The sequence below is a fragment of the Brassica napus genome, chromosome A7, assembly GCF_020379485.1.
Source record: "Brassica napus cultivar Da-Ae chromosome A7, Da-Ae, whole genome shotgun sequence".
In the NCBI taxonomy this organism is placed as follows: Eukaryota; Viridiplantae; Streptophyta; class Magnoliopsida; order Brassicales; family Brassicaceae; genus Brassica; species Brassica napus.
The window spans coordinates 26718819-26840714 of NC_063440.1; the positions used below are offsets into that span (position 1 = coordinate 26718819).

Below are 121896 nucleotides of genomic sequence, written 5' to 3' on the forward strand. Positions count from 1 at the left end.
TAATATATCTCCTACTCTCCTTGTTCAATGGCTTGTTGCATTGTTATTAGGTTAAGTTAATAGAGTAAAAGGGTGTATGTATATGTTGATAAGCCTAATGCACGAATATGCATTTGCATGTAAGCTAATGAAATTGTCATGTTTGGTAAATGCAAGCAGAGTTGGAGAAAGCTCATGAAACTATTTTTCAAGCCCATGAATCATTGTGAATAATGAAAACTTGCACCATACCTGGACTTGGCTAGTTCAATGAACCATTTACACATTACATGAACTTATGATAAGAACTCGTCTGCTAATTTTATTGTTCTTTTTTAATTGTGTACATGTACTATAATTACTTTCATGTTGAGCACCTAACATCAAAGTCAATATGTCCGAGTGGTTAAGGAGACAGACTTGAAATCTGTTGGGCTTCGCCCGCGCAGGTTCGAACCCTGCTGTTGACGATATAATTTTTCCCCTTTGTAACTCTTTTTTTTTTTGGCCACAAAAGTCAAATCATGTTCCCACCATAAATAGAACGAACAAGAATGTTTTCAACTCATGTAAAATCCAAATCAGGTCCAGAAAAATCGAACAATTGCATATAACAATCATCACATTGTGAATGAAAGCAAATCTTAGTTTTGAACCACATCAAAATGTAAACAAGAAAAAGATATTATTCCACTTCTGGATCATGTTCTTCTTACTTCAACAACAAAAATAAAGCAGTACTCTTATACCTCCTAGTTACAAAAGAATTGCAAAACCACTAACTACAAATATAGTTCTTTACTCAGAAAAATAAACCAGAAAAACTTTGGCATCAATAGAGATGAATCTATGGATAAATGATTCATACTTTCTCTTCTACTTTCACACCCTCCTTTACTTCAACAACACTGTCACTACTCTCCTTGTTCTCCTGCATCTCCAGCAGCTTCTCTTCTTCCTCTTCTTGCGGTTTCTCTTCTTGTGTCGGTTTCTTAACAGTAGACTGCTGATACATAACCCCACCAAACATACAAATCAACAACCCCAAAGTCCCAACAAACGTCGAATGCTTATCCCACACCACCAAATTAATCACAACCGTCAGCAACTTATTCACAATCCCAAGAACCGTAAACCCCGTCGCGGAGATAGCACGTCGACACGAGAATCCAAAGAAGGAGATCGCCAAACCAAACAAACACGACAGCCCCACAGGCAACACCACTTGCATCTCATACCAATCAGACTCATCCCTAATCTCGTGGCTAATCTTCTTCAACTCCCCCATTATAAGCAACTCGATCGGAAACAAAAGAAGCGCCTCGAGGTTGTTATAAAGCACGAGCCCCCACGTGTTCAGCCCTATCGTCATCACCACGTGCTTGATGTAAACAAAGTCTATCGTCATAGAGACGAGATAGGCCACCGCCCAAGCGTACGCAGCCACCGTGAACTGATAATCAGTTAGAACGTAAAGAAAGCTTCCTCCGAAGATGGTCGCTAAGGCTCCCCAGGTCTTGACGTTAGGCCAGGGCTGGTGGAGGAAGAGGGTCTCCCCGACGGCGACGAAGATGGGGACGGCGGAGCGGAAGACGATGAAGGTGTCGACGTTGGCGTGGAGGAGGAGCTCGCTGTTGGTGAAGAGGGAGAGGTAGAAGATCATCGCGGCGGGGAGGAACCGCCACATGGTGGAGAGGGTTAAGGGGTCGTGCTCGACGAGGCCGAGCTGGGAGGAGAGGACGACGCCGGCGAAGCTCGTGAGGTACTGGAGAGCGGTGAGGGCGCCGGGGTAGGGGAACTTGGTGATGGCCCATTTGTTGATGATGGAGAGGAGGGAGGCGGAGATGCAGTAGCCGGCGGCGACGCCGTAGACGGAGGCTTGGCGGAGGAGGAGGCTGCGCCAAGTCTCGTGCTTTGGATCTGTTGTGATTGGATTCGCGGTTTCTTCGTCGTTCGTCGGCATCTTGGTTAGATCTCGGCGAATCTGGGTAAAGGTGGGAACTTTAGGGTTGTATAAGAGGGGGGATCGAAGAAAGGTTACCTCTTTGAGGGGTTGCGGAGAGTGAGTGAGTGAGGAGGAGTAAACCGTCGGCGAAGCTCTTCAGGAGTAAAGAAGGGAAGAAAAGCCACCGTGGTGAAAGAAAAATAACATTTTTTTTTTGTTGTAGTTGAAGATGTGTGTATATTAATCAAGAATTAAATATTTTTATATTGTATAATTAGTCAAAGATTAGGCGGTCCAATTAATGGAACCCCTCTGCAAATCTACAATCAAAACTCTTGGTTAAAATGATTTTTTTTCTTAGGTTTTGTTTATTTTTCTCCACAAATTTTGCTATTTGTGTATCTTTGTAATATCTACGGAAAACTGAAAATATAGTATATTATTTTATATTTTTATCAAAGATTAATTTTTCCATATATAAGTGTTACATTTTTAAACTGATGTAAAAAGGTACTACCTCTAATTTTATTAGATGTTGTTTTAGAATTCTGCACATAAATTAAAAAACATATAATCTATTATATTTCCTAAACAAAAACAATTTTAATTATTTACTTAAACACAATTTACCCAATAATAAGATAGACTGAATAATACAAATGGTTATTTAATATAAGAAATCAATAAATTTTACAATAAAAATTAAAAATGTCATCTAATTTAGAACAAAATTTGTTTTCTAAAACTTCATATAATAAAAAATAGCGGGAGTATTACATTTATAAGCTTATAAAACACTACGAAAACTTGAACTCATTGCAAATCTGGACTTTTAAAATGTGTGTTTTCGTGAGTTCATGGGCATCTACTACTCGAATTTTATAACATATCATATGCACATGGATGAGGGAGGTTACTGATTTGACTAGCTGGACTGAAACCTTGGCAACGCTTAAAGCAACGTGACTCACGTGCATCACACACGAGATCCGGAGCATCTTTTTCATCGCTTTCTTACTGGTGTTTTAGCTCAGTGACTTCTACCATTAAGTTTTTTTTTTTGCTTCCCTGATATTGATCTCTGATTGATTAGATTTGCGAGATTTGGTTATTTCTTTCTCTTATCACTTGTTGATCAATCTGTTGACCAGAATCCAGCTAGCTGTCTTATCGTGAGGCCAAGCATCTGAAAATATATAGGCTTCTGGTATCTTTTATATCTTGTCTTTGTAAGCCTTCCACAGTTAGTAATGTTTAACGATTAACAATAATGTAGTGGGTTGTTGTAATATACAGTTGGCTTATAAATCCACAGTGATGAGCACTGAGTGTAATTTACAGAATCTTGGATCTGTGTTTGGGAAAATTCAAATTTTTGATGGCTGCTTGGCTTTGAGTGTTTTGTCTAATTAGTTAAGTTTTTGCCAAGCATCTTGTAATCCAGCTGAAACTCTGAGTTTTAACTAAGTGGAGATTGGTCCAGAGAAAGTTCCATGGCCCAACAAAATTGCTCTGGTGGACGGCAATCTGATGTAGCGGAAGCTACGATAACACAATGAATTCTATTTAGTCTGAAAATACCTAGGATCAAAGTCTTCTTGATTCGTTGAGAACTCTCGAGTTCTAGCCGTAACAAGGAAATAAAGGGTTTCAAACCTCTCTTTTATAAAATATCAATATCAATAATCTCAATACAATTCTAGGCATAGACGCCTATTTATATGAAAACCAAATAATCTTAAAACTATTAAAAATCCTTAAGATAATTATAACTAATTAAGATAAACACCAGAATAAATAATAATCTAGATAATTAAGATATTTAGATATATCCAAATATCTCTTTCCATCATTCTCTCTGGGTTGGAAAGATTCGTCCTCAAATCTTAACCGTGGTCTTCAAATAATATTTTTCTTCTCTTCCATTGATGAAACTTGACATCCTTGATCTTCACGTAGACAAACAAAAAACAATTATAGAACAAATTATTTTTGTCCATGTATCCAATCAACGCTGTTGAACCTTTTGTCTTCACAAACAAACCACCAACAAGACTCTTTGATTTGATGCCATCCACCACCACGTGATGTGCTTGTATTAGAGCACAAATTTCCATTCTTATTAAAAGCACACCATCTTTTCTGGGATTGGTTGAGATTGAGTTCTGGACGCCATGTTGCACGTCGATGTCTTGAGATACTTGATTTTTGATGCAGATTTCGTAATCCTCACCATAAGTATCGTAAACTGGATCTCCAATAACCTCTATGTAATTAGTTTCTTCACTTTCCACGAACAAATTCTTCATGATTCCAGATCGAGTTTTGATTAAGAAACCAAAACACCAGCTCTGATACCACCTGATGTAGCGGAAGCTACGATAACACAATGAATCCTATTTAGTCTGAGAATACCTAGGATCAAAGTCTTCTTGATTCGTTGAGAACTCTCGAATTCTAGCCGTAACAAGGAAATAAAGGGTTTCAAACCTCTCTTTTATAAAATATCAATATCAATAATCTCAATACAATTCTAGGCATAGACGCCTATTTATATGAAAACCAAATAATCTTAAAACTATTAAAAATCCTTAAGATAATTATAACTAATTAAGATAAACACCAGAATAAATAATAATCTAGATAATTAAGATATTTAGATATATCCAAATATCTCTTTCCATCACAATCCAACAAAGCCCAAAGCTCAAAACAGCACCCAAAGGAAATGTGTATGTGTTTCAACTCATAGCTCCTTAGTAAAGTTAAGAAAAAAATAGGATGATAATTTAGTTTCAATATATAAAACAAGTTGATTTCAAACTTTGTCATGGTTGTGTCAGTTTCAGTTATGCTGTCAGCTAATTTATTAGGTGAGTGACAAGATAGCAAAAGTGGAAACTCATTACCTAAACTATGACGTGAAAAAATTATCACAACTTGTCAAAGTTTATTCGACCATTCTCTTGAGGCTATTGCTAATTTGCCGTATATATAATATCATATCATATCATAAAGGAGATTCCCTTAGCAGGAAGAATCACTTTACTTTTATATACTTGGAATCTTCTTCCATACATGTTAGGTCAAAGTTTGTTGTTCCTTTCATTATCAATCATATAGCTCACCTTTTCTTCGAATATCAGCTGAGTATGCTATATTTTTTTTGCACACACAAAAGGTTTTTTCTGAATTCAGTTCACCTAGAAGATGGCAGCCGACAAAAAGTATATACATAAGCCGAGTGGTAAGGTAAGTCTGAGATTTTGTCTAGGGAGAGAACCAAAACTGAGATGCATTTTGATCAAGTTGCAACATTAAAAATCATTTTACCAAAAACAAAAGTAATCAAATAGTCTCTCCATCTCATAAAACCACATTTTCCCCATAGATTTGACCAGATCCATCAAATTACAACTTTAAAATGTGATTTGAATCTTATAAATGTTAATTACTGGACTTTTCTAACTGTATATTTATTGTAACCAGAGATCAAAATAAGTTTTTTGATCGTGAAAGCACTCTTTTCTCAGTTTGCATTCTTTTATAGAAATGTTAACTAGTAGTTAAGTGGTTGAGAGAAAAACTATAATATCATAGTCAAACATAATAGCTGCGAAAGAAAAGTAATCTCTGAATCTAACCAATGTAATTGGAGAATCATTTTAAAGTATATTACGTTGAAGTCAAAGTATGTAATTAAAGTGGGAGTGACATAAGCCTCTTTGCCCTTAAGTGGGAGTTTTAGGACAAATCCCAAGTGGAGGGAAGCCACTCATCCACCACTTATTTTTTCTTCTGCACTTTGCGTAATTTTTCAATAATCGTTTTGAATATTAATCTCCAAAGGTAAACCAATCATTATCACGTAAACTAGACTTCTGGATTCTTCAAAGGTTGTGTGTTTTTGAGTCCTCTGACTTGATTTCAATTGAAAAACAGTCAAATATTTTGTTAATTTGTTTGATACGGTTGTATGGTTTCGCCTAAAACTCACCGGTTTATCTTTTCACCACAATCAAATACCTCAGGTCTTGATAGACCAACCAATCCACTAAAAGTTCACACACATTTTAGCTAACTGCAAAACGTTTTGACAGGTGAAAGATTTGAACAAGGAACACAAGTGTTTCTAGAAGAGTATCACATTTGCACGAGGCTAAGTGGGTCACACATTGCCCTCCATTTCAATTACAAAGTATCCTCTAATAAATCCAATAGGACAAACGCTGACCAAAAGAAAAATAAACAATACGACAAATGGAATATTAATTTCTATTGATTTTAAGTTTTTCATTTTTTTTACCCATCAGGGAAAAGCGAAAAACCTGCTCCCCACTAGTTTTCTTACATTCCAACTTGCTCCCAGCTTCCTGTACTTATTTTCTGTTAAAAACTTTTTAATAACTACTTGATATCTTTTCTCCAACTTTGCTTTTAGAAAAAAAATTAGTAACTGGTAGCATCAAATAGTTATGGTTTCGAGGGTGTACACATGGGAGAACCTTTGTTTTTATTTCTCTTCTTACTTATTCCTCCAAGCTCATTTACATTTAATTTATTCAACTTCCACTATAGCAAAGACGAAACAATCACTACACGAACTGTTCAAGAAAGGTGAGCTGATGTAGTAAACTCAAAGACGAAACCGTTTTATATAGACACCAATCTCTTCTCCAGCTTTGTAGGATTTATAATACTATAACCTATCGATTAAAAGGAGTAAAATAACAAAGTCAGAGGCGAAAATTCAACTATTATTCATAGTTTGGTTTGCTAAATCTCATAAATGTTGGTCAGCTCTATTTGTTCCCTTATTATTATTGCTTCCAAAACTTTGCATAAAATTACCTCTTCTTCAACATTGGTCGAGAAAAGTTGACTTTGTTTTATATAGAAATACTAGGAGTAGTATATTTTTATATCAAGAATACATGGAGAGCTATTCAATGCCCAAGACATGAAACTTCACAAAAACTTTTAATATCATTGTCACGCTTACCTTCTATCTAGAATATGGAAATCTCTCAAGAGTCGAGACCCACGCAGCTGGAAGTGAGAGAAAGATACAAAGAGACCAAAGAGACCAAAGTATAATCATCTTTCATTTTTTTATTAGATAACATTTTAGAGTTTTTGTAAATAGATTATTTTATATATATTTTTGAACAAAAACATTATTTATTACTCATTTAAACAAAAATTAACGAATCATAAAACAATTTTCAGTATATAAATGATCATATATTAATATAATAATTTAATAAATTTTGTATAGAAAATTGAAAATGTTATCTAGTTTAGAATTTTTTTTAGAACATTAAATATTAAAAACAGAAGGAATACTATTTTACAAGAAATGTAAAATTAAAAAAATCTTTTTTTTTTGGAATTTTTTTAAATTTTATTCACTTCAAAAACCTTTGTACAACCTAATGCTATTTTGTACAAAAAGAAAATTTCAGTTGAATGGTATTTTTTTTTCCAATACGTATATGAGATAAAGATGCCTCCTAAAATATGATATATTTTTTTTTGTTATTTTAAAATTTCTTGTGGAAGAGGTGGTGGAGGTACTTAACTCCACAACCAGGTACATACCCATCAAAGACATCTTTACAGCCTTTCTTTTCCCTCAGAGTTTGGGGGTGTGTTGTTTCAACTGTTTCTCCTGTCTCTTAAGACAACAAGTGGTCTTTAGGGACAGTTCGAGATTCTCTTCTTCAACTAAAAAAAGAAAAAAAACATTTATAAACCTACTCCAGGAATCTTCCGTGAATCTGACGTCTTTTGTGAGTTTCGTTCTTTCTTTCTATTTTTGTTTTTCATATCTAATCACCTCAAAGGTCTCACCTTTCTTTCTTCTCCATCAAGAAGGAATCAGATTAGTGCTTAACCAACTTAACCCACAAGGGATTAGAGATTTAGGGTATAGTTTAACCAACTTGTAGGAATCAAAAACAGAGAAAAAAAAGTTGGAAGCTTTATCACTCTTTGATTCTCTGTTCTTCCCTATTTACAAGATCTTTGCTTGATTTGATTCTTCTCCTCAAATGGGTTTTTGTTATTATTGTTCTTTCTTTTTTTCAGATGTTGTTGTTGCTTCATTGATTTGAGCAATGAATAACAATTATCATCTCCCCATGGATCCAGCTATGGACTCTTCATTCATGGACGGTTTGCTTCTAGATGGTTGCTGGCTAGAGACAACAACAACAGATGCATCTGAGTTCCCAAACTTTAGTCCTTCAACGTCCCTAGCCCCATTTGATCCTTCCTCCTTCATGTGGTCTCCACAGCAAGACAACACAGCAGCAATCTCTTCCTCTACCTTATCTCACATGTATGGTCAGGGCTTTGCAGAAAGGTCTAGTCTTGAGGATCTCTCAACCCTGAACAGACGGTTCTGGATTGGACCAAGCGGGGGTGGTCACGGCTCTTCTGTGATGGAGAGATTAGTTCAAGCGGTGAAACACATTAAAGACTTCACTAGCGAGAGAGGCGACTCTCTTATACAGCTGTGGGTGCCTGTGGATAGAGGAGGCAAGAGAGTTTTAACCACAAAGGAACAGCCTTTCAGCCATGATCCGATGTCTCAAAGGCTTGCTCATTACAGAGAGATCTCTGAGAATTATCAGTTCTCTGCTGAGCAAGAAGATTCGAGCTCCAAGGACTTGGTTGGTTTGCCTGGGAGAGTGTTCTTGGGGCAGGTTCCTGAGTGGACTCCTGATGTGAGGTTTTTCAAGAACGAGGAGTATCCTAGAGTCCAGCATGCTCAGGACTGCGATGTCCGTGGGACGTTAGCTATTCCTGTGTTTGAACAAGGGAGTAAGACTTGCTTAGGTGTTATTGAGGTTGTGATGACTACTCAAATGGTTAAGTTGAGCCCTGAGCTTGACAGTATCTGCAGAGCACTTCAGGTTTTGTTTCATTTGTGCTTTGTCTCCTTTCGATCTTTTATGCTTTTCTTGGAAAAGCTTAAGTGATGTTTTTGCTCACAGGCTGTTGATCTTAGGAGCACTGAAGTTCCGGTTTCGCCTTCTCTAAAGGTAAAAGCTCATAACCAATGTTCAAGAAATCACTAGATGTTAATTAGACGCTTTATAGAAAGACTATTGAATAGGTGGATTATTCGGGGTCTAGGCGGCGTAAAGATTAACAAATTATTGATTTATTTTATACATATTTTACATTTATATAAGATATTTTAGTATTTGGTTTTAGCTATAAACTATTGTGATGAATTATCAAAATTAGGTATATAAAACAATAGCAAGTAGACAAAGTTGTAGATTTATATTTATATTATTGCTTAATTTAGATTAATTTAGATCGGTTTAAACGAATTTTAACTGATTTAAAACAGTTTGAATCGTATGTGCCGTCTAGACCGATTTTTTCACTTTTGTTGATTTTGTTTATCTTTTGTAATCAGGGACCTGACTTCTCCTACCAAGCTGCATTACCTGAGATCAGAAACCTCCTGAGATGTGCCTGCGAGACGCACAAACTCCCACTAGCTCAAACATGGATGTCTTGTCTCAAGCAAAGCAAAACCGGCTGCCGTCACAACGACCACAACTACATCCACTGTGTATCCACAATAGACGATGCTTGCTACGTCGGTGACCCCACGGTCCGTGAGTTCCACGAAGCTTGCTCTGAGCACCATCTCCTAAAAGGTCAAGGAGTTGTTGGAGAAGCTTTTTTAACCAACGGTCCTTGCTTCTCCTCTGATGTCTCTAGCTACAAGAAGTCTGAGTACCCTCTCTCTCACCACGCAACTATGTTTGGACTACACGGCACGGTAGCTATACGCTTGCGCTGCATCCACACAGGCTCAGCTGACTTTGTCTTGGAGTTCTTTTTGCCTAAAGACTGCAGAGACATAGAGGAACAGAGGAGAATGTTGAATGCTCTTTCAACTATAATGGCTCATGTGCCTAGAAGTTTAAGGACAGTCACTGAGAAGGAGCTAGAAGAAGAGGGAGATCAAATGGTCAGTGAGGTTGAGACACTTCCAAAGATAGAGGAGACATGTGAAGTACATGAAAGTAATAGTAATCCTCAACATGTAGGCTTATCTGTTGATGGAGAGATAGGCTTTGACTATGGTAAAGGAGTGAGTGTGGTGAATGAGAACAGCACTTTCTCTAGTGCTGGTGGTGGTTCAAGTAGAGTGACTGAGAAGAAGAAAACAAAAGCTGAGAAGAACATTACTTTGGATGTTCTGCGCCAATACTTTGCAGGGAGTCTCAAAGATGCTGCCAAGAGTATTGGTGGTAAGTTAAAAAAACATTTTTTTTAATACCAGTTGGCTTAACATTAATTTTTTTTCTCTGTTTTAAAAGAAAATTTTGTTTTAAAAATTTTAACAGTGATATATTGTGATGTAAGCAAAATTATATACATTTAAAATATTTTTGGACCCTTTTCAATTTAATTATTAAAAATTTGATACAATTTATGTAAAATTTTGCTTTTATAAAAAATATTGGACCTTTAATTATTAATATACGGGGACACGGGTTTAGACCCGGGGCTACCACGCCCGGCCCTGGGTTCGGGGACCTGTAATCTCCCAGGCTGGAAACATTTAATATTAGTTTCGTCCCAGTGGTCACTCAATTGGACCTCTGACGCAATGGTTAAAAACATTTTTATTCTTGAGTTCATTAGAGATTTTGTGTTGTTTATTGATCATGGAGAACTTGTTTCAGTTTGTCCAACGACGTTGAAGAGAATCTGCAGACAGCACGGGATACAGAGATGGCCATCAAGAAAGATCAAGAAAGTTGGTCACTCGCTTCAGAAGATCCAACGTGTCATTGACTCTGTTCAAGGAGTGTCAGGTCATCATCTCCCTATAGGCTCCTTCTATGCTAACTTCCCAAACCTAGCTTCTTCGCAAGAGCAACAGTCCAAGCAGACAACGTTCTTGCCTTCTTCTTCACATTCACAGCCTGCAAAATCCTCCTCCCCTGGTTCCTCTTGTAGCCACACGTCGAGCTGTTCAAGCGAAACACAAGCAAACAAGGAGGATCCTGTGAATAAAGCTAGAGAAGATACAAGAGCTATTAAGCAAACGCAGACCACACAGTTATCACCATCAACGTCATCACAGGAGGATGATTTTCTGAGGGTGAAGGTGAGCTATGAGGAGGAGAAGATCAGGTTCAGGATGAGGAACTCGCGCAGGCTTAAAGATCTGTTGTGGGAGATAGCGAAACGGTTTAGTATAGAAGATGTGAGCAGATATGATCTGAAGTACTTAGATGAAGACAATGAATGGGTTTTGTTGAGGTGTGATGATGATGTTGAGGAATGTGTTGATGTTTGCAGATCTTTCCCTGGAGAGACGATAAAGCTTTTGCTTCAGCTCTCTTCTCAGCATTTGCAAGAACGTTCTTCTGTCAGTGGATCACTTTCCTGACAGAATGAAGTAAGAGAGAAAGATGTCACTTATAGTTTGTGTTGTGTAAGCATTGTTCATAGGTTTTCTTTACTTTTATCAAGATTATTAGGTGGTGCTTGATATGGCAGAGAGAGAGAGAGAGAACATGTAAAGTGCCTTTCTTTTTATAGAAACAAATAATTTAATTTTTCATTGTTTACTAGTATGTTTGTATTGTAATGTGCTGCTGGTTTGCATATGTAGATACACAATTTCAATAATTACATTTTTTGTTACGTAAACTAAGAATTTAAACGTCTATTTTCTGTAGAAACTGGAAGTGCATCACAAGGAAAAGAAAATTAAGAGTTCTATAATTACCAAAAATGAAATTTGTTTTTGCAGGAGTAAACAATAGTGTACAACAAATAATATCTTACTAAGTCTCTTTTTGTGAAATTAATTTTTAAATATTTATTTATTAGTCTTTTATATGAAAGCTATTACATGAAAATTTTACACTATATAAATCTATGTCTTATGAAAATTTATGTTTTAACAATTTTATTTGCATACTGAATTTGTTTTATGACGTATCTTGCAAAATATCTTGTTTTATTGATCTGAATAATTGATAATAAAATGTATTTTCAGGAATTTTAATCTCAAATGTCCTGACGTAAAAACTTTAATAAAAAATGTAAAAGAAGGAAGATATTTTATTTATTAAAAAAAAAATGAAGGTTTTACGTATGTTTGTTGTGTATGTTTGTGTGGTGTACATATATATATGACTGATCCAAACTTCCAAAGGGGACTATTTGACTATCTGGTTCGACCGGTTTTACGGACGTGCGGTGAACCATGTCCATTGTTCCGGTTACGCTTCTCTTCTTTTGGTTGCTCTCTGATAGTCCTTACAATTTCTAATTCTCTAAGTACATCGTCCATGGGAGGTCGGTTCTTCGGGTCAGCCTCGAGACACCGTAGAATTAATGCAGCGGTTTTGCTCACCGCCAAAAGTGGATACTTGTTCTCGAGCCGTGGGTCCATCAACTTCTGAATCTTCTTTTTCTGGGTCAGAACCGGTTTAGCCCATTCCACGAGATTCTGTTGCGCAGATGGTCGGTTTGGGTCTAGTGCTCTTAGACCGGTTAATAGCTCTAAGAGGACCACTCCAAATCCGTAAACATCACTCAGCACGTATAGATGACCTATAACATCAAAGAAAACATGTTTATGTAATCATTTAATTTCAAAAAATTAATTAAAACACGTTTTTTGCCAAACCAAATAAAACAACAAAAAAAGAAGTTGAAACACGTTTTTACAGACAACATTGGACGTTTTTAGTTACCTGTAGCCACATACTCGGGAGCTGCATAACCTTGTGTGCCCATGACACGAGTGGTCACGTGGGAGTATCCATTAATTGGACCATGTTTGGCTAGACCAAAATCAGAAAGCTTGGCGTTGAAGTTCTGTAAAAGACGGAAAAGAATTGTTAACTCAAAATAAGGTGCCGCATGCTGTAAACGTGCGAGCTAGAGACGACAAAGAAACGAGACCGTACGGAATCAAGAAGAATGTTGGAAGCCTTGAAGTCTCTGTAAATAACACTCTTCTCGGAGTTATGCAAAAATGTAAGTCCTTGAGCTGCTTCAATGGCTATTTTCAAACGTGTATCCCATGTCAACCCATCTCCTTCTGCATTAACATTACATGCACATCTTATATAAATAGATGAATAAATTTGTCAAAAAGAAAAGAAGACAAAGATGTATATAAGAATGTGATTAATGTATGAGTGAAATAGTACTTGAGAAGAGGTGGTTTTCAAGGCTTCCTTTAGGCAAAAACTCATAGACCAAGAGGAACTGATTCTCTTCCCAGCAATATCCCAAGAGCTTGACTAGATTTGGATGATGAAACTTCCCTAAGAATCTCACTTCACACTGCAATTTTTACCATATATCCACACATATGTTAACAATTATATCCAATATGATTACATGTTAAATTAAACCCATTGATATAAGAAGAACGTGATAAAATTTGATGCTATGTTCAATATTTTCTACATAGATAGAAAATAACTATAATATTAGTGTGTAATTATCGACTGAGAGACACAAACTCTAATGTTAGGAAATTTGTGTTCCTCGTCGAGAACCAAGTCAATAGTATTACTTTTATCTTTTGTTCCTAAATCCTAAACAAAATTACTTATTTTCATATTTTCACAAGTTGCATATTATATTCCACGTATAATATATATGATCGTGAATGTTTCTTACTTAATTTTTTTTATTTGATACACTTCACGGAATTTCTAGCTGGATACACTTCACATAAAAGAAGAAAATAATTTACGTGAGAATGAATGCCTTGACTTCTTCTTCATCTTTTTGGCTTCTTCTTTCAAAAGTGATACTATAAATGAGATGGGTGCAATAAATTCAATTATAAATGATTGAAATGAAATTTATATTCAAATACAGCTATTTAGGTTTAAAAATATTATGTGTGCGTTTCAGAATACATCAACATTATGATAAATGATTTCTAAAACGCCACTAAAATATTTTATACCGTGTACGTTTTGTGCTTTTTAGTTATTGACAATCATACCCTAAATTGACGTTTTGTAAAATAAAACCACAAAATAATTGCCAAACTAATAACATTGATCATTTGTTTGACTAATCAGTATTACTAAAATATGCAGTACGTTTTAAAAAGTCGTTATATTGATCAACAAAACGACAAGTAGCATGTTAAACTTGTTCCAAAGAATGTTTGAAGAATATAAACTCGTGCTTACACCAGTCTAGCATTTAGTAGTAATTTTTGTTAATAATGTCACGAATACATCGCAATTTGAATGTATTTCCCTTATCTGCTCCTATAATTATGCACCAATGATATTTGCTTCCAATATGTACTTGCCTAAATTAGAAGTTTTTCTAATGATTCCGATGCAAATTTGAATTAAAATAAAAGAAAAAGGAGGAAAATTAGGAGTTACTTGCCTGCCACTCATGTAACCCTTGAGCACTATCAGGGTTAGATTTCTTAACGGCGATTGGTATTCCCACGCCGGCCCTCGACGGAGATAAGGTCTCCTCATCAACCCATCCTTTGAACACCTGTCCGAACCCGCCTTCTCCGATCATCGACTCCGGCCGGAAATTCTTTGTCGCCGTCATAAGATCCGTTAATGTGAACATCTTTAGATTTGGCGTCACTATCTTCCCGCTCGGCGGCACTGCTTTTTTTCCCACTCCTTGTTTCTCCACCGGATTTGACGGCGGAGTCTCGACGGATCTTGGCTTCTTCTCATGCTGTTTTTCACGAGATGGGTCATCGACGGATCTTGGCTTCTCCTGCTGTTTTTTACGAGTCGTGTTATCGATGGTTCTTGTTTCTGCCACCGGAAACTTTGGATTCGAGCCCCTAGCCGGCGGCATTACCACCACCGGCGGCGGAGCCTTTTGATTTACTGGATTTTTACCATGTTTCACCGCTGTAAGATCAACAGATGATCTTGTTAGATTGAAAACCTCGGTACATGAGTTCGATTTAAAAGAGAAAAACAAAAACATTTTTAAAAAACATGTATGAACCTGGGAGGGGCTTGGTGGAGACAGAGATCTCTTCGTGTCCAACACTGGAAGATCCGTTAGGACAGAAGTTACCCATCAAGACACAAACACAAGCTTTGACTTTGTTCTGTTTTTTTTTTTGTTATCTTCGCTTCGAACTTTACGATCACTTAAGATTTGAGAGAATTTTTCTCTGGGGATTTTAACTGAGAGATGGAGGAAAGAGCCGAGAAACAGAGATGAAACACCAAGCAAACACTCTCTTTGTGGGAATATATTTATATATAATTTTTATTTGATAAAAGGTCGTGTGTATTTGATTTCGTCGTGGTTGTATAGCCACCCTTTCGATTTAATTGGCTGATTGTTGTAATTTTTGAATACCAAAATTATCGACGTCTATGAGTCATGATTCATTCTTGTTGGTTGCACAAGAATAAAAATAGGGAAAATATATATATATACATGTACTGTTTTCACATTTCATACTATGTCCATTGTCCAAAGGATATACAGGTCAATACTCGGAAACTTTCAGTTATTAGCCAAAAAAACAATAGTAGAAATAATAATATGTGTGTTTCAAAAAAAAAATAATAATAATAATAATATGTCTCTTTCAAGTTCAATATTAGTTTTTATGGACCTTCATTTTCAGTCTCTTTTTGTTTGAATGATCGGGTCCTATGTGAATATGAATTATAAAATTTATCTATCCTATAATTAATTGGATTATCGGGCCAAAGAAACACAAACAATTTTAAAAACAAACATACGGCAGGTTGTTTAGGAATATAAACACGTAGCTACACTTTTTATTACAAATATAAAATCATAGTTATTTACTTAATATTAGCTGGAACTATACAGTTATTAACCGAATCATTCTATTGTTATTATTAGCAATTTAGCATACCAAATTACCATTCACACGGACTATGCCGATCATATCTCGTTGACGTAACAACTAGAGTAAACACCCACACGGATTCAGATAATTGAGTGGTCACAGAAGCAAACGAATTTGAGGAATTGCCAAACAATGTTTTTTAGTATATCGCAAATGTAAAGATATTTATTGACAATTTGTCATATAGTAGGAATAGGTCAAACAAAAAGAACAGTATCTAGCAATGGCGGGTCCGAATATACTGTATATACCAGTATATAGAAATGTTCTAACAGTCAAATCAAGAATATATGAAAACGAGGTTAGAAACCGGGTTTCGATTTGCTTTTATTTCATTTTTCGTTCTAACGAGTTCACGTAAAAAACGTGGGCAGATGTACTATATATCTATATAGATTGGGGAATAACGTGTAGATCGAATTAGTCAGTGTGGTCAAAGTTGACATAAAATATTAGCGGATTAATTATCACCTACTTGCATTTATCAAATTTATTTTTTTCTTTGCGAGAAAGAAGCTCAAATAATTAAAAGGATTGACTATATTATTTGAATGATTGTATCATGTATGTCACATTCTCGATTTAATTTGATATCGATATGTCAAATGGAGACATATATTGCAGATCTCGGAGATAAGAGCAATATATAAATAAACAAATATACAGTATGATCAAACTTCATAAACCACATCTTTACGCATAAATTTACATACATTTTGTAGGTTTATCCAACTGAATTGTACCTTTCTCAAGGATGACACATATAAATCGAAAAATAGTCTAAATTTTTTTTTGTTTTAAAACATAATAGTATAAATTAAACATTACAGAAATATAATATAATACTATCTAATTTGATATTACGTATTTAAATTTTGACACTGAAAAGGAGATGATGATAAACTACCCACCAAAAATATCATAAGGAAGTTGTAGAACATTTACCTATACGTAACTTTTTTTGTTGAACGTAAAAGTTCTTTCTTAAACAAAAAGTTACGTTTTTCATCATACCAGGTCCCATTATTAAAACTGAACTAAATAAAAACCCCAGGAAAAAAAAACAAGAAATCAAAAACAAATATTTTTCGAGGTCTTATTAAGTGTCTATCAGAGCCTTTCAGATTTGTTGACACAAACTTAGAAACTCTGTTTTCTTTCTCCTCTTGACCGGTCAGAGTCCGTAGACTTGCGAGCCATTCTTTTCTCTTCGTAAGATTTGCTCTGGGCAGCTATATACTCAAAAGCCAACACGACATCACCTATTTGCGGACGTCGGTTCGCTTCCTCGTTCAGACACATCTCGGTGATAGATATCGCGCAACTAAGACACCTCTTAGGGTACTTTCCACGCAGCAACGGGTCCACAAGTTGTCCCAATTTCGTAGAGTCCTTGAGATACGGCCGAGCCTGCACATACACCAAGAGCAAATTAAGTTAAAACTGAGTTTCGGTTTAATCCGGTTTACTTTCTAATAATTGTTCTTTTACTTACCCATGCAACAAGGTACTGCTCTCCATGTGGTTTATTCAAATCAATAACTTTCCTACCAGTAATAAGCTCGAGTAACACAACACCAAAGCAGTATATATCTGATTTGATGGTTAGCTTGCCGCTCATGGCGTATTCTGGAGCACAGTATCCGTACGTACCCATGATCCTAGTCGACACATGTGTTCTGTTACCGACAGGACCGTCTTTAGCAAGTCCAAAGTCAGATAGCTTGGGACTAAAGTCTCTGTCTAACAAAATGTTTGCGGACTTCAAATCACGGTATATCACTGATGGGCTTATTTTACAATGAAGATACTCCATCCCACGAGCTGCACCAAGAGCTATTTTCATTCGAGTGTTCCAGCTTAAAGGACTCTGATCAGGCTCAAGATCTAAGATTCAACAACAACAATAACAAGTCAGGTAGATTAGTAAAAGAATATTATGAACAATATTCCCCCCAAGTTTCACAAATATCATTTAAAATTTTATTTGCAGAGAGTTTGTTTTAAGATTTTAATGCGAAATTTAAATAAAAATTCACTTTTATAGCTGTTTTAATGTATTACTAGATTTCCACCCGCACAACCGTGCGGGTATATATTTTCACATTTATATATATAAATATTTGTTTTACATAATTATTATATATTTTTAATATTACTCACATATTTAAATGTTTGTATAATTATGCCAAATATAATAATTTTATAGTTTTTATACTGTAAATTAAAATCATCATAAATATATATATGTTGCTTATTATATATTTGTCTTATTGAATTTGCGTTTGATTACTAAACTAAAATTTTTAATGCATGAAACAACATATATGAAAACAATTTTGTATTTAATTTATTATAATCATGATCCGTAATTCATCGCTAGATTTTTTTAGTAATTTTTTAATGTTTATTAATTTTATATAATAAATTACTGTATATTAAAAAGTTTAAGATAAGTTAAATTTTTATACATGTATTATATAGTTTACTAATATTAACCCGTTCTACTAATATATTATATTTTTAGCATAAATATTATATATTTATGAAAGTAAAATATGCTAACTTATCAATTTAAATAATTTTATCATATTTTCTTCAATATAACATTTTTATTTTAAAATGATAGATATTGTTATAAAATTGATAAAATAGGATATAATTTTATTCTTTTAGTAACATTTCATTACTAATTACAAAATTAGTTGAAAATATTTATATTCAATTTATGACAATTAAGATCGTATTATAATCTTTTTCAAGAGATTTGTTAGAATTTTAATTATTTTTTAAAAAAATTAAAAGATATAAATGATATTATGATTAAAGTAGTTAAAAATATTATGTATATTAGCATTAGTGATATACATTTAATATAAAATTTAAATGATGGTCCAAATAAAAATATCACTCATCAAAAAATCATGATTTTTATTTTATTAGAAAACAAATTTGAAAAAATTAAAATAAAAATAAATATTTATTTCTAACAAAATCTATAAAAATATTAGTAAATTTATTTGTGAAATTAATTAATTTCATTTTATTTAAATTTTCGTTTATAAACGAAAACTATATTCAATTTTAATTTCTAATTATATTTTATGATAATTTAAATTAAAACTAACTAATTTTTGAAAGTAAATTTAAAAAGATTCTAAGAAGATTTTGAAAAGATTTTGTTAGAACATTTTAAATATATTCATTTGTATTTCAAATAAAATAATAAAGATACTAAAATATATAATAATGAACTTATGTAAAATATGATATTTTTTAGGAATGGTCCAAACTAAAAAAATCATACATGAAAAGAAATCATGACTTCTATTTTAATATATAAGATTTAGAAAAAAAATATTAACTGTGTGAATAGAAAATGAGATTGAATTTTTAAATGTTTTTAATATGTATAAACACTTTCAAATGACACTTTATATGAAACATAAGTAGATTTTTGTGAGATTTGTAAAACACTTTAGGCAAAAAAAAAAGAAGAAAAGGAGATCTGTAAAACACAATGACTTACCATAAAGATGATCTTCTAAGCTACCCATTGGCATGTATTCATAAACAAGAAGTCTCTGGGCACCAGAAGTACAGTAACCGATTAAAGTTACTAGGTTTGGATGATGGAAGACGCTAAGCATGCGAACCTCGACTTTGAATTCTTGATTTCCTTGATTCCCATCTGGGTTTAACTGCTTGATCGCCACAACCTATACGTACGTTTTGATTCAATATCAAGATTCTTACAAGGCCGCTTCAGATGTTTTAAAATACAGGAAGAGAGGTTGATAACTTACTTGTCCTGAATATAAGCGTCCCTTGTAGACACTACCGAACCCTCCTCTTCCGATCATGTTCACCTCCCGGAAATTCTTAGTTGCGGCGGCTAACTCCTTGAACGTGAAACTCCTTGCGCCACCCCCTGGTTTAGGGCTATTCACTTTCCCATTAACTGACCAAAACATTTGTGTGTTTTTATTATTTCATCATTATAATATTCAAAAATATTGTCTGAAGAAATTAAAAATCATTTAAAAAATAGATTTCTAACCTAAAATGCCAGATTTCGACCCTGCTCCTCCTCCTGTTGCATCGCTTCTTGTATCAACTACAAAACATATATGAGAATCGCATGTTGGAGATTTTATTTTCTAATATGTAAATCAAATAGAGAAAGAGAGATGGAGATTTATAAAAACAAACCTGAGGAACCACTGGTTAGGTAAGATGTGGTATCAATGTTGATTCTCATATCCTTGGTTCGTGTGTCGAGACAAGAGAAACACCTCATTTTTCTTTTAGTGATGAACTTTTCGAAAAACAATAAGCGGAAAGAAATGGATTCAGAAGAGCTGGTTTGAGATGATGTTCAAACAATATCACCAAACCTAGCTCCTTGGAACCCTTACACAGGAAAAGAATAATAAAACTAGGATTCTTGCAATAGAATAAATGGATTTTTTTTCTCCAAGATTATTAATAGGAACGATAGAGAGAAACTTTTTTTTTTCTCTCTTTAATTCCAGGAAAATGGGAAAATTATGAACCCATCAAACACAGAGGAGACAATTTGATTGAATTGATTTGTCCTTAAGAAGGAAAAGAGAATCTCAAATGGAAGATAATAGAAGTAAATTTATACAAGTATCATAAAAATGATATATTTGTATACTTACTAGAGGAAGGGAGAGATTCGATACACTCTTCTAAATGGCAAAAAAAATCTTTAGAGAAAGAGGTAACGAGAGAGCAACCAAGGAAGTTTGATGGCCACGGAAGAGGAAATAAAGGAACGGTGAGACCTAATTTGGGAACTGCCCGTCCTTTTTATTTCTTCCTTCTGTTGAATTCTTTTTATTTTTTCAACGTTATAATTTGTTTTATTTCCGTTGGAGCTAAATTAAACGGTTTAATTGCAACGTATAAAGATGCAGGCTGACAACTTAAAGAGACCGTTTTCTAGAATCTTACTAATGTTTTCTTGTTAAATTTATACGCTGATAACTTAAGAGATGATTTTCTAGAATTTCAAGTGTTTTCTTGTTAAATTACGCGGTTTGTTCTAGAATTTTTTTTTCTCTTTTAAGTTTTAATCCAATAAAAATATACTTTCTAACTTAAACTGATTTATGGAATCTGAACTTTATTTACACATCTGTGTATATCATTAATTGATTTCTAATTAAATTATTGGATTTGAAAATCAATTAAGGCACATTTGAAAGTCAATCAAGTAGATGGTAAAATCAACCAGAATTGATTTATATAATCTTCTTTTTAATGATAGAATCATAGAGACATAAATGGAAATATGATTTAAGTAAAAAAATTCAAAGAATATATTTTTTTTCATCTGCTGCTCATTAAAAAAAGAAAGAAGCTTAACCCATAAAAAGTTTTAAGGCAAGTTAATGACAACAGTTTTCAGCAGACATTCTTCACTATCTTATGATGTAAAAGAAAATACAAAGAAGAGCAGTCGAAAAAGCAAATGAAAGTTAGCTAAACAACCCAAGTCAATGAAAGTCAAACAAACGTTGCAGTATAAGCATATATGTTGGCAAAAAAATCACATGGCTTATCTCTCATTACACTAACAGTTGCAAAAATAAGAACAAGAGACAAGCGAAGCATAGGCACATTATACAGACTTTCATATTACAATCGTCTCTCATAAGCTGAAATCAAAACTCAAATGCACATTCATTATTCTGAATTGATCAACTTAAGAAAAATATTTGTATAAATAACATGCATACACCTTGTTGAGTACTCCCTTAAATTGGTTTTCCTCTTACCCTACACAAATCTGGAAGTTGCAACAATCTGTACAGAGACTTCTTCCCTATATATTTTTCATCCACAATCACAACACTCCTCCCTCTTCCTACAGGAAAAGCTTTCAAGACTAGTAAGTTAGAGCTGTAGCGCCAAATCCGGATGCTGCTGGGATGAACCTGCCTGAAGGTTAGAGACCGGTGAGTTTGGTGAGACGAGCTTAGCGTTGAGATCAGGGTGAAACCGGTTTAGTTCCGGTTTTGTGTTAGGCGACAAGCCTTGTCGCGAGAAAGCAGCAGTTTCCAGCATCTGGTTTACTCCTCTGCAGCCACGGAGTAGACCGTTGCTCTCAGGATTGATCAGCGGTTCTGACTTAACAGTTTTTTGATTCAACAAGCGAGCAGCTGATGCACTCTCTTTGCTTTCTTTGGAAGAATGTATGCTTTCAGATGCCAAGTCATTCGAACACTTTGGCTGCTGAGGAGCTTCTGGCTTCTCTCCAACCCAACCGGGACCAAACTCGGTTCCACTTGGTAACACTGTCTCAATCCTCTTGCTGGCAAGTCTCCAAGCAACAGGACCAAGATTTGCAGCATATCTTGCTAGACTCCTAGCGTAGCCATATTCAGTATTCAACCCAACCTGGTTATAAAACAAGGAAAGGGTCAGATTCTGTTTGTTAAAAACAAAAGGAGATATTATATAAGTTGCTAACACGTACTGGAGTTAACTGTTTCAAACCATCCTCAAGACTTGTACAAACCGAAGCTTCTTGCGAAGAAGGAGAGATGTCCAGGAAGTAAGAATCTCGCCTGTTCTCGTCCACATTCTTCATCCCGTATTTGTTGACGGCCTTCACAACCGAAGCTACACAGAAAATGAAAAAAAGAAAACTGGTTTTAATGTCAATAAAACTAGAAAGTTAAATTAAGAAAAAAGTAGATATTTACGTGGGAACTCCTTCTCCCAATCAATCAACAAGCCACTTTGGTTCTCGCTGTAATGGTTGGTTCTAACGGAAGGAGGTGTTCTTCTTAGATTGTAAGCGCCGGATAATCTAGAGCCGTCTCCACCAGGAGTGTGCGCTGCTGCTGCATCAGCTGAACTCTCAGAAATAGTCCGGTCAGTCAAAAATGGCTCAGAATGTTTCTTAAGGCCTGAGCCTGGAGGACGGCCTCTTTTGACAACTTTAGGCTGTTGTTGTGACTGTGAAACTGGTTCTACTTCTCCATCACTTTCTTGTCTTAAATCTGCAAAGTCCTTTTTGGCTAGCTCAAGCATTGCTCGTGCCTGTTATAGTCAGAGAAACACCATCAGAAAAGTGGAGATAACCAAAAGGGAAAAAGCGTAGCGAACTTGTTATATAAAAAGCAAAGAACAAAACCTGTCGATGATATATAGTATCTGACGAATTGTATTCCATAGCGTTTGTGCATATTAAAAACACGTCTTCCTGCATGAGATGAGAGGGTCAGAAACGATATACGCATCTTCTCATAGTAGCAATCTTTTCATATTACAAGTAAAATTAAGTACAGATCATAAGTTTTATTATCCCATTTACGAATATAACAACTTCCACAAATGCTTCTCGGAAAAATAATATGTTGTAGCTAACAGAGAAACTAGTGCATTGAGACTTAGGTATATGAGAGAAGAATCAAACACTCTATTCCAGCAAAACTAAATAGCAGAGTGAATGTGACAGTTCAGTGAGAAGTATCGAGGGTGGTGATATAGGTTCAAAGGACAAGACTTGCCTCAAATTGTTCTAAGGTAGAGTAAGCGCCGGCTTCTAATTTCTCCCGCAATGTGGTAAAATCCATAGGATTCTTGATAATCTCATGATAATCAGGAAGCTGTAAAACAAACTCTCACAGATAAAGATAACGCAATACCAGTGAATTAACATGCACAAGCTTAACATAAAAATTAGAAAACTCCACCTCCTCTGGATCAACAGGGTCAGAGTACACTCCATAAGTATCCTTCCTTCAAGTATTGCAAAACAACATTTTATTCAGAGACCATGGAGAAGGGAGGCTAATGTCAGAGCAAAAGAAAGTGACATACTTTTGAACTCTATCGAGGATGAACAAGAGCAACTTTTTGTCTGGCAATGGTGTAACGGGCCCAGACTCCACAAGAGACACCCCTGTCCACAAGTAAAATGTGCCGCACATTAATTTAAATTACTCACCAGAAATTTTTCACTTTTATTCATACACAAGTTTTATATACTTTGAAGAATGTCTGTCGCTTTCGAACCCTTTTGTCCCTGCAAGACAAAAAACCAACAGACACTTCATTAACCTCAAGTTGAAAATCCTGAAAATAATAACAGTTATACAGGTGTCATGTACCTGTAATAACTAACATTCATGTCCATGGAAGAATCAAAAGAAGAAAAGACAGTCAAAGTCTTTGAAGTACAAAACTTTAAAACTAAAAACAAAAAGTAAAAAGACAAATTGAAGAACTTGTCTGAAGACATGATTGACTCTTAGTGCAGAACCTTCTTTTAATTCAGATAACTATGGAATTAATAACCAAGAATCAAAGAATATAATATTCAAAAGAAAGATTAAAAACCTAAAAACAAGGCAAGACAAAAAGGAAAAAATAAAATAAAAATAAAGAGAGAAAATTATGAATTTTCCATTTTTCCACCAACAAAAAAAAGAGAGAAGAGAAAAAAAAACCGAAATAGTCAAAACTCCATCACTCAACTCAGAAGAGGAAACTTCAGTTAACGCGCCAAATCTCAACGATTTTAAATACCTAAATTAAGAGTTTTTATTTTTTATTTCAATTTCAAAATCAAAAACTCCAATTTTCTTTATATATAAATATTCACAAAGAGCTCTGTAACTACCGTAACATCAGATCCGGCGCCGCCGATTTTCCGGCGGTTGATGGAAGAAGCATCGCCGTCCAATTCAGATTCACGACGGTCGTCGTGCGAGTTCAACCCGTGCAAAAGCCGTTGCTTCTTATCTCTCCGCTCGTCATCGTCTTCTTCTTCTTCCTCTTCGCTGGGATTAACAATCCGGCGACTGGATCGGGTTGCGGCGGAATTAGGGTTTCCGAAACCGGATCTAACCTCTTCCTTGGACTCATCTAGCTTGCTCTGAAGCAGTTGTTGCTGCTTCAGAGCTCGCTTCTGGACTTCAATTAGAGATGGTCTCCCTTTCTTCTTCCTCTTCTTCGTCAATGTATCAGCTACCTCCCCCATCTTCTCTCTCTCTCTCTCTCTACTCTCTCTCTCTTTCCCCTTTCTTCCTCTGAACAGTCGTTTCGGCTTATTTTGTTTTAAACGCATAAATGGAAATACTCCGCACGTGTGAGCTTGTACGTGTGTAAGTAACTCGTGCTAGGCCCTCTGAGGTGACTACACACGTGGTTTGCTATGAATGGGCAGTCTTCGGATAACGTTTCGAAATCTGGAATTTTATTGGGCCGTAGTTGGTAAAGCTGTAACGTATCAAATTAATTGGTTTACGATCGTATATAGTTTTATTATTGGGCCTGTATGGGCCTTAGTTGATAAAGCTGTTTTACGTTTTCTTCTCCAGATTTTTTTAGCCGTCGATTTGAGTGTACACGTGGCTGTGTGGCTGTCGTGACATTTCTAATTTTAGTCAACCCTTTTCGCAACGTTTTTTCTTAGTCGGTGGTTTTTTTTTTCTTCATCCTTCTAGTTGTTGCTTCATTGAGTGAGACTCTTCTCTTCTTCGTCTACAGTTTCCATTTTCTTTCGTCGCGTTTACATCTCCGTCGAATTCAACCTTCAAAAGAGAGTACAAAGCACGTCTTGTTCGCTGTTTGTTGTACATAGTAGAGACGAAGAAATGAATCAATCTCACAAGTTTTAGATTCAAGGATCGTAATCGAATTCTCAAGCTAGAAGGTTTTTTATTCTTCTTCGTTTGGATCGGTTTCTTCTGGGGATATCGCGTTTAGGTAACTGGTACGCGCGCTTTCTTCCTTTTTTTTCGTGTGTCACTTACTAATAAAGGAACTATCCTGAGTAAATTAGTTTGTCCTTTTATCCTTGATGCTAAATTAGGTAAAATTTGCCATATTAGGGTTGTAGAAAATGATGATTATGGTATTTATTACAATTGGTAGTTGTTTCCAACTTTAGATGTTAGACTTTAACAAGTCTTCTCATACTCCTCTTTTGAGATGATAGTTTGTAACAATTAATCTTGAAATATTGAGTTTGTATCCACGAAAACCAATTTTGGATCTTTTGTAGTTCCAACTTAAAATCATTTTGCAGTAATTTGATTCAGTTATATATATTTCTAAGATCATTTCAAACTTCCCATGTGTTATTTTGAAAGCCTTAGGCGATTTAGTATAGATTTCAAAAAAAAAAAAAATTCTTTTACAAATTTGGAAGTCTTTGTTTTTTTTATAAATTTGGGAGACTATGTCTATATAATGTTCTTCAAAAACATTTGGGAATCATAGACGAATATTTCATCTGGCTTTCTCCAGAACCGGTCCTAGTAGTACCGTAGATTTGGATAATGAATTTTTGTTCCTTGAACTGAAGAAAAATGCAGAGCATAGCTCTCAGTTTGGTAATAAAACAATGCACTTCATTCAAAAAAATAAATAAAATAAAACAGTGCACTTCTTTTTTTTAGTATCCGATTACTTTGATTCTACTGATTATTATATGAACTCGTGCTTGCAGTGAGTGATCTTACCATATGGCTGCAAGTTGTGATGGAAGTCAGTCAGACCAAAGCTCTACGTTCGAGCCAGGGATCGACAACATATACGAAGCATTCATCTGTCCGTTAACAAAGAAAGTCATGCAAGATCCAGTCACTCTGGAGAACGGTCAGACCTTTGAGCGTGAAGCCATCGAGAATTGGTTCAGAGAATGTACTCAAAACGGTAAACCTGTGTTATGTCCCATAACTTCTAAGCAGCTTAGCATCACCGATCTAAGCCCGAGCATAGCTTTACGCGACACTATCGAAGAGTGGAGAGCTAGGAATGATTGTATGAAGCTTGACATTGCTCGTCAGTCGCTATATCTAGGTAACGCCGAGGCGAATATTTTGCTGGCGTTGAAGAATGTCAGAGACATCTGCAGGAACATACGTTTGATTAAACGCCGCGTCCGGAACCCTCAGCTTGTAAGGTTGGTTACGGACATGCTGAAAAGTACTAGTCATGAAGTGAGGTATAAGGCTTTGCAGACGCTGCGAGTTGTCGTCGAGGGAGATGAAGAGAGTAAGGCGATTGTGGCTGAGGGAGACACTGTGCGTACTATAGTTAAGTTTTTGGCGAAAGAGCCGGCAAGGGGAAGGGAAGCAGCTGTTTCTTTGTTGTTTGAGTTGTCTAAATCAGAGCTCTTGTGTGAGAAGATTGGTTCGGTTCATGGAGCTATCCTCTTGTTGGTTGGTTTGACGAGCAGCAAGTCGGAGAATGTTTCGACTGTTGAGAAAGCTGATTTGACTTTGACGAACTTGGAGAGATCAGAGGAAAATGTTAGACAGATGGCTAGCAATGGTAGACTCCAGCCTCTTCTAGCTAAACTTCGTGGAGGTGATTTCTCCATACCACTACCTTCTTTACTGTTAAACATATACTATTTAATAGGCTTGGGCGTTCAGGTGCCGTAGGTTCGGTTAGATTCAGATTTTCAAATTTTCGTTTGAGTTTTACTAATTATCGGGTTGGGTTCGGTTCTTTCTTGGATTATAACCAATATTTTAAAGCACCCAAAAATATTTGTTTAAAACTAATAAATTAACAAAAAAAAATATTTAAGATATATGTTATTCACAAATTTAATTAAAAAAATAGTTAAATTATTTAAACTATTCATATTGGATTTTGGATTTCTCGGTTTGGATTAAGGTAGGGACTTTGGTTTCGGGTAAAAACGCCTAGGCCTACTGTATAAGAGCAGGTTGTATATCTGAATCATATATGAAACATGATATGCAGGTTCACCTGAAACAAAAGCCTCCATGGCTTCTTATCTTGGAGAGCTTGCTTTAAACAACGATGTGAAAGTTAATGTGGCGCAGACCGTTGGTTCTTGTCTTATCGACCTTATGAGAAGCCGTGACATGCGTGGAGCTGCTTTGGGAGCTCTCAACAAGATCTCATCTTTTGAAGGGAGTGCTAAAGTCTTGATCGGCACAGGACTTCTCCCGCCGCTTATCAAAGACCTGTTCTACGTTGGGCCGAACCAGCTTCCCATCCGACTTAAAGAAGTCTCAGCTACTATTCTTGCCAATATAGTGAACATTGGCTATGAGTTTGACAAAGTCTGTGTTGGAGCTCATCACCAAACTCTTGTTTCGGAGGACGTAGTTGAGAACCTACTCTTGTTAATTAGCAACACTGGTCCGGAGATCCAGGGGAAGCTCTTGGAGGTTCTTGTTGGACTAACTAGCTGCCCTAACTCGGTTATAAACGTTGTCTCCGCCATCAGAAACTCAGGTGCCATCATTAGCTTGGTTCAGTTCGTTGAGGTTCATGATAATGATGATTTGCGTTTGGCTGCTATCAAGCTGCTTCATAACATTTCACCGCACATGAGCGAAGAGCTAGCCAGTGTGTTGCGAGGCACTGTTGGACAGCTTGGGAACCTTGTTGGGATCATATCCGAAAGCACAACAACAATCACTGAGGACCAAGCTGTTGCTGCTGCGCTCTTAGCTGAGCTTCCTGAGAGAGATTGGGGTCTGACGCAGAGATTGCTAGGAGACGGTGCTTTCGAGAAAATCATCTCCAAGATTGTTCTTATTCGCCAAGGTGAGATCAGAGGGAAGCGGTTTGAGAGAACTTTTCTCGAAGGACTTGTTAAAATACTTGCTCGGATCACCTTTGCACTCACCAAGGAGACACAGGCCGTTTCGTTCTGCCGTGAAAACAATCTCGCTTCTCTGTTCCTCGATCTCCTCCAGTCATACAGTCAAGATAACATCCAGATGGCTTCTGCGATAGCTTTGGAGAATCTTTCACTTGAAACCAAGAATCTGATAGTGTTACCGGAACTGCCTCCTCCAAGCTACTGTGTCTCCATCTTTTCATGTCTGAGCAAACCGCCTGTTGTTCTAGGGATGTGTAAGATCCATCAAGGGATATGTTCGCTGAGAGACAGCTTTTGTCTTGTTGAAGGACAAGCGGTGGATAAACTGGTTGATCTTTTGGACCATGAGAACGACAAGGTGGTTGGGCCAGCACTTGCAGCTCTCTCGACGTTGCTAGAAGACGGTTTGGAAGTAGAAAACGCGGTGAAGTTGATCGTTGAAGCAGACGGGTTGACGCCTATATTGAACGTTTTGTTGGAGAACAGGACAGAGAATTTGAGGATTCGAGCTGTGTGGATGGTTGAGAGGATCTTACGTATTGAAGATATAGCTAGAGAGCTTGGAGAAGAACAGAACGTTACTGCAGCACTTGTTGATGCATTTCAAAACGCTGATTTTAAAACGAAACAGGTCGCTGAGAACGCGTTGAGACACATCGATAAGATCCCAAACTTCTCTGGTATATTTGCACCAACATTGGCTAATAAGTGAGTCTTATATGTATATCCTTGTAAATGATTTTTTTGTAAGAGAAATTGATTGAGATTGAAAGTTCCATGTTTTTGAAAGTAAGTCTGGTTTTAAACTTAAAAGGGATCTGCTACATTTTAAGTTTTCTAGATCTCATCAATGAACTCTAGAAGATCATCTACTTCTTGCCTCAAGGCTATGATCTTTTGTTGCTGAGAAGCGATTCGGTTTTCGATATCACGCCCTGAGGATTTCTTCTCGTACCCTTCAACAACAGTGGTGTGTTTGGCCATCAACTTCTCTTGAAGTTCTCTCTCTTTCGCAACTAGCTCTTCAACCTGTTACAGAAGAGACAGTTAAACAGAGGCGAGGAGACAAAGGGATGAGTAACAGGTGGAGAGAAGATTTGAAACCTTTGGAGATATTTGTGAGGCTGATGGGAAAGATTGTAAGGAAGCCAGAAGAGGTCTCAGTTCTTTCGACAGATCTTTCAACAAACTGTCAGTGGATTTGCGAGCTGCTTTGCAGGTTTGAATGTCACCGGTTCTTGATAGATCACGCAGCGATGCTTCAAGCTTATCATGTGCAGCTAAGCATTTTTGGATGATGTTTTGAACTTCCTGTAGTGTTGCTAGGACCTGATAAACAAAAGAGACTGCCATTTTTAATATCTACCACATAAGGTATTAGACTATTAGTAGATTACATGTATTTGTGCTTGAAACAAGATTCCAATGTACCTCATCCCATTGGAGTTTAGCCAAATATGCAGCAGAGGACTTGGAGATGGAGAAGTCAGCCCGCGTGTATATGATGCAAGTGATGAACAGAACAAAAAATCCAGTGATTAACATCAATGGCTCACTCAGTAGATTGATGTTGCTGAACTTATAGTAGACCTGTACAAAAAAACACATCTCTTGACCCATTAAACTACGAATATTGTGGATATAGAATGATAGTAGTCAGATGTATTATATATACCTGGATTTTCTGGTTGTGATCTGGGACAACGTTGTTCTTTTCTAGCACAACAACTGGTCTACCAGCTATATCTAAGTGTGAATATTTGATCTGAAAAATGAACAGAACAAGTTTGCAGACATGAAGAGGTCAAATGTCAGAATCAAAGCACACAGAGACAGAGGATAGATATTGATAGAGCCAAGACTGTGTTACCTCGTGAGACTGCTTGACAGCGAATGGAGTGGTAACTGATATATCTTTTGAACCCTCAGGTAAGACCACCTACAATGGAGGAATAAGGACACAAAAAAAACACTCAGTGACATCTTTATTTTAGCAAATGAGATCATACATGTAAGAGATTGATTGCTTTGATTAGTTTGCTACATCATCTCTAATACTGCAAGTTCAAAGTGTATAATACCAACCTGTACGATGAGTTTTTCAGTGACAAGGTCAATCATAGGGGAGCCAAAGGAGATGTCAAGGAAACGTTTCCCTTCCGATGCAAACAAAAAGTCACTAAGTGGCAAACCATAACCTATCGTGAAAAAGGTTTTCCACCCACCGAACAATGGAAACCGAGGCTCAATAAGTAACTCTGTCTGCAACCAACCAGCAAAAAAAGAGAGTTAAACACACACATACATCAGTTACATTAAAACTCAAATTAACATCAATCCAAGATATCAACCTTTTTCGAATCACTTTGCATCTGAGACGTGGAGATATTGCCAATATCATCTCTGTAATATATGGAATGGGCTCTAGGTGGTAATCTAGCAAGTAAATGCCTAAAGGCAGATACTCCTTGGGGATTAGGTCTGTCTTGATATTCTAACCTTGAAAACTCTCCCTTGAGTTGAGCCCCACGGTGAACTAAATTGTAGTGCTCCGTGACCTGCACGTTCCCCCAATGAGACACTTCTATTTCCCTCACGAGCTTCTCAGCCACAGCAAACGCAGCCTTGCTTTCAAAGTGAACAACAATCGGAGCATACGAATACTGCGCAAGATTCTTATACGGACCATACTTAATCTCCGACCCCTGAACCTTCGTGTTCTCCAGCTTGGAGTAAGATTCAATCCTCGCATTAGGCAGCTTAATAGACAACGACTGAGACTCAACAACATAAGGAGAGAGATACTGCGCGCTTTCTTGGAGCATAACGAGATGGATATCTCTCTGAGTTATCTTCTCCGGAAACGGCTGAAGCACATTGGTGAACGCGGCAACAACCTCCAACGTCAAAGTATCTCCCTTGCTGAGGGGTTTAGGTAATGAAACTGAGTAGAAACTGATCGAATCTGGCATTCCTTTAGGGTGAGCTTCTTTAACAGAGAGATTGGCTAGAGAGCGTTTAGCTTTCCCTTTTCCCTCGCTGTGTGAAACCGATAGGTAAGCCAAGTTGTTACCGAGAAACTTAGGGAAGGTTAAAGTAAACTCGGAGACTGATTCAGAGCCAGAGTTCACAACCTATACACACCAAAATGGACACAAGCCTCAGTCAGAGACACCAACACAACTTAAATTTGAATCTAATCCACACAGTCTCGTGACAAGTTTTGAAATTTACCTTAAGGGTCTTAGTAACACGAGCAATCTGTGACGTCACATCGATCTGCACACAAAAAGCAATAACATTTAATCAATAAGAGAAGCTTATCGAATTACATATCCGATCCCACTGATATCGTATGGAATCGAGAGAAAGGTTATATCTTTTTGATCTGATTCGAAGTGTTGAGCACAGATCAACAAATGTAAGCTCTGCGAATCGAACAGGGAACCTCGTGAATCCAACAAATCCAGATCGAATTGAAGACTTACACGACGTTCGACTTTGGATAGAACCAGATCGGAGAAGGCGGGCGTTGCGAGAACGGTGATGGCTAGCAGAAGAAGCAACAGATCGACGACGACGCTCGAGTTCTTCTTCATCGTTGATAGATGATTCAGATCAGTCTCGTGACTCGCTTTACTTCACTCAGAGAAGACCAGAGTGACAAATTATTCAGAAACTCACATTCCCGGGTCGGGTTGACCCGCAAAAACAGGGTAATTTCATCAGATAAAAGCCCATATACACTGGGCTTAGATCTGTAACACGTGGCAGGTATGGGCTAACGGACTAATTATATTAGAAGACGTCCATTATATTGGGCTTTAATATGGGCTTAAAAGACTACTCTGTAACACGTGGCAGTGATTAATTGGTTGGACCTTGGTGAGATAATACAGTAGTCAAAACTAGGTGAGGTTTTGGTGTTTTCGCTCTCTGCTTGTGTGTTTCGGTGGGTAGAGTGATTTATTTTCTTGGGCGATTTTCTCGAGGGAGGATGGAGACTTCTCTGAGGTATACGTGCAATTCAAAGTCGTTGAAAATCCATGCGAAGGAGAAGCTCCCGGTGAACTCGAAAACCCATTTGCAGGTGAAACTCTTCGTAGCTTCCAAAACTTGTTTCGTATTGGTGTGGGTGCTATAAAGAATGTGTTCTCTTAGCTCTATTCAATTCTGAAACAAGTTCGCTTTGGTTATGTAATGCTCTCTAGTCTGGCTTGGTTTGGTATTGTTTTTTTTTTGCTTTGAAGCTTTAATTGCGTAAAGTTTTGAAATTTTGTGAAGGGGTTTAGAGTTTTGTGTGTAAAGTTTCAAACTTTATGCTCTCTGGCTTGGTTTGGTTGGTACTGTTTTTGCTTGATTCGAAGTTTAATTGCGTAAAAGTCTTGACATTTATTTGAAGGTTTTGGAGTCTTGTGTGTAAAGTTTCAAACTTTATGTTCAAACTGATGTTTTTGGTTAAGATGAAAAGCCTAAACTGAAGTGAAGTTGCTGACTTGCTGATAACTTTGGCCTGAGCGTTTTTTTTTAGGATTTAAATTTGAATTGTTGCAGGAGCCCAAGTTGTGTAATGGTTTTGTATTTCACTCTTCATCTGTTAGAGTTAGTGTTTTGAGGATGTATTTTAGTTTAGGAGTAAGATAATGTTGAGTGGTTTACTTCATTCTCATGAGGCTTCCTTGAATCTCAGTGTCATTAGTTACTTGTGAGTATGTGTATCTGACTTGCTTGTTCTCCCACACTTGTTTCGCTTTGGTTACAGTCTGAGACACTATTAGGCTTTGCCAATTTGTGTTACCTTTCTTATTTTCTTTGGTGATAGCTTCATGGAGAGCTAGATACTGGAACTGGAGCTCCTAGTTACTTCTGTGCGATGATTAGACACTTATTCCCCGAGGTTTGATCTCAGTTTCTGCTGTTTCAATTCACACTATCTCTCTTTGTCCTGAACCTGACTAATACTCATAGAGTTGTCACAAACTTTTTTTTTGTTAGGCTGCAACAGGCCTGGGAGTAGGAATCCATTATGATAAGCGCCAAAAGCTTCGGTGTCACGTACGCGGGAAAAAACAGTTTCCTGTCAGAGATGATAAGAGTGTCACCTTCAATGTCAAAGGCCGGTGTGATTTTGATCAAGACTTCAACCAGGTTCTCTTCTTTTCTTTGTTCTCAAGAACTTTCTTTCAGTTTATGTTTCTTGCTTTAGTATATTATATGATCGTTTTGTGCTTTACAGAGGAACCCTATAGGAGCTGCAGAGTTTGCCTGGAACATAATGAACTTTAAGGAAGATCAGGATGTAAGGATCAAAGTTGGCTACGAAATGTTTGATAAGGTATCTCTCTCTCTCTCTCTTTCTCGTACCTGAAGCATGTTCACTGCTCCAAACTTCGTAAGTAAACAATGTGTTGTGCCTTTCTTTCAGGTTCCTTATATGCAGATTAGAGAAAACAACTGGACCCTTAACGCCAACATGAAGGGGAAATGGAACTTGAGGTTCGACCTGTAACTGCATTCAATATTCATCATCATCGTCTGAGAAGAAGTGTATTAGTACTATTACGGATAAGCACACTTTGATTCTATCCATTAGTCAAATTCAAATATCTTCCAAATCATCTACATTACTATTGCAAGCGTTACACAGATGTTACCAGAATTATATAGGCAAATATGACTGGTCTAATGTTTCCAATAACCAATAAACACATGCCGGAGCCGAACCAAAATAAACTAGACCGAATAAAATTAGTCATGATTTCATTAACCAATTCCCAAACCGGGACACTTGAGAACCAGCCGTATCTTGTACCGGTTTGGTCTGGTTTGTGTTGGTTTTTATTTAGATGGCGGTGCTGCTGAGAACATCAACATCAGTACCAAAACATTAGTTTTAAAGTCATTACAAAAGTGTTGGTTCTTGAGAATCCAAAGATGGGGTACACTCAAGATTTGCTTACTGATCATCATCACTCAAAAAAGAGAAAAAAAAAAGGATCAAAGATCGTTTTCAAACAGTAAAAGAAAAAGAGACATGGACAAGTCACTGATTTTATCGTTAGCTTTGTTATAGTGGCTTTAAATAATAGTAATCCACGTGATCTCTATTGCATATTTAACTATATCTCAACAGTGTTTTTATCAAGAGGCAGCCGTATTTAAGTAGCTTTAAGTGATTAGGTTGGTAAAGAAAATTGCAGTAGATGTAACAAGTTTTATCCCAAATCTTTGTTACATACTTTTAGTTCCCCAACCTGTAAAGTTATTTTGGAAAGTAATTGCAATTATCTTCTTTTTCATGTATTTGATTCATCTTTTTAGTCTTTACACATCATATTTGATATTTGTATGTTAACTCAATGTCAGTTGATATATCCATCGTGATAGTAATGTTTTACTATGATACAAAGATCTATGTGACTAGTCAGCAATGTGTAATCGCTTGTTTACCCAATGTTAAGTATATCAAATAATTTAGTACCTCTAGTATGTAAAACTATATGTCTACAACAATGGTACTCAACCTATACTCCAACAATAAACTAAGTGGTTTAGATTATCATTTTGTTTCAGCAATATATTATTTTTTAACTTGTAGTGCAGAATTGTATTCTTCTAAATTAGATTTGAAGATAAATGATAGTTATTGAAAAGAAAAATGCATTATTGAAATTTTTTTATTTAATGTAATATATAAGAAATTCGATGGAATTATTTATAGTTCATTCGAATTATGTTTGGTGGAAGGATAATCGCAAGGCAAAAGCTATTTCTTCGATTGAAAGACTGCCATATCTGCTTTTAGATGACAATGTGGAAAAGTTGCTTAGGCAGTATATAAGGCACTAATGAAGAAAATCTCGCGGCTGAAATTAAAGTTAATTTGGTCACATTCAATGCATTTTCTTAAATCAATTGTTTTATTTCCAAGTTTCCTTTTATATAATAACAAACACTTTCGCATAATCAAATGTTTAAATATACTAATACAAGGTCCGAGAAAAGGTTTGTATAAAACAAAAGAAAAGGCAGAATGGGCTTTAGATGTTCACATGTGATTGCATGTGTATAAAATCCCGCCGGTGCATATCCAAACGCTCTACAATAATAAATATGAAATATTAATCCAACCTTACGATTACGAACTCGAACACAGAGTTATAACTGAATAGATTGATATTGTGAACTTGTACATACAGTTTATATAATTACACGATTAGTTAATATTTTCTAAAATCTACCATGAATTCGTAGATTATTTAGAAATATAATACCTATTCAACCCTGCTTTAAACAAAAAATCTCACTTGCTTATACTTGTTATAAAAAACAGGGTTTCAAAAAATTAGAGCTAGTTTGAGAATCCTATACATTTTACAAATTAAATGTATTTCTAATTTTACAACAATCGGATGAAAAGTATATTCTCAATGGCTCTTTATTTGTGAATTTAACTAAGAGTTTAGATATTTTTAGCTGCATGTTTGTAGTGATGAACTTTTACATTTAAAGAACGTGTTTTTAAACAACATGATAATTAACGAGTTTACGTAATTCCAGGATTTATCGGGAAATTTATAACCTATTAATATTCCGATAAAAATAGATAAAATGCGGAGCATGTGACAGGAAGCAAAAAATGGGCGGTGGAGAATCGGAAAGTGGGGAGTGCACTAGAAGAGAAAGAGTCAAGCAAACTAATAAATGGTCTTTTTAATATATTTCATTTTTGTCATCTAACTCTATTTGGAAAGTTAGAATTCCACACGCTTGCTCCTTCTCTTCTTACCATACACTATTTCGTATTCAGGTATGGCGTACATATTCCATCTTTCATATAAAAGAACAATTAAAGAAAAATCAAAAACGAGTTAATGATAGTTCAGACTTCAGAATAAATAAAAACCAACCTGGACCGTAGTGTAGTGTATGTATATATCGAGTGAGAAGTAAAGGGAAAAAGGTTTGTGAATAAGAAATAGACAAGCGTCCTTATTCACCAAATCTTTTCGAGTCTTTTGACGCATGTTTTTCAGTTAGTTGTTATTATCATCTTTCGCGCAAATTATAATTATATGGTGGCGACCATGAAGAAAAAACTTTCACGAGAACTTTCATTGCTTTCTCTACAAGATTAGGCCGGTTAGGTGATTGTTCTCCACGTATATTTTATAACTGGTTTTAGTATTTACTTTAGGCAGGACGAATTTATAAGTATAGGTTAGAAACATGTTTATCAGACCATATATGTATAATATCCTAGTTGCTATTATCTGTATTACAAAAATCTAAATGTCAGGCGCTTCTATATACGACCACCTTTACAGATTCACTTATTTTCTGTCGATTAGTGAAACATGCACGAGGCAATGTATGAGGGCGCGCAGACCTGCCAACTTATCATCTTTTCTGCTAAAGAAAAATGCTTGAGCTAAACTAACACGTTTACACAAATCGATAAACATTCATATACATGAGTACTCTTTGGTAACAATGTACACAAAGCTGCATAACAATAGATGAAATCATTTTAAGTAAATTGTAATTTCATTAAGTACTATTATCAGCATCCCATAGAGTTTTGATCAAGATCCTGAATTCGAGTATTGAATCTTTGATACGTAATTTTTTGGTGATACATTACCTAGTTTGTTTGGTCAACCGAGCAACGTATGACATAGAGTTTGGATAGTATGTGAAGGTTATGAGATAGATTTATTTTCTTTTCCTCGTATTTATTGTTTTTTTATGTGGTTGTCATTTGCAATTCCACGGTCAATTTTAAATAATTGTGTCTTTTGTTTTCAACACTTTAATTATTTGTCTATGCATAGATTATACACCTAAATATTACTTTTTATCCCATAAATAGAAAAAAAGGTTCATAATTATTATGGAGGGATAAGATTTAAGATTGATCTTATCTAACCATTAAAATGTTTTCATCAGTGAATTATCTTTATCCCCATTCCAAATGCCATGTTAGCTTGATTGGCTGCTAGTCCTGAACCAACATAGAAAAACAAAATGAAAAGGCACTGCATTATTCGTAACTAATTGAAAACTTGTTAAGTGGGATATTTGAACATTAATTATTAAGCTTTAAAAAAAATCTGTTCAAAAAATATGATTTAACTGTTTAAAAACAAGAAACTTTGAATATTTTGTAGACACAATATCAGAATTTATAGTATACTTTGTCAGTATAACGACTTCATAAAATGTAAATGTTATATACCTACAAGTCTATACACAACATAATATCTTTTAAAAAGTTGTTACTACCGTTTATAATTTATAAGACGATCTACTTTTTGTGGTTTCCAACTTGTCTAGCAGCAGCCACTAATTAAAAACAAAATGTTCTTTTCGTGATTTCAAAGGTCATTATTGTACATAGAAAATGATATTTATCCACTAGGTGAAACGTCATTAAGTTATTCGTAACATATGTATCATCAAAATATTGCGCCAATTACGTAAGATGCTCAACTAAATAATTAACCAAACAATAAGAATATAAATTAATTAAAATAGTATTACTACACTAATTAAGACAACTAAAACCTTTGAGTGCAGATTGTAGGATCTACCCGTGGAATTGTTGTGCGAACGCTGTCTTCCTTACTAATGCATCTTTCTTGGGTAATACTCTGATTTTTCTTAAATTTGTCTAATTTCCCACACGTCTCTAGCAGCAGCAACAATACAACAAAAATAGTAATAGAACTTAGTCTCTAGCAATTATATTCATTGTGCATTTTAATAAAAAATACATTTGATCTAAAAGAGTTATGTAATCATAATACACCAACCCAGTTACAGTCCACTACAATAATATGTCTTAAAATGTTTTTTTCTCCAATCTCAAGTCCATAGTCCATATATATAGCAATCTAAAAAACTAGTTGCAGTCATTAATTACAACTGCTATGTTTAGAAGAAAGAATATTGTGATTATTGTGTTAGAGGTTTTCAGTTCGAATGACCACTGTGACGAAACTAATATTATATACCGTAGTTTCGGATCCGGGAAGATTAGGATTTCAGCCCGAACTTCCTGGTAGTTAAAAATATATATATTGTGATAAGTGATACACACCTTATCAATATATCTCGTGATTTTCGTGCTCATTGGTCCAAGGCATCGCATTTTCGCACACACACGCTTCTGCCATTTCCATCATGTGTGTGCACTACCCCCACACGCACCACTATCTCATATATTATTTTGGAAATCAAACTATAAAATGTTTTTGAATCCACTAAAAGTATTATTCATTCCATACAGTTACTTTTTAATCTCTTGGACTCTTTTTGGTGTAATTCATCTTTTGGACTTGTCTGTTTAATTTATGTAGAATTTAATAGACTCTAACGTTAATTTAATTTTAGACAAAATATCCAATAAGTAGTCCCCAAATAATATGTAAATATTACTATTACAATACATGTTTCTGTTTACGTAAAAACTTGAGACCGTTTGATATGCCAAAACACTGAAAGAGAAAACAAGACACATGAAGAAAAAAGAAGCAATAGAGTTTGATAAGTCTTTTGACTAAAAGCAACAATTAAAACATTTAAGAAAATAATCTAATAACCGAAAGTGATGTTATTATAAAGCAAGACGCGATCTCTCACGTTCACTATAAATACCCTTTACTCTTTGCCTCCCAAAACAAACAAGCTCACACTCCTCAAAACCTAATCCCTCTCAACTTTTCAAATCAAACCTCTCTTCTTCTCCAGCAATGGCGCGTCTTCTCTTTCGTCTCCTTCAAGAAGCCACTCCTCCGTCGCCGGCCAAAGCTTCTCCGACGTTAAACTCTGACCTCATAGTCATCATAGCAGCTCTCCTCTGCGCACTGATTTGCGTTCTCGGCTTAGTCGCCGTCTCTCGATGCTCCTGGCTCCGTCGCATCGCCGCCAGTAGGAGCTCCGCTGCGAACTCCGATCAGAATCCTCAACCGCCGGTGGCTGCGGCCAACAAAGGATTGAAAAAGAAAGTTCTACGTTCTCTGCCGAAGCTCACTTACTCGCCGGATTCTCCTCCGGCGGAGAAACTGGCCGAGTGTGCGATCTGCCTGACGGAGTTCGCCGCCGGCGATGAGCTCAGAGTGTTGCCGCAGTGCGGTCACGGTTTTCACGTGGCGTGTATCGACACGTGGCTTGGGTCTCACTCTTCGTGTCCTTCTTGCCGTCAGGTCTTGGTGGTTGCCAGGTGTCAAAAATGTGGCGGCGTACCCGGTAGCTCAAGCTCAGGATCCGAATCCGATACCCGGGTCAAGCAACGTGAAGATGAAGATGAACCTAATAGCTTCTTGCCTTGATTCTTTTTTCAAAAGACTTTTTCCTATCTTACACATTACAATAATATATAATTAAAAAGTATTCCTTATCATTTTAGAGGATAATGGTAATCTGTCATGTGTAAATATTTATTTATTGTAAATATATTTATTATTATGTGTAATGGAAAGTTATTGTCATTGAACACTTTCCTTTTTTATATTGCAAAGTAATTAATTTTTATCAATATATCGTTTTATGGATATCGACGTGATTTGTGAACTAACTAAAGACCATGAAACAGTTGCAAGAACTTGGAACTTAGACGTTGGACCACACAGTTCGTACGTAACTACAACCCAAATCAACTACTAGAACTTTAAAATTTGGTACCAAACCAAACAACCAGATATGCTTGAATGTAGTTATTAACAGGAATATGCGATGGTAACGTGAATGTACTAATTATGTTACCGACTTTCTACGTTTTAGATGGTTTTGCGTGGTGACAAAGTGTCTAACGAATCATAAATGAATTAAGTGCACTTAAAAAAAAAACTAATAAAAATAGTAATCTAAAAAGCAACGTTCCCTCGTAGCACAATTTGGTTCATTGGATAGAAAACGCCAGTTCTGTATATATTTTCATGTAAGAAATCAATGACATAGCATTCGCCTTGTAATACTATATATGCATGGTTTAATTTACGTCTAAGTTCATGTATAGAAGCATCAACGGACTCAGTTAATCATAATTGAATGTTGGTTGTTCGTTGCTACTTATTTGATTAACTTATGGAATATTCGTTAAAACATATGGAAAAGTAGACAGATGGACCATTGTCCGTGGAACAGATGGTGTGATGTGTTTTGTGTGAGTTTTCTCTTTTTCCATTTTCCATTGATAAAGCATCAAACAAATTGTTGGGGTGGGTTTATATTATTTAATTTATTCAATGAGTAATTTATGAATGTTGGGATCACGAGCCTGTATCCCACTAAACTATCAAACGCGAGTTTAAATAATTAGCATTAGGACTTCGGAAATGACCATGAAGATGGTCTTATTTTGTCGTCGAACATTGACCTAACAAAAGATCGCCAAGATCCTAGAGTACAACTTAAGTGCGAATTAAGACAGTGAGAAAGTAATTTGATAATAGTTAGTCAAGATGTAGATAATCACACACATGAAAAATAAACTATTATATGGATTGTTTATCTTTCTACGTGTAGCCATCAAATAAAACACGTACGAATAATGATGGTCCACCCTCGCGAGCTATCATCATTCATCACGAGTTTTTCCACTATGGAAAGTGCTGCTGTGCGTCCATGTGCTAAGTGATAACCTTATTTAATCGTATAACTTATAGTGTGTATAGAAATTTTGTAATAAAAGTAAACTAAATTGCAAAATATCCATCAATATCCATCAGTTTAGACCCCAAAAAAATCCGTCAATTATATCTTTTAACTACTATGGCTTTGAGGATATAGCTTGAACGGGTATTTAATGCTCTAAGTCTTCAAAATTTTCGAGCTGAAAGCGAGCTATCACCACTAACTCAAAGTGGTTGTTTTAAGTGTATTTGGGTTAGTGGTAATAGCTCGATTCAGTTTTCATAATAGACTAATTGACATTACCTCTATTTTTTTGGGTAAGACATTACCTTTTCTCACTGACATCTTCCAATTCATACATATTCTACTCGAAACTGACAAATGTCGAATCACCAAGACAGATAAATAATATTATTAAAATCGTGGTGTGGTATTTTTTTTATTAATAACTGATTATAATAAAAATTAAAGGTCTAATTAACTAAATCGAATACAACCGGAAAGAAACTCGACGGTAAATTAAAATAACTAAAACATGACCGATGATAGATATGGCTGAGTAGAGAAGAAACCCATAGAAAAACTTCATTTGTAATCTTAGAGCATGCATTCGAAGGAACATGCTGAAGTTGATATACATTGAAGAACTCAATCAATGGGTTTTGAAAGCAGCTGAGAACTGCTTCTAAAAATGCATGGATCTCATGTCGTTGCAGTAAAGTGCAGAGAGACTGACAGAATAGGACTACACACAAAGTCGTTCACGGTACAACTTCTGAAAAATAGCAGTTGACAGAGTCGGGATATGCTGAGTTAGATTACGATGAGTTTAGATTACGATGCAGTAAAATGCAGGGAAGAGGCGTTAAAGATACGAGCCTGACTCAAAATAGAGGCGACAGCGGAATCATGCATTCTGGCCGACCACTTGTAGTTAGACGGTGAGCTCATGGATCTGACGAACAAGGATCTCAACGCTAGTAAAGACTCGAAGAGTAGGGGTACGGCCTGAGCAAGAAATTCGAGATCTTCGGATAACGATGATAATAGCTCCGATACGAAAGGTCACATGGTTGACTATGTGAAGAATTGTCAATATTTGAAACGGCGTAATGTGATGGAGACGCAAAAGTGATAGAGTTAGGAGATCTGGCGAGTTCACACTCGTGGTGTGGTATTTAATATCGAAATTGAAGTATTCGCTTATATAATAAATTGTATTATTGTACGTGCATGAATGTGCCTGATCTGTTACCTTGTCCCTTGGCTTTATTTCCATGGATAGATGATAGCATTATTTTGCCTAGCTCTCAGATAATATTTACTAAAATGATAGCTATACTACTTATGAATATTTATTTCTTTTCTATATCGCAAAGAAATAGTAGGAAGTCGAAAGTGAAGAGCTGCTCTTTTGGTTGTTAAAAGTAAAAAGTATAATTTCTCAGTGAAAAATGATGAAACTGATGTTCCAAATCTGGCCGGAGATTCGCTGGTTGATTCTTAGCTAGTGGTGGTATAGTTGAACAAAATCATTATCGGTTGAGTATATAATATATATGTGTGTGCGTGAAGGTTTGAGAAAGTGTACAATTTTTTTGACGCATTAAGGTAATGTTCAAATTCAGGTCTGGTAGACAAATTAAAGCAACTTCTCTTTTGTGCATTAGAAATTTTACACCTGAATATGACAACATTTATAACTGCACCACTAATTATGTTTTGTTATGGGACAATATTTGTAAACATGCACATGCGTTATTAATTTTGAGGATTATATGTTTAGATCCTTTGGATTTTCTACAGTGACATTTATCTATGTAATGATAATATAACACTTGTTAAGTTTATGACATCTTTTCAACTCAACTAATTTTGCATATTTTTCATAGATTGTTAAAATGTAATGTATATTTTATCACATGTTTGTTGATATATCCAGGTTTCAATATCGTAGCATTTTAGCTACTATCAATTTATGGGCCTCGTTGATGTTTATTGGGTTTTATCGTTCCAAACTGGGGCGATCTTAATAAAAGCAGATTTTCTTTTCTTTTTTTTTTGCTAAAGGAAAAAAAACTGAGCGGCTATGAGTGAAGAAACAAAATAATTTCAAATAAAAACAAATTTGTGAAAATGTTGATTTTTCGTAATACCACCCATTTGGAATGGTTGGTTGATTGTTTGTATTATCCTACACTATTTAATCTAATAAAGTATGTTGTTAAAAAAATATATTTGTGAAATTTGAAAAGATAGTTTTTCAGGTATTCTTAAAGTCAATATTGAATAGTCTAATACCAGTGTTTCAAAAAAAGAATAGTCTAATATACCAACTTATTGTTGCGTGTTCACGAAGACAACTTTTATAACTGAACCAGTGGCTCACCTACCACACAGATAAACCAGACTCCCCCCCCCCCCCCCCCCCCCCCCCCCCCCAAACCTAGCTCAACCCTTCTAAGACCATAATTATCGAAGATGGTTAGGCTTGTGTGTGGCCAACCAAAATAACGATTGCATTGGTTTATTAAATCCTGTACAGTTTTTTCAGTTGACTATAACCAGTATAACGCCTAACCGGCCAAATGTAGCAACTCATCCGAAATGCAATTTTCGCAGTTGCATAGTATTATAAATAGATAGTTATAAATAAATAACGAAATAAATAGTTCATAGACCGAAAAAGACATAAAACAATGACGTCAGAATAGTTATAAATATCATTCGTATTTATGACATCACATCGAACAGTGAAACGCCCACAAATACAGTTCATCAAAAGTAACACACTAATAGCTTTTCCTGCAAGGCTGCAGCAGCCACATAACTTTTTAAAATAAACAAGTCCTTAATCTACCAAATATTTGGGTTCTTAGAAACAATAATATTTATATTAATTATGTTTTTCACAAAGGCTGAAAATAATAAGAAACCATAAAAGACCAAATATATAAACCAAAGGCCTGGATTCTACAGCTGGAAACCTAAAGGACATATGGAGAATCTAATAGCATAAGAGGTCCAGGAGAAGATGAAAGACCCAACAGACCGTAACCCGCTTCCTGGCAAAAAGGGTTGTCTAAGTAGTCTCGCACATCAAGATCGTTATTGCCACCGTTCGAATATTGCTCTGTCTTAACGCCAAAGTTGTTGTCGTCCTCGTTGTTGTAGTTGCTGTTTTCTGGAGAGAAAATGACTCCGTTGAGCTGAGACACGGCTGGGTTGATTAGGGTTTTGAACTCGTCAACGTTGTGGGCTGATGATCCATGGAGTAGGTTATTATTGTAATTTTGGTGGGTATCATCGTAGAGTAGCGATGGAAAGTTGGTTAGGGTTTTAGATGGTTCAAGAAGAGGAGGCAAGATTTCAAGATGATGATAATGGTTATGTTGTTGATGTGTTGTTGATAGTGAAGTGTTATGGAGGTAGCTGATTTGGTTATGGATTCCAACATTCTTTCTGTCTCCTGTTTTGTTAAACACTCTGCAAATCACCCATTCCTCCTGTGTCACCACCATAAATTAAACATTAAAATGCTACTATTAGACATTATGTTTCGAAGTATATAGCTACTTCAGAATAAACATATTTCATATTTGTATTATTGTATTAATTACACGTAACCAAGATCGATAAAGATCTTGTTTGAAATGCGAGCTGGCCAATTGATTTATGACGATACATGGAGTTAATTGAAGAAAGCAATAGTGATGAAAACGACACAACAGTGTAGCATGGAAGAACAGAAAACGGCAAGGTGTTTGGTGTTGACACCCACACGTACAGGTTTATATCAAATCTATCACATCTCAAACTGCTCTCTCCCCTGTCCACCCCATACTAGCTTAACCAAATAATGACAATACTATTGAAAAAATAGTTTTGAGGAAATAGTGTAACAAATGAATTTGGGAAAAAGTGAATAGTTCAGTTAAACCTTTCTTTTCAGCTTATCGTTTTTAAAAGTCAACTCTTTAGATGAAGTTCATAAAAAAAATTGTAATGCTGAAATATAAAGTTAAACCTGTAATATTAAAAATTTGTAATATTTTTTTTTCTCAAAAAATAACACTATTAAAAAAGTTTAAGAGACGCACGGGTGGGAGTAAAGTTACAGAACGAAGGTGAAATATTAAATGAGTTAATATTTTATATTTAAGTTTTAGTTTCAAAAAGTCAACTTATAAAAATAATAATGTCGCAATTAAATTCGTTTAATCTGGTAGAGTTTAAAAGTATTAAGAGACGCATGTTTAGGGCTAAAGTAACACAGTTATCATTTACCTTACACGTGTGGCGGTGAGAAAGGTCAGTTTCGAGGCGATACTCATGCATGACCCACTTAGTCTTGAGGCCTCGTGGAGCCCTACCCTTGTAGAACACAAGGGTCTTCTTCATTCCGACAAGTGCTCCTCCGCCGCCGCCACCGCCGGCAAAGACCTCCTTATCTTTTCCGGTAGCCTTCCAGTATCCAGCGGTAGTGGCTCTGTTAGTCCTTAGCCCTGTGGGATATTTTCTATCCCTTAGACTGTAAAAGTACCACTCTCTCTCTCCCATCTTGGCCATTTCTTGAGAACACAAAAGAAAACACATGAAAGTTAAAAAAAGATTAAGAAAACAAAAGGGAAACAAAACTATAGAGAAACGAATATATAAAGATGTATTCTTGAAAAGGGTATAAATATTGACGTTCATACAAAAAGATAAAATATAGTTATCAAAAAAAAAAAAAAAAAGATAAAATATTAAGATATATTTTTGAAAATGATAGAAATCTTAGCATTCTTACAAAAAATATATATATTACATACCAGGGAGTTCCCAGGGTTCGCAGCGATTGAGGTCAACTTCGGCAATGTGAATGCCACATAGACCTCCATGGAAGACTTTAGAGGCTAAGTAGAAAGTTATGAGCTCTTCGTCCGTCGGGTGAAACCGGAAGCCAGGTGGTAAACCTCTGTCGTTTCTTTCTTCTCCGGCGAGCTCACTCAACACATCTTCCACCGCAAGCATCATCGTTTAGTTATTATAACTGAAAAAGATACTTTTAAGTCTTGTTACTAGAAGAGACACGAAAAAGGAGAACAAAGAGCAATGATGCAAAAGGTGATGGTGAGTATAACCTTATTGTGTGCAAGATTATATATTTATATACAAAAAGGGCACATAAGAGAGAGAGAGAGAGAGAGAGAGAGAGAGAGAGAGAGAGAGAGAGAGAGAGAGAGAGAGAGAGAGAGAGAGAGAGAGAGAGAGAGAGAGAGAGAGAGAGAGAGAGAGAGAGAGAGAGAGAGAGAGAGAGAGAGAGAGAGAGAGAGAGAGAGAGAGAGAGAGAGAGGTGTATTTTGAGTATTTGAGGTTATAGGAGCATTGATGATAAAGGCTGTGAAATTCAGGGAGCAGAGGCTGCTATTTGCCCTCACCTGGGGAGCTTTCGGGAGTCTCTTTCTATTATTTTCTCTTTATTTTCCTATGTGTAAATAATCAATTTATAACAACTCTTTGCCGTTTTGTGCTTCATCACTATACTGTTCTAGCGAAATTCTTATGGTCTTTGGAGTTTTGATTGAGACAATGTGATGTTAAGTTCTTTCGTTAATGACTAATCGATTGGTCAACGGATCATTGCAGTCACATTTATATGACATTTGTTTTATACAATATTTATCTAAACCGACTTCTAATATATTTATGAGTATTAGACTATTAGTATACTTTTCAACAAAAAAATTCCTTGTTATTTTGACTGATAAATTAACGAAATAACACCGGTTGATAGAGCGTATATATTTTTGGTGGGTTTAAAGTTGAAATAGATACGAAACCCCATTTAATATTAGAGTTTGCGTAAAAACATTTGGTTTAGTATGTGGTAGTCCTTATACCATCTCTTAAAATTGATCCTATCCCGGTTGACTAAAAAGAAGATTATCCCACACACCAAATGATTTAGTTTTCCATAAAATATCATAACATATTATCAGATATTTTTCACCGAAATCGTTCAGTTTTTTTTTTTTTTGCAATGTGCAGTTTTGAATGAGTAAACCGTTATGCTTAAAGATACACTGAAGAGTTGATGATGAGGTTATCTCATAGCAGTCGATTCTCTACTGGAAATAATTGTTATCGCAGATGAAGTTTTCTGATTTCAAGAATGTCATTTAAAGAAGATTGCATTTTATGGTTATCATCAAAATGAAAGCAAATAGATTTTACTTTTAAGAAGAAAAAGGAAAGAGTGTGCGGTAAAGATGGCAGAGATTTATGCGTGCGGGTGTAAGCATATCATTATACATTCATGGAGTCAGACCTGTTTATTTATTATTTTATACACATTCTCCCTGAGATCCCAATTCGTTCTATTTCTTTTTTTTTTCCTTTAACCACTTTCTTTTATACTACTACTATTTTTCAACTGTTAAGTCAATAAATGGTAAACCAAAATCATTTGCTGAGTATAAAAATAATCACTTTGGTAAGCTATTTGGAGCAATAGTTAAATAAAATTAATATAAAATGTTTTACATTTCAGAAGAAGGAATATGTTTATTTTTATTTTTTGTATATATCAAAAATAACTTTTCAATTTGGTTTTGAGTCAAAATTTGCTAGGTTAACCCAAATCAACAATCGTAAACCAGCCACAGATAACTTAGAGCAACACCTTCGGATAGAACTTCATTCGGAGTTCTTAAAATACAAAAAAAAAAATTAACAAAATTTAGTTAACTAATTAAAACTTATTTAAAGCTTGGTCAATACAAATTCAGCATTTGGATTGTGAGTTTTCTTATGGTGTTTTCGGGGCATCTTTAACCCAAGTGTTTATAGGGGAGTAATGCTTAATAAAAAATAATATAGTAGTAGGTGAGTTTCAGGATGGGATCCACGATATTTTAAACACCAATTCTTTTACAGCCTATTTAAGCATCATTGTTTGCACTGTTCGCGGGCAACACATGGCAGTACGCGATTGGTTTTTTTTTAACTTTTTTTTAGTCAGGAAAAAAAATAAATAAGTTTTTTTAAACATCCCATTATAGGTTATTAGGTTAATGGTACTACTCTCAGTTCTCCGAATCTCTTATTTAATAACTTTTGAGCGCTCTTTCTCCTCTTCTTATTACTCCCTCTGTTTCAAAATAGTTGAAGTTTTGGTTCATTTCACAAGAATTAAGACATACACTTTTATTTAAAAAGTATCATTAAGAATATAAACAAAAACTAATTCAACCAATCATAAAAAAAAGCTATAAAATATAATTAGTCACACAGTTTTCAATGATACTAAAATTAATATAAAAATACCAAAACATCATGTATTTTAAAACATCAAAAACTCTTCAAAACATCATCTATTTTGGAACAGAGGAAGTATTTTGTTTTAATTACAAGAAACTCATTAACAACTTTCTGTTTGAGCTGCTCTTAGTTTTTCAATATTTCATTTGGTGACACAAATAATTGGAAGTGGATGACATAAAACGAAATGAAATAGTTGAAGATATCAGATGTCGGCGGTGACACGTGCGTAGAATGATATAAAATCAGGTAATGGTAATAAATGCAATACGTACTACACTATCTATCCCACTAAATATTTAACTGGCCACACGATCTTATGATAAATCTCCCAAGTCTGTCTTTTACCTAAACCCTACACAACCCTATAATTTATATAAATATAATAGATTTTTAAATTTAAATCAAGATATTGAACAAATGTTTCATCCAATAATTCAAAACCTGCTGTACTTGCATAGGCTTACCTAAGCCTATCCATTATTAAAAGCTTAGTATATAGTTTATGTTCTGTTTATAATATAAATAATATTTCTCCAGGGGGTCTATCTCTCTAGCTCTGATGATATTTCTGTTACTTTATTTTATCTTTTCATTCATCTCAAAATTGTTATTTTTTCTATTTGCGTTTATTATTGCCCAAGTGATTTCGTCGGTCTACTAAATTATAGTGATGTTCCTCTGCATCACGAACAATATTATTGGCCCTGTCAAAAAAGGTAACAGTTTTATTTAGTTTTTTTTTGTTTGTTAATATATTCAGTTAAAACAGTGAAGGCTATATCATTTAACTTACATTTGAAATAACCCAATTAAAGTTAGAGAAATTGTTAGAAAAAAATCAAAATTCATAAACTAACCAAATTCTTAATCTCTCTCCTTTTTTTTCCATGTCTTCCTCAACTTCTCTTTAAAAAACTAATTTGATTTTTTTTTGTTATTTCACAAATAATTCCTTAGGACATTTCCAATAATACACAATATTTTTTTATATATTTTACTATAAAATAAAATAACTCTATTATAAAGTTAGATTTGCTCCAATAGTTCACCTATAATAGAGTTACTCTATATTTTACTCTATTATAGAATAACTCTAATATAGAATGAACCATCTAACAAATTCAACTATATAATAGAATTACATTTTAGAGTAAAATATATAAAAAATATTTTGTATCATTAGAGATGGTCTTTGAACCACTTTATAAGCCACTGTGTAGTAGAAAAAATATTGTCCACTTTGTTCAAAATCACTGCACTAGTGAATTGGTATGTATAGTATTCGTGTCACTAAACTTTGAGATATTAGGTGAAACAAAAATCACAAAAATGAAAATAGGAGACTGTTTGTCACACCTCTCTTATAGTATGTGTCAATCAAATGACAAAAGGGTCCATTCCTCGTCTTTGTCTGTTTGTATTAAATATATGTCTGTATTAAAGTTTTTTTTTGTTGGTAAAAGTCTGTATTAAAGTTTATAGTAACAAATTATCTTCCAAAATGACAAATAAAATATCAAGTTGCAAAAGATATCAAGTCTGTAAGATATTAACTGTGGTTAGAAGTAAAATATCAGTTACACCTATTAAATCAAACCGCACAAGATAAACGTCCCGCATAAACATATACATGACACTCTTGTTTCTTTTGGTTCACACAAATTCAAATTAACTTCAATAAATAAGTCACTTTCTATAACTAAAGAAAGAGGGAGAGGAAATAGTAGCCTGCAAGGAGAAGGCGGAGATATAATAAATGAAGGAGGAAGAGGAAAGGACAATGGCAGCACCGACCTGCTCCACCAGAGAACGACCTCTCACTCATTTCCCGTCACAAGCATTCCTTTTTTTAATCTGTGAGATTTATACTGGTTTTATTTTTATCCAAAATTTCATTTTTAGTTATGTTTAATCAGTTATAAATTTAAAAGGCATTTTGAAATTAAAAATATTATAGAAAAGTTCAGATTCATTAAATGAAAAAGTGAATGATATTTGTTGCCTAATCAAAAATAAATCGCTATATGATTGATAAACACTTACAAATATAAATTATTGCATCATTCATCTTTCGGTAGCAATCACAATAGCCTATCTATATAATATAGGAGTACTAAAATATCATCACGCGAGTAGTGTGATTCTGAGAGTCTTGATTATAATGCCCTACAAGAGAGATATGATGGTATATTTTCATATGCATATGGTATATGTATGATACCTTTTTGGGTTAATGTATAATTTTGGTCCAGGTTAATGATAATTTGATGCCAAGATTGGGTTGTAAATGCTAATAGGACACTGGACGTCCGTACACGAGATGGGTAATAAATGTGAAAGGTCTTGAGGATAATAGACAGACGAAGCCTTCATAAATATGAGCGAGAAGGTGCAGTCACAGGGGGACCAACTAAGCCGTGCATGCATATATATATAATTTTATACAACTTAAGTTTGTGAATTAATATGACTATGTTAGTATAACAGACCATAAAATAAGATCCATAGGTGATAAAAATCTAACCGACCAGCTATTTAAGGAAGACACGACGAGACTTTTTGATTAAAAAATGGAACACAGTAGCAAAAGATCAAATAAGAAGATTTTTTTTAACAAAGACATGATGTCCATTTTTTTGAGGAAGAATATATCAATGATCATATATATGCAGATAGTGGATGATTTTAATTAAATGATCAATGGAAATGGTAGAGAGGGGCACAGTGCGCACGTGATGTAGCTGGCGTAGGGTAGGGAAAGAGAGATCAAGAGTGTTTCCACGTTTGTTGTATTTTTCTCTTGTGTTATGATACTTTTTAGTTAACATATGACGACTGTTTTAGTGTCTTGTTCCCCGTTTTGCACCACGTACCGAACAAATATATTATACATGGGTCCAAATGGGCTTTACTATGGGTCTTGTTTCCCAATCGATGAAACATACCCTCTTTAAAAAAGGAGTATACCTTATAGATAAATTTTCTGATGTTTTACACATGTTAAAAAGATAACATTAAAAATTTATCATAAACACAGCAGTTTTTCCGTCTATCAGTTTCTAACAAATTTATATCAATAGTGGGTCAACGAACTCGATTCGTTTCCAACGAACGAGTGACGAATTTGGCCATCGGTTAAAGGGCGGTGCGGTGACGAGCTTGATCACGGTGTAGCAGCGGTTACGTACGGATCAAGAAAGGGCATGGATTACTTCATAGTAAAGAGTTCTTGGGGACCAGAATGAGGAGAGAAATGTTTCATTTGGACAAAGAGGAACACTGGTAATCAACAGGATTGCTTCTTTTCCAACAAAACCTAAAAAGATATTCATATAATATCTAATAGGTTTTAATCATATCACATATCCTCAATTTTAACTTTCTGTTTCTAAATTAGGTAAGTCGAAAAAATTGAATAAAAGGATGACACCAAGCTTTAGACGTTTTTTTACATACCACTTGCACGGAATTAACAAGTGGAAGAAAAAAGAAGAAAAGATTCGAGTAAACATGAGAACGTGAGTATCAAACATGAAAAACCAAAGAAAATAAGACCATCATTATCCGGGTCTCTTAGCAAGGGTATTTAGTTTATTTAGGAATTAAAGAAAAAGAAAAAAGGCAATTACCATAAGAGACGTATGTTAATTAGGCAACGGAAGATACGTCTCTTGCTCACCAATCTCATCGCCTTCTTCTCTGGCTCTCCTCTCAACCAAAACTCATCTCCACTCCCCTTCTTCCTCCTCACTCCCAAACCCCTAATCTTCTCCTCCAGAATCCCCGATCTTCCCTTTTTGCTTCCCGCTCGCGATTTCATCAAGGTTAGATTCGATTCTTGTCTTCGTCTACTTTGTATATGTATACACTATCTGAAACTGTTTCTGGGTTTTGAAACAGAGGAGGGATGAGTTCGTCGACTGTGCGCGGACAGGCTGGAACCGGAAGATCAGACCGGAGTACGGGTTTGATGACGAGGATTACGAAGACGAGCACAAAGAGGAGGAGGAAGAAGATAGAACTTGGATCTTTTACTTAGGTTCGTGGAGAATGTCTTTAGAAAAGTCTCCAAGAGAGCGAGGGGAGCCGTCCGATTAATCTTGCATGTTTCCATCTCCACCAAGCTGGTAAAGTCTCGACCTTTCGAATGTAAACTGATGATCGTTCTTCGAGTATTGTGCTGTTTTGTTCAATGTAGGTGGGGTTCTCAGTGAATGGCGTACGTATACTTGCGTTTTTGTGGATCTTGAAGGCCTTTCTCGAGGTAATTATACTCTAAGATCCTTTAAATTATGAATCTTTGGATGCTTTAGTCTTGTTGGTAGTTAGTTAGCAGGGAGTGGATTTGTTTAGTTGTCTTACAATGTACCGTGCAAGGCATGCCTGATGATGCCTCTCTGTTGTTGAACACATGAGCTAACATGCATATTCATCAGTGTTATATTACTTGACATTAATCAAAACGTTGATAGCCTTTTTTTTTTATGTTGGATTGGCTTTTTCTTATTAATGTAATTTCACATGGTTGAATGCAGGTAGCTTGTACACTTGGGACTATTGTATTTACGAGCATTCTGCTTAAATACAACATCTTCTTGATGTTTAAATCTTAAACCAGGTTTGGTTCCTTTTGTTGTTCTTACAAGGTATCTAGCTCCAGAGTACTTTATGCATGGGATTGTTGATGAGAAGACGGATGTGTTTGCGTTTGGAGTGTTGCTTTTGGAGATTATAACCGGTCGTCGAGCTGTTGATACAGCAAGCCGGCAAAGTATAGCTATGTGGGTAATGATCTTAAAACTTTGTAAAAGCATTTTCCATTTTCATCTTCAAAGTCCAGTGATCTTAATGTGAATGGTATAAAGAAGTTGTATAAGCTGACACTTATTCTCAAACTTGCATTGTGAAGATATACCAAAGCTTATTCTTATTGATGTGTTGTTTTATCATAATTTTTTTTAAGAACCCCTAAATAAGAAACTTGCAATGGAGGACATAAAAGTTGAAAGTTTTTAACTAAGTCTCTTAACCAAATTTACTACTTAAATAGTATTAAAAAATAATTAAGAGACCCTTAAGGGGTCTCTAGGATAATGATGCTCTAAAGAGAGCAAATATCAAAAGACGATTGCTTGTGTTGTGATTGTAGGTAACTCACTAGCAGACGGTGATCCTGGTGCTGACGAGTAGGCACAAATCTCGTCCTCTTCGTTCTCTTCTAACGATCTTCCCATAGTTTCACGCGTGCAGAAATACGTCACCAGCACTCCAGCGATACAAACGCCTCCAAGTATCAAAAACGCGATCCTCACGCGTTTCACGTCTGGGAAAACGTCTTTGTGCTCTTCGTCGCGTTTCGTGCCCCACAAGAAACCAACAGTTCCAACTATAGCTCCAAGCTTCCCGGCAGCTCCCGAAATCCCATGGCACGTGGACCTAAACCTAGCTGGAAAAAGCTCAGCTGGGATTATAAACGTCGTCGTGTTGGGACCAAAGTTGCTAAAGAAGAAGATCAACCCGTAGAGAACAACAAAGCCTTTATTACTAGTATAACCATGGTCAGACCGATACCAACTGTATGGAATGCCCGCGACTAAGTAAACAACGGCCATAAGAAAGAACCCCATTATCTGAATCTTGACTCGACCGACTCTATCGATGAAATAAACGGTGAACCAATAACCAGGGATGGTCGAGCACACGGCTACGGTGGCTGCGACCTTAGCCACTTCGAAGGCAGAGTCGTAGACATTGTGAGGTTTGTTGGATACATTGAGGATTTGAGAGAGAAGGAGGTTGCTTGTGTAGAAGACAACGTCCACTAGGAACCAATTGGCTGAGGCTGCGAAGAGGTCACGGCCGTGGAGGCTGAAGAAACGGCGAGAGAAGAGTTTGTACGAGGAGGAAGTAGAAGAGGAAGACGATGGTAGTTGTGGTAAATCTTCTTCTACTTGAGATGATTTGGATATGGACATGACTTTTTCCATGTCTTTTTCTGCTTTGATAGCGTTGTTCTCAACTAATGCTGTATATCTGCATGCAACTTTAAAATTTTAGTGATTGACCGATTGATTTGATTATTTAGAAAAATTTGAAAAAAATAAAATTTACTAAAGATATAAATTACTTGTAAGTCATTGTAAAATCCTCTAAAATATGTCATGTTAGTTAGTGGAGAAGGTTAAAATATATTTTGACAAGAAAAAAAAGAGAGGGTATGATGTCGAAGCTCATTAAAGTGTATTAAAATTATTAATGATAGATCGCAGCTCTATAAATTAAAGTTATAAACTAAATAATTAGTCAACGACATGCCTCAAGGAAGGCAAACTATCAATTACTTCGACTTTATTTATGAAGCAAAGACAATGAAAGTGGAAGAGAACCTGATAGGAAGAGAGTAATATTTTATTTGGAGAGGTTAAATATATATAGTTAATAAAACAAAACTATGTTTCTTAGGTGGAGCATAAACCTTGGAAGAATAATCAACATATATTATACATTTGACAACGAGTAATTCTTGGGTTCACCCCCTAGGGTGAACCTCTAGGTTCACCAACCAATAGTGTTTGATTATTTGATATTTGATATCTTTTAAAAAAGGAAACAACATTGAATTTCCAAATAAGATTATCTTTTTAAAATAAAACAATAAAAATACATAAAAATAGTTACAAAAAATAAATAAATAAATATTTTTAAGTCTTTAGCAAAATACTAAACCATATACCTTAAATCTTAAACCCTAAACCTTAAACTTTGGATAAACTCTAAACGTTTGAAAATCTTAAACCCTAAATCATACATTAAAAACTAAATTTTAATAACACTAAAATTTATCCAAAGTTTAAGGTTTAGGGTTTAGGGTTTAGGGTTTAAGATTTTCAAACGTTTAGAGTTTATCCAAAGTTTAAGGTTTAGGGTTTAGGGTTTAAGATTTAGGGTATAGGGTTTAGTATTTTGCTAAAGACTTAAAAATATTTATTTATTTATTTTTTGTAACTATTTTTATGTATTTTTATTGTTTTATTTTAAAAAGATAATCTTATTTGGAAATTTAATGTTGTTTCCTTTTTAAAAGATATCAAATATCAAATACTCAAACACTATTGGTTGGTTAACCTAGAGGTTCACCCTAGGGGGTGAACCCAAGAATTACTCTTTGACAACAATTAATATAGAGAAAAATATCAAAATAGCACTAAATCAAGTTTTTGTTCCCAAACTAGCATTCAAGGCCAAAAGTCACAAAAATAGCACTTAAGGGGTGGGGTTTAAGGTTTATAATTTAGGGTTTAGGATTTAGAATTTAGGTTTTAGGGTTTAGAGTTGAGAAGTGAGGTTTTGGGGATAAGATTTCAAATTTTGAAAAATAAAAAAATTTAAATTTTTCAAAAGATAAAATGCTATTTTTGTCATTTTAGTTTTTGAGTGCTATATATATTACATATATTAATATATTATACATATAAAAAACAAAAGATTAGATTATTGAACTAACCTGGCGGTTTCAGGCATACGCATTCGCCAGTAAAACGTTAAGGCGGCGGGAATAGCACCGATCATCAGAATCAACCTCCAAGCAATATCCGCTTCCGCCGCTTTCGTTTTCTCCGAACTACCTTTTCCGGCATTCTTAAACGCCGCACATACAGCCATCGTAACGGTGGAGCTCATCAAGATGCCTAGCCCCTGCATGGAGAACACGGCGGAGATAAAAGTCCCACGCGTCTTTTTATTAGCGAACTCCGACATGATGGTGGCGGAGAGAGGGTAATCTCCACCGATCCCGAGCCCTAGTACGAATCTAAAGAAGCCAAGACTCGCCATTACGCAAGATCGGCGACTTGTGCAGACGGAGAATCCGCAGCCAAAGGAGCTTAAGACCATGATCATGAGACATATACCGTAGACACGTCTGCGTCCTAGTCGGTCGCCTAAGTAGCCGACTAAGAGCTGACCTAAGGCGGCGCCAAGGAGAGCGATGGCGTAAAAAATGGAGAGAATAGGGGTTCCGATTGAATCTTCGTGGTAATAGATTTCGCCGAGCATTTTCAAGACCGGAGCTATACAGAAGAGGTCATATTACGATATATTCTATATCGTATAGTTTCCTATATTCCCTAGTTAAAGTTATGTATAGTTTCCTATTAGTTATAAGGAAACTAGGTTATTAAACCGTCATTGGAATTGTATAAAGTCTCAGCTGTATAGCTTAATAAAATCAAGTCAGTTTGATATCCAATTATACATGGTATCAGAGCTAAGATCATTCTAAATACAAAATTCATCGTTCCTCTTGTTCATAGTTTGGACAAGTTCTTGTTCTTAGTCGATCCGTTCAAAGTTTGAACTGATCTAATATCGTCAGTGACGATGTCTGACCAAAGTTCGGTTACTAAGGTCGATAAACCTAGTGCAGAAGGGCCTCTTAGTACCTCTCCGTATGCTCTCTATGGTTCTGACAATCCTGGAGCCATGATCACACCTGTGAAGCTAAACGGCGAGAATTACAATCAGTGGGCAAGCGAGATGCTCAACGCCCTTCAGGCAAAGCGTAAAGTGGGTTTTATTAATGGCTCTTTGAAGAAACCTCTTGCCGATGAACCTGACCATGACAATTGGATTGCAGTGAATTCAATGATCATTGGTTGGATTAGGGCGGCTATAGAGCCAAACGTGAAGTCGTCAGTGACGTTCGTAAGCGACGCGAGTCAGCTGTGGTCGGAGTTGAAACAGAGGTTCTCGGTTGGGAACAAAGTCCGTATTCATCAACTTAAAGCTCAGCAAGCGGCATGTCGACAAGAAGGTCAAAGCGTGCTTGAATATTATGGCAGACTGTGCTCTTTGTGGGAAGAATATGCAGTATATCGTCCCCTGCCTATGTGTACCTGCGGTGCAGCTAAAGAAATCAGGCAAGAAAGAGAGGACGACAAGGTTCACCAGTTCATCATGGGTCTTGATGACTCTCGCTTTGGAGGTCTGTGTACATCCTTGATTGGTATGGATCCTCTGCCGACAATTGGAGAAGTATACTCCAAAGTAATAAGAGAAGAGCAGCGTCTGAATTCTTCTCGCGGTCATGAGCAGCAACAAGATGCGATAGGATTTGTTGCTCGACAAACGGAAGTGACGTCTCCGAACCAGAGTGGTTCCAGGTCCGACACGTCAATTCTTCGAAACAAAGATCGACAGAGTCTCTGTTCTCATTGTGGACGAAGTGGACATGAGAAAAAGGATTGCTGGCAGTTGATAGGATTTCCGGAATGGTGGAATGAGCGATCCGATCGTACTGCAGCTGGTCGTGGACGAGGCAGAAGTGGTCGTAGTGGCAGAGGCAGAGGACAGACGGCTACGGCTCATGCTACCAGCTCAAACTCATCGGCCTTTCCAGAGTTTACACACGAACAATGGAAGGTTCTCACTCAGATGATCCAAGAAAAATCAGGTTCCGATAAGTTGTCGGGTAAGAAGAAATATGGTGATGTTATTTTTGATACTGGAGCTTCTCACCATATGACCGGGAAGCTCTCTTTGTTGCACGATATTGTCACCATACCACCGTGCTCAATAGGCTTTGCAGACGGCAGCCGAACGTTTGCTGTGAGCATGGGAGTTCTTCCCCTGTCGGGGAAAGTATCACTGACGAACGTCCTATATGTGCCATCTTTGAATTGCACCTTGATATCTGTCGCAAAATTTCTAAAGCAAACAAATTGTCTTGCGACTTTCACTGATGCTATTTGTGTTTTGCAGGACCGTTTTTCGAGGACTCTGATTGGAACCGGTGAAGAGCGTGATGGGGTATACTACTTAACAGATGTGGCTACAGCAAAGATAAACACAGTGAATGCTTCTCCAGATCAGTCATTGTGGCATCAGCGTTTAGGACATCCTAGTTTTAATGTGCTTTCGGCTTTACCTTTGTTTTCTTCTTCTTCTACTAGCTCACGTCACTGTGACGTATGTTTTAGAGCTAAGCAAACTCGAGAAGTTTTTCCAGACAGTATTAATAAATCAGTTGATTGTTTTTCATTAATTCATGTCGACGTATGGGGTCCATACCGTGTTCCTTCTTCTTGTGGCGCTGTATATTTTCTGACTATTGTGGATGATTTCTCTCGATCAGTGTGGACGTATCTTATGCTTGAGAAGTCAGAAGTTAAGACAATTCTGAAAAACTTTCTCGCCTACACAGAAAAACAATTTGGTAAAGCTGTTAAGATGGTGCGAAGTGATAATGGAACTGAGTTTATGTGTCTCTCATCATATTTTCGCGAGCAAGGGATTATACATCAGACCTCGTGCGTTGGAACTCCTCAGCAAAATGGACGTGTGGAGAGGAAGCATAGGCACATACTTAATGTTGCCAGAGCATTGCTATTTCAGGCGAGTTTGCCTATCACATTTTGGGGTGAAGCTGTCATGACCGCAGCCTACTTGATTAATAGGACGCCAACTGCGGTTCATAAAGGACGTTCTCCCTTTGAGGTTCTTCACGGTTCTCAACCAGACTATACACAGTTACGAGTTTTTGGGTCTGCCTGTTACACTCATCGCCAAGCAAGAGACAAAGATAAGTTTGGTGAGAAGAGTCGTTTGTGTATTTTCGTCGGTTATCCCTTCGGGAAAAAGGGTTACAAAGTGTTTGACATGGACCGTAACGAGTTTCTCATATCTCGGGATGTAGTCTTTCGGGAAGATGTTTTTCCTTATGCAACACGCAAGGAACCTGTGTCAACAACAACTTTGGTCGACGTTGTTGATGATGACTGGAGCTACAACATGATAGCGGCTCCGACTGGTTCTTCGGACAGGGGGAGTTCCTTACCTGCCGAAAATTCTCTTGATGTGCCAGCTGATCCATCGACCACCAGTAGTACTGGTGATGGAGCTCTACAGGCTGAACCAGTTGTTCAGGAAAGTGGTGACGTCGAAGAAGAAGTTATCACAACTGCAGCTGATCTAACTGGCGATGACAGTAGTCCCATGCCGTCTGAAGAAGATCTTGGTCGGGGTAAACGCCAGCAAGTACCGTCTGTTAAACTCAGGGACTATGTCACATATAATACATCAGTAAAGAGTCCTACCTCAAGTACCCATCACGCTCCTTCGGTCTCCACGTCTCAGTCTTCGTCTTCGGTCCAAGGTAATTCGCTCTATCCATTGACAAAGTATGTTTCTGATTCTAACTTTGCTCCGCAGCAACAAGCTTTCTTGGCTGCAATCACAGCCGCAGTTGAACCCAAACATTTTAAGGAAGCTGTTGGAATCGACGTGTGGGATGGTTCCATGGTTGAAGAAGTAGTTGCTCTTGAAAAACAACATACATGGGACATTTGTGATCTACCGCCAGACAAGGTAGCACTCGGGAGTCAATGGGTTTATAAAATCAAGTATAATACTGATGGCACGATCAGAAGACACAAATCTCGAGTGGTCGTTATGGGAAACAAACAAGTCGAAGGGGAAGACTATAACGAAACTTTTGCTCCTGTTATTAAAATGACGACGGTGCGTATGTTTCTCCGTTTGGTCGCAGCAAATCAATGGGAAGTTTTCCAAATGGATGTCAACAACGCCTTTCTTCATGGCGATCTCGAAGAAGAAGTCTACATGAAACTACCCCCTGGTTTTCGTCATTCTCATCCCAATAAGGTTTGTCGTCTTCGCAAGTCCTTATATGGTCTCAAGCAAGCTCCCCGTTGCTGGTTTAAAAAGCTCTCCGATGCGCTGCTTAAGTTTGGTTTTGTCCAGTCCTATGATGACTACTCATTGTTCTGTTACGGTCGCAAAGGAATACAGCTGTGTGTGTTGATATATGTTGACGATTTGCTTATCAGTGGAAACGATAGTCGTATGGTACACAAGTTCAAAGAATATTTGAGTAAGTGTTTCTCTATGAAGGATCTGGGAAAACTCAAATACTTCCTTGGTATCGAAGTAAGTCGTGGCCCAGAAGGAATATTTTTATCTCAGCGAAAGTACACTTTGGACATCATTGCCGACACAGGAAACCTTGGCTGCAAGCCGGCAGCTACTCCTCTCGAACAGAATCATCAACTCGGCAAGGTTGAGAGTCCCGTCTTGGCTGATCCACGCAAGTATAGGAGGCTTGTTGGCAGGTTATTGTATCTTCTTCATACCAGACCCGAGTTGAGTTATTCGGTTCATGTTCTCTCTCAGTATATGCAGACGCCCAAAGAAGCTCATTGGGAAGCTGCACAACGAGTAGTGCGTTTTCTTAAGAATTCTCCTGGCCAAGGAATCATGCTAAGCTCGTCTAAAGATATGTCTCTCACCATTTACTGTGACTCCGATTGGTCTTCTTGTTGCAAAACTCGTCGTTCTCTTAGTGCTTTTGTTGTTTTGCTTGGTGATTCTCCGGTCTGTTGGAAGACAAAGAAGCAAGATACAGTATCACATTCTTCCGCTGAAGCTGAATATCGAGCTATGTCTGATGCTCTCAAAGAAGTTAAATGGTTACGTAAACTGTTGCATGGATTCGATGTCAAACAGGCTCCTACTCGCTTCTTCTGTGATAGTAAAGCAGCTATTTACATTGCTACAAATCCAGTCTTCCATGAACGTACCAAGCACATTGAAAATGATTGTCATGCGGTTCGAGACGCTGTAAAAGCTGGTCTCATTAATCTCCATCACATTCGTACCAAGGAGCAGGTCGCGGACATTCTCACCAAGGCGTTGGGACGGGTTCAGTTCAATACTTTATTGTCCAAGTTGGGCGTTTGTGACCTGCACGCTCCAACGTGAGGGGGAGTATTACGATATATTCTATATCGTATAGTTTCCTATATTCCCTAGTTAAAGTTATGTATAGTTTCCTATTAGTTATAAGGAAACTAGGTTATTAAACCGTCATTGGAATTGTATAAAGTCTCAGCTGTATAGCTTAATAAAATCAAGTCAGTTTGATATCCAATTATACAGGTCATAAGCGTCGGTGAAGAGACTCATTCCGGCGATGATTATCGCCTTGAAATGGTACAACTGTATCCTCGCCACATCTAACGCCGATAACACTCTTGGCGCAGGCATCGTCGACTTTATTGTTTTTAAATAAAAAAATAGGTTTCGTTTTCTTTCTTAGTTTTTGATGATACACAAACTGAGAACAATGGAAGTCTCTGTCTCGTTATTATAATGTCGGGAATTAGTGGAATATGCTTTTGTGTTTGACTGCATGAAACACAACCTCCCTCGACAGAGTCAATTTCCTTTAGTTGACTTCACAACGTTTTTTTTTAATAAAATCGGCAATTACTTGTCCTTTATAAAGTTTTAAAAGGTTTTCAGTTTATGTTCTCACAACGTGCACAACACAAGATGTTAATTAAGGCCATACTTATTTTTTGAGGATCTCACGGTGAAGTTGCTCTAAATATGTCACAAATTAAAGCCATACTTCTTTTTTAACAACACAAGATGTTAATTAAAGCCATACTTCTTTTTTTTTTGTTATTATTTCGACAAGAGCTCTTCGTTTTGGATACAGAATCTCACACGTTTGGTGCCGGCATAGGGTAGGGGGCGATCGATAGAGTGTTTCCACGTTTGCTGTATTTTTCTCTTGTATTTTTAATGCTATGTATTTTACGTATGACAATTGCTTTGGTTTTTTTTTGTTCCTCGTTTTGGATCGTCTGTGGACTACAAGAAAACATCTTATATCCTGACTAAAATTTTCGACAATCATGGTTCTCGGAAAATTTCTGACGATTCAGCAAGGCAATAACGATAACATTGACCATCCGTATATCCAAAACTTCTTGTAGTGATCGAACAAATGGTCTGCGTTTTAATTAACATAGAAAACTATAAATTAACATACATAAGGGAAACCTAACTAAGCTACATATTTGACCCAAAAAAAACGTAACTAAGCTTAAATACTAGGTCTTCATTCAAGATTCAGATTCAAACTGAATCATGAAGACTTGTACCTTACGTTAGTAGTTTTCAAGGACAACCTAAAACACATCCATGAGACTAACAAGAAAACGAAAAGCTAGTGGCTGTGGTATTCATTTAGTCATGTTTTAATATTACATATCCTCAAGTCCAACGTTCTTTCGTTTCTAAACTGCGCAAGTCTAGAAAATGAATTAAAAAAAGATGATCCTTTAGTATGCACAAAATTAAAAAGTGAAGAAAAAAAAAGATCCCAATAAACATGAGAATGTGAGTATCAAACATTACAAACCAAAGGGAAATTAGGGAGGAAATATCAAAGGAGATTGATTAGCTTGTGATATGACAATAAATCACTATTGTCTTGGAAGTAACTCATTAGCAGATAGAGATCCTCCTGGTGCTGCTGTGGTAGTACCAATCTCGTCCTCTTCTTCGTTCTCTTCTAACGATCTTCCCATAGTTTCACGCGTGAAGAAGTACGTCACCAACACCCCAGCGATACAAACGCCGCCAAGGATCAAAAACGCGATCCTCACGCGTTTCACGTCTGGAAAAACGTCCTCTTTCTCCTTTTCATCGTGTTTCGTGGCCCACAAGAAACCAACAGTCCCAACTATCGCTCCAAGCTTCCCGGCAGCTCCTGAAATCCCATGACACGTTGACCTAAACCTTGTCGGAAAAAGCTCCGCTGGGATTATAAACGTCGTCGTATTAGGTCCAAAGTTGCTAAAGAAGAAGATTAATCCGTAGAGAACCATAAAGCCTTTATTAGTCTTCTCATGCTTAGACCAATACCAACTGTAGGGGATGCCAGCGGCTAAGTAAACAACGGCCATGAGGAAAAATCCCATTATCTGAATCTTGACTCGACCAACTCTATCGATGAAGTAAACCGTGAACCAGTAACCGGGGATGGTTGAGCACGCGGCTACGATGGCTGCGACCTTAGCCACCTCGAAGGCAGAGTCGTAGACGTTTGTGGAATTGAGAGGTTTGTTGGAGAAGGTGAATATTTGAGAGAGGAGGAGGTTGCTTGTGTAGAAGACCACGTCGACTAGGAACCAGTTGGCCGAAGCTGCGAAGAGGTCACGGCCGTGGAGTCTGAAGAAGCGGCGAGAGAAGAGTTTGTAGGGGGAAGAAGACGGTGGTTGTTGTGGCGGCTCTGATGATGTATCTTCGGCTATTTGAGATAATATGGATTCGGACATGACTTTTTGCATATCTCTTGCTGCTTGAATTGCATTGTTCTCAACTAATGCTGTGTATCTGCATGCATCTTAAAATTCTTAGTAACTGAACTACTGATTTGGTTATTTAGTAGAAAAGTATTTTAAAAAGGGAAGTTTAGTTAAGACTAGTTACTCGTAATTCACTGCATAATCATCTAAGTCATCTTAGTTATCAAAAACATAAATTCAAACTTTTGTAAAGTTACGTAGCATGTATTCCGAGATAAACATATAATTATTTATATAGTGTATCCTTATTTAAGTATATTAAAACAAAAAGATAATAAATAACATGTTTTTATTGTCTTCAATAGTATATATTTTGACATAATATCAGTCCTTGTATCAAAAACGTAAGAAAAATATTTTCTAATATATAACTATTAGTCAGTCTCTAATTCTAAGTAACAAAATTTCTTAGAAGTATCTAAAAACCCTATATAAACTTCATCGTTTACAATTAAAGATGATAATATTAGAAAATTGCTACATTTGAGTTTATGATTTAATGATTATTGTTTAGAGTTTAGTAGGAGGGGGTTTGAGTTTATAAACTTCTATAAATATTTTATAAATTATTCTTACACATTTATAAGTGATTTATGAAGGTTAGTTTATCTCTTTTCTTGTCACAAACTTTAAGCATTTATAAAAATATTTATTTTTTTAAGATAAATTTAAAAAGTGGTGTTACATTTGTGGTAAAATTGAAAGTATCCTTTAATATTATTGTGATGAAGAAGTTGTATATAAGTTTGAAAAAGCTAACAATAGTATAGAGCCATGTTTCTACAAAAATTGACCCAAAAACTTTTGTGACTCAATGAACGAAAACTTTTGTATATGGCAGATTTAAGATCATGTGAACCTATAGAAATGGATGCGGACTGCATTTTCTAGTGTGAAAAAACCTTTTCAGATTAATCTCGAAGTTAGTGGTGCCGATTACTTGCGTCGAAAATCTTTCCAACAGTTTTCTAAAAGTTCGGTGAAAATCTTTATTGATGAATACGACAATATAAGATGAATGTTAAAAAAAAAAAGATGAATGTTACGTTTCTTTGAAGGTTAGGAAACTAAGAATTTGTATAATCTTTGGTTTGACGAAATCATTATTAGGATAACATCTAAATCCCACGACAGAAATTTAAACAGATATTATGTAATATTTAGTGATTAATATAATTCTTTTTGAGAATGAAACAAAATAACAAGTATTATCTCTCTCAAAAAATAAATAACAAGTATATATTGATTTGTCAATACATGTTTAAAATAAATAATATCATACTTCTAGTTATAAGTATATATATATATATATATATATATATAAAGAACAATTTCTAACAGGTTGCTAACACGTTAATTAGATGAATTATATATGCATTATCGTTATCAAGATTTACTGTAGTTACTTAACCTCAGTCGAAACAGATTAGGTGTGTTATTAGTGATAGATATCGCAGCTATATAAACTAAATTATTAGTCATACGATATACTTCGCGGAAGGTAAACGAACAATTTCTTCGTGTTTATTTATGAAACGAATATAATCAAAGTGGAAGAACTTGATAGGAAGAGAGTATATAGATTAGTTGGAGACATTAAATCTAGTTATAATAAAAAGAAACTCTATCTCTTAGCTGGAGCCTACACCTGGGGGGAGTAATCAATAGATTCAAGGCAAACTAAAACCATATATTATACATATTAAAATGAGAATACTATGTGGATACGTTATCGTGAGAGGTCGCTTAAAAGGTATATACCATTGTGTTCGGTATATCTCCCCCACAAGTCAACTTAGTTCCTAGGAACAAACCACGAAGTTCCCACTCTTTACATAATCACACATTAATATTATATTATGTTTATCATCGGAACAAAATCAAATCAAATTTAGGTTAAATTTCATGAACTCTTCTCTCACACAAGTTTCAGGTTCTCCAACATTATTTGGTACGGAAACGTGGGTAGAACTTTTGCATAACATACGACTAAACTTTTTAACGATTTAATTTATAATTCTATACATTTTGGTGTCACTAAGAATCTGAAATTTTCCAAGGGATAATCACAAACAAAGTCAAGGGATATCCATCTGCATAACTATAAGATATTTACTCGACTAAAAATCGAATGATTTAGTTTGTAACTGAAATAATTCACAGCCAGTGGCAGTGACAATTGTTACCGTTAAAAAGAGTTATTTAAATATAGTTGATCTCTCTCGCGGTTATGTTATACTAATGGTTGGTTAGACTTTAATAACGTAGAAACCTTTATGTATGTGGGGGTAGCCAGGAAGCAAAGTCACACAAGATAGTGCATATAATATTATCATATTCTATATTACGGTGATATAATAATAGATAAAAATTAGTGAAAAAGACAGGAAATTAATTAAATTTTAAAAGGATCACGGCCAAGAAAAGAAAAAGAGAGAGAGAGACATAAATAGTATATAGATGATGTATACAAACAATAAAATATTTAATTTATTTTGTAATATGCGAATATTTGTATTTTTGCCTTTTACGGCGGAAAATAATTAAAAATCTTGAGGAAAAAGGAACAAAAAAAAAACTATAGAAGAGACTATTGAACGGAACCTGGCGGTTTCAGGCATAAGCATTCGCCAGTAAAACGTTAAAGCGGCGGGAAGAGCACCGATCATCAGAATCAACCTCCAAGCAATATCCGCTTCCGGCGGAGCCAAAGTCTCCATCCCTGCCGCTCTCATTTTCTCCAAACTCCCTTCTCCGGCGTTCTTAAACGCCTCACACACAGCCATCGTAACGGCTGAGCTCATCAAGATCCCTAGCCCCTGCATGGAGAACACGGCGGCGATAAAAGCCCCACGCGTCCGTTTATTAGCGAACTCCGACATGATCGTGGCGGAGAGAGGGTAGTCTCCACCGATCCCTAGCCCTAGGACGAATCTAAAGAATCCAAGACTCGCTATGACGCAAGAACGGCGAGTCGTGCAGACAGAGAAACCGCAGCCGAAGGAGCTTAAGACCATGATCATGAGACAGAGACCGTAGACTCTTCGCCGTCCGACTCTGTCACCTAAGTAGCCGAAGATGAGCTGACCTAAGGCGGTGCCGAGGAGAGCGATGGCGTAAGAAGTGGAGAGAACAGCGGTTCCAATGGAGTCTTTGTGGTAATAGATATGGCCGATCATTTTCATGATCGGAGCTATACAGAAGAGATCGTAAGCGTCGGTGAAGAGACCCATTCCGGCGACGATTATGGCCTTGAAATGGTACCACTGTATCCTCGCCACATCTAACGCCGATAACACTTTTAGAGCCGGCATCGTTGATGACTTATTGTTTGAAGAAAAGTTGTTTTTTGTTTCTTTTCTTAAAAGGTTTTGTGGAGTTCGTGGATACACAAACTGAGAACAAGGGAAGTCTCTGTCTCTTCATTATAATGTCTGAAGAGTTTTTTCTTCTTCTAAGAAGTCACCATGGGAATATGCTTTTGTTTTGACTGTGAGGAACACAACACCTCCCCCTGGATCGAGTCCACTTATTTTAGTTGACTTCCACTAACCTTTTCACTTTTGTTCTCACGATGGGCACAACACAAAAGGTGTTTCTTTGGATTATATATATGTGTGTGTGTGCGTGACTTTATGATTTTTCTTTTGGTACTTTCACCTTTTTTTTTGTTAATCCTCTTAATATTGGATGTCTTGGGTACTTTATAGTAAGGAAACATTTGATAATTTTCAGTAAGTTTAAGAATATATATATGCTTTTACTTATTTAATTATTCGACTCGTAAGCCAAAGAAGATTTATGTGGAATCAACAAGATGACTTCCTTCCCAACAAAAATCAAGTGAGATTCATACTTAATCAGGTTTTAATATCACATAGCCTCACAATTAACTTTCCTATCATTCTTTTCTAAGTGTTTTAAGATTTATAAAAGTTTACCTTCATTCAAAACAGAAAAACGGATGTCATTAATTGAATAAAATGATGACCAAGTTTAAAAGTGAAAAATTCGAGTAAATTTACATGAGAATGTGAGTATCAAACCAGTATAAGAAACGAAGGAAAATTAGAGAGGAAATTATCAAAAGACGATTGATTGTATTGTGGTATCAAAGTCACTGTCGTCTTGGAAGTAACTCATCAGCAGACGACATCCTTGTTATGATCTCGTCCTCTTCGTTCTCTTCCAAGGATCTACCCATAGTTTCACGCGTGCAGAAATACGTCACCAGCACTCCAGCGATACAAACGCCTCCAAGTATCAAAAACGCGATTCTCACTCGTTTGACGTCAGGGAAAACGTCTTTGTGCTCTTCGTCGCGTTTTGTGCCCCACAAGAAACCAACAGTCCCAACAATAGCTCCAAGCTTACCGGCAGCTCCGGAAATCCCATGGCAAGTTGACCTAAACCTAGCTGGAAAAAGCTCAGCTGGGATTATAAACGTCGTCGTGTTGGGACCAAAGTTGCTGAAGAAGAAGATCAACCCGTAGATGACAACAAAGCCTTTATTACTAGTATAACCATGATCAGACCGATACCAACTGTACGGAATGCCAGCGGCTAAGTACACAACGGCCATAAAGAAAAAACCCATTATCTGAATCTTGACACGACCAACTCTGTCGATGAAATAAACCGTGAACCAGTAACCAGGGATGGTGGAGCACGCGGCTACGATGGCTGCGACCTTAGCTGCTTCGAAGGCAGAGTCGTAGACATTTGAGATACTGGCAGGTTTGTCGGATAAATTGACGATTTGAAAGAGGAGGAGGTTGCTTGTATAGAAGACAACGTCCACTAGGAACCAATTGGCTGAGGCTGCGAAGAGGTCACGGCCGTGGAGGCTGAAGAAACGGCGAGAGAAGAGTTTGTACGAGGAAGAAGAAGAACACGGTGGTTCTTCCGGTAAATCTTCTTCTACTTGAGATACTTTGCACACGGACATGACTTTTTGCATGTCTTTTTCTGCTTGGAAAGCATTTTTCTCAACTAGTGCTGTATATCTGCATGCAAATTAGTATAAATATTCAAAAATTAGTAAAAATCTTATATTATTCCTTGTAAATTATCTAAGATTTATCATTTTTATTTTCTAGTTAGTGGAGAAAGTTAAAATTACATAGTCAAACTTTTGTTAAATGTTATGTTGATTGAGAAACACATTTGGTCATTTTTATATTTTTACATTTTATAAAGATTAATACAAGTTTTAATAATAGTTTTACATTTTAATGAATTCTATATTGGTTATTTATTCTCTCCTATACTATTTTATAATTAAACCATTTTGCTATTTAAAAGAATTGATTCCATCAATAACTAAAAAAAAAAGTGGAAACAAAGAAACAAAAACTATACAAGAGATTAGTGAATGGGACCTTGCGGTTTCAGGCATGCGCATTCGCCAGTAGAACGTTAACGCAGCGGGAATAGCACCGATCATCAGAATCAACCTCCATGCAATATCAGATTCCTCTGCTCTAGTTTTCTCTGAACTCCTTTCTCCTGCGTTCTTGAACGCCGAGCATACAGACATCGTAACGGCGGAGCTCATCAAGATTCCTAGCCCCTGCATGGAGAACACGGCAGAGATAAAAGTCCCACGCGACCGTTTATTAGCGAACTCCGACATGATCGTGGCGGAGAGAGGGTAGTCTCCACCGATACCAAGCCCGAGGGCGAACCTGAAGAAGCCAAGACTCGCCATGACGCAAGACTTGCGAGTGGTGCAGACGGAGAAACCGCAGCCGAAGGAGCTCAAGACCATGATCATGAGACATATACCGTAGACACGTCTGCGTCCTAGTCGGTCGCCTAAGTAGCCGACTAAGAGCTGACCTAAGGCGGCGCCAAGAAGAGCGATGGCGTAAAAAGTGGAGAGAATAGGGGTTCCGATTGAGTCTTCGTGGTAATAGATTTCGCCGAGCATTTTCAAGACCGGAGCTATACAGAAGAGGTCATAAGCGTCGGTGAAGAGACTCATTCCGGCGATTATAATCGCCTTGAAATGGTACAACTGTATCCTCGCCACATCTAACGCTGACAACAATCTCAGCACCGCCATAGTCGATTTTATTGTTTTTTCTTTTTTTGAAAAAAATTATAGGGTTTTGTTTCCTGGTATAGTTTTTTTTTTTGAGGTGTTCGAAGATACACAAACTGAGAATAATGGAAGTCTCTTTCTCTGTTATAATTGTTGGAAACATTTTTTTAATAAACTTAATGAGCTGGCTAGAAAATTGGAAAAATATGAAAATAGTTTTTATAAACCTAATGATCAATTGCAAATTAAATGGCTTCTAAACAATTATGAAACTTTTTATATTATTTTAACCAATTTTTAAACTGCATTAGATAATTAAAAAAAAATTATTTGAACAATTTTAAAGATCGTTTATACTATCAACTAGGTATCTCATCTGCGTGTGGGTATAAGCATTTTATAATTAATGATTAGTAATTAAATTATTAATTAACAACTATAATGATAACTTATTATTTATGTTTATTTGAAATTTTTTACGTATTATAAATATTTTGAAAGTTTCTTGATACACTATATCCATTATTAATAAATAAATCTTACAAATCACTCAATATTTTCTTTTCAATTATATAAAAGTAAGATTTTACTTGATTAAATTTAGTTATGTGTTCTTCTGTTTTTATTTTTTATTTTTTTTATCAAAAGATATTTTCATATAAAAACAATATATGTATATATATATATAATTATCTTTTTAGTTATAATATATTTTTTTTAGTTTTTGGATTATTTTTTATTATTAATTTCAATCTCTTATCTAATCAAATAAATAATAAATTTTAAATTTATTTTATTTTGTGGCTAAATTATATATTTTATTCATTAATTGTATAAATGATATTAATCATTCTAACTTTTAATACGAGAGTTCGATTGTGAAAATTCACAACACTCCACAAATAATAGTGTAAATTTTTAACTATTTTTATTTTGTGATTAAGGATATTTTGAGTTATACAATAATAATGTGGGCGAGTTTTTTATTCAAAGAAGGCATGGATATGCTTTTGTGTTTCACGAGACACAACACCCTCCCTCAGTAGATTCGATTCGACATTTTGACTGCACGAGACAACACCTCCCTCAATATAAGTTCACTTGCACAACCTTTTGTTTTAGTAAATCGGATTATAAAGTCTCAGTATGTACCCCTTTTTCATTTTCTGCTCGCACGACGTGCACAACACAAAAAGGAAGTTGAAGATTTGTTTTTATAGCACTTTATAGAGGAGATATGAATGGGCAAATTCATGGAACGGATAAAATTTTCTCTTAAAAAGTATTCATTGCGACTGATGTTCGAAATATTTTTTATTTTTAAAAAATTAATAAAATAGAATATACAAATCTTATTAAAGTAATAAATTTAAATTCCTTAACTATCAAAATGGATTTAAAATCTTTTCTTCTCATTGATGAAGAAAGAAAAATTTCCATGTTTTGGAGGAATGAATTTAGAGGAAAATGAAGAAAAAATATATATATATATATATATTTGACTTTTTGAAATATATTTCTGTAAGTAGTATAAATATTTTAAAATATTATGTTACGCTTTATTTTTTCCTCTTAAGATGTCACAAATTAAAGTCATAATTCAATATGAAATGGTGACTGAAGTCATATTAAAATATACGGTGTATGATCGGATCAGGTGATCTGAAATGGACTCCTAACTTTTCATAAAACGTTTAACAATCAATTTGCTCAAACAGTGAGATCTTCATATCTAACCACTCTTTTGAGTCTAAGAACATCTTAAGAATCCTAGTTAATGAATGAAGTACAACACCCAACGAACTATGAAGTTGGAACGCGTACACCGAGCTTGACGACAACAACTTCAAAGATCCCATCAGGTCTAAACTTTGGAGAAAACAAGCGAGGATCCACTTGTCCCGGAAGGTTAAACGTGATGGAGAAAGGACCTGGTGGGCAGAGCTGCTGCACTTGCATCCTGTACAAGCATCCTGAGTCACTCGGAATAGCAATCTCGGGTACTACTCCTTGTATGCATACTCTTCCCTCCCTCTGAATCTCGCATTTGATCTTATCTGTTCCATAGATACAACAACAAGATAGCATTTAGGGGTCACAGTTATTGAACTAGAGATAAATAAATGTGAACAAAAAGCTTACTTAGATTTTTGTGAATGCCAGGGAGAGAGACTCTGAAGAGGTAGGCAATGTCGCTCTCACCAATGTCGACAAGACCAATGGGTGGCCCAGGAGAGCCTTGCTTGGCAGAGCCGGTGAAAAAGACATGAGAGATCACTTTGGAGTGATGAATCTCAGGGTTCATGGTGATGACTTCCACAAGGGATAGAATCCAAATCAACCCTATTAAGGAAGATAACAAACTATCAAATCAAATCAAACACAAGTCATGTTTAAAGAAGCCAATAAGATTGTTCTATACACAACCCAGTAAGCAAAGGTTAAAACTTTAGAATAATAAAAAAACAAAATCATATGAAGCAAGTTTAATCTCGAGCTCACTGACAAATCTCAAGCTCAATAATTTAATTGCATATTAATTTTGGGATCGTCTGATTAAAACCCTAGAAATAATCGGGCGATAAAGCGACGAACTTTATTGTCTTCCTTAGGAAGGATCTGACTTCGAAACCCAAAATCGAAGTTCTAAAAGCCCTAATCTCAATTCAGAGAGGAACTAAGAGCCCTAATCTCAATTCTAAGCTGAAAGAACCTTTTCATGGAGAAGATGAAGTCACTTCAGCAGATAATCAGCAAAGCGGAAACAAAGAAAGAGAGACGATAAAAGTTACCGTAGAGATTTCCGGTGAGTAGCTCCGGTGATGTTTGACCGCGGCTTGAGAAAGGTTTGACCGTCGTCACTCGATTACTTTTACTTAAAAGCAAGCCGGTGGTGAATTTTATCGAGGCTGGGGAGGATGAAGAAGCTAAATAACTAAGCTGGTTAAAGTAGCCTATCTAAGCAAGCCACGTGTTACGAACTTTGTTGTCTGTTGATAATAGATTTGTTTTTTATTCATTTGTCAAATATAAATTTATATTTTAATCAACTAGATACTAGGTTAAGACCCGCGTCTTGCGCATGATAAACATTCTATATAAAAATAATTTTATATATTATATGTTATTACATATTCTGAAATAATAAATATATATTCAATAATTAAAAGTCATTAACTATTACATATATAATTAAACCATGGATCACAAAATTTGAATTTGAGATTTTTAACTGTTTTAGTAATTTATAGTCATTTTTAAAAATTCAAAATAAAACATATACAAAAAATCTAAATTTCTATTATATGATTATTGTGGTTGTTTAATTTATTTTAATAGTTTAAATTAAACAAATATGATAGAAGATACACTAATTTTTATCAAATCTTTATTATTTAAAATCATTAATTGTCATATATATTTTAGCCGCATTAGGCAATTTCGTAATTTTTATTTAAGAAAATTATAAAAAACATTAATAATGAATTTATGGTTAATTTAATAAAAAAACTTATTATATAATTAGATGGACCAACTTATTTCTCTAATAATTCTAAAAATCATTCTAGTAATGACATGTGGCTACAAAAAAAGTTGTAATGCTTCTCAAATAATATATAGGGGATTTGTTTGTGTTTTGCATCTCTGGTTTATGAGCTAATACACACCATTATATTGCTTATAATAGCACTTGATTCTGAAATGTTTGTCTTAAATAAACAATTATAATAGCTCAACCAGTCATTCTAAACAATTATAATAGCTTTATTCGTTCCAAAATGGTATATGTTTTAAAATTTCCACACATATTAGAAAAAAATGTTAAGTTTTGATTATAAATTTATTGTTTTTGTGATTAGCTATTAGTCAAACAAAATTCAGTAAATACATATAATATCTTTAGAATTTACTGGTATTTCATGCATTAAAAATGTATTTTTAGAAATAATTTTTTTTCTAAAACATAGAATATTTTGAAATAGAGGGGGTATAAAATAACAACACACTCGTACAAGCTGAAGCAACCAGCTGGGTCATTCACTCATTGTCATAAGCGTGTTGCAGGTCCGTAAGTAATTATTATACTGTATCACATTTGGGATTTGAAAACCTTAAAAACATCATTTAATACAAGACAGCTTATTTAATGTTCAACCTGTAAGTTCAAGACAGCTTCACTTATAACCGCTAATGCTAATTACAATTTTTATAAGCAACCTTTTTTCCATCTTTTGTCGTTACCTGATAAACTAGAAATCGTATTGCAATTAGCATAACTTACTGGATTACACGTTAACAACTCTTTATCGTCGTGATCAATTGTCCCCACATGGTCTCGTTGGCATAGACACGTGCTTCAAATTACAATGAGGTTCTCGTGAATAACGCATATAAGTATATTAGTATATATATATACTTCATAATGTGCCATTAATACCTTAATTATATCATACCGAAAATGGAGATGAACCAAGAGGAGAACATAGGAATACAAGGCAGAGTCGTAGCCGTGACTGGTGGGTTGGGTTTAGTCGGTTCCAACGTATGCCTTGAGCTGCTCCGGCGTGGAGCTCTCCAGGTCCGCTCCTTAGACTGTCGCAAAACCTCTCCCTGGTCCGACCATCTCACAGAATCGGGCGTCCACTGCATAAACGGTATTCAAACTCTCTGAATCAACGATTCCAAGATAATGATTGTAACCATAAATGAGTTTATATTCTTGGAATCATGTTTCTAACTTGATAAGAAGTCTTCTTATATTATATTTTATTTTGAGTTATATTCATTTTCTTATATAAAATATTTTAACAATATATATACACTTTGTTCACATATGTCAGGAGATGTTGTGAGTATAGAGGACGTAGAAGAGGCTCTTGACGGAGTAGACTGTGTGATTCATCTAGCTTCGTACGGTGGTTCGGGTAAGGAAATGGTTCAGACTCGTCGGATAGAGGAGGTCAACGTCGAAGGTACTCGTAACGTTTTGGAAACCTGTGTGAAGAAAGGGATCACGAAGGTTGTGTATTTGAGCTCAAACGGTGTCGTTTTCGGTGGAAAAGAGATTGAGAATGGAGATGAAACTCTTCCTTGTTTATCTTCCAATCAATACGTCGGCCCGTATGATCAGACTAAATCTGTTGCTGAACAGTTGGTTCTCAAGAACAACGGTCGTATTGTCGAGTAAGTGCAAAAATCAAAATGATATTGCTTACTATCTTAGAAATGGTAATACTAATGTTCTATATGATTATATATGTGAATCTAGGACTAGGAGTGGGCATGGAAGTCTTTTATCTACGTGTGCGATTCGTTGTCCACTTGTTTACGGACCTGCTGAAGAGAAGTATCTTGATAGGCTAATCTCTGATGCAAGATTAGGTTTATTACTCTTCAAAATCGGCGATCCAAACTCGAAAATCGACTGGATTTATGTGGATAACATAGTACTAGCACTCATGTTAGCGACCACCGGTTTAATGTCTAAATACTCAAAAGTTGCTGGGAAGGCCTACTTTGTTTCAGATGGTAGTCCTATAAATTTCTTTGAGTTTCTCCAGCCACTACTGAAGAATTTAGATTATGACCTGCCCAAGTCATCGCTATCTATTCCACTTGCGGTTTCACTCGGAAATATATGCAAAGCTATATACATAATGCTATCTCCATTGCTGAACCAACGGTGGATTCCACAACCACTGATTCTTCCACCAGAAGTTTATAAGGTTTGTCTCGATGAGACTACATAATCTTTTTAAAAGGAAATATGGTTTTGCATGAGCTTATTATTAGGAAAAATGTAGCACATCTGAAGTTAGAAAAGTAACTAAGAGATATATAACAATTCACTTACCATCAATCGAATTTATGTTGGAAGTTCATCTAGCTTAATGTAATGTTTTTTAATGTAACAGGTGGGAGTGACTAACTACTACTCGATCCAGAAAGCCAAGGAAGAACTAGGTTACGAGCCCAAGACACATCCGGAAGAAGCCATGACCGAAACTATTACATATTTTAAAGACAAGAAGAGAAGAGAAGTGGATGGACCGAGCATTTACGCTTGGCTTTTCTGTGTGATCGGTTTGCCTAGCATTCTATCGGTTGCATGGCTACCTGATATTGGACCCATACCGTTCCTTCGAGTCATTGCACTGTTTATCTTCAGGTCTATGTTGGCATTGAGGATAGCGTCGGGGATTGTGGTGACAGCGCACGTGAGTGAAGCGTTCTATGCGTTGTGGCTTGCTAGGAGAGTGGATCCGAGGAACGCAACAGCTTGGTTTTGGCGAACGCTGCTTCTCGCTACTTTCTCCCTTCGTTTACTTTGGAAAAGAAGAGGCAAGGAAGTGGAGCAAACAGCAATAAGAGAAGGTCTTCTAACCGACTCAATGTCAGTTTAGTAACTGAAGATTCGTCATGCAGGTTCATACCATGATTCAAGTATTTTAATTTATTATTTTATCAATTAAAAAAAATTACAAGAATAATCTGCTCTTTTTTTTTTTTTTTTGTCACTGTGAATAATCTGCTCTTATTATTAAAAATTTGTGTACATATATTGTTGTGTGGAAATTAAGTCATTGTTTATGGTTCAAATCCTATATGTAGTTGTATACTTGTATGTAATGTAATGTTTTTTTTCTGACTTCTGTACTAATTTCAGTTTCTGAATAATAAAAAGAATAATGATTAATATATATTTTAAAAAAAAATATTTATAAACACTTTTTAAAGAGTTACAGTATTATACATATGAAAATCAGTCATATTTATTTTATTTATTAACTTTTTATATTTATATTGTAGAATATTACGAAACACTATATTTCGAAATTTAATAATTTAGGAAAAATATAAATAAGTAATATCTCACTCACATAGCAAATCAAAATATAATTCAGAATAAAAAAAAAAAAAGGTAGAAAGAACGAAAGACATATCTCGAAACACATGGCAGCGATTTCTCCATGGCTTTCTTCTCCGCAGAGCTTCTCGAATCCCCGCGTTTCCACTCGCTATAGTAAGATCACTACATTTCCTCAGTCTCTCTCTCTCTCTCTCTATCTGTCACTTCACCATTTCATCGACTTTCTTTCACAAAACTCATATCCTTGGAGCCATTTCTTTCCAGGTTCAAGAAGATGCACATCACTTCCTGCTGTCGTCTCTTCTCAGGAACATCATCAGATTCCGTAACACAGTGATGAACACTACTTTTCTTTATCTGGGTTTGTTCTGAAACCCATTAAAGTCTCGGCCTTTGTGTTCCTCTGTTAACAGGTGTAGAGATCAGGTTGGGATGAAGAGAAGGGAAGTCATGTTACAGCTAGCTTCCTCTGCTTTCTTCCTTCCCTTCATCGTTTCACCTGCATTTGCAGAGACAAGTATTGTTTCTTCAGAGGCTTTCCGTGTGTACACAGATGAAGCCAACAAGTTCGAGATATCTATTCCACAAGGTAAAAAAACTATATCAAAGCTCAGATACTTAAGTGATCATAACATGATTAGCTAACGTATCTTATTGCAGACTGGCAAGTAGGACAAGCAGCAGAACCTAACGGGTTCAAGTCAATCACAGCTTTCTACCCTGAAGAAACTTCATCATACAACGGTAACAAGTTTTGTTTGTTCAATAAACCATGAGTTAACTGATATGTGAACATGGTTTACGTCGTCTCAGTGAGTGTAGCGATCACTGGACTAGGTCCAGACTTCACTAGGATGGAGTCTTTTGGAAAGGTGGAAGCTTTCGCCGAAACACTGGTTGAGTTTCTCTCTCTTACACCAATCTCCTCTCTCTGTTTCTAAAACAGAGTTCTCAAATATGACATGTATGTTTATAGGTCAGTGGATTGGATAGAAGCTGGCAGAAACCAGCAGGAGTTACTGCTAAGCTAGTTGATAGCAGATCTTCCAAAGGTTAAAAGAAATAAATAAAAATCTTTAGATGTAATCTGCTTTGATTTTTGACACAAGTTTATGTATGTGAGTAGGGTTCTATTACATTGAGTATACATTGCTAAACCCTGGAGAAGCTCGTAAGCATTTGTACTCTGCGATTGGGATGACAACAAACGGTTGGTACAACCGTTTGTACACTGTCACTGGACAAGTAATTTTTGGTCCTATTCTTCTTACAACCAACCTCTATGATTAGTTTTGTTATGTATGATATGTAATGATCATCTATTGTTGTTACAGTTTACAGATGAAGAATCTGCTGATCAAAGCTCCAAGATCCAGAAGGTAAGAAGTGAAAACACAACAACAATGAATGATCTTACACCAAAACCTGTTTGCTTATGACTCTTTTTTTCTCTGCTTTTTGCAGGCAGTCAAGTCTTTCAAATTCATATGAGAATGTCATTCATTACAATCACCGGAACCAAATTGATCAAACATTTTGTTTATCACACTTTTTTCAATCAAATTCTGAGATAAAAACTAACTCCATACTTTGAAGTAAGCTTTTGATAACAATCATTCATCAGTGTGTTCAGACAATGGAAGAAACAGACAAACCCTACACAATTAAAGGATATATAAACATGCTTTACTTACAATGCAGGACTTGGGACATATACCTATGAATGTTTACTCACTACACTCCTATACCTGAAGAAAGTGTAGTGGTATTACGACCTTAGGCTAAAAAAAAGAATCAGATTTTGATTCTAGTATGTATATGCTTGTGTATCTGTGTATATATATATGCATATAGTACACCAGCTTATTACCAACGGTTACCCCTCCTTAGGAAAACCGTTATAGAGCCTGCAAACTCAAACCCAGCTTGAGCCAGCAGCATCTTTTGCACATTGATGGATGAGTAAGAAAACTGAAGCCACAAACCCTGAGACTCCCACTTTCCTTTTTCTTTCTGCGCCCTTCCAGTGAGAGCAAAGACTATTTTATATAACCTGTAAACGCATAATAAGATCTTGGCGTAAATAATGATGATGCTAGTTAACAGTAGTGTCTGATAAAGAACACAAACCTTTCAGATGCAAGATAAATAACTTGACGACTTAAAATAAACAGGAAGCTTCTGTTGCCACATTGAATAGCAGTTTCGCTACTCCTTTCTCCTCAGTCTTCACCTTGTTGTTTGGTCAGAACTGCTACTCTGCATAAACTGAGGGGGATGGACAATGATATGGGACTGTGCTGGAGCAGGACCTGACAAACATTCAAACAAGAGCATCACCTAAGAGCAAGTACTTTGAGATTTGATCATAAGCTAATGATGCTTGAGAGAGTAAACACACACCTGGAGGGTACGGAGCTTGAAGAGCAGGCATGGATGAAGTAGTCATGGCACTAACAGTGGATCCACCAAGTTGCAGGACATGGCTACCTGGAACCGAGTACCCTTGAAGTGCTGTATAGCTCTGGCCACTGGGAACAGTCTGATTAAATTGTCCGTATTGATAAACTGGTGTGTTAACTGCCCCAGGTACTCCGTAGACCTGAAGGTACTGCTGACCCATGTATGGACCATATAACCCCTAAACCATCAAGTAAGACAAAGTTACAAGGGATTTAACTAGGAAGAGAGATAACAGCAAGTGTTTTTTAGCAATTTTTCAACCTGTGACTGTGAGTACATGTACTCAGGTCCATATGCAGCCACCCTAAGAGAGAGAGAGAGAATAAAACAAATATTAGTAACAAGACACTAGAGCAATGTGTGAGATTAGAGTTGCATGACTGACCCATAAGGATACACAACTCCTTGCTGGTAGTTATATGGAAGTGGTTGCTGATAAGGATAGTTTCCAAAAGGTGGACCACGAGGACCCTGCACGTTTCCAATGTAGGGGGAAGCAGGTCTTAAGCGTCCTAACCAAACAAAATCCACCAAATGCACTACATGTAAATCTACAACAGCAATGATCCACTACGAGCCAGACTCAATGAGTGAAAGGGCAAACTGACCAGGCATGTTAGGTATCAATGCATAGGGCAACGGAGGGCGAGGTCTACCAAGTGAAGCAAGATTACAGTTCGCACGTCTACCATCTATAACTGGAGTTGGGTCAGCACAAGCTCTCCTAGCAGCTTCTGGATCTCTAAAAGTCACCTAAAATCCCTCCATATGAGACCAGAAACAGAACACTTTTGAGTCATTACAAAGTCCAAACTGAAAGACATTCAAATAAAGTAACTTTCTATGTCCTGTAATAATTCACACGATCCTCAATCAACATTTAGCATCTATAGACAGAGGAAGATTGAGGGTGGAGAGGAGAGAGAGAGAGACTCACAAAGCCGTATCCTTTGGATCGGCCGGTGTTCTTATCAGCAATGACGACGGCCTCAAGGATATCACCAAACTGCTCGAAATGGCGACGAAGGGCTTCACTCTGAGTCTCCCAAGCGAGGCCACCGACGAATACCTTAGTGAAAGTCGTATCTCCGAAAGGCGAGTTCAAGTAGTGAAACCCAGAACCAGGAACCGGTTGATACGCCATCAGAGAGAGAAGAATCAAAATAAAAATGGAAACTTTAAGTGAATTATAGAACAAAGGATCAAACTTTAAGTGGAGACCGAGTAAACCCAGAAAGGGGGAGATTGATTCTAGGGTTTACTCGGAGATGGTGAGGGAGAGAAGAAAAAAAAAAACTAAAAGATGAGTGATTGGCTACTAATAATGACGAAAGGAGGAAAAGAGATCAATTTTCCCGGGAAAAACGAAAAAAAAAAGCAAAAGCAGAGTAGTGTGGGTTCTGTGATGGGCCAGACAAGATGACAAAGTCGGTCGGTGTAATTAGGGTTTCTGTTACTGGAAAAAAAAATCAGACAATAGAAAGAGGGAATTAAAGTAAAATACAGAGGTGGTGATGATGATGATGAATTGATTCGAGGAAAAGGAGGTTTCGTTTGGGGAATTCCATTGATGATGATGAACGAGTTGTTGATGACGATGGTGCGTGATTTGTTGAAGAGGAAAGAGAGAGAGATTAGAGAGATACCTTTTGTTTTTGGGCCAGTGTAAATGACATGGGGCCCGTTAATTTATTCTTTTAATTATGTAATTAACGTTGCAATTATCGATATCTGTCTTGTCTTTATCCGTTTACACATAATGTGAACTTATGTTTTGTCCGAAGGGAAAAAATAAAAATAAGTATCTTACTTTATTTTTTTGTTGATTATTATCCTTTAGAATTGAAATTATAACGAGACGAAGAAACATTTAAATCATTTTCGGATGGTGTAGATGAAACCTCGTCCTCGGTGAATCCCAAATCAGTGGCTAGGGATTCTTATGCTAGTGACAGTTGTGGTCCATTGTCAACTATATTAAGATGCTTATAACGACATAATTAAATTTGATTTTGTTTTCTTTTTTACCAAAGAAGAACATATAGAAAATAGTAGACTTTTTTTTTTTTATTTTTTTTTTGTAACTGAGAAAATAGTAGACTTGAGGATGTGAAAAAAGCATTTTCATGGAATCACTTTTTATTTCAAGAGTAAAATATAACTGAACAAGTGAAGAAGTGAAGAAGATGAAGCCTCTCTTCCTTTCACTATGCTTATTGCTTTGGAAGATCACCAGTAGCTTCAAAGCTCACAACAGAGTCGTCAATGGTTTCTTCTAATGACCTAAACTTCCACCCCAGTTTCTCCAACTTCTCTGAACTTATTCGAAGTATGTTCTCATTCACTTGCTTCTCCTTTCTCTCGCTGAAACTGCCATTATATACACATTTTGATCAAATCAGACCAGAGATCTCAAGATTTGTGAAATTAATTAATCCGTTGGTTGGTTTACCTTTTGGGGAAGTTGCGTTTAGGATACATATTCATCAGCTTCTCCATAAGATCATTGTTGTGAAGTGAATGAGAGTTGCATATGTATCTTCCTTTTGCTTCTTGATTTTCATACACCAGCAAAAGCGCATCAGCGACATCACGCACATCCACAAGGTAGAGTTGGTCACTCAACAAGGATATTACACCGCCTGATACCACACCAGTTCATCAAATACTTTCAAGAACATGAGTTAAGTAAAATCAAGTACTATATGTAATTAGAGAAAAAATATGATTACATCACCTTTTATAAAATTTAGTAGTCCCAAGCTACTAGAGTTAAGCGTGGACTGAAGCCTAGGGCCTATGACGACCGAGGGACAGACCGTAACAACATCAGCTGAGCTTGTTCTGCTCCACTCTATAGCTTCACGTTCCATTAAGGTTTTGGCAAGAAAGTAATATGACCAATAACCCTGAGATTTTTTATTTATTTATAAGAAAAACAATAACCCTGAGATCCTCACATTTTGCACCATGGAAAAAGAACAAGATATTTTGAATACTGAACTTACACAAGCACGAACACTTCGTTAATCCAAAGAACATATAAACTTGTGTTGACTAAACTAAATTAGATATAATTAGTTAAACCGTGGAGCTTAATGTGTCTTTTGTTTTTCATTGGACCAACCAAACCGTGAAACTTCGGTGATAGAAGTAGAGGTTACATTACCTCACGTGAATAAAGGTATTGAGTGTCTGACCAACAACTCTCGTCCACATCAACATCTCTAGGCCACTTTGGGTTGTAAACAACAGCAGCAATTGATGATACAACCACAACTTTCTTCACTTTAGCTTCTGTGCACGCTTCTAGAACATTTTTGGTGCCAGTGAGAGCTGGTTTAATAAGTTGTTCCTGAATGTTTTAGACCCAAAACCGATCTTTAAAGTGATTTAAGAAAGAAACAAAGAAAAGAGGATGCAAAACTCAAGCACTTGCCTCAGTAAGAGGAACATCTTCAAAAGGCACAGGAGCAGCAATATGGAAAACACCATAACAACCAGAAATGGCTGAAGAAAGACCTTCATAGTCAAACAAATCTGCCTTGAAAAGCTTAAGATTCTTTGAAGCGTTATCTAACTTCTTCAAATGGTCGTTCTTTCGATCACCTGAGAACAAATCAATAATCAATGAAGAAAACAGAGAAAGTTACAAAGTCTCCTCCAAAGTAAACATAGAAAAGATGAGATAAATTATTTTGGGTTGTTGCTTCCTGCTTACTAGGATCTCGAACAGTTCCATGGACAGTGTAGCCACGGGAGAGAAGAGACTTGACGAGCCACGAAGCGATATATCCTCCTGAACCAGTAACACATATCCTCTGCTTTTCAGCCATTGACGCCCCTCTCTCTCTTTAAGCAACTTTAAGAATGTTCTTTGGAGTGAACGAAAATAGAAAAAGGTTCGCAACTATTTATACACAAGTCATATCAGACTTTAACCAACTTCTTTAACTGTAAAAGCGTAGAATTATGAGGGATTAAGCTGGATAAAGATTGCAGTTCATATTTACAAACATTAAAATGAAATAATTTTTTGAAAGAAAATTTTGAAATTATACTAAGCATTTCTTAAGGTTTGTATATATATTTTCAGTTATTTATTCATCTGTTTTTTTTTTGCATTTTTGAGAATCTTAAAAATGAAAAGTATGAAGAGGGGAAAACATCCTTTGCATGTGAGAAAAAGTATGTAGGATTAAAAAGACTTTTGAATTTTATCATCCACATTTCTCCGAGTGATAGACTTTTATTTGAGAAAAATCAAAACAGAAAAAATACTTTGCATTTTATTATGGATCTCTTTCTCAGAATAGTCTTTTAGCAGCCAGTATGGATCTCTGACTACTTTTCTTTCTCTAACACTATTGGCCAGAAAAGTCGGCAAATGTTAAAAATAAAATCAAAAGGAGAAGAAGACGTGCCTTTGGCTCTTTATAAGAAGACAAGTTGGTAGAAACTGAGGAGCTATAAACGCTGCCACGAGACACAAAACTACTGATATAATCACTGACCAGCTTGAGCTAGGTTAGGTATGCGTATACCCATGAGTTGTTCTTCACACACTGTTTTTAGTTACCATAGAGTTTTAGACATGGAAGAGGACACATAGATGCAAAGATCTAAGGTAGGTGCTTGTCTATGTTGTAAGTGATGAAAATTCTTTCTTAGGATTTTTGGTGTTGCACGATCCCCTCTGGTACAAATCTTTCTTCCAAGTTGAAGGAATCAACATAAGCTATACTCTTGGTGGCAACATCTCAATGCTTACTAACCTTCTCATTTGGTTTAGCTTAAAACCACTTCACAATGTTCTTTAGTAGTTGCAGCTAAAACTGAGCGGGTATCTATTAAAAACATAGGAACATCAGATTACAATTCACTTTAAAGAAAGTCGATTAAAGGGATGAAATAATAAAAAAAAGACTCAACACAACCGGAGAACCTGATTGCAATGGGAGAGACCCTCTCTACAATTATTTTTCAATATACAAAGCTTTCATTTCAAACCTAACGTCAAGTAATAACATTAACACAACAATAACTTAGCCTCAGACTGTGGAAACAACGGTGACAATTGGAAGGTTGAGAAGTGTCAAGAACACTAACATGTTCACGTGACCCATACAAGGCAAACCATTTTCCAAGACATAACAGTAAGCAGCACAATGACTCTTGTCCGTTTCCAAGTAAATATTCAGAAACCTGAAATAAATGTAGAAGATTCTCAGAGTAAACCTTTACTAAAAACGAGGACATTTGTTACAAAATAATGAGAATCAAACCCAAAATAAGACATATATAGCACAAGTTCTCTTGAATGTTTTTACAAACACAGATCATTGAAACGGCAACATTCTGGGGTTGTTTTAACTTTTAAGTAACTTGACTGAACTTTAATTACGTATAAGAAGACATGCTACAGGACAAAAGAGGACCACATTTGACACAAGTATAGAGAGTAGCAAAGTTAGCCTAGGAATCAGTAAGAAGCTGAGAGAGAGAGTCCATACTCCATACCCATACGTCAATCATTCCTTCAGGTGATAGATTGATGATATGAATAATGAAGTGAGGAAGACTAAATAAGAATCTTCTTTGTGCCTAAACGACAGCGTTTTGGTAGACACGGATTATCCGTAGTTTGGTATTAGTCCAAATAAAACACATCATCAAGCTTATCGACATTAACAAAAGAAAAGATTTGTACGTTTGTGCGAAGGAATCTGAAAATATAAAACCAAAATATACTAATATAAGAGTAATTAAAAGGTTTTAATAGTGTTTTGTTATTTATTTAACTTAAGGGAGGTTGATTTAATTTGTCTGCTTACTTCGAGCAAGGTCTAGACGTCTAGTGTCGACCAGATCGTTGAACGTGACACAATGTGGCCTCCACTGCTTCAGTACAAATCAACTATCCTTATTTTATTTTTAGAATTATCTAGTTTATGCTGCTGTCATTTACATTTTCTTTTCCGTATTATTAAATACTTTTTACTTCATTATTCTTACATTATTTTGAGACATCACATGTCTGATAAATAGCTTATACCATAATCCAAGGAATATTTCATTTGTTTGTAAATTACATTTCCTAAGATTAATTATCAAAATAAAATTTTGTTTCAGAAAGCCATGCATGTTTACAACGTGTAAGATAATTTTTAAAAACAAAATTCCATATATTATGCAAACTCAAATGGATTAATATATATACCAAGTCTGGAACCCGTTGTGAATAAAACTAATGAAACGTTCGTGGTCTACAAATTTAAAGTCAACAAGTTCAAATATATATAGGTTTATTGTTTCCAGATAATAAAATATAAAATTTATTAAAATTCTAAAGCCATTCAAGAGTTTGATATCTTTTATATATTTCTTACAAAAATAAACAGTGTATTTAAAAATGTTGGTTGAAAATAATTTTATCAAAAGTGAATGTTAATGTGATAATAATCATTCTAAAATAAAATTGTTTTGAATCGTTCGAGCTACGGCCATCGTCGATTAAAATAGAGTGAAAAAGCAATTTCTTTGGATGTCTTCGACGGGTTATATAATTCGGTTCAAGTAGACGGTTTTTAGACGATAAACGAGTTTTTTTCAAGGGCATCCGGATATAAGGGCATCTAAAATAAAATTACTTTGATTCAACTTTTTCATTTTAAGAAAAACGAGGAAAAAATAAATATTTACAACACCACATAGAAAACTTTTTATGATTCAGTTATTCAACGTTATAAACTTTTACTTTTTCGGTTATATCCTTCAAATGACAACTAATTTTATTTGAATTTTATTCTTCATTTACATTTTCTTTTCCGTATTATTACTCACTTTATACTTCATTATTCTTACATAATTTTGAGACATCACATGTTTGCGAAATAGCTTATACCATAATTCAAGCAATATTTCATTTGTTTGTAAATTACATTTCCTAAGAATATTTGTCAATATAAATTTCTGTTTCCGAAAACCATGCATGTTTACAACGTGTAAATACTTCCAAAAAAAACTAAAATTCCATATATTATGCAAACTCAAATGGATTTATACATACTAAGTTTGAAACCGATTGTGAATAAAACTAATGAACGTTCGTGGTCTACAAATTTTAAAGTTCTAATATATTTAGGTTTATTGTTTTCAAATAATAAAATATAATTTTTTTAAAAAAATTATCTTATAAATTTTAAAGCCATTCAAGAGTTTGATATCTTCTATATATATTTATAAATAAACAAAGTTGGATATAATTTTATTAAAAATGAATGTTAATGTGATAATAGTCATTTGTAATAAAATTACTTTAATTCAACTTTTTCAGTTTAAGAAAAATCAGGAAAACATTTTAGCAAAAAAAAAGAGGAAAACAAATATTTACAGCACCACACATACAAAACTTTTTATGATTCAGTTATTCAACGTTATTAACTTTGAATTTTTTCGGTTATATCCTTCAAATGACAACTAATTTTATTTGAATTTTATTCTTCATTTGAATAAAAAAAGCCTAATAATAGACGAACTAGGAGGAAAACAAAAAAAAACAATTGAGGTGTCGAAACGGAAAAGCGTGTTCTCCCGCTATAAAACACGCTAGTCTCTCTCACCCCTTCCTTTCCTCTCCACACTTATCACGCCACCTCACCACACCACACCCCCCTCTCGCTTTGGTTTGGATATTCATTAATTAATGGATATCCGACGGAGACCTCCTAAACCGCCGGTTAACCCCAACCGGTTCCTCGATAACCGCTCTCCTCCTCCTCCTCCTTCCTCCGATGACGACATCGATCGCAACCGTTCTCCGAAAGCCTCCGACGCGCTGCCGCTCCCTCTGTACCTCACGAACGCCGTCTTCTTCACCCTCTTCTTCTCCGTCGCCTACTACCTCCTCCACCGCTGGCGCGACAAGATCCGCTACAACACCCCTCTCCACGTCGTCACCATCACCGAGCTCGGCGCCATCGTCGCCCTCATCGCCTCCTTCATCTACCTCCTCGGCTTCTTCGGCATCGATTTCGTCCAGTCCTTCATCTCACGCGCCGACTCCAACGACTCCGATCGAGATTACCTCGTGAACGACGACCACCACCGCCTCGTCACGTGCCCCCCTCCGATCGTCGCCAAGCTGCCGAATCCGGAGCCTCCTCTCCCGGAGGAAGACGAGGAGATCGTGAAATCGGTGCTCGACGGGGTCGTCCCTTCGTACGCGCTCGAATCTCGCCTCGGGGATTGCAAACGCGCGGCGTCGATAAGGAGAGAAGCGTTGCAGAGGATGACCGGGAGGTCGATTGAAGGATTGCCGTTGGATGGATTCGATTACGATTCGATCTTGGGGCAATGCTGCGAGATGCCTGTGGGATACGTGCAGATCCCCGTGGGGATCGCTGGACCGTTGCTGCTCGACGGTTACGAGTACTCTGTTCCCATGGCGACGACGGAAGGGTGTTTGGTGGCGAGTACTAACAGAGGGTGCAAGGCTATGTATGTATCCGGTGGTGCGACGAGTACTGTGCTTAAGGATGGGATGACGAGAGCGCCTGTTGTGAGGTTTGCTTCGGCGAGGAGAGCTTCTGAGCTTAAGTTTTTCTTGGAGAGTCCTGAGAACTTTGAGACTCTGGCTGTTGTTTTCAACAGGTACAATTGCATGGGAACTGTTTATGGTGTGATTAGGGACTAAAGAGGTGATTTTGTGGTTTGCAGGTCGAGTAGATTTGCGAGGCTGCAGAGTGTTATGTGCACGCTCGCGGGGAAGAATGCTTATGTGAGGTTCAGTTGTAGTACTGGTGATGCTATGGGGATGAACATGGTATCCAAAGGTGTTCAGAATGTTCTTGAGTTTCTTACTGAAGATTTTCCTGATATGGATGTCATTGGAATCTCTGGTGAGTCCTGTTTAATGTTGTCTTGTGGATCTCTGAGAGCGAAAGATTTGATCTTTTTGATTGTTTAGGTAACTTTTGTTCGGACAAGAAGCCTGCTGCTGTGAACTGGATAGAGGGACGTGGCAAATCGGTTGTGTGCGAGGCGGTGATCAGAGGAGAGACCGTGAACAAGGTGTTGAAGACGAGCGTGGCTTCTTTGGTGGAGCTCAATATGCTCAAGAACCTCACGGGGTCTGCTATTGCAGGGTCTCTAGGTGGATTCAACGCTCACGCCAGCAACATTGTTTCTGCTGTGTTCTTAGCGACTGGTCAGGATCCAGCTCAAAACGTGGAGAGCTCTCAGTGCATCACAATGATGGAAGCTATTAATGACGGGAAAGATATTCATATCTCTGTTACTATGCCGTCTATTGAGGTAAGTTTATCAAATCAAAACTCATTTTTTGAGGTTCTTTAATTAATAATTAATGGTTTGGTTATGGTTGGATTATTCAGGTGGGGACAGTGGGAGGAGGAACACAGCTTGCGTCTCAATCTGCGTGTCTGAACCTGCTCGGAGTTAAAGGAGCGAGCAAGGAGGCGCCGGGGATGAACTCAAGGAGGCTAGCGACGATAGTGGCCGGAGCAGTTTTGGCGGGAGAGTTATCACTAATGTCAGCAATAGCAGCTGGACAACTTGTGAAGAGTCACATGAAATACAATAGATCCAGCAGAGACATCACTGGAGCAACGACGACGACGACAACATGATCTGAACCATCATCATCATCCATCATCATCTCTGTCTGGCCCAAAACTCGAAGGAGGACAAAAATGTAAAGAAGGCAGGCTTTTTACAACTCAACTCTCTGGTGGACACACTAAGCCATGTGCGTGCCCTTGTCTTCTTTTGTTCAATAAAAATTAAAATTGTTTTTTGTTTTTGTTTGACTTTTAAACTTCTTTTTTTTTTGTGGGGATTAAGAGGGAGAGAATTGTGATTGTCATTTTCTCCTTCTTTTTCTCTCACTCATGGATAATTCATGTTCTATTTGATCTGTCTAAGCTTTGTCTTGTGTTTGTTAGCAAGTGTTGTGTCTTGTCTATATGATGATGGAAAACATGTATGCAGTTGCGTTTAAGGATATGAGTGCGTACTTGCTGTGATTTTGTCTCTGTTTGTTTCATTTATTTTTTCTTATTATATAACTACAAAATATATGTGTGTTGGGACATCTCTCTCTTGTAGTAGTTGGTAAGTGGTAAGAAGATACGAATCTTCTTTCCTCCAGAAGACTCATCCACCTATATAATATTCCCATCTTTGGGTCGACACTTGACCCTCTAGCATTGATAAAGAGAAAAAAAAATACTAAAAGAAAGAGTTTCTTTTGTGGTCCACTAGGTCAAATGATCAATAGCTTTTTATATTAGGTTCCATGACTGCGATTCAGATTTTATATTTTCAAAAAGTGACTGTATTGGTCTTCAAATATAAACAAGTAGAGTTTGTTTCTACACGGCCATGATGAGAGTCGTCAAAACTCAATTAGGATTGGATATCAGTATCGTTTTAAGTGGGTATTGGGTCACTCTTAGTACTCATGGGCCGGACTGTTTCGTTAACGTATGTCTCTGTGTAAGTCTTTTACCTGGGCCCAAATTCTCGACAATAACTTACAAAAGTCCATAATGATTTTATAGGTCAACACGTGGGCCTTCTTTTCTCGAGCCACTTTGGTAATAGGCGCATATCCTTCTCCTCTATGTAGAAGTTTATATACACGTAACTCAGCTATTTATATATGAAGGCTTTGTAATTGGTATACAATATGAAGTTAGTTTCTTACGAAAATACATTTTTTTCCGTCTAAGACTTCTTTTATTCAATATTGCTACCAAAAACAATAACATAACAACTGATATACTATGTCACATCAAAAAACTCAAAACAAACTCTTGATAAAATAATCTAACTTGACAGAAAATATCATATGACAGAGAGAAATCAATGATGAAATCCAGTTCGAATATTGGTGGATGACAATGTAACATTGATATCAACCTGGTCTTGTTTATTCACTATCCAATGTTTTGTATTATTTTACTTTATCTTTCGCCAAGATTGTTAAAATCTGAATGATTAAATACAAAAAAACAAAGGCATGTTGATGAAAAACAATTCGAGAAAAGCACTAAAACTCAATGGAGTTTACTTTTTTCGATATTAAAGAGAATACATTAGTAAAGAAAAGACATGATAATTGGTGGATGGGGTTACTGGGTTAGTGGGATCACAACAAGTCGCCAAAGTTATATGAAATGATGAGAAAGTGTATAGTCCAAAATGCTGTCCCCTAATATTCTTGCTTACTTTCTGCTTTTTAAAAGGTAATATAAGAAAATCAATGAATTCCAAATTCATAATTATCTTCTTCTGTCACAATTCTTTTTTAATATGTGTAATGTGTACAGTGCATTTTACATACATTGTGGAACAAATAGACTCCAAGTATTCGATTCATCCCCTAACTCCAACCTTTTCAACAAGAAAGAAATATATACATACAGACCGACAAGATTATTTATGCATGGACCCAAAGATTATTTCAATTCAAAATTTAATCAAACGATATTTTTACCACGTGGATTATAAGGATGGAAAATAATTCAATTTTGTATGGGTACCTAGTACTTATCTTATCACCACTAACTGATGCACTGCATGATGCAAGGTGAGGTCCAACAAGACTATATGAATAGATTTGGTCCATCGCAGGTTACAAGTGTTTGGTTTCAAACGACTGAATTAAATATATAAATAATATTCTTATAAATAGTTAAGTTCAAAAAAAAAATTCTTGTAAATAGGTTTATCACAAATGTTTTAGTTCAGTGATGTACTTCAGTACTTGATATGATTAGTTTTGTAGGAAAACATGGTGGAGACTGGAGGTTATGCATTAACAATAAACTAATCTTTAAGTATTCTGAATGTCACTAGTTCAAGCAAGTTGTGTCAAATAAAATTTGAAATTGCAGTTTAGGAGATTCGACCAGTGCTATAATTTAAACAAATCGTATATTTCTTGTAACTGTAAAACTTGCATGATATATCGTCATCATTTTTTAAATATCTTTTATGTGGTAAATTCACATCATGTTATAATCATGCAATTAATCATTTTCTATTGCATTTTCTACTTTTGAATGTTCGATGGTTGATTTTCGTAATTTTGAAAACGGATGGCTTATAGAGTTTATCACAAAGAAAAAAAAAGAATTGAGTTTTACCAAAAAAAAAAAAGAATTGAGAAATGTAAAGAAAAAATAAATAAATACGAGACAAGGTATTTAGTAGCTATGTGTACTAAGACAGATTGGGAACGTGCACCAAGTACCGATGCTCCGACCACTTCCACGTGGTAAAACAGCTCAGCTTGTGCTCTGACTTTTTGACCGCACGTGGTTATGCGTCCGTGCACGTGTGGATGAACCAGACTGTGCGATCTCATCGCCCACCTCATGACTCATGAGTCGTCCGATGGCTACCGTCAAGTAACTGAACGGCTCTGATCGAGATTCGAATCTCATTTGCTTTCTGTGTGGGCGTCCTATTAACGTGCTAACGTCGTTACATGTTTACAGTTTCTCTTTTATTTGTCCCACGATACTCATTTTATTTCGTGCTATGTGAAAGCTATATTTTGCATGCTCTCCTTTCCTTTTTTTTGCATGCTCCCCTTTCACATATGAAGATTCCTTCTAAGGTACTGACATGCTTTGATCATCGAATATTTTAATGTGTGCACACAAATTCTTTTAGATATGGACATGTATTTTTTTTAGCTCACACACACACCTATATTTATATGCATCCACTAATTTCATTTGCATGGAGATTTGACATTATATAAAGGTTTTTTTTTGCTGAACATATATATAACATTTTTGATGCATGCGATTCATGCGATTCATTTATAAAGAAGATATACAATTAATTATTTTTCTTATTTTTTTGTCATCATATTTCATACTCCTTCCGTTTCTAAAAGATTCATGTTTTAGTATTTTTACACTTATTAAAAAAATATATCAAATGTTAGCTACCAATACATTATTTTCCGTAATCAATTATTTCCCACAAGTTTTCACCAATAGAATTTTAATAAATATAATTATGTTTTTTTAAGTTTACAATTTACATTTAATTTATGCATTGAAAATATGAAAAATATATTTTTTTGAAACAATTTTTTTAAAAAAATATGGATCTTTTTAGGAACAGATAGAATATTAAATTAAAAAAAAACAATTCACTCCAAGGTATAAGTTATAATATAGTCTTTTTTTTGGAACTAAGGTATAACATAGTTAGTTTTTTTTTTGTAAGCTATAACATAGTTAGTTTTGCAGATTAAGTTTAGTAATTTTGGCTAAAACATCAGCTTTAGAGTTTGTCTTTCTAGAGATTTTCATAAAGCAAAATGTCTCTCATGTATTAAGAAAGCCTCGAGCATTGCTATATGCGTCCTTATCTACTTAGCTTAAATTATTCGTTATATACGCCCTCAGCATAGAGAAGGGAATATGGGTGGAAAATATAATATAAAATGTTCTTAATCAATCAACAAAGTACGGCTGAGAAGTTATAAGCATTCTGAAATGTTGAAAAGCAAAACTTCAAAATAATACGTTGGAAAGCAATATACGATGTCAAAGAAGAAAAAGAAGGGGAAAAGAGCAATAATGCATAATTTAGCAATCTATCGAATGGTGAAATGGTGTTTTATAATTGGAAGGTTTTTACCCCGCCCGCCAAAAAAAAAAATTTACCAATCAAATAGTGGGATTGATGGGCAAGTGCTTTAGAAATATTGTAAGATCTCTCTATATCCTAAATTATCTCTACAGTCTAAATTTTTGTCAATTATGCTTTGTAAAATTTTTTTAAAGCTACAAATTTTTTATTAATTTATTTTTATCTGTGGAAAACCATAAATCTAGGGTGCGATTGGTAATGGCTGTAGCTTTAAAATTTTTGCTGTAGAAAAAAATCTGTAGACTTTTTGATGTGGCTTTAGATTTTATTGCTGTAGAATTTTATGGAAAGCACTAAACAATTGCTTTGAATATTTGGCTCTGCAGAGCACTTGTACAGCTGTAGATTAATTCAAGAGCTGTGGTTTCAAAAAAAAAAATTAAAGCTTGATTGCTTTGAATTTGGTGCTGTGAAAATAAATAGGGCTGTAGACAGCACCTACAGCAACTACCAATCACCCCCCTAGAGCACTTATTTTTTGCTTTAGAAAATTTATATGTAAGCCATTGAATCTTTTAAAACCTACAACTAATATTCTACAGCAAAAAAAATCTACAACTTTCTAAAGCAAAAATATAAAAAAGCTACATCTTCTTCCAATCATTTTCAAAGTTGCAAATATTTGTCTTTATGTTTTAATAAAAAGATAACTATTATCTCCGCTTTAAGCTATACGCTAAAAAAAGAAAACGAATATATCCAGAAGTGAAAACTCTAAATATGTATATATATATATTATTAATATGCGATTATACGTATATATCTCATATTTTAATATGCCACATTATGTGTGTTAATTAGATTCAAATTTATAATAAAAAAATATGATTTTCAGCTAAATTCTCGTTGTGTCAATCTCTATTATTTCTTTAGCTTTCATCTCAACAAAAGCATGGCAGAGTCACTTACTCTCTCAGCAGAAGAAATAACTTGAAGCTTGCCAATTCGTTTCACATCACTTAGTACGACGCCGTCTAGAGTGAAGAATCTGCTTCTCTCTTGCCCTAAAGCGAGTTAGGGCTTAAGACAAAGTAGCACCACTTTTGATTTGTGTCTCTTTGTTACGTTTTTGTCGGTTTGTGTAACCGATCAACTCAAGCTATTGGCTCCTCACTCACTGAAACTTGACCAAAGTTTATCTTCACCCTCACAATATCATTATATATGAGCCACAAGAAAAAGAATCAGTAGATGTGACGGTCATGGACGGTGGTTACGATGAATCCGGAGGAGCTTCTCGATACTTCCACAACCTCTTTAGGCCTGAGCTTCACCACCAGCTCCAGCCACAACCTCATCTTCAAACTCACCTTCAACCTCAGCCTCATTCAGATGATGAATCTGACTCCAACAAGGATCCGGGTCCACCAGATTCTGACCCGGTTACCTCGGGTTCATCTCAGGGAAAGCGTTCACGTGGACGTCCTCCGGGATCTAAGAACAAGCCGAAGCCACCGGTGATTGTGACAAGAGATAGCCCTAACGTGCTTAGATCTCATGTTCTTGAAATCTCATCTGGAGCCGACATAGTTGAGAGCGTCAACACTTACGCTCGCCGGAGAGGGAGAGGTGTCTCCGTTCTCAGTGGTAACGGCGCGGTGTCTAACGTCGTTCTCCGGCAGCCGGCAACAACTCATAGGAGTAATGGTGGAGTTGGAGCCGGAGCTGGAGGGGTTGTGACTTTACATGGCAGGTTTGATATTCTTTCCATGACTGGAACGGTTCTCCCACCGCCTGCGCCGCCGGGAGCCGGTGGTCTGTCAATATTTGTTGCCGGTGCACAAGGTCAGGTGATCGGAGGAAGCGTGGTGGCTCCGCTTGTGGCTTCAGGTCCAGTGATACTGATGGCTGCATCCTTCTCTAACGCAACTTTTGAGAGGCTTCCGCTAGAAGATGAAGGAGGAGAAGGTGGAGGAGGAGGAGGTCCACAACCCCCTACGTCAGCATCACCACCTTCCGGAGCTGGTCAGGGAGATTTAAGAGGTAATATGAGTGGTTATGATCAGTTTTCTGGTGATCCTCATTTGCTTGGTTGGGGAGCTGGAGCAGCTTCAAGACCATCTTTTTAGATTTGAAAAACAAATATGTATGTCAAATAGCTATAACTTTTAAATTTGAAAATAAGATAATCATTTCATGATGACATGTTCTTAATTATTTATGTGTTCTTTTGGTTTTGAATTTAGTTTATCATGAACATTTGGATTCGTATGTGGATATACAATTCACCATCTACATTTCCTCTTCTTTTATATATAATAAATAGGGTTCTGTGCTGAACTATGAAATATTATTTGTCAGATGCTTGACTTCCCAAAAATTGATATTATAAGCAATTTTTTTGTCATATGACTTGCCTTCTTATTGATCAAAGTCATTGAGTTCACTCACACATAGATTTGGTTTATATTAGTATGCACAATCCCATTTTAGGGATAGCTATGAAAGATAATCAGTTAATGTAAGTTTTTATGCATATCAACCTGCAAATCAAACATCTTTCTCATTTTCAGTTACCACATATTTGGAATAATCCTCAGGATTGTATATTTGGGAATGTTAAAAGTAAATATCTTCTTGTGATTCAAATTTCATGTATTTTTTTATATTAAAACTCTACAATTATTAATTAGATCTGAAGAAATTGGTTTTGGAAACGAACCAACTTGGAATATGAAAGTTACATGAGAATAGTAATAGTGTGTAATACCTTGGACCAAGCTTCTTTGGAAAGGCAATCAACTGAACGAAAAAAATATATAAAACACTAAGTAAATGAAAATAGATAAATTCATCAAACTCAACTATTAGTAATGGCCATTTTCTTCATTATGTTAAACAATTGTTGACAGTCTGATATAAACATCATCGAGTTCTTCTGACCAATAAGCAGAAACAAATTCATAGCCTAACTGTTAAACTCCGTATGAAAGGAAGACAAAAACCGTATTACTTGCAAATGAACCAAAAGTCAATCCATCATCCTCTGTAACCATTCCACCTCTTTAAAATTCGTCGTCCTTGACAACCTGTTGTGAACCTCCTAAGCTTAAGTTCGGGGATTCTCACCTTCATCAAGCGATTTTGGAACATATTGGTGTATATGCACAATCCCTTTTTATGGGATAGCGATGAAAGCTAATCACTTAATTTCTTTACTATGTATATTAACTAACAAATCAATTTTATTTCATTCATTTAGCTATCACATACTCCCTCCGTTTTTTAATATAAGTCGTTTTAGAGAAACTTTTTTGTTCCAAATTATATGTCGTTTTCGGTTTTCTATGTAAAATTTATTAATAGTTAATGTTGTATGACCAATGGTAATATATCTTCTATTTTTCTATTGATTGAATTGTGGTTAGGTAAATAATTAATGATGTTTTTGTTTAGAAAATATAAAAAGTTAATGATTTTCTTAATCTGCGTACATAGCTGTAAAACGACTTATATTAAAAAACGGAGGGAGTATTTAAAATCCTCAAGATTGTATATTTTGGGAATATTAATTATGAATATACATTTTTTTGTTTTGAATTTAATGTAGTGAAAGAGCCTTCTAAATTTTTTTAACATATTGAAAAACTTCAAATAAAAAATGTTTAGGAACTTAATCCCTTAATTTGATGATATATACGTTTTTAATCAACTGTCTTCTTTGTGCGTGTTTCGATGAGATCAATATAAATCTTTCTTCGATTTTATCAATTAATCGTGAAAATAACGCTTCTAAAAATTTACGGAAAAAAAAACGTTTTGAAAATTTGAAAAAAGTTTTAAAGGAAGTGGTTACAACAATAAAAACATATCACAACAAAAAATATTTATACGTTACGATATAAACATACCATTGAAGAAGAAGGTTTTTCCATTGATAATGACTAGATTAATGGTGGAAGCACGAGAACATTACATGACCTGCCAAAACAAAAGCATGAAAGACATTTGGGTTTGAATTTCATCAGTTTCCATTTAGATGAATTGACTAAGAAACCCTTCAACAATATAACCAAGTGGGGTTTTGAGTACCAAGGTGTGTGAAAATGAGGAATGCATCAAGTCCCTAGGGAGAATATGTAGTGACAATCTGAAAACAAATAGTAATTTTTTAAGTTTCGTGTATATATAGGAAATTTTTTACATGACCAATGCCTGTCTTGTGGTGAATTATCTCCAATTAGCTAGGGAAGTTTTTTTTATTTGCGTAAGAAATTGAGTAATTCAAGTGTACTCTTTTATTTTATTTTGTCCATATATGTATGCACATTGACCATGCTAACACAAACTACCAAACTATATATACATCATGGTCAATTTAAGTAATTTACTGATAACATTAACTTGCTATAAGACCATCAGACCATGATGAATTTGGATACAATCCTTTTTGTATTGTAATTTGTAAATGTTAGATTAAGAATTTTATATATTTGGCTTTTTAGGGCATGAACCATGTACAGAGAATTAAAGGGTATTGTACTTTGGCGACCTTTTAGATACATGCGATAAGACTTTATCTTTTGAAGATTTCCATGTGGTTGTATCATGTGCCTTACATGCAACTGAGCAACACATGACTGAGAACAAAGTAGATGCTATATTGTTTATTGAAAATTTTTATAGACAATTTATGCCTATGATTGAACTGATACAAATAATAATTAAAAAAATGATGATCGTAGATACATACATTATGTACATACTACGTATTGAGATTGAGTATAGGCCATGAATCTTGATACTGTATGTGCATACGGTCGGGACAATGGTTTTAAGTTTATTCTAGCTCAGTGTTTATTATGGTGGGTTACTAAGTATTTACCAAGTAGACTGATATTTGACATTTATAATGATCAGAGAATTATAAAATTTAATGTAATTTTATTAATGAACTACCATAATTTAACAAATTTATATAAAACGCATTATGAAAGATATATATGTATCATACATAGTGCAGACTGCGTGAGTATTTATGGATCGCCCAAGCAACACGCCGCAAAGGAGGCCTGGTTTTAGGCCCATTATACTTGGCCCAAACAAATACATGCTTAGAAAACCATAACATTCCTACTAACTTTAATGGAAGACAATACATCAATGTTTTGTTCGCATTTCTACTTCAATCTTCTGAACTCAAGTTAACAGTAACATTATCACATTTGCTAACGTTTTTAGTTCCTTCTGATACAAACGAATCTCTAAAGAAAGATAGAGGTCGTCGAAATCACTGAAGAAACATAGAGAAAAAGAACGAGCTCATCACTTTTGAGATGAGATTCCTTTCACTGCTCAAATGGGACACGCACGAACAGTCGACCGTGCAGGCTCACGACCGCTGATGTGTGCAGCGGATCGATTCTTGCTGGAAAATTCACAACCTACCAAAAACCAAACTCAAAGTTAAAAGACAGAACTATTCTTTAGTTTACTGGAGAGTAAGAATCAAACCTTTTTGAAGGGTGTGATTCCCCAAGGATTGTCAAGTTGTTCAGGCTGGCCTGCTATAACCAGCCGCCCTGCAGGGTCTGACTGAACTCGAACCTGCAACAGGAAAGCAACTTATGTCTGAATAACTCATTTCGTATACAAAGATTCACTAGCAACCAAGGTAAAGATTCTTTGTACTAGTAATAGATCTCTCTTTTAGTATGCATGTGACAAGCAACTGATCAAGATACTTTAGGAGATTTGAGTTTTAGGGAAAAAGCTTTTACCTCTTCACGAAGAAGTCCAGGTATCAGTGCAAATATCTCAAAGCAGTCTTTCTGTAAATAAAGATAACAAAAATAATTCAGATTCAAAACGAAACAAGGCTATCTCGTTTCAAGAGCTGTGGTAATGATGATGCATTACATATGTGAGGCTGAGGTACTCACAGTTTCTCTGACAGTTATCTTCACCCAGTCTGCAGGTGGTCCAACATCTATAACCTCGGCGATTGACCTATTAAGCCAAAATCATATTATTAATCAAACACAAGAAATAAAACGAGAAAATGCTCTCTGTTCATTTAATCTCATGCACTATTTCTCGAGTGGTGATTCTTATAACTACCACCCAGAGAAGACACTGCTTGCTATCCAGAAGTGGATAGAAGACTCTGTGTGCACATAGTAAAGCGATCTTGCAGAAGAGGCACAAATCTCTAAGAGATGATTAGCTTTCTTAACTGTTTGTCTGTTTCATGTGATAAAACAAGGTCCATGCCGCTTGGTGTTTTTTGTTTATGCACCCCTGAAAAAAAAAATAAAAAAAAAAATAAACACGGTTGCATTAGGTAACACCATGTTAAATAATAGAGAATCGTCGCAGCTGCTTCAGGAATAATTACCAATGTTTTTGAGGTTCTTTTGCTTTGGGGTAGAACTCAAGCCTTTATCCTATAAAGAAGTACAAAAAGCATCATGGCGCATAGCAAATCATAAAGAGTACGTAGGATCTAAATAGATACCTTAACAATAGGCTCAGTAACATCTCCAGATTCAAGAAGGCGCTGAGAATGCCAACCTTGCATAGCACGAGCTGCAGCATCTCTTCGTGCCCTGCCTGACCCAGAGCCTTGGTGGCTGATAGCCTACAAAAGTGCCCTTACTTCAATGAGGGAAAACAGGGGAAGTATGTAGGTCGTGTACATATTATTTAGCTGATGTTACGAATATCAGAGATAACTCCAGAGATTTTACTCAACTATTATGAGGTATGACAGCATTGATAAATATCCTTAAATTAATGTATTAAACATGTCCATAAGAAATTCTAACCTCTTTTTCAAGGCCAGCAGGTGGAAGAACAGGTAAACCAGGAAGGTTAAGCTCACCATTTTGCCTTAAATGCTTTTCATACTCCAAGAGTGACTGCACTTGGAAAATAAGGGTACAAATCATGAAGAATTTACATCCATATGATTTGATAACACAGAAATTAACGAGAATATTCAATGTTTCAACAGAGATAGTCCGACACCATACTAGAAAAAGAAGCACAAACAAACTGTCTGAACTGACTGAACGACTACGAACATGCTGATCTCGATGCAGCTTCCTTAAGAACAAAAAAAAGAAGCAATTGAAATTTACCTTCTCATAGAAAATGCGGAATGTCCAGGAGACTGTAGTGCATGTCCTGGATAAGACAATTGTTGGATATATAGTAATGGAAAAGCATGGAATGTATTATCAACAAAAGAAGCGTGTGAAGCAAGTCTACAAGGTTATATGAAGAATCACGTGATCTCTCAAGATGCAGGACCACAAGCGAATGAGCCGTTGCTCCTGCCATAAAGCAAAAGCAACCGATCCTCTTGTCGGGTAAAGAGAATCAAAGGATAAGTTCAAGCTGTCTTCATTAAATGACTCCGTACAAGAAGCACATGTGGTCAAGCGTGAGATACGGGTTGGGTAGTGATTCAATTATATATATGAGACTTGTTGTATTGGAGAGAGGCGTGAGAAAGAGGAGAGAGAACAAACTCATAGCATAAGCTAGATTTGTGTTCTTGGAGAAGAGTGTAGAGATAAACCGGTGAGAGTCTTGTAAAGGCCTTAGGGTTTTGATATCTCTGTAAACACTTATTGATCTAGTGGATTCCGGGAGAAAGATCCCGGCCAGACGTAACGACCCTAGTTAACGGGCGTGAACTGGATAAACTTGCTTGTGTGCTCTGTTTTTCATCTTCTCTGTTTTGCTCTGTTCTTTTCTCTGTTTCACAAACAAAAGGTCTTCATCATCTAACTTGAAAGTTCGTTGGTCTATCTTTGGTGTGTGACTTAAACAGAAGGCTCAAGGAGACGTCTTTGAAGTTGGAGTTTCTTCACATATTGGTATCAGAGCCCTAGGTTCGAGGGTACATGGTTCAGATTTGATTCAGCTGGTCAAAGAATCATGAAGTCAAGGGTAGAGTTGGAGCAGTTCGATGGACATGGAGACTACATGTTATGGAAGGATAAGCTACTGGCTCAAATAGATCTTCAGGGTTTGAGCAAGGCTCTGGAAGAATCAGGAAGATCTAAGGCCAGAGTACAAGATCCAGATGAAACAGAAACCGAAAAGAAGGAGGCTGCAGAAAAGGAAGAAGCTTTAGACGAAAAGATGAAAAAGGCGAGAAGCATCATAGTTCTGAGTGTAACCAACCGCGTTCTGAGGAAGATAAGGAAAGAAGAGACTGCAGCAGAGATGATAAAAGCTTTAGATCAGCTCTATCTAGCTAAAGCTCTTCCAAACCGGTTTTATCTAAAACAGAAGCTCTATGGTTACAGGATGTCAGAAAGCTTATCCATAGAGAGTAACATAGATGAGTATCTCCAACTCATAACAGATCTGGAGAACATCGATGTTACGGTGTCTGATGAAGATCAAGCCATTCTCCTTCTCATGTCGTTACCAAAACAGTTTGATCAACTTCGAGACACGCTGAGATATGGCACAGGAAGAACAACGCTGACACTTGATGAAGTTGTTGCTGCTATATATGCAAAGGAGCTCGAGATAGGATCAAACTCTCGCAGTAACAAAGGCTCTGGAGAAAGTCTGTACGCTCGAGAGAGAGGAGAGTATAGAGGAAGATCTGATAATAGGGACAAGTCACCAAGACACAACAAGTCTCGGTCAAAGTTCAAAAGCAAGAAAGGGTGTTGGACTTGCGGTGAAGAGGGACATTTCAAAAACTCATGTCCGAGTAGAAACAAGTCTCAAGGCAAATCCAAATACCAAGCTAGTAGTAGCAGAGGTGAAGCGGCTATGGTTAAAGACAACAGTGAAGCCACAGGGCTGTATGTGTTAGAAGCTCTATATCTGACAGGTATAAGCTTGGAAGATGAGTGGGTAATGGATACAGGATGCAGCTATCACATGACTTACAGAAAAGAGTGGTTTGAGGATCTGAGAGAAGATGTTGGAGGTTCAGTTCGAATGGGAAACAAGACTACATCAAAGGTCAGGGGAATAGGTAATGTCAGAATCAGAAATGAAGATGGATCTACCTTCTTGCTCACGCAAGTGAGATTCATTCCGGATATGGATAGAAACCTATTATCTATGGGTACCTTAGAAGAGCTTGGGTGTGGTTTTGAGTCAAAGAATGGACTCCTGAAGGTCACAGATGGAACCAGAACTCTCATGACAGGAAAGAGACATGAGAAGTTATATCTACTTCAAGGTAAGCCAGAATGTGGACAACTGTTAGTAGCTGAAAAAAGAAGTGATGATACACTTCTGTGGCATCGGAGACTAGGCCATATGAGTCAGAAAAACATGGATCTTATGGTCAAGAAAGGGCTGCTTGATCGGAAGAAGATCTCAACGTTTGGTATGTGTGAAGACTGTGTATATGGAAAGGCAAAGAGGGTCAGTTTTGCGGTTGCAACTCATGACACAAAGGACAGACTAGACTACATACACTCTGACTTGTGGGGAGCTCCTTCAGTGCCAACATCTCTCAGCAAATGTCAGTACTTCATCTCCTTTATAGATGATTATTCACGGAAGACATGGGTCTACTTTCTGAAGCACAAAGATGAGGCGTTTGCAAGTTTTGTGGAATGGAGTGTGATGATTGAAAACCAAACAGAGAGGAAGATTAAGATCTTAAGAACTGATAACGGTCTTGAGTTCTGTAATCAAAGGTTCAATGATTTCTGCAAGGAGAAGGGTATAGTGAGGCACAGAACATGTGCATACACTCCACAGCAAAACGGAGTTGCAGAGCGTATGAATCGCACTATCATGGAAAAGGTAAGGAGTATGTTGAGCGACTCTGGACTTCCAAGAGTGTTTTGGGCTGAGGCTACTCATACTGCAGTGACCTTGATCAACAAGACACCTGCATCAGCAATAAACTTCGAGATTCCAGACAAGAAATGGTCAGGAAGAGCTCCAGTTTACAGCTATCTGAGGAGATTTGGATGTGTATGTTTTGTTCACTCTGATGATGGAAAGTTGATGCCAAGGGCAAAGAAAGGTGTTCTTCTTGGCTATCCTCCTGGAGTGAAAGGATACAAGACATGGCTGATAGAGGAGAAGAAGTGTATGATCAGCAGGAATGTGATATTTCAGGAGAATGCAGTATACAGAGATGTTAAGAAGAAAGGAAAGGAAATTCAAACCGATGAAGAGCCAACAGACGCTTTCCTTGATCTTGATCTATCAGAGAGCAGTGATATGACATTAGGTGGAGATATGACTTCAGGTGGAGATCATTCGGAAGAGACAGTATCCCTGGATGATCACCAGACAAGTCAAGACGGTCAGCAGTCAGAAGAAGAAGTCACAGTAACCAATTTACAACAAGATTCTGAAACAGCTGATGTAGATTCACCAGAAAGCTATCACTTAGCTCGAGACAGAACAAGAAGAAATATCATGGCTCCAAGAAGATTTGATGTTGAGGGATATTTCGGTGAAGAGACTGATGATGAAGAGGACTTTTTTGATGCAGAGGCATTGATTACAACAGTTGAAGGTGACCCTCGTGAACCTGCTGATTACGCAGAAGCATTAAGAGATGAAGATTGGGAGTTCTGGAAAGGAGGGATGGGTGAAGAGATGGACTCTCTAAACAAGAACTTCACCTGGACTGTTGTAACTAGACCAAAAGGACAGCGAGTCATAGGCTGTAAATGGATTTACAAGCGAAAGCCGGGAATACCAGGCGTTGAACGACCAAGGTTCAAATGCAGACTAGTTGCCAAAGGTTATGCACAAAAGGAGGGGGTAGACTACACAGAGATCTTTGCACCTGTGGTTCGTCATGTGTCTATAAGGATACTGCTTGCTATAGTTGTGGAAGAAGACCTGGAACTGGAACAGTTAGACGTCAAAACGGCTTTCTTGCATGGAGAATTAGATGAAAAGATCTACATGGAAGCTCCAGAAGGTTTTGAGGATCAGTTCAAGAAAGATGAGGTCTGCCTTCTAAACAAGTCACTCTATGGTCTAAAACAGTCTCCAAGGAAGTGGAATCAGAAGTTTGATGGGTTCATGACAGAGATCGGGTTTGAGAAGAGTTCAAGGGACCATTGTGTTTACATAAAAACACTTGAAGATGGTTCAAAGGCATATCTATTGATATATGTTGATGATATGTTACTTGCAGCAAGAGATAAGAAGGTCATTTCTGAACTGAAAAGAAAGCTCAGTGATAAGTTTGAAATGAAAGATCTTGGTGCTGCAAAGATGATTCTCGGAATGGAAATATCAAGAGACAGAGCTGCAGGGAAGTTGTGGTTATCTCAGGAAGGTTACATGGGGAAGGTTCTTGAAGTTTACAAGATGGCTGAGGCGAAACATGTTGTAACACCTATGGGAGCACACTTGAAATTGAGAGCTGCTACAAAACCACAGTTAGTGAAGGACGCTGAATACATGAAGTCTGTTCCTTACTCAAACGCAGTAGGAAGTATCATGTATGGAATGATTGGAACCAGACCTGACTTATCTTATTCTCTGGGGATAATCAGTCGGTTCATGGCAAATCCTATCAAGGAACATTGGATCGGAGTCAAGTGGGTTCTAAGATACATAAAGGGTACTCTTAGAACTAAGCTGTGTTACAGAAAGGGGAATGAGTTCACTCTGAAGGGCTACTGTGACTCAGATTACGCAGCTGATAAGGATAGGAGAAGGTCAATTGGTGGCATGGTATTCACTCTTGGTGGGAATACAATCAATTGGAGGTCAGCATTGCAGAAAGTTGTGGCTCTTTCCACGACTGAGGCTGAATATATGTCTTTAACAGAGGCGGTGAAGGAGGCATTATGGCTAAAGGGAATTCTGAAAGACTTCGGATATGAGCAGAAGAGTGTGGAAATTTTCTGTGATTCTCAAAGTGCCATTGCCTTATCAAAGAACAACGTGCACCATGAAAGAACAAAGCACGTTGATACCAAGTTCCACAAGATCAGAGATGTTATAGCTGATGGACATGTGGAGGTGTTGAAGATATCTACCCTGACTAATCCGGCTGATATCTTCACAAAAGTCTTACCCGTAAGCAAGCTTCAAGCCGCACTGAACTTGCTACGTGTAAGGTCTGAGTAATTGGACTCAGGAACCGGGATCAGGAATCCAGTAATCTAGATCGTTTCTATCATCTCTCCCAAGCTCTCAAGAAGGCGCTTAAGGATAATGCTTGATCTTCTTCCATTGCTATATAGGTGGAGTTTTGTTGGATATATAGTAATGGAAAAGCATGGAATGTATTATCAACAAAAGAAGCGTGTGAAGCAAGTCTACAAGGTTATATGAAGAATCACGTGATCTCTCAAGATGCAGGACCACAAGCGAATGAGCCGTTGCTCCTGCCATAAAGCAAAAGCAACCGATCCTCTTGTCGGGTAAAGAGAATCAAAGGATAAGTTCAAGCTGTCTTCATTAAATGACTCCGTACAAGAAGCACATGTGGTCAAGCGTGAGATACGGGTTGGGTAGTGATTCAATTATATATATGAGACTTGTTGTATTGGAGAGAGGCGTGAGAAAGAGGAGAGAGAACAAACTCATAGCATAAGCTAGATTTGTGTTCTTGGAGAAGAGTGTAGAGATAAACCGGTGAGAGTCTTGTAAAGGCCTTAGGGTTTTGATATCTCTGTAAACACTTATTGATCTAGTGGATTCCGGGAGAAAGATCCCGGCCAGACGTAACGACCCTAGTTAACGGGCGTGAACTGGATAAACTTGCTTGTGTGCTCTGTTTTTCATCTTCTCTGTTTTGCTCTGTTCTTTTCTCTGTTTCACAAACAAAAGGTCTTCATCATCTAACTTGAAAGTTCGTTGGTCTATCTTTGGTGTGTGACTTAAACAGAAGGCTCAAGGAGACGTCTTTGAAGTTGGAGTTTCTTCACAACAATTAAACAAAATAATGTGGATGTGAAAATCAAACAAAGACGGATAAATTACAGAGTTTTGAAGAAAGAAAACAAGCCATACTTGGGAGGATTGAAGGATTCTCCAACTTGCCGCCATAGCTTAGACGCAGTGACCTATGTAAGAAAAATGAAAAAAAAAAAATCATAGGCATTTGGAGTGCCATATACATAGAGACATTCAACCAACGAGAAATCGATTTTAGTACACAATTCCAAAAAATATCACAATGAAGTAAACTAAATCATATGCCAAACAAAAAATGATGCCAAACGACTAGTATAAATAACCTAGAAGAAACTTTAACCAACTGAACAAAATGGGGGAGAGAAAGGGTTTATGGTTTAGTAAAGAAAGGAAAGGGGGATAGTTACCACGTCATAGCCACCTAACTTGATGACGGCTCGCCATAGCCTACATTTGCAGAGCAAATTAAGGCATGCATATAAGCTAAACGAGTTTTCGAAGAAGTAAAGCAAACAATATCCAGCAACTACTCACTTGAGACAGTTTAAGGGCTGTCCATAAAACTTGGGAGCTTTAAAATCCAAGAAATTCTCCTTGTTATAAGCCTCAACTTCTTTAATAAACTCCTGTTGATCCTCTGGTCTCCCTGCTTCATCAACCTGTAAAAGAAAAAAAGAAAAAAACATGAACTTGTAATGCAACAAAGAGACCACAAGCAAGCTTGACATTACCTCAGAGTCACTTAGCAACCAAGTCTTCCACTTCTTAACACTCTCAACAGCAACTTGAGGAGTTGATGAGGATTCCTCTTGGCCACCATCACTGCTAATCTTCTTCTCAGACTGATCAACATCAGCAATGGGAACATCAGGCAAATGAAGATCAGTGTCCAAAGTAAGAGTCTTATCCTCAGAAGCAACATCTTGCTCTTCCATTTCGGTGTCCGCCATTGCTACAAAGCTGAAGAAACAAAGAATCAATCAATCAATCACCGATCAAATCCATTCATAAGTGATCTCTGATCTCTCAATTGCGGATTGAGAAAACTTAATTGAGAATTGGAACGCCCAATTGATCAAATTAGAAACGGTTACCGGAGTAAAACGGACGCGGGAGACGGAAGGTGTTTTTGGTTTAGAAGCCGGAGGAAATTGAAGGACGCCGGCGGAGAAGATGGGAGCCAATTGATCAAATTAAAAAATGTATGGGGTTAAAACGAAAGATTTAACAGTTCGCTTTAATGGGCCTTTTTGGTATTACGAAAGAAGTTGGAGCTCTTATGGCCAATATAAATAACAAAGCCCGTTACTTTGTGGTTTGGGCTGGTCATTCACTCATCGAGTTCATTTGGAAAATAATATAGTTAGACACACCAAAAACAAAAGAATGATGAATGGTTAAATAGTTGATACTAACACATGTTCCATGCTGCTTCTTGACCGTAAATTGTAATTATGATTTTTTTCTCATTACCTAATGGCAAATAATTGAGAATCTAATGAATTGATGTGGATCCAAAGGATACCAATATTGTCATTTAAAGCATGCGGAATGAGTTGAAATGTTAGCTTTTGATCCCCACATCTCCAACTATACAAAGCAAAATTTTGTTAAGTATGCCACGTGTTTAGTTATCATTGAAGAACATTAAAGGAGTGCACCATATATATCGGTGTGACGCATCTTTTGTTCACGTTCACCGCATGCACAGTGTTGCATCATAGCTAGAATATCAACGATGCTTGAGCTTTTTCCAAAATTATCTTCACAAGCCTTGCGGTTAAGAGAGTGGTGCATTCCTAAGAATGGTTTATGGAAAAGAGCTTTATTGTAAATTTGTAAGTGTACCCCACTTTTACGACAAGTTAATTGCTTGATGTTAAGGTCCGTAAATGTAGTAGACTATATAATGTTTATACAAAATAAACGAAATAATCATTTAAATATTATCTTCCACCGTCTGATAAACACTATGGGATATATATATCTCTCTACGACTCTACGTATTCGACAAGAACGACCACTAACTAAACAAGGTGACACTTCGTAGTCGATGTGACGAAAGGCATGACGACGGTCTTATATAACTATGCTCGGACAAAGCCTGCTGGTACATATTTTGTATCCATGCATATACATACGACAGTCTAGAAAACAACTTTATCAACAAAAACAATCTAGGAAACAAATGCCATTACATGAGCTTTCCAAAATTCGTGGAAGTTTTTTTTTTGTATATATCTTTTTTTCTACTTCACACACGTTCGTTTATCTTGTGGATTTTTCAGCTATTTTATGAAATACATTAAAGTAGTAATCATCTACAGCAAGAGAGAGGGTGACATATACATGTAATAAGAATCTATTTTAGCAAATATAAATAGATAAGTTCTTCTGATTTAGAACACTTTGTTGGGTTCTAGTTATAGTAATAGTTCAGTAACTGATCAAGAGTTATCTATCAATCTTATCACACGTTGGAATTCAAAAAAATAGCTACAGCATACAGAGCTGCGTATCCATGATATATACAACTTGAAATGTTTCATACGGAACAAAACAATTAAAAAAGATGATGTAAAAGTCTGACCCGACTCATGTGGATAGCAAGTTGTACAATATCTATAATGTTCTACAGAATAAAAATATGAAATTATCATCCCAAAGGCATGGAATAATAACATTCCTCTACTTTAAAAGAGAATATTTACTTTTTTAGTCATTTAAGAAAACAATTTTTTTATGTTTTTTTTCTTATAGATAATGAATATAAATAGAGCAGAGAGGCGACAATGCAAGTGTAAGAGCAGCATCTCCTGATAACAACCGCTGGAGAAAAAAAAATTGGAAGCAGAGATGATGAAGCTTTTGAATTTGTTCATAACTTCATCAAAACCAGTAGTGGAGATTCTCCTGATAACAATAGTTGGATTCTATTTGGCTCTTGATGGAGTCAATCTTCTTGGTCAAGATGCTCGCAAATATTTGAACAATGTTCGTTATTACTTAAAACTAAATTAACCCTCTTCCTTAACCCTATCAACTCTGTTTAATCTCTGCTCTGTCTTCTTCTTTTGCTGTATATTAGATTGTCTTCTATGTGTTTAGTCCTTCACTTATTGGAAGCCGTTTAGCTGATAGTGTTACATATGAAAGCTTGGTGAAAATGTAAGTTTTTCACACTAGTTCATATATGTTGCTCTCTGGTTAGTTTATATTAATGAGAAAATGATGTTGTGTGTGGTCAGGTGGTTCATGCCAGTTAATGTTCTGCTAACATTCATCATTGGTTCGTTATTAGGCTGGATTGTTATTGTCATCACTAAGCCTCCTTCCCATCTTCGTGGACTCATTGTTGGTTGCTGTGCTGCTGGTAACAAGATCTAAACATTGTTGTGTCTCTCCTAATGATGATATTAACGAAACTCAAAAACAGGGAACTTGGGAAACATGCCACTAATCATAGTCCCAGCTATTTGTAAAGAAAGAGGAGGTCCTTTTGGAGATCCTGAGAATTGCCAGAAGTATGGAATGGGTTATGTTGCACTCTCCATGGCTGTAAGTTGTCGTCTTCTATTACTTTCAGAGACTTATTATCAGTGCATATATAATGATATTTATGATGTTATCAGATGGGATCAGTTTATATATGGACTTACGTCTACAATCTTATGCGGGTACTAAACTCTCCCATTGAAACACAACCTTCTATTGAATCCAACTATGATACCTGCAAAGTCCCACTGATTCCCTCTAAAGAAGAAGAAGATAACCAAAAGGTGTCAACTCATCACCATGATTATTAACTATTCATTCATCAGAGGTAATCCTTTTGGTAATGACTTTGTCCATGTGTGAGTGTGTGATAGGCTGGGAGGTGGGACAGAATCAAGAGAAGAATAGTTTCACTGTCGGAGAAAGTCAACTTAAGGACGATATTTGCTCCATCAACTATTGCTGCGGTTTGTGTTTCACTACTCAAACATTCATACTACTGTATTAATCTTTCTTACCTTTTTTGTTTTGTGTTCAGATGATCGCGCTTGTGATCGGTCTCATTACTCCATTAAGGAAGCTAATAATCGGCAACGGAGCTCCTCTTGGAGTGCTTCAAGACTCAGTAACTCTAGTGGGGTAATTGAAGTAGTGTATAGACACACATTATCTAGACAAAAGCCACTCACTAGACAGCTCTAATCGATCTTCTTGTTTTGTTTTTGGCTTAAAGAGATGGAGCCATTCCTGCTATGACCTTGATCATTGGAGGAAACTTACTCAAAGGTATGAGGAGTTCAGGAATGAAAAAATCCACCATCGTCGGTGTCTTGGTTGCACGTTACATTCTCCTACCTATAAGTGGTGTGTTAATCGTAAGAGGAGCATACAAGTTGGACATGATTCCCTCAGAGCCCTTGTACCAGTTCGTTCTGCTTATTCAGTATGCTGTCCCTCCAGCTATGAATCTAGGTTCGTTGCTGCTAACCAACTCTTTTTATTTGAACTTAAAGAGTTAACATTAGTTTACTGATTCGAATTACGTGATACTCTGCCAGGTACAATAACTCAGTTATTCGGAGCAGGTGAAAGTGAATGCTCAGTGATTATGTTATGGACTTACGCTTTGGCTTCTGTTTCACTCACTGCTTGGCCTACGTTCTTCATGTGGCTTGTGGCTTAAAACCACCACACTAGATCATGTCTACTGTTTTGAACATCTTAGATCATTAGATCATGTATCATTATAGAATAGATAAGTTTTCTTAAAAAACGTTGAAAGCTAATAAAGCCTTTGATACAAAGTTGAGAACATAAAGAAACACAATCAGAGGTGATGATAATAAGCTAAAGCGACGAGAGTGAGAAGCACACTAGAGATATGCTTGAAAGAAGCACTGACTCAAAGATCAAAATCCTCCTCAGAGAGAGGACTTGTCCTGCAGATCATCGAAGTAAGGATGCTCCATAGCCATCTTTGCTGAGATTCGTTTCGCTGGCTCATACTGCAGCATTTTCTGTTTCAGGAAGATGATTATAACATGTTTAGTTCGTGGTGTTGAGTGAGTTCTGATAACTAGTTAAAGACCTTTGGAACTTACAGAGAGAAGATCAAGTCCAGCCTGATCGAGTTTAGGAACAGACGTGGAGAGACTCAACGGCTTCCACTGTGGATACTCGTGCCAGTTCTTGAGTGTGCTCACACCTGGCCACATTTCTTCATTGGGTGTTCCGAGCAACCTGAGTAAAGACAGCGACACAATATTAAAGGGTTTGTGTTTAATGTCTTTCAAAGCAAGAATGTGGAACAAAGAGTTACCTGAAAATATGGAGAAGCTGTTGGAGCTCAGAGTCTCCAGCAAAAATCGCTTGGTTAGTCACAAGCTCAGCTGCCAATGTCAAAGAAACAACGTTAGTTTCTGTAGTGTTTTATAAGTAAAGACTGATATTGAAGTGAGTAAAACGTACCAAAAACGCAGCCAACAGACCACATATCCACAGCTGTAGAGTAATGAGTGGCACCAAGAAGAACTTCTGGAGCTCTATACCATAGAGTCAATATCTGTTGCAATGAACAATGGATTTAAAAACAAGAAACAGTGAGTTTTTATGCATAGATTATTACCTCGTGAGTATACTTCTTCATAGGGAGAGTGAAGGCTCTGGCTAAACCAAGATCTGCAATCTTGAGCCTCATCGTCTTGGGATCCATCAAGAGATTGTGAGGCTTAAGATCTCTGTTAACGAAACCAAGAGAAAGTAGTAAGATCTCTCTCTTAAATCATTCTCACTTGTAAACATTATATACCTGTGCAGCACACCGTGTCCATGGCAGAACGTCATTCCTTTGCAGAGTTGGTACATCAAGCTCTTGACGATTTGGGGAGGAATGTTGTCTCCGGTTTGACGGAAACTTCTGATGTACTTCTTGACGTCAGTGTCCATGTACTCAAACACCAGGTAGAGCACAGTTTTGCCGTCTTTGCTCAGTCCTTGCTTAACATCCATCAACCTGAAGAAGAAAATCAACAATCAGATAAGCAAATAGATATTTAATTAAACTTAACAGAATCCTAATTGAGATCTATCAACTCTACGAATCCTAATTGATCATCCAGAGTCTTAATTGAGATCTATCAACTCTAGGATTCATCTATCCAGCAAATCCTCAGAGATATGATTCAGATCAAATAAGAAATCGAGATCTAACGAAACGAACACTATGCTATACGTAACCGTAACGCGAATCCAAGCGAGAGAGTGAGAGAGAGGGAATCCGAACCTGACGATGTGAGGATCGCGAGCGAGCATGCGTAAGATGGAGATCTCGCGGAGAGTGGTGGAAGGAACGCCTTCTTCGTCCTCGTGGAGACGCGTCTTCTTGAGAGCGACGATCTTTCCGGTAGCTTTCTCTCTGGCTCTGTAGACTTTCCCGTAAGTGCCTTCGCCGACTTTCTCGAGCTTCTCGAAAGCGTCCATGGCCGAAACTGCTATAACTTCCTTATCCATCTCTCTCTCTCTAAAACTTTTCTTCTTCTCTCAGACGGTTCTTAAAGTGAAATGAAGGGAGAAATGAGAGTGTAGATGGATGGGTTATATAATAATATAATGAAATTCGAATTAATGTAAGATTCCTTTTTCGACTTTACAACGGAAGGATAATTCGAAATTCAAACCAGAGCGGTCTTTTTTGTTATACGCTTCCTTCATTGTTATTAATTTATTTTATTCGCCTCCCTAGGACGACGACTGACTATATAGTTTTCTAAAAAATATTTTCTAAAATTGCAAAGATTGTATTTGATAGCCAATAATCAAATTCGGATCTCTGAATTAATACATGAATTGTAAGTAAATTTTAAATAACTTAAATACTCAATTAATTAAGGGCATGAATTTGTAAATCTAGAGTTTTGGAAGATCATGAAAAGCAAACCTAAATCCAAAATATTATTGCTTATTGTTTTACTAAACTCAACTTTGAACAATAGAGTTGTGTAAATCAGAAAACAAAATCAAAACGTGAGTCTATGAAGAGAGAGGGGAAGGTCAAAGATGAAAAGATTTAAAACAAAGTTTGGGATAGTAATGGAAAATCATTTAAGCAAATTGTTGACCGCTGGTGGAAGAAGATGAGATTGTGGAGAGAACATCAGTCACCGAAGCCATTACGCTCAGTGCCGCTTTCAATACATCTTGAGAGCATCCCGGTTTCACCAGCGTCCTCACCTGACAATCATCATACATAGCCCACATAATCAATACACACAATTGAGGCCTTGCCATGACATAAGAAAGGGGAAAAAAATGTTGTAGTACCTGATCGAGATACTCCTGCAGCTTCTTGATTCTCCCCATGTAATCTTGGTCTTCAACACACAGGCTTACCGCCTTTGCATCTGCACCTGGTCCATCATACTGAACCGGTCCTGGGTTTCTGTACATGTCTTCCATCAAGAACTTCTGCGCATTTTGTCTCAATAGCCTGCAAAATATCAAACAATGAATAACCATCCGAGTCTCCATCACTTCACCTCCATTGAGGTTTAGTAACTTACTCGTATGCTTTGCCTTTTAAGTCCACCGTAGCTGGGTGAATCGCTGGTCTTCCTATCGAGGTTGAACCAGAGTTTTGGGACCAGCGCTTAACCGTCATCATTGCCTAAACGTTAACCAGTGAAAGAGACTTAAGTAAAACTTGAAAAGCAAATATCATTGAAACTTCAACTTAGAAAATTAGGGAGACAAAACTCAACCGTCATAGGTGCGGCGCCACACTTCCATTTGTTTACAGGACTCTTTAGGTTAGTCACAGTTGCCATGTAGCCGTTCAAACCAGCTGCAAGGATGTGGTAACATATACGCCCAAGGACCTGCACAATGTTATCATTTGATGATTGTCAATATCCAAAACACTAGTAAATTTGCAATAGCATTCTTGTGCAGTTGTCGATGACATACATAGGCATAGTCACAGTCGAATTTTGATGGTAGAGATCCACGAGCTTGGTAACCAAAAAAGTGGCAGATAGCGTTGAACTTCTTCCCTTTGTATGTTCCTTCTTTCTGTCATTTTTGAAAATTAGTGTTCAGAAGAAACATCTTCCTTGCAAGGTTTATTATAATAAAAAAAAAAAGAATATCAGTAAAAATGGGATTGTGATCTGTGAAAAAGAACGTGAAGCATACCGTGCGCTTGTTCATTTCAGTCTCCACCAGATAAGCTAGAAGTTTCTCTGTCTCAATCTACGGAAGAAAGCAAGTGAGCGATTAGGATTCTAACTTTGTAAAGCACAGTGATCATTATTTCCATTCCACTTACCTGGGAGAGCTGAGCAGAATCATCAGACTCGGGATGAAGAAGTAGCTGCAGCAAGTGAAACGACAATTTCGTAAGTATTCAGACTCATAAACATGTGAGGAAAACAAATAACAATCCCATGCTAAAAAAATCAAGACCTGTTTCTTAATGAACGGAGGCAAAAACTCAAACAGAGCAGATGACCAAGGTGACAGCTGGGTAGAAATGTTATCAGCATGCACACCCTCCTTAAGCAGTCCATGAATTTCCTGCATAGAACAGCGCCAACATCATGTAAAAAACCTACTATGTTTTGGTACTCAAGAAACCGGAAAATGTATATTTTTACAAATTACCTTCAGCAGAGCATAGAGTTCAGGAATACTCTCTACAATCCCTTCAGGAATTAGGATGACTCCATGGTTTTTGTCTGGAACAAATAAACGGTTTATCATTGAGGTTAGTGAACAAGCAAAAGACATCACTACTGCCAACATTACATAAACTAGTTATAATTATGAGACCTTGTCCTGCTCTTGCTTGCACAGCATCACAGATTTGTTTTGTGATGTCAAATATGGTGAGCTTAGATGCTGTAACCTCCTCGCCCAGTATCACCTGAGACAATCACATCACACGCAAGTAAGAACCTACAAACAGAATTGAGATCAGTCAACAGAGTCGATTGTATATGTTTAAAAAAAATACCATGTTTGGATGAGACTGAAGTGTACACTCAAGGGCAACATGTGAATGCTTCCGGCCCATGAGACGGACGAAGTAATAATACTGGCAACACATAGGAAAACATATATTATTATAGAGAATAGAAAACTATATTAATATGAATAGAAAATACACTAAGATGCAGCCAGACTAAACACTTAAATGGTTAAGTGGCCTTAGCAACCTTTCTAAAACATCACAGCGGCTTGAAATATCATTTACCTTCTCTGCTGAAAGGGCATCGGTGCAGACATTGCTGATGAGTTGAGAATTCACCTGTACACGGTAACATAACATTAGACTAGATAACGAGATCAACTGTTATTAATCTGAAAGGAGTGGCGTGAGCAAGGAAATAAATTTCAATTACCTTGCAAATAGTGTCGAAACCAACGTTTGCCTCCACAAACTGATTCTTGAGATCTCCATTAATAGTGACCGGAACACCAACTACCTGAAATATATAAGTAATTTCTTCTGTTAACGAATTCATCAGTAGAAAGGTGCGACCATATCACTTCATTTTTTCATAAAAGTATCGGTCTAGGAAAAAAAAAGAAAACCGGGAAAAGGTAGGACCTTTGTTGAGCATTTTGCTTCAGCAAAAAATTCAGCAAGATGAGCGGCATCTGTGTTTGATGTTACACCTAGCCAATAAAAACATACAATAAGCTTTACAAAAAAAATTTAAAATAAGATGTCATTATCACCAACACTATAAAAGAGAACAGTAGGTACCTCCAATGATAACAAGGCCATCCAACTTCAAATATGTGCAAGCTTTCAGAGCAGCATTAACCTGCTCGGTTGTTCTAATCTGATCCTTTGTTCTTCCAAGCAAATCAAAGCCACCTTATCCAACATACATTAATTCACCAGCCGTAAGAGAGCAACACAGATAAAATTCTAAAGTACCGTAATAACATCTTTACAACCAACCTTGGTTTTTGTAGGTTTGGAGGACTTCATCAGTGATCTCCACGGTCTTTTGGGCAAATAGACCTTCAGAACCACCTGTTGAAAGGTTACAAAACTTTCAATTACAATCATTCAGAGATCAACACTAAAGTAAGATTAACAGAAATAAGAAAAACAGAACATTACCCAAAAATCCTAGCAGAGTGTTCTTTGCGTTATGCACTTTGAGAGCCTCATAAAGACCCCAAATTACATTGTGACCACCAGGAGCCTGCCTTCCAGAAAACACAATTCCAACCCTACAATAGAAAGCAACTAGCTCAAAACCAACAATTACAGAGAACATAATATACAGAGGTATGCACAAGCATACCTAATGGCTGGATGCTCGGTGATGATCTGAGCATCAGGAACTTTGGCAGTCGCCCTAAGGAAGTGAGCCAAAGGCTGGCCTAGAGTATGCGGGAAGGCACGCGCAATGATATGAGAGTCACCAGATTTAGCCACAGTGGTTCCATCACCAAATTCAACGCGAACAGTTCTCCCCTAAAAAATTGCACATCCACCAATAACAAACTCAACTCACAAATCCAAAAAAAAAAAATTAAAAAACACTATTCCAGAAAAAAATCACGTTGAACTACAACAACAACCAAAAACTACTAGTGCTACATTGCGCTGGTCCACGTCAGCATGCAACTCCACCTACTAGTAGATCAGGCAGTTACGGGGATCCTAAAACCCTAGATCACAGTCACAAATCACAATCCACATTTGTTTAAACAGATCTCCATGAACAGTGACACTATCGCAACCTCCTCGAGGAGAAAAACCACACTAAACGATTCGTATACATAAAAAAATTCACGATATCACGAAATTGTGAGAAAACGAAACAGAGTATTTAAACGAAAAGCATAGAGATCCGAGCGTGGGAGACAGTGGTAAGAGTGAACGTGAAGGGATCTAAGGAGAAGGGACCTGGAGACAAGGAGGGAGCTGAGGCTGGTACTGAGATCGAAGCTGTTGAAGAGGAGAGAGTTCTCTAGGGATTCCAAAATCTGAATCCATGGGTGAATCGATCGATCGATCGCTTTTTAGGTTTTCGAGAGAGGTTTTAGGTTGGTGAGAGTGAGTTAAGTTTTTTTTCTTTCTTTGTGCTCGTCGAAAAAGTGTTTATATAGTGTGCGGAGGAGGACTTGGCGATACGATCAACCAAATAGCCAAATATTTTTTTTTCTTGGTCGCCAATTTTTCAACTCTTAGTCCTCGCTTTCCCCGACTACCCCCTTGTTATCCTTGTTATTACGAGATTGCCACTGACACGGTTCTTTTTTTGTTTCTTGGTTTAATTCGCTTTTTAAGGTTCGGTTTGGTGTTGAGGGATTCTGAATTCTCGGTTGAAATTCAATTGATTTTTTTATTTAGATCTAAGTAGATATGAAGTTTATACTTTTTATTACTAGATTGCCACTGTCACGGTTATTTTTTTGTTAATTCACTGTTTAAAAGGTTTTGTTTGGTTTAAATTCAATTTTTTATCGGTTTAGTTTGGTTTAAATGTGTGGTTCGGCTATGGGTTGGTTTTAGTTGATTGAGAAATTCCCACCTAAATGTGACCAAACTTTATAAAGAAAGAAATAAGAAAGGCATAAATGTGATGATGATTCTAGAAAGGAGAGTGAATGAGCACCAAAGGATAGGTGGAGGGTAATTACGGAAGTACCAAATAACGAGAGGCAAATAAAAAAAGGAAACATAGGAGAATATATCCAGCATTCAATTAAAAGAATATTCTTACAAAGATAAGATTGTAATATACAATGGGAGGACTCTGGATTTCCTCTTCCTCAAGTATTGCCTCAAAAACTACGTCCAGTCACACTCCTACCCATAGAAATCTTCTATATCAAGCTAATTTTATATGTAGTAGATGCTTTACACAAAATGGGCCTCCTCGTTACATGCCTATATATTTAGATCTCCATTGGGCTCTTATCAAGACCCATCAGCTATTCCTTTGTAATAGCCCCATGTAAAACAGGTACTTAATCAATGTACGTATAACTCTGAGATGGTAAAAGAAGTACAGTCTAGCACAAGGTAATTGATATACTCATGTAAACTAGGCCTCTAAAACAATTAGCTTGGTAGAAATGTGTAACATAGTAAAACATAGCATCATGGATCATGAAAAATGTATAACACAAAACACCAAAGTTGGTGACCACCACCTAAAACTAAAAAGGAGTAGGTAAATGGGGTCAGCTTTGCCTTGTGCTCAACTACCAACTGTTTGAATTTTAATGATTGTCTTCTGGTTCTGGATAATGCCACACAAACAAAATAAAACAATCCATTTGAAAATGACGTGGCAAATAGAACTACGAAGGTTCTAGGGCCTCTCTGTAATACCCAAAGCCATATTAGTCAACGAGGCCCATATAAATAAAGTCGTAGAACAATAATTTTGAGAACGGTAACGGAGTAACAGAGGAGATTGAGATGATGTCGGCGACGGCGAGTCACGGGGGAGTGATGATGCTTCCGTCACCATCCGGAGCGTTGCAGCATCAGCGACCACCGACCGTAACTGGATCGGATATGTTCCGCGTAAGACGAAAGGAACCGAGAGGGTTGAGGCTGGTGGTTGCGGCGACGGCGAAGTACAAGGGGACGAAGATGAGGGAGGAGAAGCTATCGGAGATGATAGAGGAGAAAGTGAAGGAAGCGACGGAGGTTTGCGAGGCGGACGTGAGATCGGAGGAGTGTAAAGTCGCGTGGGACGAAGTGGAAGAGGTGAGCCAAGCCAGAGCAGATCTGAGGATCAAGCTCAAGTTCCTGAACCAGGACCCGCTCGAGAGTTTCTGCCAAGAGAATCCTGAGACCGACGAGTGTCGTATCTACGAAGACTGAGGAAAGTGACCGGAGATTGAGTACTTCTCGTGTTCTGTCTTTTCGTAGAATTTTAATATTTTTATCTCGATGTGATTATTTGGGACTATATGCTAACAATAAGAGGAGTAGTAATATCACATTTGTTATACGGTTGGACATGAAACAGAGTTATTCTAATTAAGTTAGATGTAATGTCTGCAAAACCAGACAAGTGATCATGGAGAGTCGAGAGAGATACAAGCTGTGCGTTGTCTCAAACAGACGTCGTGAAATATGCGAAAACGACTTTTTTCATGGTTAGAAATTTAACACAATGGCCCAGTGAGTTAATTGGGCTTAGACTAAATCGCCAGGTCCGAGAGTTAGTTAGAGCGCAAGCCCAATGAGTTAATAATAACTATCAGATTTGTCAACAAAGAGTTGTTTTAGCATATAAAATTTTGATAAATTTTGCAATGAAATTATAAAATAATATTTATTTTTCTAACGAAAATCTTATGTTTTACATATTTAATATGAAACGGACCGAGTATGGTTTAATTTACAAGTTGATGCAGTTACATGAATTTAATATTATAAACACACAAAATGATGAAAGGTTTTATAAAAAGGCTGAAGAAAAAAAGAAACAACTAAACAAAGAAGGAAATACCAAAAAAATATTTTTTTCTCGTTCTCCGAATCAATATTGAAAGTCAAAGTCAAATTTTGGAGATGATCTCTATGATTCTTTGATTTGATTCTATCTCGGCCTTGATTCTTGAATTGAGGGTCTTTATGTATGAAGAAAAAGAAACTGTATAAGAGTTATGGAAAAGGTACAAATACTCGCGCTTTTATTGTACATAATCTCTTGGAAATGTTGAAGTAAAACCTTCAGAAACTGATATAATCTTCGCTAAGAGTATACAAGGAGCTTTGATCTTTTCATTCATTTAGTTTTAGTCTCTTAGTTAATTACGTGTGCTGAATCTATTTGATTTCTACACTCCAAGCTTTGAAAAATGAAAAAAAATGCACTAATACACGAGATATGTTTAGAATCATAGCGAACAAAATGCTCTCTTCAGCTCCGAGATTAGGGTTGTATTCTTCATATCTACCTATTGGTCTTCCACGCCGCAGATAGACATCCATCTTGCTCGCCTTTTTCCACAAATCATCCCACCGTTTCGACAACACACATGTGGATGCAACCTTATCATGTAGGAGATTACTCAAAATGCGAAGAATCAGAGTATCTTCCAGAAGACTAATCCCATCCATACAAGGAGCTTTGATCTTTTCATTCATTTAGTTTTAGTTTCTTAGTTAATTACGTGTGCTGAATCTATTTGATTTCTACACTCTAAGCTTTGAAAGATGAAAAAAAAATTAATATAATAAACAAAAATGGATGAAAAAGTCATTGATCTGAATTAAGTTTACCGCAAAAAGACCTAGGAATGACTGGAATCCCCAAAATGTGGGACAAACATTGGTTTTAACGCTACAATAAGAACCGGAAGAGACATAAAATGCGTCAATTGTCATGTGGATAACTGCAAAAGTATGTGATGTCTGCAACAAAGCTACCGAAGCTCTTATGAAATAGAGGTATAGTCTTGTAAATCTCAAACTTTAAACTTTGTTTAGCCCATTTTTGATATTTAGAAAATGCAACTAAAATATATTTGGTAATGGTCACCATCTAAAGTACTAATCATCGACCAGTTGTTTCTTTGTGATTTCATGTAGTGGTTCCAGATTCAAATAATCATGTACTTATATTACATGTGATTTTGAAAAAGCTAAAGTTTATACTATATTTTAGAGTTTACTCGGTTTTGAGAAACTGCTTTTTCTTTCAAAATATTTAGTTTGGAAATAAAATACCACTAAATCAAAACACTAGTTGTGTTTGCCCAAAAAAAAAAAAATCAAAACACTAGTTGTGCAAGCTCGATTGATGCATGTCAAACTTTTTATATGGTCATACTATAAAATTAACGATGTAATATAAAAAATAATTTTCAGAAATCAAAACCTTAGTTAGATCCAAGGAAACATTATCTGGTTTAAGAGATAGATTAGAGAACAAGTTAACCCAACACACGCTATGTTTTTTGCTCAATTCACAACACCTATATAAGGTAATCTATATTCCATTTACACATGTTCGAATTTCACGGGAGTAAGAGAAATCGAACTTTTTTGTAACAGGGATAAGATCGCGTTCAAACTCAGGCGAACATTTACGAAACAGTCATTGGACATATGGCACTTAACAAAACGATCAAACAATTCGTTTTCAAAAGAAAATGAAAGTAAAGATGATGAGTTGGATGACACATACATTCTAATTCTTATTTTGGCTTCAACGCTCCTAGTTTATAACCACTGGATTCATTAAACCAAGGTGATATTTTAGTAAAGTATAACGCAAACTTAAAACGTGTGTTCTCCTTGAAAGTTTCCAGATTTCTATATATTTAAGTATAGTTGACAAAAAGTAGTACACCATGCGATTGTAAATTCAAACCTATGTTTACGTCTTTAAGATAATGGAAAGTGATTGTACTCCTATGTAGCAATGACCACGTGCAATGCACCATTCGCTAAAAGTCCAATCAAGAAACACCAACTACTGTGTACGATATTAATTCTCAACTTTTTCGTTACGGTAACATAACTATTTAATTTTTTTTTCTTTTACCTGCATAAATTGTTTTCTCTACCATTTTTCACTATTTACGAGAAGACTAATGATCGTTTTTTGGTTGAGTATTTAAAAATTTAAATTATATACGGATTATCGAATTTCTGTTATGCATCGAAGGTTTCTTGACGTTTACGCGTAACGCTTTTTAGTACATCCTTGTAGGTTAACGTTGTTTCCAAATTTTTTTTTACTTTCTTTTGTATTGTTTCTGAAGATATTGGAAAGTTTGGAGTTCACGGTCAAAATACTTGAACTGGTTATTAGTCACAAAATATTTCTATCAGTCTTATATGCTTTTACGATTTTATTTTGTAAGGCACTACAGATCAAAATACTTGCAATTAGCTGTGTTCTTGTCGCCCGTCGGTGAGTTTTGAAATATATCCTATTCCTACCTGATGTAATAGTTTATTTCAGATATTTTATTGGAGATATTTTGACAGACACCTGACTTCTCACGTGACCCGATGGGTTCATCAGCAAGTGATGACCAGATTATATTATATTTGTTATGTGATTATGCACTCAAACTTCGCTTAACATGAAAATATTCCATAACATATGCAAAAATACGGAGGAGATCGAAAAGATATTATGAATTTCACTTTCTTATTCGTTTAACGAAGATTATTGGGAAAGCATCGTCCATCCAGATTGTTTAGCGATTCACAATCCTATTTTTATAGAGTAAGTAACTAGTTGATGAATATAGCTGGTTCTCCGTAGCAATCAATTATAATTCAGTTGCTAATTGAATATTTTTCTACAGAATTTTGTACAGGTCCTATGTATACAATTGCTAGCTAAATACGCTAAAAATATTTTGTCCTCAAGTATATGATCCAAATCAATTGT

The 121896-nt window shown here is 36.4% G+C and overlaps 27 protein-coding genes, 1 non-coding gene and 1 pseudogene across 34 annotated transcripts in view; 13 read left to right on the forward strand and 16 right to left on the reverse strand.

Moving 5' to 3' along the window:
• The window catches only part of LOC106421650 (protein FAR1-RELATED SEQUENCE 4), a 3301-nt gene extending 3151 nt beyond the window's left edge, over positions 1 to 150 (forward strand). The window contains exon 3 of the mRNA XM_013862473.3: positions 1 to 150. This exon is cut by the window's left edge and continues 185 nt beyond it. The gene's annotated coding sequence lies outside the window, so the exon portion shown is untranslated.
• A 217-nt stretch (positions 151 to 367) lies between these two features.
• TRNAS-UGA lies at positions 368 to 449 on the forward strand. Its single transcript has one exon. It is a non-coding gene; the product is annotated as a tRNA-Ser (tRNA).
• Positions 450 to 645: 196 nt separating this feature from the next.
• LOC106421527 (GDP-mannose transporter GONST3) lies at positions 646 to 2169 on the reverse strand. Its single transcript, XM_013862360.3, has one exon. It carries the CDS (start codon positions 1940 to 1942, stop codon positions 842 to 844), a length of 1101 nt encoding a protein of 366 aa, XP_013717814.1. The 5' UTR covers positions 1943 to 2169; the 3' UTR covers positions 646 to 841.
• Positions 2170 to 7482: 5313 nt separating this feature from the next.
• LOC106421688 (protein NLP5-like) lies at positions 7483 to 11620 on the forward strand. 3 transcript variants are annotated; one of them, XM_048736300.1, is made up of 5 exons: positions 7483 to 7716; positions 8015 to 8844; positions 8926 to 8973; positions 9360 to 10206; positions 10645 to 11620. In XM_048736300.1, exons 2-5 carry the CDS (start codon positions 8044 to 8046, stop codon positions 11355 to 11357), a joined length of 2409 nt encoding a protein of 802 aa, XP_048592257.1. In that variant the 5' UTR covers positions 7483 to 7716; positions 8015 to 8043; the 3' UTR covers positions 11358 to 11620. The 3 variants fall into 3 exon arrangements, with proteins under 3 accessions (XP_048592257.1, XP_048592259.1, XP_048592260.1); XM_048736303.1 differs by lacking the exon at positions 7483 to 7716 and adding an exon at positions 7733 to 7853; XM_048736302.1 differs by having other exon boundaries at positions 7715 to 8844.
• A 399-nt stretch (positions 11621 to 12019) lies between these two features.
• Positions 12020 to 16211, reverse strand: LOC125576376 (probable serine/threonine-protein kinase PBL11). Of its 2 annotated transcripts, XM_048736305.1 has the most exons (6): positions 14945 to 16211; positions 14351 to 14844; positions 13138 to 13273; positions 12892 to 13025; positions 12676 to 12799; positions 12020 to 12532 (listed from the first exon to the last, which is right to left on the reverse strand). In XM_048736305.1, exons 1-6 carry the CDS (start codon positions 15018 to 15020, stop codon positions 12144 to 12146), a joined length of 1353 nt encoding a protein of 450 aa, XP_048592262.1. In that variant the 5' UTR covers positions 15021 to 16211; the 3' UTR covers positions 12020 to 12143. The 2 variants fall into 2 exon arrangements, with proteins under 2 accessions (XP_048592262.1, XP_048592261.1); XM_048736304.1 differs by lacking the exon at positions 14945 to 16211 and having other exon boundaries at positions 14351 to 14923.
• Positions 16212 to 16474: 263 nt separating this feature from the next.
• On the reverse strand, positions 16475 to 21224 carry LOC106421609 (probable serine/threonine-protein kinase PBL22). Its single transcript, XM_013862440.3, has 6 exons — positions 20046 to 21224; positions 19894 to 19950; positions 19640 to 19794; positions 19363 to 19552; positions 17329 to 17720; positions 16475 to 17243 (listed from the first exon to the last, which is right to left on the reverse strand). The coding sequence occupies exons 1-6, from the start codon at positions 20131 to 20133 to the stop codon at positions 16974 to 16976; spliced, it is 1152 nt and encodes a 383-aa protein (XP_013717894.3). The 5' UTR covers positions 20134 to 21224; the 3' UTR covers positions 16475 to 16973.
• Positions 21225 to 21461: 237 nt separating this feature from the next.
• LOC106421665 (bromodomain-containing protein 9-like) lies at positions 21462 to 24923 on the reverse strand. Its single transcript, XM_013862502.3, has 9 exons — positions 24496 to 24923; positions 23862 to 23898; positions 23694 to 23775; positions 23567 to 23612; positions 23381 to 23479; positions 23005 to 23073; positions 22571 to 22910; positions 22342 to 22487; positions 21462 to 22262 (listed from the first exon to the last, which is right to left on the reverse strand). Exons 1-9 carry the CDS (start codon positions 24853 to 24855, stop codon positions 21759 to 21761), a joined length of 1683 nt encoding a protein of 560 aa, XP_013717956.2. The 5' UTR covers positions 24856 to 24923; the 3' UTR covers positions 21462 to 21758.
• A 356-nt stretch (positions 24924 to 25279) lies between these two features.
• On the forward strand, positions 25280 to 29263 carry LOC106421632 (U-box domain-containing protein 43). Of its 2 annotated transcripts, none has more exons than XM_013862460.3 (3): positions 25280 to 25583; positions 26329 to 27191; positions 27597 to 29263. In XM_013862460.3, exons 2-3 carry the CDS (start codon positions 26345 to 26347, stop codon positions 29180 to 29182), a joined length of 2433 nt encoding a protein of 810 aa, XP_013717914.1. In that variant the 5' UTR covers positions 25280 to 25583; positions 26329 to 26344; the 3' UTR covers positions 29183 to 29263. The 2 variants fall into 2 exon arrangements, with proteins under 2 accessions (XP_013717914.1, XP_013717913.1); XM_013862459.3 differs by having other exon boundaries at positions 25281 to 25590.
• Positions 27932 to 32173, reverse strand: LOC106421634 (dolichyl-diphosphooligosaccharide--protein glycosyltransferase subunit 1A). The gene is made up of 9 exons (XM_013862461.3): positions 31959 to 32173; positions 31705 to 31749; positions 30822 to 31604; positions 30556 to 30732; positions 30341 to 30409; positions 30146 to 30235; positions 29902 to 30060; positions 29575 to 29799; positions 27932 to 29499 (listed from the first exon to the last, which is right to left on the reverse strand). Exons 1-9 carry the CDS (start codon positions 32067 to 32069, stop codon positions 29308 to 29310), a joined length of 1851 nt encoding a protein of 616 aa, XP_013717915.2. The 5' UTR covers positions 32070 to 32173; the 3' UTR covers positions 27932 to 29307.
• A 187-nt stretch (positions 32174 to 32360) lies between these two features.
• On the forward strand, positions 32361 to 34088 carry LOC106421534 (outer envelope pore protein 21B, chloroplastic). Its single transcript, XM_013862366.3, has 5 exons — positions 32361 to 32560; positions 33293 to 33367; positions 33466 to 33618; positions 33707 to 33805; positions 33896 to 34088. Exons 1-5 carry the CDS (start codon positions 32468 to 32470, stop codon positions 33977 to 33979), a joined length of 504 nt encoding a protein of 167 aa, XP_013717820.1. The 5' UTR covers positions 32361 to 32467; the 3' UTR covers positions 33980 to 34088.
• A 5055-nt stretch (positions 34089 to 39143) lies between these two features.
• LOC106421582 (RING-H2 finger protein ATL8) lies at positions 39144 to 40009 on the forward strand. Its single transcript, XM_013862410.3, has one exon. The coding sequence runs from the start codon at positions 39225 to 39227 to the stop codon at positions 39801 to 39803; it is 579 nt and encodes a 192-aa protein (XP_013717864.1). The 5' UTR covers positions 39144 to 39224; the 3' UTR covers positions 39804 to 40009.
• Positions 40010 to 43978: 3969 nt separating this feature from the next.
• LOC106421602 (protein CUP-SHAPED COTYLEDON 3) lies at positions 43979 to 46271 on the reverse strand. The gene is made up of 3 exons (XM_013862430.3): positions 45921 to 46271; positions 45394 to 45677; positions 43979 to 44612 (listed from the first exon to the last, which is right to left on the reverse strand). Exons 1-3 carry the CDS (start codon positions 46123 to 46125, stop codon positions 44094 to 44096), a joined length of 1008 nt encoding a protein of 335 aa, XP_013717884.1. The 5' UTR covers positions 46126 to 46271; the 3' UTR covers positions 43979 to 44093.
• A 4809-nt stretch (positions 46272 to 51080) lies between these two features.
• On the forward strand, positions 51081 to 53344 carry LOC125576378 (annotated as a pseudogene).
• A 187-nt stretch (positions 53345 to 53531) lies between these two features.
• Positions 53532 to 54947, reverse strand: LOC106421564 (probable inorganic phosphate transporter 1-9). Its single transcript, XM_013862397.3, has one exon. The coding sequence runs from the start codon at positions 54399 to 54401 to the stop codon at positions 53532 to 53534; it is 870 nt and encodes a 289-aa protein (XP_013717851.2). The 5' UTR covers positions 54402 to 54947.
• A 617-nt stretch (positions 54948 to 55564) lies between these two features.
• Positions 55565 to 56469, reverse strand: LOC125576377 (probable inorganic phosphate transporter 1-9). Its single transcript, XM_048736307.1, has one exon. It carries the CDS (start codon positions 56467 to 56469, stop codon positions 55906 to 55908), a length of 564 nt encoding a protein of 187 aa, XP_048592264.1. The 3' UTR covers positions 55565 to 55905.
• A 5573-nt stretch (positions 56470 to 62042) lies between these two features.
• On the reverse strand, positions 62043 to 67109 carry LOC106421598 (probable inorganic phosphate transporter 1-9). The gene is made up of 2 exons (XM_013862426.3): positions 66195 to 67109; positions 62043 to 63618 (listed from the first exon to the last, which is right to left on the reverse strand). The coding sequence occupies exons 1-2, from the start codon at positions 66902 to 66904 to the stop codon at positions 62706 to 62708; spliced, it is 1623 nt and encodes a 540-aa protein (XP_013717880.1). The 5' UTR covers positions 66905 to 67109; the 3' UTR covers positions 62043 to 62705.
• Positions 67110 to 67311: 202 nt separating this feature from the next.
• On the reverse strand, positions 67312 to 70150 carry LOC106421565 (probable inorganic phosphate transporter 1-9). The gene is made up of 2 exons (XM_013862398.3): positions 68972 to 70150; positions 67312 to 68596 (listed from the first exon to the last, which is right to left on the reverse strand). The coding sequence occupies exons 1-2, from the start codon at positions 69655 to 69657 to the stop codon at positions 67708 to 67710; spliced, it is 1575 nt and encodes a 524-aa protein (XP_013717852.1). The 5' UTR covers positions 69658 to 70150; the 3' UTR covers positions 67312 to 67707.
• A 1144-nt stretch (positions 70151 to 71294) lies between these two features.
• LOC106421571 (increased DNA methylation 3) lies at positions 71295 to 72575 on the reverse strand. Its single transcript, XM_013862402.3, has 3 exons — positions 72429 to 72575; positions 71779 to 71979; positions 71295 to 71693 (listed from the first exon to the last, which is right to left on the reverse strand). The coding sequence occupies exons 2-3, from the start codon at positions 71939 to 71941 to the stop codon at positions 71440 to 71442; spliced, it is 417 nt and encodes a 138-aa protein (XP_013717856.1). The 5' UTR covers positions 71942 to 71979; positions 72429 to 72575; the 3' UTR covers positions 71295 to 71439.
• Positions 72576 to 73982: 1407 nt separating this feature from the next.
• Positions 73983 to 76062, forward strand: LOC106421600 (short-chain dehydrogenase/reductase family 42E member 1-like). Its single transcript, XM_013862428.3, has 4 exons — positions 73983 to 74291; positions 74478 to 74820; positions 74906 to 75362; positions 75552 to 76062. Exons 1-4 carry the CDS (start codon positions 74096 to 74098, stop codon positions 76038 to 76040), a joined length of 1485 nt encoding a protein of 494 aa, XP_013717882.1. The 5' UTR covers positions 73983 to 74095; the 3' UTR covers positions 76041 to 76062.
• A 445-nt stretch (positions 76063 to 76507) lies between these two features.
• On the forward strand, positions 76508 to 78123 carry LOC106421668 (psbP domain-containing protein 3, chloroplastic). The gene is made up of 9 exons (XM_013862508.3): positions 76508 to 76660; positions 76772 to 76832; positions 76921 to 77096; positions 77168 to 77251; positions 77321 to 77403; positions 77484 to 77559; positions 77634 to 77752; positions 77842 to 77886; positions 77972 to 78123. Exons 1-9 carry the CDS (start codon positions 76591 to 76593, stop codon positions 77996 to 77998), a joined length of 741 nt encoding a protein of 246 aa, XP_013717962.1. The 5' UTR covers positions 76508 to 76590; the 3' UTR covers positions 77999 to 78123.
• LOC106421667 (RNA-binding protein 24-B) lies at positions 78071 to 80622 on the reverse strand. The gene is made up of 7 exons (XM_013862507.3): positions 79908 to 80622; positions 79579 to 79723; positions 79356 to 79482; positions 79232 to 79274; positions 78911 to 79148; positions 78638 to 78819; positions 78071 to 78560 (listed from the first exon to the last, which is right to left on the reverse strand). The coding sequence occupies exons 1-6, from the start codon at positions 80112 to 80114 to the stop codon at positions 78737 to 78739; spliced, it is 843 nt and encodes a 280-aa protein (XP_013717961.1). The 5' UTR covers positions 80115 to 80622; the 3' UTR covers positions 78071 to 78560; positions 78638 to 78736.
• A 469-nt stretch (positions 80623 to 81091) lies between these two features.
• Positions 81092 to 82902, reverse strand: LOC106421539 (cinnamoyl-CoA reductase 1). The gene is made up of 6 exons (XM_013862370.3): positions 82692 to 82902; positions 82410 to 82579; positions 82140 to 82325; positions 81708 to 81879; positions 81423 to 81612; positions 81092 to 81340 (listed from the first exon to the last, which is right to left on the reverse strand). Exons 1-6 carry the CDS (start codon positions 82804 to 82806, stop codon positions 81184 to 81186), a joined length of 990 nt encoding a protein of 329 aa, XP_013717824.1. The 5' UTR covers positions 82807 to 82902; the 3' UTR covers positions 81092 to 81183.
• A 3684-nt stretch (positions 82903 to 86586) lies between these two features.
• LOC106421619 (3-hydroxy-3-methylglutaryl-coenzyme A reductase 1) lies at positions 86587 to 89016 on the forward strand. 2 transcript variants are annotated; one of them, XR_007314747.1, is made up of 5 exons: positions 86587 to 87622; positions 87689 to 87870; positions 87939 to 88285; positions 88366 to 88808; positions 88864 to 89016. XR_007314747.1 is itself a non-coding variant. In XM_013862448.3 (4 exons), the coding sequence occupies exons 1-4, from the start codon at positions 86676 to 86678 to the stop codon at positions 88618 to 88620; spliced, it is 1731 nt and encodes a 576-aa protein (XP_013717902.2). In that variant the 5' UTR covers positions 86587 to 86675; the 3' UTR covers positions 88621 to 89016. The 2 variants fall into 2 exon arrangements, 1 of the variants encoding a protein (XP_013717902.2); XM_013862448.3 differs by having other exon boundaries at positions 88366 to 89016.
• A 4505-nt stretch (positions 89017 to 93521) lies between these two features.
• LOC111199321 (AT-hook motif nuclear-localized protein 29) lies at positions 93522 to 94852 on the forward strand. Its single transcript, XM_022689245.2, has one exon. It carries the CDS (start codon positions 93874 to 93876, stop codon positions 94738 to 94740), a length of 867 nt encoding a protein of 288 aa, XP_022544966.1. The 5' UTR covers positions 93522 to 93873; the 3' UTR covers positions 94741 to 94852.
• A 2866-nt stretch (positions 94853 to 97718) lies between these two features.
• Positions 97719 to 106848, reverse strand: LOC125576379 (AT-rich interactive domain-containing protein 5). 2 transcript variants are annotated; one of them, XM_048736311.1, is made up of 14 exons: positions 106597 to 106848; positions 106234 to 106462; positions 106037 to 106161; positions 105910 to 105949; positions 105599 to 105651; positions 99754 to 99799; positions 99439 to 99531; positions 99129 to 99251; positions 99009 to 99057; positions 98848 to 98911; positions 98554 to 98620; positions 98392 to 98442; positions 98126 to 98218; positions 97719 to 98055 (listed from the first exon to the last, which is right to left on the reverse strand). In XM_048736311.1, the coding sequence occupies exons 2-14, from the start codon at positions 106450 to 106452 to the stop codon at positions 97960 to 97962; spliced, it is 1119 nt and encodes a 372-aa protein (XP_048592268.1). In that variant the 5' UTR covers positions 106453 to 106462; positions 106597 to 106848; the 3' UTR covers positions 97719 to 97959. The 2 variants fall into 2 exon arrangements, with proteins under 2 accessions (XP_048592268.1, XP_048592266.1); XM_048736309.1 differs by having other exon boundaries at positions 98531 to 98620; positions 98847 to 98911.
• Positions 106849 to 108267: 1419 nt separating this feature from the next.
• On the forward strand, positions 108268 to 110301 carry BNAA07G32840D (protein PIN-LIKES 3). Its single transcript, XM_013862526.3, has 9 exons — positions 108268 to 108496; positions 108591 to 108670; positions 108751 to 108875; positions 108939 to 109060; positions 109135 to 109281; positions 109372 to 109464; positions 109536 to 109636; positions 109731 to 109969; positions 110056 to 110301. The coding sequence occupies exons 1-9, from the start codon at positions 108359 to 108361 to the stop codon at positions 110178 to 110180; spliced, it is 1170 nt and encodes a 389-aa protein (XP_013717980.1). The 5' UTR covers positions 108268 to 108358; the 3' UTR covers positions 110181 to 110301.
• On the reverse strand, positions 110224 to 112178 carry LOC106421687 (cyclin-dependent kinase B2-1). Its single transcript, XM_013862527.3, has 7 exons — positions 111780 to 112178; positions 111306 to 111509; positions 111123 to 111234; positions 110966 to 111059; positions 110817 to 110886; positions 110599 to 110737; positions 110224 to 110514 (listed from the first exon to the last, which is right to left on the reverse strand). Exons 1-7 carry the CDS (start codon positions 112004 to 112006, stop codon positions 110419 to 110421), a joined length of 942 nt encoding a protein of 313 aa, XP_013717981.2. The 5' UTR covers positions 112007 to 112178; the 3' UTR covers positions 110224 to 110418.
• A 245-nt stretch (positions 112179 to 112423) lies between these two features.
• LOC106421674 (pyrophosphate--fructose 6-phosphate 1-phosphotransferase subunit alpha 2) lies at positions 112424 to 116654 on the reverse strand. Its single transcript, XM_013862515.3, has 19 exons — positions 116424 to 116654; positions 115816 to 115988; positions 115629 to 115741; positions 115464 to 115538; positions 115263 to 115376; positions 115104 to 115171; positions 114895 to 114978; positions 114747 to 114800; positions 114507 to 114587; positions 114323 to 114416; positions 114155 to 114228; positions 113957 to 114067; positions 113820 to 113864; positions 113687 to 113743; positions 113459 to 113563; positions 113254 to 113370; positions 113056 to 113159; positions 112817 to 112982; positions 112424 to 112726 (listed from the first exon to the last, which is right to left on the reverse strand). Exons 1-19 carry the CDS (start codon positions 116511 to 116513, stop codon positions 112598 to 112600), a joined length of 1854 nt encoding a protein of 617 aa, XP_013717969.1. The 5' UTR covers positions 116514 to 116654; the 3' UTR covers positions 112424 to 112597.
• A 1166-nt stretch (positions 116655 to 117820) lies between these two features.
• Positions 117821 to 118521, forward strand: LOC106421573 (calvin cycle protein CP12-3, chloroplastic). The gene has a single exon (XM_013862403.3). It carries the CDS (start codon positions 117948 to 117950, stop codon positions 118356 to 118358), a length of 411 nt encoding a protein of 136 aa, XP_013717857.1. The 5' UTR covers positions 117821 to 117947; the 3' UTR covers positions 118359 to 118521.
• The last annotated feature ends 3375 nt before the right edge of the window (positions 118522 to 121896 follow it).

What these genes read in the sequence shown, in the direction of transcription:
- BNAA07G32840D (XM_013862526.3), top strand. Translation starts at nt 108,359, where the DNA reads ATGATGAAGCTTTTGAATTTGTTCATAACTTCATCAAAACCAGTAGTG. An exon ending in GACTCAGTAACTCTAGTGGG is followed by an intron (nt 109,637 to 109,730) that starts GTAATTGAAGTA and finishes TTTGGCTTAAAG; the next exon opens with AGATGGAGCCATTCCTGCTA. An exon ending in CCCTCCAGCTATGAATCTAG is followed by an intron (nt 109,970 to 110,055) that starts GTTCGTTGCTGC and finishes ATACTCTGCCAG; the next exon opens with GTACAATAACTCAGTTATTC.
- LOC106421667 (XM_013862507.3), bottom strand. Translation starts at nt 80,114, where the DNA reads ATGGCGTATCAACCGGTTCCTGGTTCTGGGTTTCACTACTTGAACTCG. An exon ending in GATCCAAAGGATACGGCTTT is followed by an intron (nt 79,724 to 79,907) that starts GTGAGTCTCTCT and finishes GAGGGATTTTAG; the next exon opens with GTGACTTTTAGAGATCCAGA. An exon ending in ATTGATACCTAACATGCCTG is followed by an intron (nt 79,483 to 79,578) that starts GTCAGTTTGCCC and finishes TTGTTTGGTTAG; the next exon opens with GACGCTTAAGACCTGCTTCC.
- LOC106421573 (XM_013862403.3), top strand. Translation starts at nt 117,948, where the DNA reads ATGATGTCGGCGACGGCGAGTCACGGGGGAGTGATGATGCTTCCGTCA.
- LOC106421564 (XM_013862397.3), bottom strand. Translation starts at nt 54,401, where the DNA reads ATGGAAAAAGTCATGTCCATATCCAAATCATCTCAAGTAGAAGAAGAT.
- LOC106421687 (XM_013862527.3), bottom strand. Translation starts at nt 112,006, where the DNA reads ATGGATAAGGAAGTTATAGCAGTTTCGGCCATGGACGCTTTCGAGAAG. An exon ending in CGCGATCCTCACATCGTCAG is followed by an intron (nt 111,510 to 111,779) that starts GTTCGGATTCCC and finishes TTTCTTCTTCAG; the next exon opens with GTTGATGGATGTTAAGCAAG. An exon ending in GGACACGGTGTGCTGCACAG is followed by an intron (nt 111,235 to 111,305) that starts GTATATAATGTT and finishes TTTCGTTAACAG; the next exon opens with AGATCTTAAGCCTCACAATC.
- LOC125576379 (XM_048736309.1), bottom strand. Translation starts at nt 106,452, where the DNA reads ATGGCGGACACCGAAATGGAAGAGCAAGATGTTGCTTCTGAGGATAAG. An exon ending in GGTTGCTAAGTGACTCTGAG is followed by an intron (nt 106,162 to 106,233) that starts GTAATGTCAAGC and finishes TTTCTTTTACAG; the next exon opens with GTTGATGAAGCAGGGAGACC. An exon ending in GAATCACACCCTTCAAAAAG is followed by an intron (nt 98,056 to 98,125) that starts GTTTGATTCTTA and finishes GGTTTTTGGTAG; the next exon opens with GTTGTGAATTTTCCAGCAAG.
- LOC106421668 (XM_013862508.3), top strand. Translation starts at nt 76,591, where the DNA reads ATGGCAGCGATTTCTCCATGGCTTTCTTCTCCGCAGAGCTTCTCGAAT. An exon ending in CCGCGTTTCCACTCGCTATA is followed by an intron (nt 76,661 to 76,771) that starts GTAAGATCACTA and finishes ATTTCTTTCCAG; the next exon opens with GTTCAAGAAGATGCACATCA. An exon ending in TGTACACTGTCACTGGACAA is followed by an intron (nt 77,753 to 77,841) that starts GTAATTTTTGGT and finishes TTGTTGTTACAG; the next exon opens with TTTACAGATGAAGAATCTGC.
- LOC106421571 (XM_013862402.3), bottom strand. Translation starts at nt 71,941, where the DNA reads ATGAACCCTGAGATTCATCACTCCAAAGTGATCTCTCATGTCTTTTTC. An exon ending in TGGCATTCACAAAAATCTAA is followed by an intron (nt 71,694 to 71,778) that starts GTAAGCTTTTTG and finishes TCTATGGAACAG; the next exon opens with ATAAGATCAAATGCGAGATT.
- LOC106421539 (XM_013862370.3), bottom strand. Translation starts at nt 82,806, where the DNA reads ATGGCTGAAAAGCAGAGGATATGTGTTACTGGTTCAGGAGGATATATC. An exon ending in TGGAACTGTTCGAGATCCTA is followed by an intron (nt 82,580 to 82,691) that starts GTAAGCAGGAAG and finishes ATTTGTTCTCAG; the next exon opens with GTGATCGAAAGAACGACCAT. An exon ending in ACTACTAAATTTTATAAAAG is followed by an intron (nt 81,613 to 81,707) that starts GTGATGTAATCA and finishes GTGTGGTATCAG; the next exon opens with GCGGTGTAATATCCTTGTTG.
- LOC106421598 (XM_013862426.3), bottom strand. Translation starts at nt 66,904, where the DNA reads ATGCCGGCTCTAAAAGTGTTATCGGCGTTAGATGTGGCGAGGATACAG. An exon ending in CTTATGCCTGAAACCGCCAG is followed by an intron (nt 63,619 to 66,194) that starts GTTCCGTTCAAT and finishes AGATGCATGCAG; the next exon opens with ATACACAGCATTAGTTGAGA.
- LOC106421565 (XM_013862398.3), bottom strand. Translation starts at nt 69,657, where the DNA reads ATGGCGGTGCTGAGATTGTTGTCAGCGTTAGATGTGGCGAGGATACAG. An exon ending in CGCATGCCTGAAACCGCAAG is followed by an intron (nt 68,597 to 68,971) that starts GTCCCATTCACT and finishes ATTTGCATGCAG; the next exon opens with ATATACAGCACTAGTTGAGA.
- LOC106421688 (XM_048736300.1), top strand. Translation starts at nt 8,044, where the DNA reads ATGAATAACAATTATCATCTCCCCATGGATCCAGCTATGGACTCTTCA. An exon ending in GTATCTGCAGAGCACTTCAG is followed by an intron (nt 8,845 to 8,925) that starts GTTTTGTTTCAT and finishes TTTTGCTCACAG; the next exon opens with GCTGTTGATCTTAGGAGCAC. An exon ending in CGGTTTCGCCTTCTCTAAAG is followed by an intron (nt 8,974 to 9,359) that starts GTAAAAGCTCAT and finishes TTTTGTAATCAG; the next exon opens with GGACCTGACTTCTCCTACCA.
- LOC106421600 (XM_013862428.3), top strand. Translation starts at nt 74,096, where the DNA reads ATGGAGATGAACCAAGAGGAGAACATAGGAATACAAGGCAGAGTCGTA. An exon ending in GGGCGTCCACTGCATAAACG is followed by an intron (nt 74,292 to 74,477) that starts GTATTCAAACTC and finishes CACATATGTCAG; the next exon opens with GAGATGTTGTGAGTATAGAG. An exon ending in TTCCACCAGAAGTTTATAAG is followed by an intron (nt 75,363 to 75,551) that starts GTTTGTCTCGAT and finishes TTAATGTAACAG; the next exon opens with GTGGGAGTGACTAACTACTA.
- LOC106421534 (XM_013862366.3), top strand. Translation starts at nt 32,468, where the DNA reads ATGGAGACTTCTCTGAGGTATACGTGCAATTCAAAGTCGTTGAAAATC. An exon ending in TTAGACACTTATTCCCCGAG is followed by an intron (nt 33,368 to 33,465) that starts GTTTGATCTCAG and finishes TTTTTTTGTTAG; the next exon opens with GCTGCAACAGGCCTGGGAGT. An exon ending in GCTACGAAATGTTTGATAAG is followed by an intron (nt 33,806 to 33,895) that starts GTATCTCTCTCT and finishes CCTTTCTTTCAG; the next exon opens with GTTCCTTATATGCAGATTAG.
- LOC106421634 (XM_013862461.3), bottom strand. Translation starts at nt 32,069, where the DNA reads ATGAAGAAGAACTCGAGCGTCGTCGTCGATCTGTTGCTTCTTCTGCTA. An exon ending in TATCCAAAGTCGAACGTCGT is followed by an intron (nt 31,750 to 31,958) that starts GTAAGTCTTCAA and finishes TTTTGTGTGCAG; the next exon opens with ATCGATGTGACGTCACAGAT. An exon ending in CTGAAAAACTCATCGTACAG is followed by an intron (nt 30,410 to 30,555) that starts GTTGGTATTATA and finishes CCTCCATTGTAG; the next exon opens with GTGGTCTTACCTGAGGGTTC.
- LOC125576376 (XM_048736304.1), bottom strand. Translation starts at nt 14,923, where the DNA reads ATGTTTTTGTTTTTCTCTTTTAAATCGAACTCATGTACCGAGGTTTTC. An exon ending in TGAAAACCACCTCTTCTCAA is followed by an intron (nt 13,026 to 13,137) that starts GTACTATTTCAC and finishes ATGTTAATGCAG; the next exon opens with AAGGAGATGGGTTGACATGG. An exon ending in CCAACATTCTTCTTGATTCC is followed by an intron (nt 12,800 to 12,891) that starts GTACGGTCTCGT and finishes CGTCTTTTACAG; the next exon opens with AACTTCAACGCCAAGCTTTC.
- LOC106421619 (XM_013862448.3), top strand. Translation starts at nt 86,676, where the DNA reads ATGGATATCCGACGGAGACCTCCTAAACCGCCGGTTAACCCCAACCGG. An exon ending in CTGGCTGTTGTTTTCAACAG is followed by an intron (nt 87,623 to 87,688) that starts GTACAATTGCAT and finishes TGTGGTTTGCAG; the next exon opens with GTCGAGTAGATTTGCGAGGC. An exon ending in TTACTATGCCGTCTATTGAG is followed by an intron (nt 88,286 to 88,365) that starts GTAAGTTTATCA and finishes TGGATTATTCAG; the next exon opens with GTGGGGACAGTGGGAGGAGG.
- LOC106421632 (XM_013862460.3), top strand. Translation starts at nt 26,345, where the DNA reads ATGGCTGCAAGTTGTGATGGAAGTCAGTCAGACCAAAGCTCTACGTTC. An exon ending in TCTAGCTAAACTTCGTGGAG is followed by an intron (nt 27,192 to 27,596) that starts GTGATTTCTCCA and finishes CATGATATGCAG; the next exon opens with GTTCACCTGAAACAAAAGCC.
- LOC106421609 (XM_013862440.3), bottom strand. Translation starts at nt 20,133, where the DNA reads ATGAGGTGTTTCTCTTGTCTCGACACACGAACCAAGGATATGAGAATC. An exon ending in GTCGAAATCTGGCATTTTAG is followed by an intron (nt 19,795 to 19,893) that starts GTTAGAAATCTA and finishes TGTTTTGGTCAG; the next exon opens with TTAATGGGAAAGTGAATAGC. An exon ending in GACGCTTATATTCAGGACAA is followed by an intron (nt 19,553 to 19,639) that starts GTAAGTTATCAA and finishes ACGTACGTATAG; the next exon opens with GTTGTGGCGATCAAGCAGTT.
- LOC106421602 (XM_013862430.3), bottom strand. Translation starts at nt 46,125, where the DNA reads ATGATGCTTGCGGTGGAAGATGTGTTGAGTGAGCTCGCCGGAGAAGAA. An exon ending in CGAACCCTGGGAACTCCCTG is followed by an intron (nt 45,678 to 45,920) that starts GTATGTAATATA and finishes TGTGTTCTCAAG; the next exon opens with AAATGGCCAAGATGGGAGAG. An exon ending in CTCACCGCCACACGTGTAAG is followed by an intron (nt 44,613 to 45,393) that starts GTAAATGATAAC and finishes GTGGTGACACAG; the next exon opens with GAGGAATGGGTGATTTGCAG.
- LOC106421582 (XM_013862410.3), top strand. Translation starts at nt 39,225, where the DNA reads ATGGCGCGTCTTCTCTTTCGTCTCCTTCAAGAAGCCACTCCTCCGTCG.
- LOC125576377 (XM_048736307.1), bottom strand. Translation starts at nt 56,469, where the DNA reads ATGCTCGGCGAAATCTATTACCACGAAGATTCAATCGGAACCCCTATT.
- LOC106421527 (XM_013862360.3), bottom strand. Translation starts at nt 1,942, where the DNA reads ATGCCGACGAACGACGAAGAAACCGCGAATCCAATCACAACAGATCCA.
- LOC111199321 (XM_022689245.2), top strand. Translation starts at nt 93,874, where the DNA reads ATGGACGGTGGTTACGATGAATCCGGAGGAGCTTCTCGATACTTCCAC.
- LOC106421665 (XM_013862502.3), bottom strand. Translation starts at nt 24,855, where the DNA reads ATGGGGGAGGTAGCTGATACATTGACGAAGAAGAGGAAGAAGAAAGGG. An exon ending in GCGCCGGATCTGATGTTACG is followed by an intron (nt 23,899 to 24,495) that starts GTAGTTACAGAG and finishes TTTGTCTTGCAG; the next exon opens with GGACAAAAGGGTTCGAAAGC. An exon ending in ATCCTCGATAGAGTTCAAAA is followed by an intron (nt 23,613 to 23,693) that starts GTATGTCACTTT and finishes CAATACTTGAAG; the next exon opens with GAAGGATACTTATGGAGTGT.
- LOC106421674 (XM_013862515.3), bottom strand. Translation starts at nt 116,513, where the DNA reads ATGGATTCAGATTTTGGAATCCCTAGAGAACTCTCTCCTCTTCAACAG. An exon ending in ATGCCCTTTCAGCAGAGAAG is followed by an intron (nt 114,588 to 114,746) that starts GTAAATGATATT and finishes ATGTGTTGCCAG; the next exon opens with TATTATTACTTCGTCCGTCT. An exon ending in TTCAGTCTCATCCAAACATG is followed by an intron (nt 114,417 to 114,506) that starts GTATTTTTTTTA and finishes TGATTGTCTCAG; the next exon opens with GTGATACTGGGCGAGGAGGT.